Source organism: Protopterus annectens, chromosome 10.part0 (assembly GCF_019279795.1).
Source record: "Protopterus annectens isolate FY-2018-M chromosome 10.part0, PAN1.0, whole genome shotgun sequence".
NCBI classification, from domain to species: domain Eukaryota; kingdom Metazoa; phylum Chordata; order Ceratodontiformes; family Protopteridae; genus Protopterus; species Protopterus annectens.
Window position 1 is genome coordinate 1,558,029,203 of NC_056744.1, and position 144,179 is coordinate 1,558,173,381.

The 144,179-nt window shown below is 42.8% G+C and overlaps 1 protein-coding gene across 1 annotated transcript; it reads left to right on the plus strand.

The window, feature by feature from the left end:
• Nucleotides 1–31,705: 31,705 nt before the first annotated feature.
• Nucleotides 31,706–96,173, plus strand: LOC122814338 (CD276 antigen-like). Its single transcript, XM_044086924.1, has 2 exons — nt 31,706–32,061; nt 95,875–96,173. The coding sequence occupies exons 1-2, from the start codon at nt 31,719–31,721 to the stop codon at nt 96,171–96,173; spliced, it is 642 nt and encodes a 213-aa protein (XP_043942859.1). The 5' UTR covers nt 31,706–31,718.
• Nucleotides 96,174–144,179: the final 48,006 nt, after the last annotated feature.

The window sequence follows — 144,179 nt, forward strand, 5'->3', positions numbered from 1 at the left end:
CAGTGAGAACAGAATGAAATTCCTGTTTCCCAGCAAATGTATCATAATTTGTTGCAACTAGATATTCCAGGGTCTGCACCTGTCCCTCCTGTTTTATCAGCTTTAGAGGATATTTTCTTGATAGCTTGCAGCATGCCTGACAGTCAATCTCCTGTTCCTAAATAGTTTGAGAGATTATACGAAGTACCTCAAACTCATAAATATCTGTTTTCTACTCCTAAAGCAGATCCTGCATTTATTTCCTTATCTAAAACTTCTGCTGCTAAATGTATAGTACATGCTAACGTCATTCCCTCTGACAAGCAAGGGAAAGCTTTTGATGAATTTGGAAAGAAAGTTTATTCTTCTGCTACTTTATCTTTCAGAATTTTGAAATGGCAGGGTCACTTACTGAAATTTTTACTGGCTACCTTTGAGAACATCAAAAAGGTAACTGTTAACCTTCCCTCTTCATAGATTAAAATATTCTTTGAATTCCTAATTTGTTTCTTCTTCTCATGTAACCAAATACTGTTTAAAACACGTGATTCTGCTGATGCTGTTTCCAGAGCTGATGCTCCTGGATCAGTTTTGAGATGATGTGCTTGGTTACATTCTTAACATTTCCCAGAAGATGTTAATGTGAAAACAGAGATTTTAAATTCTCTCCTAGACAAGGGTGTCTTGTTTGGCCCTTTTGCTGCAGTGGTCCTTAAAAATTTAATGAAACAAGGATTTTTTTTCAAGAACTGATCCAAGATGTTCTTTGTGTTTCACTGTTGCAGTCATCACACTTGGTTATCTGCCTGCAGGTAGCCCTCAGTCGGCCCGAATACCAGAGACTTGGTATTTCTGTGTTGGTTGCTGTCACTTCAAGACTGACGTCAGGTCATCAGGGGTATAAAAACAGGCAGCCGACACCATTACATCAGTCTTTCTTGCTGAGGAGCCCGAAGCAAAAGCAGTTCGCATGAGTGCCAGTTGGCCACTACCTGAGTTTTCGTTTCCGAATTGAATCATCCTGAAGTCTTCTAAAGCTAAGTACCCCATTGGAGATCCTTTTTTCTTGCTCTAACCAATGTCAGAAAAAGTTAACAATTGTCTCGCTTGTGGAAAGCAAATACCACACCGATATTTCCATTCTTACAGTGTCACCTGTTGAGGCCCAGACCACGACGTACCCTGCTGTCAGTTTTGTGCTTTGTTCAATGCCCGAACTATTCATCGCTGGGACCCTTATTATTGCTAAATTCTTTTGCTCTCGATCTTCGTATTCCAAAATGGCTTTGGTAAGCCATCCAACTACCGATCTTCCAAAAAAATGTAAATATAAAGACAGAAACAGACTGCACAGGTCCACAATTGCCAACAATGCTTCCATAAAGCTAGTCACCAGTTCGCCAGTACTCAGTGAGGTGCTTTTGCAGCCCCTGTTCCTCCCTTCGATGAATTCGCAGGCAGCTACCGAGACCTATTTGGAGTCCGGTATACTGCAAGACTCTTCTTTGACTACAGAACCGGCGGATGTCTCTACCTTGGATGGGCTGTGCAGGCACCGGCTTCCAAGGAAGTTCTTTGCATTACCGATATTTGACACAAACTGACGACTTCTTTTGTGTCTTCATTTCTGTCTAAAACTACTGAGTTTCTAACGCCAAGTGTACGAGCTACACCTAAAAAAATCTATAACTCAAACTCAAGTACCTGCTTCCTTGCCACAACATCAAATGCTTAAAATGGCAGAAGACCTGACTATGTTGATTAGGGGATGCCAGCCTTCCCCTGCTAAACAAAAAAGAGACCTGTCCCCAGCAGCTTTAACTCACCAAGAGTCAGACGACTGAGGTTTCTGAATATGAAGACATGCCTTTATCTGCTTATGAGAATTCTGATGCAGAGGACTCCATTCCCTCTGCTTCCCCTCCAGAGGATTTTTCTTTTGGGGAAACCCTGCATACTTTAAGAGAGCATTTCCACTGGGAATGCCAGGATTGTCCTTAGTCCAAAAAGAGACTCAGAGAATTTTTAGATTTGCCACAGCATAGACCTTTAGTTATCCCTCCTGTTCTGGATGTTGTGGATGATGTCTTTATGGAATCCAGTCTAACTCCAGATACTTTACCCGCTGCTCCAAGGAAACCAGACAGGTACTACAGAGTCCCTGACTCTCACAAATTTCTTTTCAAAAATCCTACTGCTGACCCAGAGGTCATTTCCCAGAGGTTTAAAGCTATAGAAGCAACTACAACTAAAAATCCCACCCCTTTGGACAGGGATTCCCGAGCTTTAGACAGATGGGGTAAACAAGTATACTCCTCTGCAACTCTCGCCATTAGGGCATTGAATTGCCAGTTTCACAAGCTGAAATACCAGCAACATATTATGGAACTTATTAAGCAAAAATTATCTACCTTTATAGACTGTGCAGAAAATAAAGAATTACAGGAGCTTTTGCATTCTGCAAGCCAAGTCAGCAGGCATACCTTGCAATGTGGCTTTGATGCCCTAAAAGCATCTTGCAGGGCAGCAGTCACTGGTTCTGTACTGAGATGGCATGCTTGGCTTAAGGAGCAGACTTTGCCAGACCATGTTGAATCAAAATTACTAGACTGTCCTTTGAACAAGGACAATCTGTTTGGCACCAAAGCAGAAGAGGTTCTAAAAAAGATGGAAGAAAAAGCTAAGTCTATGCAGATAGTCAAAGATTTTTTGCAAGTGCAGCCTCCAAGATTCAGTAGGCATTGCCCCTCAAAACATTTGTCCTTTCTAGCCCCCTCAAGGCCATCTCAGTCTAGACCCAGGGCAAACAACTCCCCCAGATTGCAGTCTCAGGATATGCAGAGATCTAAGCAATGGAGTACCTCTACTTCTAAAACAGGGAGTGCTAAGCCACCATCTTACAGAAAGAATTCACAATGACTTCTCAACTCCACTCCTCACCTCTGCCCAATTACTCATGCCCCTAGGAGAACTTGCCTATTATGCAAAAAACTGGACCTCCATCACCAAAGACCAATGGGTCCTCAACATTGTATCCCAGGGGTACACATTTTACTTCCACTCACTGCCAACCCCAAAAGGGTTCCATGAACTTCCTCCAAACCAGTGGGCAGAGGCACAAAACCAAGTTCAATCCCTGCTGTCCATAAGGGCAATGCAACCTGTTCCAGCAGAACAGATAGGTCAAAGGTTTTACTCCAGACTTTTCCTGGTACAAAGAGGGCACTTGATGCCCAATCCTAGATCTTTCCATTCTAAACACCTTCCTGGTGGTACCAAAATTCCAAATGCTCACCCTTCAGCAGCTTCTCTCTTTGCTGTCCAAAGATGCCTGGTTAGCCACCCTAGACCTAAAAGAAGCCTATTTGCACATCCCTATCAGGGACTCATGCAGGAAATACCTACGTTTCAGGGCAGGATCTATGCATTATCAGTTCCCTGCACTTCCCTTTGAGTTATCCACTGCTCCCAGAGTCTTCACAAAATGCCTGGCTCCAGTCATTGCCTACTGCAGACAGAGAAAGATTCAAATTTACCCTTGCTTGGACGATAGCCTGATTCAGGCAGACAGTCAGGAAAAGATGTTGCAGCACCTGACATTTGTAAAGAACCTTCTAACCTCCCTGGGGCACACTATCAACAAAAAGAAATTGAAACTAGTCCCCAGTCAAAAGATTGTATTCCAGGGAGCAAGCTTGGACACAGCATCCCAGGTGGCATTCCTTACTCCAGAAAAACAAGCCTAACTAACAGGCTACTTCGCTCAAATGGCCACCAGAATCCAGCTATCTGCAAGGAAAATCCTGAAAGCCCTAGGGTTCATGGCCTCTTGCATTCTGCTAATTCCATATGCCAGACTGCATATGAGGAAACTTCAATGGTACTTAAAAAGTCTTTGGTGCCAACATTCTCAGGACCTGGAAACCATCATACCTATCATACTTTGTCTAAGGACAGAGTTTCTCTGGTGGGCAGCAGCATGCAACCACAACAAGGGACTTTCCTTTACTCAACCCCATGCTGCCCAGACCCTAACCACAGATGCATCATACTATGCCTGGAGGGGCACATCTGGACAACAAATGCATTCAGGGCCACTGGAGCCCAAGTCAAATTCATCTGCACATCAACCAAAAATAGATGCTAGCTGTTCAGCATGCTCTGACAGCTTTCAGATCCCTACTCTCACCAGGACCCCTGCTAATAAAAACAGACAACACCACAGTTATGTGGTACATGAACAAGCAGGGCGAAATCCACTCTTACCCACTGTTCAGGCTAGCCATGGCCCTGTGGAACACGGCTTTGGACATGCATATTCATCTGCAAGCTCAATTCCTGCCAGGCAAACAAAACTCTCTTGAAGATGACTTAAGCAGAAATCTCCTTGACCCACATGAGTGGCAATTAGTCCCCAGCACTTTCAGCCTTCTAACCCAGAAATGGGGGACCCTGGAGGTGGACCTTTTTGCCTCCCCTGCAATCACCAGCTCAGCAATTTCTACACCAGGACACCTCACAACAGAGCCTGGAAGCTGGATGCCCTATCCTTCCAGTGGGTAAACCTCTCAATGTATGAATTTCCCCCTCTGCCCCTTCTCTCATAGGTTCATAGGTTCATACTAGGCTATCTGCCCTAGGGCATTTATAAGCCTAGCCAGAGTGTGTTTGGCTTTCGCCACCCATTTTAAATTAATTTTGCTATGCCCTTTTTCGAGGTTAGTATACTGTGCCTCTGTCTAACAGTGACACAGAAGTGATACCCGGGGTAAACCTACGATCTCCCATCCACTCATCAAGATTCCTCTTGAAGAGAGTCAATTAGGGACTCTGCCTAACTTGGACTGGGATTTTATTCCAGAGTGAAGGGAGCCTCTGGGTTATGAATCCGTCCCTCCAGCATGTCCTATTTATTTCAGTGCTGAGGTTCAAGTCTCTCGAAAGGCGTAGCTTGATGGGATTTGGATTTTCTGAGGTGCAGCATGTCCATTAATTCCGGGTTGGACATGGCTTTATACGTCAGGCACAGATCGCCTCTGAGCAGGCGGTATGCCACTGAGTAGAGCTGGAGTTTCTTTAACCGGGCAGCATATGGCATCTGTTTGAGCCCTTTGATCCTCTTGGTGAGGTACTTTGGGGTCTTTCCAGTTGCTGCAGGTGTCTGGTAAGGTACATCCCAAAAGGGGCATTGTACTCAATTATGGGCCTGATGAGGGATGAGTAAAGAGGCACGATGACCTCCCCTGATCTAGATGTGAATCCCTTCATGATTAAGTGGGCTATATAAAATGTTTTTCTAATCACTTTGGCCACATGGTTGTCGAATGAGAGATTGCTATCAACTTGGGTCCCCAGGTCCCTAATTACTTCTTCCATACTTAATGGATTACCACCTATGTGGTAATTTGTGGGCACTTTGTTTTTGCCAAAGGGGATGACTATACACTTTTTGGCGTTTAGCTTGAGGCCATGGCTCTGGCACCAGTTGTCTTTTTCTATGAGGCCCTTTTGGAGGATGCTTGTGTCGGCTGGAGAGTCGATTATGGCGCCCAGTTTGCAGTCATCTGCGAACTTGGTCATCCACAGTCCTTCCGTGTTGGCTTGTACCTCCGAGAAATATATACCGAACAAGAGAGGTCCCAGGACTGAGCCTTGTGGGACGCCACTTGTAACTGGTTTGGAGTCTGACATGGCTCCAGCAATTCTAACCATGTGGGTTCTGTCGTTGAGCAAGTTTGTAACCCATCTAGTGACATAGGGGATTATATTTAAGCTGGTGAGCTTATCTATAATGCCTGAGTGGGGTATTGTATCGAAGACTTTTGCGGGGTCCAGGTAGGCTGTGTGGACCACCTTCCCCTCGTCAATGGCCTTGGTGACTGTTTCAAAGAAATCAACCAAGTTTAAGAGGCAGGATCTGCCCCTTAACAAAGCCGAACTGGGTAGGATCCAGTGTCTGTAGGTCCCCAATATCTTTATTTATAAGGTCCATGATGATCCTTTCCATAGCTTTGCAGACCAAGCTAGTCAGGCTGATGGGGTGGTAGTTTCCAGGATCCGTTGAGGCACCACCTTTGTGGAGAGGGACCACTGTTGCTGTATGCCACTCTTTGGGTACATATCCTGTAGTAAGGCTGAGATTGAACAGTAGTTTTATGTTTGGGTTTAGCTCTTCTTGGAGTTCATGTAGGACGCTGCCCGGGGCACCGTATGGTCCCATTGATGCTGTGTTTTTTGCTTTGGAGAGGGCGGCTCTTACCTGAGCATCTGAGATGTCAGGGGGGCAGCACTCTGCTGGTATAGATATTTGCCCTTTTGGTGGGAAGGGGGGGGAGTTTGCGCTGAACCTGTCAGCTATGATGTTGGCAATGTCTGTGGGTTCGGTGTATTTTTTGTCATTTTGGACTAATTCTGAGCATATCTGGGAATTCCCACCCAGGTTCCTATCATAACTAAAGAAAGCCTTGTGATTATCCTTAGTGTCCTGTGCAGTTTTTCTCTCTAAGCTGGCCTTAGACGATTTTATGAGTGCCCATAGTTTTTTGCTAATACTGATCAGAGATGCCTTCCCTTTTTGGGATTTTGCTCTATCATGTAGTAGCTTCCTCCTTCTATTGTATAGTTTGTTTATGGCTGGGGTCCACCAGACAGGACGTCTGGCTTTGGGGGATTGGATCATGGTTTTATTTGGGATTGCATGATCCATGCATTCCTGAAGGTGTTCAAAGAATGCGTTTATAAAGGATTCTGCATTCTGGGCCGTATTTTCCACAGGCCCGGGGGCTTTGAAGGATTCCACCTCGGTTTTGAGGAGTGTGAAATTTGCTTTAGAGAAGTTTTTCACTGTAGTTTTCTGGGCAGGGGGTGGGGTCAGGATGTGAATATCCAGTGAGATTAGTTTATGGTCTGATCTTACCAGTGAGGGATACACTTCTGGCCTGGAGCATAGAGTCCCCATGTTGGTGATGATCAGGTCCAGTATGTTTTCCCCTCTTGTGGGAGTGGTAACAAGTTGTTCCATAACGTTTGAGTTTATAAATTCTAGGAACCTTTGGGCTAGGGTGTTGGAGCTAGAGTAATGCTCCCAGTCTATGTTTGGGTAGTTGAAGTCACCCAGTATAATGGTGTTTGGAGAGACCTTCATATTTTCCAGTGTTCTCAGGAAGGCCGAGTGGTGTTCCTGGGTTTGGGAGGGTGGTCTGTAGCAGGCTATAAACTGGAAGGCAGTTTTACCCACTGTTAGTTGCACATGGATAGTCTCTGATGCTTCATGCTGTGCCACCAACCTGGAGGTGTGGGTATCTTTGGCGAATATTGATACTCCCTCTCCTTTGTGGTTCGGTCCAAGTTTTGGGGCGAAAAGCATGGTATGAGGTATAACCTGTTAGTGCTGGGGTGCTCTCGAGAGCCTTGAACCAGGTTCCTGTTACTGCACAGATATCGATGTTCTCCATGCTAAGGAGAGTTTCAAGTGCGTGCATCTTGAGGTTTAGACTTCTGGCGTTGAGTAGCATTACTCTTAATTTCTTATCCCTTGTGATACCTATGGAGGTGGGTTTGTCTTTTGAGCCTTGCCAAAAAAGGCTCTATGGGGTGGCAAAGCCTTTGCCAATATCCAAAGCCCAGGGTGACAGGTGCAAGCCGTCCCTAGCGAAGCATCGTGGCTTGTCGAGCATGTCATCCCAGGCTGACAGACATTGGATCCCCTTTGAATGACACCAATACTTAAGCCAATTGTTGAAATTGATCATCTTGTCTTCATATTGTGGCATCATTCTTGGTGAGGGTAAGATGCTACTCAAGGTCAGGGTCATACCGGCCTGGGCTACATGCTCAGAGAGCTCCTTTATGTCTCTTTTCATGTAGTCCAGGGAGGTATCGTCTCAGGTCACACCAGCATGGACAATGACTGAGTCATATTTGTACTTGCCTTGGGTGACCTGAGTGCTTGTGTTATGTGGCGGATCCTAGCACCCGACAGGCATCTCACCGTGACCTTCTCCTTGTTCAGCCTGGTGAGCGGTACGTCAGTGTGCCTGACGATAGAGTCACCTATTACAAGTGTATCAGGTGTGTTATTTAGCCTTAAGGGCTGTGACTGTTCAGCACACTGGCTTTGTGAGCTATGTGTTGCACGTGTTTTGTTTTGGGGTAGCGGTTGCTTGGGTGTCTGCTTTGGAGGTCTGTGCTGCTTAGGCAGATTTTTATTTAGAGCCTCCGAGTATGTTTTTGTGTGTTTGTGTTTGGTTTGCTGTCGTGGTAGGTCTATGTGAGACTGGAATTGTAGTGAGTGTGGTTTCCTTCTCCTCCTGACTGGTTACGCCAGTACTGAGTTGAGAGAGCTTAGCCTCCAGTTTGGCTATATGGTTGCAACTCTCACATGTGTTGGAATTTGTTGGGAGGAGGAGAGGGTTGTGTGTGTATATGAGGCAGCTGTAACATTGCCTCAGGATTCCCACATTCACCAGCTGGACCGGAGAGTAGATTGACAACTGACCTTTGGACATGCTAGAATAGTATTGGGATTTCCTTTATAATTGAAAAAAAGGGCCAATGGGAACAAGGTACTCAAGGGGAGTTTGTGAGGGTGTAATGCTTTTAATTTTTTAGTGCTGACTTATATAATTGCTTTAGTGAGCAAGTGCCAGGCTTTAGAGTAGGAATAGGGTGTTTATTATGAGAACTAGATCAGTTCTAAGGGAAAGAGTGAAGAGCAGACTTTGTGGAGCCGAGAATAGTTTAAACCCAATTAAGCGGCGCTGCCCGATGCTACGCTATGCTCAAAATCGGGCAAAGGCGCGCTAAAGCGGGTTTTATACAGGGAGACTTGAAAGAGCTAGAAATTGGCCCAAAACGGCCAATAGACTACCAGATTCTTGTGCTGGGAATACTCCTCCAGGGATAGATAGCTGCTCCAAGCTCCCCACTGCCACTGGTGAACAAAGAAGCCTCCCTTTATCCAAGAAAGGAAATGGGCAACCCAGGAACTTTCCAAAAGTCCAGAATACAGCAAAGCCTGTATTTGGACTACTCTAGGTCAGGAAAGACGGGAAACAAGGATAATTTTTTGTTTTTTTTCTTTTTTTGCAACAAACAGCAGGAAAATGCAATAAATATGTAACACAGGCTAGCGCACTTGAGTGTGTAGCCTCAACAGGTAGATGCAACAAACAGGACAAACTTTAAAAGTGCAGGTGCAAAAACAACTTTAAACAGTTTAAAACAGTTCAAGCTCAAGATAAGACAGGACAGACCAAGGAAAATCCTGATTGCCCCAGACTGGCCATGCCAGCACTGGTACCCACTACTGCGCAGCCTGTCACCGGTGCCACCCTGGCACCTACCCCAGATCCCAACCCTCCTCACTCAGCAGGAGGGACAGATCTTGCATTCACAACTGCAAACCCTGAATCTTGCAGCCTAGCTTATTCCTTGAATTCTCCCCCAGTTACCAGCCTAAGCAAGCAGGTGGTGGACATCATTGTTGAAGCCAGAAGAACTAGTACAAGAAATCTTATGATGATAAGTGGAAGAGGTATTGTTCCTGGATTCAATCGAAAGGAGAGGACACAACACTGCCCTCCTTACCTCTAATCCTGGATTACCTAGCAGATCTACTCCACAGAGGCATATCCTTCTCTACCATTAAGATCTATGCCTCTGCCACATTGATTCATTACAACACTGAGCCACCTCTCTTCTCTCACCCTCTCATTAAACAGTTCCTGAGAGGGTCAAACAACTTAAGGCCACCAAGGCGAGCCCCCACCCCTTCTTCGGACCTTAACTTTGTACTGGAAAAGCTCACGCTACCCCCCCCCCCCTTGAGCCTGCAGCATCTGCAGAGTTAAAATTCCTCACTTGGAAAACAGCCTTGCCTCTGGCCATCACTTCAGCTAGAAGAGTGTTTGAGCTACAGGCACTGATGGCTGTGGAACTCTTCATTATTTTCCTTGCTGACAGGGTTCCCTCAGGGCTAACCCTTCCTTTATGCCTAAAGTGGTGTCCAGTGTGGCTCTCAATCAATCTATCCATTTGCCAACCTTCTTCCCTAATCCTCAAAATAAAGGGGAAAGGGTCCTGCACTCCTTAGACATGCACAGACAGCTCAGATTCTACCTTGATAGGACTAAACTCTTCAGTAAATCTGACCACTTACTAGTCAGTTTTGCACCAGGCAGAGGGCAAGGCCATTTCAAAACAAACAATTTCCAAATGGATAGCAGAAAGTATCCATTTCTGCTGCAAACACCATGGGAAACCAACCCCTTGGGATCAGAACGCATTCCACGAGAGCAACTGCTACCTCTACAACATTCCTCAGGGGAGTCCCTACCAGGGACATTCTGGAAGCTGCTACCTGGAGTTCTGTTCATACCTTCACCAAGCATTACCACCTGCCTATCTTTTCCAAATCCAGGGCGGGTTTTGCAACAGCAATCCTGCAGGGCATACTAGCCAGCCCCAACTCTTCTAAACTGCTTCCACCCATTCTTCAGCTTTGGGAATCAACCCAAGTGTGATGACTGCAACAGTGAAACAAGAAGAACAGAGTACAGTTGTGTACACTTAATATAAATGTAGGTGTTTGAGTGTATTCACTGTTGCATTCCTGGTTTCCCACCCACCATCCCCCTTGTCTCTCTCTCTTCTCTCTATTACTCACCCCTTACAGGGCTATTGGTATTTACTTTTTACTGGTGGTGTTTTCCCACCATAACTTAGCTCCCTATTTGGGGGGCTCCTGACATTTGGGGCAAGAAAAACTGATGTAATGGTGTCGGCTGCCTGTTTTTATACCCCTGATGACCTGACGTCAGTCTTGAAGTGACAGCAACCGACGCAGAAATACTAATTCTCTGGTATTCAGGCTGGCTGAAGGCTACCTGTAGGCAGATAATCCAAGTGAGATGACTGCAACAGTGAATACACTCAAACATCTAAATTTATGGCAAGTGTACACAACTGTACTTTTTCCACCCATCCTTTTCTAAGTTCAGTAAAAACTTTCTTTCTGTCTCAAGACCTTTTGTGAAAAATCAGTTGAAGCAGCAGGGTCCAAACGAACAGAATTAAAATATGATAATGTCAGGGAGGTTGTAAAACAAAAGGGAAAGCTGTCCAGAAAGTCAGAATGAGTACTTACCTCTTCAGGATCCCCTCCCCCAGTAATCTGTCCCTCAGTTTAGGCATGTATCTTGTGTAGTGGTGTGAGATTGTCTTTGAAAAATGGGTTCTGAGAATCATTCGTCATCAGATCATTTAGGCAAAGATTTTTATTCAAGGATCTTTCCTGTGCCAAAGAAAGAGGAACCTTGTAAACCAGTTTTAGACCTTTCATTTCTTAATGTATGTTTCAAACTCCTAAAGTTCAAAATGCTATCCCCCCAAACCTTGATACCTCACATCCCCCCATCTCAATTTCATGGTAACTTTAGACTTGATACATGCCATCATGTTCTTATTGGTAAGGAATTCAGACTTTGTAAGATTCTGAGTATCCTACTCACATTAAAGGTTCTCTGCTTTACCCTTTGGACTATCTACTGCACTGAGTATTTATAAAATGTCTGTCTCCAGTAACTGGTTACTGCAGACTTCAAGGAATACACATCTTTTCATATTTGGATAATTGTTCTATATCTGCAGACTTTTTTCCAGTTAAGACTGTCTGACATGCATCATGAAACTCTTAGTGTTGAGTTTCAACTAAACTTACAGAAATGTTTTCTCATCTCGCTTCAGAGTAGTTTATCTGGTATGTCTTCTAGATGCTTCCTTAGGAGGAGCCTGTCTTCTTCAGGAAAGCTGTACAGAAGAAAGTTCCTGACCTTTTCCAACTAATTTCTGATATTCACAAGGGAATTTCTTAAGATTCTTGATTTCATGGCTTCTATGATTGTCACGATTTCTTTGTCAGACATCAGGTGAGAAATATTCAGTGGGCCTCGGGTCAGTTTGGTTTCAGCATCGTCACCTTTTATCTTTTCAATACTAGTGCTGAGATTTGTAAGAAGAGTTACTTTGATGGATGCACAGGTTCTTTCTCAATCCTGGTCTCCCATTTTCCCTTCTGCCACCTTCTCAGGTTATCACAGCAGATGCTTCAGACCTTTCTTGTGAAGCTGTATCCAAAGGCCTGTATTAAGTCATTGATATTCACTTAATTGGCATTCCAGTATAATAAAACCATTAGATCAAGCTGCCATCTACATCAAAAACAAACAAAAAAAAAAATCAAAGACTTTTTTTTTTTTTGCAGGGGGCTTGCCCCTGCACCTCCAGGTGCTTTAGATGCACAACAGTGAAAGAAAAGGCAAAGCCCCTTATCACAATGATGTGATCTCACATGAGCTCACAGTGCTGCAGAAGAGCACCAGCACCATCGTAATATGACGAGCAAAGCCTCTTGTGACACTGAGTGTAATCTTGTGGGAGCTAAAAATATGCTGTTCCTACTATAATGTCCTTACATCAATGTGCAAACAATTGATAATCTGCATTCGTTGACTATGCATTTTGATCACATGCATAAACACATTGTTTGGACTCATTACTGCCCCCTTATTCAATGGGGTGAAAGTACAATATCTGTAGAACAAAAAGGACAGCCAAAAGCACATAAATGTCAGAGATGTTGGTAGTAATCAGTGCTTCAAAAACCTTAAACTGTCTTTGTTCTCTGGGATCTCTCAAATGATTACAGACAACACCACAGTGCTGTAGTATATAAACAAGCAAGTGGTACCAGATCATATTCCCTATGCAGACTTGGCCGTGATTACCTGGAAGGTAGAAATTCAGCTTGATTTGACTCTTCAGTCGTCTTACATTCTGTCAAAGTAGAACAGAGAGGTAAAGAAATTGTGCCCCCATATTTCTTGCTGACAGGTCTGGAAGACAGATGCTTTCTCATTCCCATGGACAGTAATGTTCATATATGCCTTTCCACTGATATCCAGGATGCTTATGAAGATTCAGGTGGGCTCCCCAGAAATGAGTGGTGGCGAGTCTCTTTTGCAACAGTGGTTCTCCCTTCTTTTTAAAATGGCCAAGAGCAGTTACCACATGCTTCCCCAGAGACTGGATTTACTCGCACAAGACAGGGTTTGTTTGATACACCCAAACTTGAAATCACTTCAACTGAATGCCTGGATGACAGAATTTTGATACATTTTTAGCCCCCTTTTTCTCTGAGGACTTGCAATAAGTACAGAAGGAGGCTTAAAACCTACCAGGAACTCATATGCCTAAATGGAAAAGATTTTATAGATGGTACCATACAAAAAAAAAAGATGCTTTCAAGGCCCAAATGCCTCTGCTTCTAAAATTAGGTACCTTAGTAGTTATGGACTTTACGCTTTACTTTAAGCTATGTTTCCAAAGTATAACCAAACAACCCGCATATGCTGTACCACCAATCTCCGAAAAAGGACAAAACATGGCATCCATCCACAACCCCTTTTTCCCATTTTTGCAGATGGGATCAGGGTGTCTTTTCAAAAGTGACAAAACATGGCATGTCCACAACTGAGGTTTGACTTTAGTGGCTTGGCTACACCAGTGGTTTGACTTTAGTGGCTTGGCTACACCATTAAAAAGTGAAAAGTCATAGGTATTCAGAAGACGTAGCTGAAACAGCGGTACGTCTTTAAAGGGTTATTTGCTTATATCCCATGTGCCTCCACTACAGGAGGTGTAAGGTACTAAACAGTAAAGACTCTGGCCTAGTTTGGCCTTTCTTAGAATTTTTATAGAATAGCTTGCCTGTTTCTTTTTACCCTTTGGTTTGCTTCTAGAATATTTGTGCATCATTATCCTCTGGCCTTTCTCACTCTTCTGTCAAGGTTTATCTAGGCCATTTCTGCTTATGTGCTCTTAGACTCTACCCACCGTTTCTTCCTGCCCTCAAGTCAGGTAGTTTTTGAAGGGATTTTAAATATTAGTCTAGCAAACAAGTGGCTCCTCCTGGGGTCTTAATTTTCTGCTTTAAAATCTAACAATTTTCATTTTGAACCAGCTCATCTGGCTGATTTGAGGATGTTCATGTTTCACTGTTGCAGTCATCACATTTGGATTATCCCTGCCAAGGTGCCCTCGGCCGGCCCGAATACCAGAGGATTAGTATTTCTGTGTCGGTTGCTGTCGCTTCAGGACTGATGTCAGGTCGTCAGTAGTATAAAGTAAGGCAGCAGACGCCATTTATATCAGCCTTTCTTGCCATGGAGACCGAAGTAGAATCAGTTCGCACGAGTGCCAGTTGGCCGCTACCTGAGTTCCATGTACTGATCTGAAGCTGAAGTCTTCTAAAGCTAAGTACCCCATTGGGGATGCTTTTTTCTTGTACTAACCAATGTCAGAAAAAGTTCATTGTCTCGCCTATGGAAAGCTAATACCACACCAAGACTTTAATTCTTACTACGTCACTTGTTTAGGCCCAGACCACGACGTCCCCCGCTGTTGCTTCTGTGCTTTGTTCAATGCCAGAACTATCTATCGTCGGGTCCTTATTGTAGCTAGATATTTTCACTTACAGTCCTCTAACTCCGATATGGCTTTGGTAAGCCATCCGACAGCAGATCTTCTGAAAAAATTTAAAGATAAAGACTGACAGACCACACAGGTCCAAACTGACTGCTTCCATTAAGTTAGTCATCATTCTCCGGTCCTCAGTGAGGTGCTTTCACAGCCCCGATGCCCAGTTCTGTGGATTCACAGGCCGCTACCAAGACCCTTTCAGAGTCTGGTATGCTGCAAAACTAACTCTTCTTCGACTAAGGATCCTGCGGTCGTCTCTACTTTAGATGGGTCTGGAACCGCTGAGCAAGCACTGGCTTCCGAGGAAGTCCTTCGCACTGATTCTCGACACAAACCACTGTCTTCTTTCGTGACTACCATTCTTTCGAAAACTACCGAGTTTCTTAGGCCCAGGGTACGAACCACACCCAAGAAACTGACAACCCAATCTCAGGCACCTGCTTCCTTGCCTCAGTCTCAAATGCTTAAAATGGCGGAAGACCTTATCCTGCCGATCAGGGGAAGCCAGGCTATCCCCTCCAAAAGGAGAAGAGATCTGTCCCCTGTAGTTTTGTCTGAACAAGAGTCAGATGACTCTGATGCATCTGAATGTGAAGACATGAAACCCCTCTCTAATTATGAAGATTCTGATGCAGATGATTCCATCCCTTCCGCCTCTTCCCCCAGAGAGTTTTTCCTTTGGAGAAACCCTTCATACCTTAAGGGAGCATTTTCAATGGGAGAGTCAGGACTAACCTCAGTCTAAAAAGAGACTCAGGGAATTCTTAGATCTTCCACAGCACAGACCCCTGGTCATTCCCCCAGTCCTGGATGTTGTGGAGGATGTTTTCCTGGAATCCAGCTTGACTCCTGACACCCTCCCTCCTGCACCCAGGAAAACCAGACAAGTACTATAGAGTCCCTGATTCACACAAATTTATTTTTAAAAATCCTACTGCTGACCCTGAGGTAATTTCTCAAGGGCCTAAAGGGATTAAAGCAACCTCTGCTAAGAATCCCACCCCCTCAGATAAGGATTCCCGAGCACTAGACAGATGGGGGAAAAAGTATACATCTCAGCTACTCTTGCTATCAGGCCACTAAATTGTAAGGTCCATATGCTAAAATTTCAGCAACATACCCTGGAACTCCTCAAACAAAAAATGTCTTCCTCTCCTGCTTGTGCAGAATCTAGAGAGTTACAAGAGTTAATGCATTCTGCAAGTCAAGTAACTAAACACACCTTGCACTGTGGTTTTGATGCCCTAGAAACTTCTTGCAAGGCAACAGTCACCCATTAGAAGGCATGCATGGCTTAAAGAACAGCCCTTTCCAGACCATGTCAGATCTAAGTTGTTGGATGCCCCCTTGCACAAAGGCAACTTATTTGGCATTAAGGCAGAAGAGGTCTTAAAAAAGATGGAAGAAAAAGCAAAATCTATGCAGACAGGTAAGGATTTTCTTACAGCTCCAGCCACCCAGGTTCAGCAGGTATTGTCCCACTAAGCTCTAGTCCTTTCCTGCTCCTACTAAGCCAGTCCAGCACAGACCCCAGGGAACTAGACCTCCCAGACAGCAGCCACAGGGAATGCAGAGATCTAAGCAGTGGACTACCTCCACTTCAAAACCTGGGAGTTCTAAGCCACCCCCTTATGGTAAGAACTCACAATGACTCACCCCACTACCCCCTCCCTCTGCCCACTTTCACTTACCCCTAGGAGGAAAACTCCGCGGGTCACCATTGCCAGTGACCGCTGGGTTCTCAACATAGTGTCCCAGGGATACAAATTGTCTTTCCACACCCTTCCTACCCCAAAAGGGGTCCCAGGTCTACCTTCAAACCAGTGGGCAGAGGCACAAAAACAAGTCCTTTCCCTGCTATCTATGAGGGCAGTAGAGCACATTCCTGCAGAACAGTGAGGCCAAGATTTCTACTCCAGACTTTTTCTGGTACCCAGAAAAGAGGGCACCTGGTGCCCCATCCTCGATCTATCCATTCTAAACACCTTCCTGGTGATCCCAAATTTCAAAATGCTCACCCTCCAGCAGCTGCTACCCATGCTGTCCAAGGATGCTTGGCTAGCCACCCTAGATCTAAAAGAGGCCTACCTCCATATTCCTGTCAGGGAATCATGCAGGAAATATCTCCGCTTCAGGGCAGGATCTCAGCACTTTAAGTTCTCTGTGCTTACCTTTGGCTTATCTACTGCTCCCAGAGTTTTCACAAAATGTCTGGCTCTAGCAATTGCCTTTTGCAGACAAAGGAATATCCAGATTTATCCATACTTAGACGACTGCCTAATTCAGGCAGACAGCCAGGAAAAGCTGCTTAAGCACCTGGCCTTTGTAAAGTCCCTACAAACCTCCCTAGGGTACACAATCAACGAAAAGAAAATCAAACAGGTGCCCACCCAAAATATTATATTCCTGGGAGCAAGCCTGGACACAGCATCCCAGATGGCATTCCTTACACCAGAAAAGCAAATTTCCTGACAGCCTACTTCTCTCAGCTAGCCACCAGACCCAGCTGTCTGCAAGGAAGATCCTGCAAGCTCTGGGGTTCATGGCATCTTGCATACTACTCATTCCATATGGCAGACTGAGTATGAGGAAACTTCAGTGGTACATAAAAAGCCTTTGGTGTCAACACTGTCAAGACCTAGAGACTCTTATACCTATAATTCCTTGCCTCAGAAAAAATTTTCTTTGGTGGGCAACAGCATGCTCCCACAACAAGGGGCTACCTTTCTCACCACCCCCCACTACCCAGACACTCACCACAGATGCATCAGATTATGCCTGGGGTGCACACCTGGACGGCAGGTGCATGCAGGGCCAATGGAGCCCACAGCAAATCCCTCTGCACATCAACTAAAAACAGACGATGGCTGTCCAGCATGCCTTGATAGCTTTCAAGCCCCTTCTCTCCCTAGGGGCTCTCCTGATCAAAATGGACAACACCACTGTAATGTGGTATATCAGCAAGCAGGGAGGGACTCACTCCTACTCTCTATGCAGGCTGGCCATGACCCTTTGGCTCACAGCCTCTGCCATGCAACTCCACCTGTTGGCACAATTCCTACCAGGTTTTCTCAACTGTCTGGCAGACCAAATAAGCTGAAATCTTCTGGACCCACATGAGTGGCAGCTCAACAGAAGAACCTTCACCCTAATAACTCAGAAATGGGACACCCCGAAGGTCGACCTCTTTGCCTCCCACACCAACCATCAGCTCAGCAAATTCTGCACCAGGGAACATCACTGCATGGCTTGGAAAGCGGATGCCCTGTCCTTCCCCTGGGTCAATCTATCAGTCTATGCCTTTCCTCCACTACCTCTCATCCCCAGGGTACTGCTCAAAATAAAGGAGGAAAAACCAAGGATGATTCTTATAGCTCCAGACTGGCCTCGCCAGCACTGGGACCCCTTGCTGCACTGCTTGTCCCCACTGCCACCATGGCATCTTCCTCAGACTCCAAGCCTCCTGACCCAGAGGGAAGGGGAATTCATGCACCCCCAATTGCAGACACTCAATTTGGCAGCTTGGCTTATTCCCTAACCCCTGATCAATCTGCCTACTTCAGTAAACAGGTTGTAGATGTTATACCTGAGGCCAGACACCCTAGCACTAGAAAGTCTTATGCTGACAAATGGAAAAGGTTCAGCACCTGGATTCAGGCTAAGAGAGCCAATACGGCACCGCCCTCCCTCCCTCCCATCCTGGATTACTTAGCTGACCTACTACACAGTGGCCTCTCTTTTTCCTCTCTTAAAATTCATGCCTCTGCTATCTCTGCTCATTTTCCCACTGAGCAGCCCCTTTTCTCTCACCCCTTGATCAGTTCCTAAGAGGGGCTAGCAACTTGAGGCCACCCAGAAGAGCACAAACCCCAGCTTGGGACCTTAACTTTGTGTTGGAAAAGCTCACCCTGCCCCCCTTCAAACCAGCTTCTTCTGCAGAGCTAAAATTTTTCTCTTGGAAGACAGCTTTCCATCTGGCCACCACTTCAGCCAGTAGAGTCTCCGAGCTGCAAGCACTCATGGCTGTGGAACCGTTCATCTTCCATGCTGACGAGGTATCCCTCAGGACTAACCCATCCTTCATGCCCAAGGTGGTGTCCAGTGTGTCTCTCAGCCAGTCCATTCATTTGCACACCTTTTTTCCTATTCCCCAGAACAAGGGGGAAAGGATACTGCACTCTCTCTAGATATGCACAGACAGCTTAGATTCTATCTAGACAGGACTAAATCCTTCAGAAAGTCCGATCAATTGCTGGTTAGCTTTGCTACAGGGGCAGAAGGCAAAGCCATCTCCAAACAAACCATTTCCAAATGGATAGCACACTGCATCCATTTCTGCTACAAACAACACAGAAATCCTCCCCCCAAGGGGGTCAGGACTCACTCTACCAGAGCAGCCTGCACCTCTGCTGCTTTCCTCGGAGGAGTCCCCACCAGGGACATCCTGGAGGCTGCCACCTGGACATATGTTCACACTTTCACCAAGCATTACCACCTGCCTGTCTTCTCCAAATCCAGGGCAGACTTTGCCACTGCAGTCTTGCAGGGCATCCTAGCCAGCCCATAGTTTCCTTGATTGCCTCCACCCATTTCCTCCGCTTTGGGAATCGACCCTAATGTGATGACTGCAGCAGTGAAACACAAAGAACTTAGTACAGTTGTGTACACTTACCATAAATGTAGTAGAGTGTATTCATTGTTGCAGTCCTGTTTTCCCTCTCTCCATCCCCCTTTTTTCTTCTCTTTCCTTACAAGGGACATATTGGTATTTACTTTCTACTGGTGGGGTTCTTCCACCAGAACCTGGCTCCTACTTGAGGACTCTGACAGGTTAGGGTAAGAAATCGGATGTAATGACGTTGGCTGCCTTACTTTATACTGCTGATGACCTGACGTCAATCCTGAAGTTACAGCAACCAACCCAGAAATACTAAGCCTCTGGTATTCGGGCTGGCCGAGGGCTACCCTGGCAGGGATAACCCAACAGTGAATACACTCGAACATCTACATTTATGGTAAGTGTACAGAACTGTACTTAGTGTGGAAGACTGTATTACTCATTGCTCTGACTTCTCCATGAAGGGTAGCTGTGTTACATACAAGCTCTTATAATGAGTCATCCTCCTCATTTTCCACAAGGGTGAGGTCTCTTTGATGATAAATCCTTCTGTTGTGCGTATAAGTGGTTTCAGAATTTACGTCAATCTAGTAATCTTCTTGTATTCTTTCCCGCACATAAAAACTAGGGAGATAGAATCTTACACACTTTGGATGTCCACAGGCAACTCGGATACTAGCTGTACAGATCTAAATCCTTCCTGAAGCCATTCTACTATTTGTTTCCTATGAAGATAAGTAGATACAACCATTGTCTAAACAGATTCTAGATTCTTGTCTCATGGTATTTCATTTTGCTATTCTCACCATAACAAGTCAGTTCAGGCATGGTCAGAGCTCTGTCTACCAGGCTTTGGCTTCTTTTGTGGTATTGTGTGGACTCTTTCCAGAGGCAGCAATTTGGTCCTCTATAAATACTTTTACAAAACCTTATAACTGGATTGTTTTTCCAGGTCCAGAACAAGCTTTGCTAGGACCATTCTCCAGGCTCTTGGATTATTGAATACCTTCCTCCTCCTCCCTTTGGTAATCTACCCATAAAGTTTAGGCTACTGCAGGAGTGATATAGGGAAAAAAAAAATGAAAAAATTTCAACATGATGTTGGGGATTATCAGAGAGGCCAACCCTTTATGCCATATAAGAGTCCAAACACAGACTTGCCAGGAGAAGACATATACTGCAATGTACATCCGAATAAAGTAACATCTGTGAAATGCAAAAGACCTAAGTCTATCCTTAAGAAAACAGGAAATAATGATAGTTTTACTTCAGGGGATGACTCCTCTTCTGCTACGGACATAGATGGCAACCCCCTTCTACAGTCACCAACACTCAAAAGACGCAGTACTAGTCACTGTTTAGGGTCAGGTCCAGAAGAAGAGGGGAGAGGAAACACAGGCAACGCAAATACTTCAGAGGGAATTCTCAAGATGATGACCAAATGTTGAATGAATATAATAATGTACACAATATATTTTCTGTGGAACTTTCTCAGGCTCAGATGTCTGTACTTAATAAAAGTCTCAGTTATGTTCCCGGCTTTTTTGTGACTGAGGATACTTTTGCATCTGATGTCACTTCCTTTTGTAGATTGATCAATCTTAGAATACACTTTGATCCTGATACCTGTAGTAAAGAGGTCAAATCATTTAAATTTCAACAGTCTAAATTTATGCCTCCCATGTCTAATCAGGTTCTCCTTTTCCAATCTGCTGTCCTCAAGGATTTACACTATAATTTTGATGGGCATGATATCTGCCACCATCATCTTTCTAGGGTTGAAAAGTCAGCTTTGGAAGATTTGAAAAACAATAAAGATCTTGTCATATTGTCAGCTGACAAAGGAGGAGCAGTAGTAGTTATGAGTTGGGATAGTTACTATCAGGAAGCATAGAGACAGTTGTGGGATGCCAGGCACTATATGCCTATGTCCCTTGATCCTAGTAGCAAGTTTAAAGTTGAAATTGACTGATCTTTAGCTCAGGCTCAACAGGAAGGTATCATTACACAGACAGATGTATACCATCTGACGGTTAAGGATCCCAAATCACAATACATCTATTTTTTTTACCTAAAATACATAAAGATCCTCACTGTCCACCAGGAAGGCCAATTGTTTCAGGGAAGGGTAGCCTGACAGACCCTGTCTGAATTTCTTACTCTCTATCTTAAACCTGTCCTGGTTTACATTAGATCATGTATCCAGGACACCACACAATTTCTAGGTATCTTTTCCAGTATTCAGTTGGAACCAGGTTGGCTTCTCTGCACATTAGATGTGAGTACCTTGTACACCAATATTCCACACTGGGCAGGTGTAATGGCCCTGCAATATTGGTTAGATCTAAGTGCCTTGTATCCACCTGCTTTCAATACTTTGTTGGTCTGTATGACTGAACATCTCCTCACAAAAATGTGTTCTTTTTTTCATGGGCAATGTTATTGGCAGTTACAGGATATGTCAATGGGGGCATCTTTGCCCCAATATATGCAGATTTATTCATGGCCTACCTGGCAACTGAACTGATCTATAATTTCAACCATAACATCTATTTGGATGCAATAGATATTTGGAGACGATTGTTGGTTGGTATGGAAGGCGGATGTACCTTACCTTTTGGAATTTGTGGAGCATCTTAACCAAAATAAATGGGGAATTGAATTTAAGTTAAAATTTGATCTCAAGCAGATTACTTTTCTTTTCTGGATGTGACCATTACCAGAAATTATAACACTCTGAGTACACAAATTTACAGGAAATATCCCCAGTATAATTCCTTACTTCATGCCAGTAGTTTACACTCACCTTATGTGGTACGTAATGTACCTAAATCCCAATTTTTGAGGATTAAACGCATCTGTTCTGATAATGATACCTTCCTTAAATACAAGTTGGATCTGGCTAACCATTTTCATAATAAGGGTATCAAGCTGGCAATTGGGCCTCTACACAAGTTAGGGAGAATCTTTTGCAATATAAAAATAAGGACTGGACATCACAAGATCATGTTTTAAGAATGGTCAATACATATGGACGAAACACCAAACCTTTTCTGGACATTATTCAGAAACATTGGAACATTCTATTATCTGACCCTAAATCAGCATCTAAGATAGGCCAGAGATGTTTTTTCTTCAGGCGAGGAAGGAATTTGGGCTCAGTTTGGAGCCGCTATAAACACACTTCTCAGGTTTCAGTTGGGCACACAAAATACACTTATGGGTGACGGGTTGTGGAGCATTGTGCACACTGTGTCAGGGTCTTTAAAATTAAGGAATTCACCAGTTCTAATACCAGCAGGGTCTTTGACATAAGGGTTTTTGCTAACTGTGGCCAGACAGTATTCCTTGTACCAAAGAAGGCTTTAAGACAAATCAGCAATTTACTTCAGATGAAAGCTATAAAAAGGGTACCATGTACAGAACAAGGCCAAGGATTTTACTCCAGACTATTCCTTGTACCAAGAAAAGAAAACCAATGGAGGCCTCTTCTTTACCTGTCCGCACTGAACACTTATCTCATTGTGCCAAAATTCAAAATGCTGACCCTACAGCAACTTCTTCCCATGTTGGGCAAGGAGTCTTGGCTGGTGACTCTAGATCTCAAGGAGGCATACCTGCACGTCCCTATCCGACCAGATTGCAGAAGACACCTCAGATTTCTTGCAGGATCAGAGCATTATCAATTCTCAGCATTGCCCTTTGGCTTATCTACTGCGCCCAGAGTATTCACGAAATGCCTGGCATCAGTAATTGCACATTGCAGACTTCAGGGAATTCAAATTTACCCATACCTGGACGACTGCCTAATACAAGCGGACAACAAGCAAAAATTGTTAAAGGACTTGGCCTATGCCATACACCTGCTACAGACCTTGGGATTACACAGTCAACTTCCAAAAGTCAAGACTAGTACCGGCCCCAAAGGATAACCTTTTGGGTGCAGATCTGGACACAATCACCCAGATGGCTTTTTCTCACAGAAGAAAAACAAAACAACTTCCAGATTACTTCATGATTCTGACAAGACAAACTCAGCTTACTGCAAGGAAAGTCCTGCAGGCCCTGGGTTACATGGCATCCTGCATAATTTTAATCCCACATGCCAGGCTGCATATGAGGAAATTACAATGGTACCTAAGGAGTGTATGGTCTCAACACAGTCACAGTCTAGAAACCATGATACCAATCATTCCATGCCTTCAAAAGGAATTCCTGTGGTGGGCTCAGGCCTGCCAGTTCAACAGAGGGTTGCCTTTCAACAAACCAAAAACAAGGCAGACCATCACCACGGACGCCCAGACCGAGGATGGGAGCACACATGGAGGACAAATGTATCCAAGGCCTATGGCCTCAAGGGCAGCTAAGCATGCACATAAACCAAAAGGAAATGCTGGCAGTGAGGCATGCAATCGAGGCATTCAGACCCTTCCTTCAACAAGGACATCTGTTAATAAGGACAGACAACACCACGGTCATGTGGTACATAAACAAACAGGGAGGCACACATTCCTACCCTCTATGCCGGATGGCTATGAATCTGTGAAATCTATGCCTGAATCTCAATATTCAGCTGCAGGCCAAATTACCAGGAAAAGAAAATGCACTAGCAGACAGCTTAAGCAGAACTACCATGGATGCACACGAATGGATGCTGCATCCAGACATCTTCAAACTCATAACAAAGACATGGGAATGCTGGAGATAGATCTGTTCGCCTCCCCACTAACCACCAACTGAAGACATTCTGCTCAGGACTTACCACTCACAAGCATGGAGGGTGGACTCTCTCTTTCAGCTGGAATGCCCTAACAGTATATGCCTTTCCACCTCTCCCATTGATGTACAAGGTTCTACTGAAGATCAGGGAGGAACAGCCAAAAGTGATACTAATAGCTCCAGACTGGCCAAGACAACACTGGTACCCACTATTGAGAAGCATGTCTCAGGCAAATTCATGGCCTCTTCCCCTATGGCCTCTTCTTCTAACGCAGAACAATTTCAAGACCCTGCATCCCAACTTGAAATCATTGCAGCTAACTGCCTGGAAAATTCCTTAAATCCCAACCAAACTGTGTTATCTCAGAGGGTGAAGGACATTATCCTGGAGGCTCGCAGACCTTCCACTAGGAAGACATACTCAGCTAAATGGAAGAGATTTCTCATTTGGAGCACATCAAAGGACACCGATGTCACAGTGGCAAACCTAGCACACATCCTAGAATACTTAGCAGAATTGTTCCATAATGGCCTGTCTTATTCTTCTATTAAGATTCATGCTTCAGCAATTTCAGCAGAATACAATATGGATCCACCCATCTTCTCACACCCTCTTCTCAGGCAATTTTTGAGAGGGATCAAAAATGTTATACCTCCAAGAAGACCCCCTCTACCTGCATGGGATCTCAATTTTGTGCTGGAAAAACTGACACTACCTCCTTTTGAACCAGCAGCATCAACAGACCTACAGTTTTTATCTTGGAAAACTGCATTCCTTCTGGCAATCACTTCAGCAAGAAGAGTATCTGAGTTACAAGCATTAATGGCAGTGCAGCATTTTCTTATTTTTCACCAGGATAGAGTGTCACTAAGAAACAATCCTACTTTCATGCCAAAGGTGGTTTCTAGGGTATCCTTGAACCAAGCTATTCACTTGCCTACGTTCTTCCCTAACCCACAGAACAAAGGGGAAAAACTTTTGCACACCCTGGATATACATAGACAACTGCGTTACTATTTGGACAGAACGAAAACTAGCAGAAAAACTGACCAACTTTTTGTAGCATATGCAACTGGGGTACAAGGAAGAGCAATTTCCAAACAGACAATTTCAAAATGGATAGGAAATTGCATTCGCTTTTGTTACTCCTTTCATGAAAAGACCATTCCTGAAAATATCAGGCCTCACTCCACAAGGGCCACAGCCACCACTACAGCTTTCCTACGAGGGGTGGCTACCAAGGACATTTTAGAAGCTGCTACTTGGAGCTCCGTGCATACATTTGCCAAGCATTACAATCTACCTTTATACTCCAGATCCCGAGCAGGGTTTGCAACTGCAGTGCTGCAGGGGATCTTAACTACACCATCCTTTCTTAGTACCTCCTCCCCAGATTGGCTATGGTATTCTACCCATATGTTATGACTGCAGATGCATCCTTGAAGGGCATAGTACAGTTTTGTACCTACCATAAATGTAGATGTCCGATAGGTATGCATCTGCAGTCAGGATTACCCACCCTCCTTCCCCTCTGTGGTATTCCTAGGGTACTTACCCCTCTTTCAGCTAGCTGGGGGAATCTATTATGGTGTATTTGTTTGTTTATACATGTATATAATTTGCAAATGTTTGGAACTTTTCAGCATTTATCCAAATTTAGCCTTCCTAGAGGGCACCTGGCATCTGGGGCAAGAAAAACTGAGGAAAATGGCATCGGCTGATGCTTTTATACCCCAGACGCTCTGACGTCGGGGAAAGTGCGACATCAGCCGAGGCCAGACCCAGACTTTGGAATCCGGCCGACCGAAGGGCTACCTGAGGCAGGACAACCCATATGTTATGACTGCAGATGCATACCTATCGGACATCTACATTTATGGTAGGTACAAAACTGTACTTTATCTCTGCTCATTTTCCCAGTGAGAAGCCCCTTTTCTCACACCCCTTGATCAGTTCCTAAGAGGGGCTAGCGACTTGAGGCCACCCAGACCTTAACTTTGTGTTGGAAAAGCTCACCCTGCCCCCCTTCGAACCAGCTTCTTCTGCAGAGCTAAAATTTCTCTCCTGGAAGACAGCTCCCCATCTGGCCATCACTTAAGCCGGAAGGGTCTCTGAGCTGCAAGGACTCATGGCTGTGGAACCCTTCATATTCCATGCTGACAAGGTATCCCTCAGGACTAACCCATCCTTTATGCCCAGGGTGGTGTCCAGTGTGTCTTTCAACCAATCCATTCATTTGCACACCTTTTTTCCTAATCCCCAGAACAAGGGGGAAAGGACTACTGCACTCTTCTAGATGTGCAAAGATAGCTCAAATTGTATCTGGACAGGACTAAATCCTTCAGAAAGTCCGATCAATTGCTGTTTAGCTTTGCTACAGGGGCAGAAGGCAAAGCCATCTCCAAGCAGATAGCACACTGCATCCATTTCTGCTACAAACACAGAAAGCCTCCCCCCAAGGGGGTCTGGACTCACTCCACCAGAGCAGCCTGCACCTCTGCAGCTTTCCTCAGAGGAGTCCCCACCAGGGCCATCCTGGAGGCTGCCACCTGGATCTGTTCACACTTTCACCAAGCATTACAACCTGCCTGTCTTCTCCAAATCCAGGGCAGGCTTTGCCACTGCAGTCTTGCAGGGCATCCTAGCCAGCCCCTAGTTTCCTTGACTGCCTCCACCCATTTCCTCCACTTTGGGAATCAACCCTAATGTGATGACTGCAACAGTGAAACACGAAGAACATAGTACAGTTGTGTACACTTACCATAAATGTACTAGATGTTAGAGTGTATTCACTGTCGCAGTCCTGTTTTCCCTCCCTCCATCCCCCTTTTTTCTTCTCTTTCCTTACAAGGGACATATTGGTATTTACTTTCTACTGGTGGGGTTCTTCCACCAGAACCTGGCTCCTACTTGGGGACTCTTGATAGGTTAGGGCAAGAAAGACTGATGTAATGGCATCGGCTGCCTTACTTTATACTACTGATGACCTGACGTCAGTCCTGAAGTGACAGCAACCGACACAGAAATACTAAGCCTCTGGTATTCGGGCCGGCCGAGGGTTACCCTGGCAGGGATAACCCAACAGTGAATACACTCTAACATCTACATTTATGGTAAGTGTACACAACTGTACTTGGTGTGGAAGACTGTATTACTCATTACTCTGACTTCTCCATGAAGGGTAGCTGTGTTACATACAAGCTCTTATAATGAGTCATCCTCCTCTTTTTCCACAAGTGTGAGGTTTCTTTGATGATAAATCCTTCTGTTGTGCGTATAAGTGGTTTCAGAATTTACGTCAATCTAGTAATCCTCTTGTATTCTTTCCCGCACATAAAAACTAGGGAGATAGAATCTTACACACTATGGATGTCCACAGGTAACTCGGAATCTAGCTGTACAGATCTAAATCCTTCCTGAAGCCATTCTGCTATTTGTTTGCTATGAAGATAAGTAGATACAACCTTTGTCTAAACAGTTTCTAGATTTTTGTCTCATGGTATTTCATTTTGCTATTCTCACCATAACAAGTCACTTCAGGCATGGTCAGAGCTCTGTCTACCAGGCTTTGGCTTCTTTCCAGAGGCAGCAATTTGGTCCTCTTTAAACACTTTTACAAAACCTTATAACTGGATTGTTTTTCCAGGTCCAGAACAAGCTTTGCTAGAACCATTCTCTAGGCTGTTGGATTATTGAATACCTTCCTCCTCCTCCCTTTGGTAATCTACCCATATACTGCAGCAGTGATCTAGAAAAAAAAGAAAAAAATTTCAATGTGATGTTGGGGATTATCAGAGAGGCCAACCCTTTATGCCATACAAGAGTCCCATGCCAGGGAGAAATCCGAATAAAATAACATATGTGAAATGCGGAAGACCTAAGTCTATCCTTAAAACAGGAAATAATGTTAGTTTTACTTCAGGGGATGATTCCTCTTCTGCTACTGACATAGATGGCAACCCCCTTCTACAGTCACCAACACCCAAAAGACGCAGTACTAGTCACTCTTTAGGGTCAGGTCCAGAAGAAGAGGAGAGAGGAAATACAGGCAACACAAATACTTCAGAGGGAATTCTCAAGATGATGACCAAATGTTGAGTGAATATAATAATGTACACAATATATTTTCTGTGGAACTTTCTCAGGCTCAGATATCTGTACTTAATAAAGGTCTCAGTTATGTTCCCAGCTTTTTTGTGACTGAGGATTCTTTTGAGTCTGTCATTTCCTTTTGTAGGTTGATCAATCTTAGAATACACTTTGATCCTGATACCTGTAGTACAGAGGTCAAATCATTTAAATTTCAACAGTCTAAATTTATGCTTCTCATGTCTAATCAGGTGCCTCTTTTCCAATCTGTTGTCCTCAAGGATTTACACTATAATTTTGATGGGCATGATATCTGCCACCATAATCTTTCCAGGGTTGAAAAGTCAGCTTTGGAAGATTTGAAAAACAATAAAGATCTTGTCATATTGTCAGCTGACAAAGGAGGAGCAGTAGTAGTTACGAATTGGGATAGTTACTATCAGGAAGCACAGAGACAGCTGTGGGATGCCAGGCACTACATGTCTATGTCCCTTGATCCTTGTAGCAAGTTTAACGTTGAAATTGACAGATTTTTTAGCTCAGGCTCAACAGGAAGGTATCATTACCCAGACCAGATGTATACTATCTGACGGTTAAGGATCCCAAATCACAATGAGTCTATTTTTTTATCTAAAATACATAAGGATCCTCACTGTCCAACAGGAAGGCCAATTGTTTCAGGGAAGGGTAGCCTAACTGAGACCCTGTCTGAATTTTATTCACTATCTTAAACCTCTCCTGGTTTACATTAGATCATGTATCCAGGACACCACACAATTCTGGGTATCGTCTCCAGTATTCAGTTGGAACCAGGTTGGCTTCTCTGCGCAGTAGATGTGACTGCCTTGTACACCAATATTCCACATTGGGCAGGTGTAATGGCCCTGCAATATTGGTTAGATCCAAGTGCCTTGTATCCACCTGGTATCAATACTTTGTTGTCTGCATGACTGAACATGTCCTCACAAAAATGTGTTCTTTTTTTTCATGGGCAGTGTTATTGGCAATCACAGGCTATGGCAATGGGGGCAGCCTTTGTCCCAGTATATGCAGATTTATTCATGGCCTACCTGGAGACTGAACTGATCTATAACTCCAACCATAACATCTATTTGGATGAAAAAGATATTTGGGGACTATTGTTGGTTGGTATGGAAGGCGGATGTACCTTACCTTTTGGAATTTGTGGAGTATCTTAACCAAAATGGGGAACTGAATTTAAGCTAAAATTTGATCTCAAGCAGATAACTTTTCTGGATGTGAACATTACCAGAAATGAAAACACCCTGAGTACACAAATTTACAGGAAATATCCCCAGTGTAATTCACGCTTCATGCCAGTAGTTTACACCCACCTTATGTAGTACTTTTTTTGTACCTAAATCCCAATTTTTGAGGATTAAATGCATTTGTTCTGATAATGATACTTTCCTTAAATACAAGTTGGATCTGGCCAACCGTTTTCATAGTAGGGGCGATCAAGCAGGCAATATTGCGATTGCTGGCAATTGGGCCTCTACACAGGTTAGGGAGAATCTTTTGCAATATAAAAATAAGGCCTGGACATCACAAGATCATGTTTTAAGAATGGTCAATACATATGGACGAAACACCAAACCTTTTCTGGACATTATTCAGAAACACTGGAACATTTTATTATCTGACCCTAAATCAGCATCTGTGATAGGCCAGACATGTTTTTTCTTCAGGTGAGGAAGGAATTTGGAGCCACTATAAACGCACTTCTCAGGTTTCAGTTGGACACACACAAAATACACTTGTGGGTGACAAGTTGTGCAGTACTTACCCATGTGGTCATTGTACACACTGTCAGGGTCTTCCAGTTCTAATACCAACAGGGTCTTTGACATAAGTTTTTTTGCTAACTGTGGTTCGGATTGGGTGGTCTATTTGTCCTCTTGTCATTGTTCAGCCTTTTATGTAGGCCAAACATCCAGACCATTAGGAATTAGAATTTCTGAACACACCAGTGACATCAGGAACCATAAACTTTCAAGTGCACTCTACAACATACACTTAAGCATCCATCTGCTTCATTTCACTTCACAGTTATCAAAATTATAGGTGACATATCCCACAAATGTGGATGGCATAATCTCCTAAATAACAAGAAAGAAAACGAATAATCAGGTTGGGGGGGTCTTTTTAGCCCTGGTTTGAATGAACATCTTTAATTTCTTTAACAAAAATCCATTGCTTAGTAGTAAGTTACTGCATATCTCTTTAATATTTTTCAATAGGAATTGATCATTAATTATTCAATTAGCAAGTGCTATTTAAATCAGTGTTCTGATACGTTTTCTGTCTGTTTGATGAATGCACTGAAGAAGGTTTATGTAGCCGAAACTGGTTTGCTTATTTATGTATGGCATTTTTGTGCTGCTAGGGGGTAATTTATACTCCTTAGTTGAATTTAGTTTTATATTTACATAAAATTATATTTTTGGCAACCTCCATTGGTGCTGGCCCTTTATTTCGTGTGCTGTTGTAATTGTACCCCTAGGAGGAACAAATAAGACAGTAGGTTGACAGAGTAAGAACTTAGCTGTCATTATGAGGTTGAGGATTAAAAAAACATATGTAGCCTCCAGGATCCTGTTCCTCTCTCCTGTAACAGATCATACAAGTATACTTTTGCATCCCTTTAATTGAATCCATTTTTTTGTAGTAACCAGGTTGTCATTGGATCCTATAAATTTGTAAGCATGTATGAACACTTATGCTGAATTATTGAATTCACACTTGGGTGTTGTGACCATTATAGCCCTAATAGACCTATGGCTGGAGATACTTTGCAAAAGCAAAACATGGGGCTGAGAATGAGCCTTAAGTACTAAAGGATAGTTGGGGTTGAGCATCTTAAGTACTTCTGGCCTCATTTCGCAAGGATGTCCGAGTGCATTCTGTTGCACAGTCATACTCTAGTGTACACCGAGGACGGGTGGTGTTCACAGCAGAGGCACATGCATGTTGGCTGCGTGGGTGTGGGAAGAACAGGGGCAAGAGACTTTGTATAACCTCATTGTAGAAGATGCACATCCAAGCATTTGTATGGGGAGAGCAGATTAGTTGATTTATGGTGTGCATCCAGTGCTGTAAGATCTCTTCTGTGCCAGCAAAGACAGGAGGTGTTAACTGACAGGTGGTAGTAGGGTATACAAAAATGTAAAAAATAAAGAAAATGAAAAAATTAAAACTACAAAACTGAAATGGACAATCACCAGGTAACCCAAAGGCCTTGGGCAGTGACACAGCTGGTCTGTGCAAAGCTTTTGTTAAGCTCCCTGAAACTAATGAATAACTGTAGCATTAGATTTTGTGTTGCTGGTGTGTTTCTTTCAGACAGTTGCACCCTGTACATGCTATAGCCTAAGCCTCTGATCTAGAGCTCAACAATCAGCTTTAAGTGTCTTAATCACTTCATTACAGTTTTGACTCTTCTGTGGGACTTGCGTGGTTCAGGTAATGCCGGTCTGAAATAAGTTGTTTCAGTATTTAGGAGGGTGCATTCTCTATACTGGTAAAACATTGTAAAATATAAATGTTAAAATGGTTGGTGGACCAAGAGTGCAACTTGCATCAAAAACTGTAACAAGTTGTATTCTACATGTCTGTTCTAAAAGCTTTTTTGTCCTGTTTGCTTAAATTTAAGCTAATAAGTATGGATGTGTGTAAGAAATATCAGATATGCCACTAGAAATTAGTACATGCATATATATTTTTTTCATTGATGCAGCTGTTCGTTCAATCACCATGGACCAGTGGCCATCACAGGTAATCTCTGGTGATAACATTACTTTGAGATGCTCGTTTGTTCCGGAAGATGATTATGCCCTTGCCAACATTGAAGTTGCATGGCAGTTCTTCAGTAAAAGCCATTGGACAATTGTCTATCATTATGTCAATGGAGCAGCGCAACTAGAGGATCAGGACAGGAGGTTCCATGGACGAGCTTGGATTGTTCCAGAGGAACTTAATGAGAAAAAAGCCTCTCTCAAAATTAGCAGTGTAAGACTGACAGATACAGGAGAGTATCGCTGCATTGTTGTAGATAATGGTGGAGCTGCTACTCACACAACCTACCTGACAGTATTAGGTAAGTAGGATAATTTCCATGCTCTGTTTTGTGCACGCATTTATTTAGCTTCTTTGAATGTTCGGCCTTAAAAACAGACCTGTGTACTGTTCAGAAATATTATCTTATACATATTTTATGTGTAAGTGTCATTTTGTCACAAACTTTGCAAATGCCTCAACAAACAGCTAAAATGGCTATTTGTTTGTTTTATTGAAGTGAAACTTCTTATGGGATGGTGAGAGCTTGGGGTGTAATGGAAAAGTGAAATGGAAGTACGTAAGTTTAGTGGGCGGAGTTTGACTTCTGTACTCTACTTCAACTTTTCAAACATACACATGCACAGTGAAGAGTTAGTGCGTGATTACACACCATACCGAAGTTCTCGTTTTTTTACCGGTTTTGAGGTCCAAATAATGGGGTGCCACGATTCCCAAGTGGCACCCCTTAATTTCTGAATTTCCCGGCCTTTTATTTTAATTTTATTTTATTTTTTTTTTCTGGCTTTTTTCGGCAGAGGCGTGCACGATGACGTCACCTCTGTGAGCAGGCTCCCAGGCTGTCTAAATTGGAGGGGCACTTTCTGGCCAGCCAGCAGCAATAAAACATAGCGTGCAAGCCATGCATGCATTTCCCAACTGCTCCAGGTAAAGGAAAAGTAAAACAAGGAATTTGGTTCTTCATACTAGCAGTATGTATGTACTGCCTCGGGTCATTTGGAAAACCTGCATTTTATTTACGGAAGCTAGAAACGTTATTTTCTTAATTAAACTTGGATTAGATTTAGTCAATTATGTGACAAATTTGGGCTACACTTAGCGGCGTAACAAGTGAAAATTAAACTATATTTCTTAATGGTGTGCAATCATAAGCCATGCCACTGTCCAGTAGCTTAGCCGCAAGCAGAATGGTACAGAGTGTTTTTATTTGAATGGTAGTTTTCATTTAGCGGTTCTTTCACGTCCATTTACTTGGTCCACAGTGTGTGTTGGTATTTGAATGGTACTGAGTAACTGAGCTCAATTTACCAGGTTCATACTAGTGTTTGAATAGTACACAGTACTGAGCACAATTTGGTTCTTCATACTAGTAGTTTAGCCGCAAGCAAGCATTACATAATGGTTTACTTGTTTCAAAGCTAGCTACTATTAAGACAAGAGGTGTGTTTGTGACTTTGTGTGTAGTGAAGTCATTTGAAGCTCAGACCTTATTTCTGATAACTTACATGTTGCAACATGCATCAAACGTATCTCTGCAGGATCACAGCAGTCTTTTTTAATTGTGGCATTTTACTGACTGTCTTTTGAGAACAGAATCATTCCAATATGCCTTTAGACACATATTTTATTAAGACAGTAAGCAGTATTTTATTGGATGCCTGCTATGTTCCAGCTAGTGATCTTACTCTCTCTCTCTCTCTCCCTTTAAATACTTTTTGCTTTGTTCATTTCCTAACTTTGTCAATAATTCAGCAGGCAGAGCTTTCAGGCACATAATCACTGAAATGCATTCCCTTTCTATCTCAGGGATTGTGTCTGAAAGGTCTGCCCAAATTATGCACGTCTCAGCATAGATACGAGAGCCAGCAGGTCAGGAGCGAACATACGTAGTTACGTTTGTGACTGAGCAATAAAATGCTTGTTTGAGAGCCAACTTGTGCGCCTAAGCGGGTTGATCAGTTTAAGGCAGCCTTCTGGCTGTGCAACGTCTGTTTCCCACGTTGGTTAAGAAACCTCATTGCCTGGTTGTAATTTTATAAAGTTAAATATTAAGATACTTGCAGTTGTAAGGTGTGTGAAGGTGTAAAACGGAGCAGTTGACTGGCTTGTGAAAAAGCTCGAACATTGTTCTGTGACAGCAAGTACTTTGTTTTTAATTTGCTTTTCTTATTGAAACGGCAGTCTACATTTAAGTGTGCTTGTTCTTGATTTGCTTTTCATATTGAAATGGCAGTCTGCATTTAAGTGTGCTTTCTTATTGAAGGGGTGGTGCAGTCTGCATTTAAGTGTGCTTGTTCTTAATTTGCTTTTCTTTGTGTGTTTTCGTAAGGTAGGGAGTATGTGTGCTTTCTCATTGAAGGTAGGGTGTGCATGTGTTCTGTGGTCTGTTCCTGTGGTTTTCTATCCCCAGCTTATTTTTTTAATGTAACATAGGCAATTTATTCCTCAGTGGCAACAAACACTTTATTTGGAGATGAAACAATGAAATGTAGTTGGGTGGCAGCAACCTCTTCATTAGTTACAGATCTCTTTAATGTGGAATTATTTAGATGACTTACTTCTGCAGAGATTGTGCATATTTACTGATACTGGTGGAATGTAGAAGTCTGAGTAAACTTTTATGATGGAAATGTTCTGAATTGGGCAGTTTTGTCATTATTGGTTCATGCATTTTGTTTCATTGCTTACTGAAAATGTTAAAAACAATACATTTAAATCTCAAGTGTGCTGTATTATACAAGGAATATAATTTAATAAAGTCAGGAAGGTGTATCAAAGAACACATGTATGTTTCTTGTTTTGTGTGCAAGAGGACAGTGATTTGAAAACAGCCCAAAGGTAATTTTATCCACCACTGGCCAGATGCATTTTCTTTGGATGTGGTGTGGGTATTAATGCTGTTTCAATGAATGTGGGTTTCAAGGGCAGAACATTTTTAATGCCTTGTCTGTTTTCATTGTGAGACAGCGTTGCTTTGTTTAACAGCTTTGTTTATATTGGTGTTTGCGCATTGTGCTATAAAATGTAAAAAATAAAATCCAAGTAATCATTGTAGAAGTAAAGCAGTATGCACACACTAGTGTTTATCGTAAATGGGGCAAAATAGCCGGATAATGGGACATTGAAATGGCTGCAGGGGGGACCCTGGTGCCATATTTTGGTTGTCTGTTCGTCTGTTTGCATTTGAAAGTTGTTATTCTGCAATTCCATTGGAGTGGGTGGGGTTACGTAATTATGTATGCAAATTTGATGTTACAGATGTTACAGATTTGTACCTATTTTTCATGGGCCTTGTCCAGATTTATGATGTTTCCAGGTTGAGAGGTATGTTATACATACACACACACACACTGAGTGAAGAGTGAGAACTGAAGCAAGCATACTACCGAGGTCTAGTTAAAATGCAATTGCTTGTTGTTATAAATCAAACTGCCACATAAAACTACTCAACTATGTGTGAGAAATGTGACAGACCAACTGTACAAAACCATTCACTAGTATTAGCATCCACAACTCCCCTGGAATTAGTATTGTTTTGGATATACCCCTGTTTAGAGTAATCGTTCCTTTTACCTCACCATTGTTCACACAATACTTGTTGATGCAGAACCCGTGGATCTAGTCACTTTGCAAATGATGGAAGGCCCACTGTGCTGCATCAGTTAGAATTTGTCTGACATTTACAGTTTCTGGACGGTATATTGATCCAGTACTTGAAAGAAAAAGACCATTTCAAAATAGAGTTAAGAGAACACTCCCAGGGTTACGAAGTTTCCAGTAGCTCTGATTTCATTTTTCAAAAATGATAGTTTATTAAATGAATTTTTAGCACCCTTTCTTTGTGTGAAACCTGGCTAAACTGTAACAGAAGGGACAAAATCAGGTGCTGATATTAAAAGAACAGATGAGCTTAGATGCAAATCAGTAACTTCACCAGCAAATAGAATTAGTAGCTTCACTTTAGTTTGTTAGGATTAGGAAGAAAATACTAAAGACATTAGCAGTTCCTTAAATGAGTCTTCATATTGATATTAGTGGGACAAACTCACAGCTAGCAATGATTAAAATTCCTTAATACAAACCTTTATTCCTTTTTGACTCCCATCAAGACATCTGCAACAACTGGAAATGCCACAGAAATACCTCACTAAAAGACTCACAGGCCTAAAGCAGATGCCCTACGCTGACCGCCTTAAACTCCAGCTATACTCTGTCACATGTCGTCTACTCAGAGGCGTTCTCTGCTTAACATACAAGGCCATGTCAAATCCAGAGCTGTTGGACAAAATCCCAATCCCCCAGAGACTCCCCAGACTCTGGAATAGATTGCCCATACATGTCAAGTAGAGTGCCTCTTTGGCCCTCTTCAAAAGGAACCTTGACGATTGGATGGGAGAAAGGAAATTCACTCCGGGGATCACGTCAGTTGCCCTACTAGACAGGGGTCCAGGGAAGTAAATAGTGTGGGAAGAAATAGCCAGGGAATTGTTATGGCTAGGCTTGTATAGGCCCTAGGGCTGATAGCCTAGTACCAACCTATGATGTAACCCTTTATGTATGGGAGGTGAAGAAACACCCAAGTAAATGGAAATAAAGAGGTATAGATGGCCACAATGACAATAGAAAATGGTAACAGTCTGCAAAGGAGTGACGTACAGAACCCCTTACTTATGATAAAGAACGAGATGTTAAAAATGATGCAGGGCAACTTTTAGAGAAAGTGGTATTGGTGATGCGACTTTTTATTAAGTTATCTGAGCTGCTGTAATGGAGTCACTTCAGAGCTAGACAGTTAATGAATACCATACAAGGGATGGATCTCAGAAGTATTGTACTATGACTTACATAAGATGGGGTGGGTGGGGGGGGGGCGACTAATAATCAACCTGGCATTCCCAAATGGGGAGGGTGACAATGGAAAATAATTGTCAACTGGTCAAACTGTGACGTCGGTCAGTTTAGGAGTAAACAAATCTATGGGTGTTGGTTATGTTGGGAGTTGCTCATAACTGGTGTGCAATCAGAGTAAAACTTCTAGGAAGAAGCTCTTGGAGACAGTGCTACTACTATTAGTGTTTTGGCCTTTACCTTTCAGCAGAAGTCAGCACTACAGGTATTCAGTGTATTGAAATTTCCAGTTTCCCAGAAATTATTCACTGCTACACACAGCTGTAATTTGACAAGTGGACAGTTCAACCTTGCGTCCCCATGGACAAGATACTGTCAGTCACTACACTGATAGTCTCTCTGTATGTTTTGCTGACCTACATATGAATATAGATGCTTGAGCTGAGATCCTTTAACAAAGCAGCCAGTGATGTGTCCCTACAAAGCCTGTGATGGCACTGCTAGTTGCCAGCATCCACTGTCAGCTGTGGTGATGGTGCTACAAAGGTACATTCCATATTGATCCATTATCAGCATGATCAAATGGAGTGAAAAGAAAATCAAATGGCAAGTTACTCGACCATTTCCGGCAAATTTGCTCCACGACTGCAAGCGTTTCTTCCTTACCCCAGATTCACAACAGTAGAAATGTGCACCCCTTCAACCTTGGAGTGGAGGCTGCTGTCTAAATACTACTTCTGTCCTTTTGAGATCAACAGAGATCATAAGTATGTTTGAGCATCTTGAAAATCAGGAAGAAGCTCTCTGTGTTCCTCAGTACATTCAGGAGGTACAAGCCTGAACAGCTAGTGGTTTCAGCAACTTGGATGAAACTGTACATGAGTGTGGTATGAAAAAGGATAGTTGCATAGAAAAAGATAGTCTTTCACCATATAGAAAATTTTTTTTTAAAAGGACTGGAAGTGTGATTATCTGTGCAGCCACTGATCCTCCAGGTTACATAGATGAAACCAACAGCCATTGATCCTCCAGGTTACATAGATGAAACCAACCACCTGACAGCAGGAAGTGTGAAGTGATTATGATAGCAATTAAATTAACAGGAGGAAGCTGTTAAAACTCAGCTGCCTGTATGTACATCAAGAATGGTTATCCACACTTGCAGATGATTCTGCAGGGAAAAGGTAATCAGAACACTACAGCTTTTTGATGGATAGTGTGATGTAATTAGTCCAGCCAAATGCCTGCATCAGTGGGTACAACACAATCTTATTAAAAACATGCAAGTAACAAAGCAGAGCTTACTATATAGACTTAACTGTATGAATTCTGCAACATTTTGTCACTACTTACATTTTGCAGGAAAGATGGTGTTTGCTGGCTGGTAGACAAAATATATTTGCCCAGCAGGAGTCTTGCTCGTCTAACTTTATCCTTTTCTTTTGCTGCTTCAGAACCAAAACTGCTGGTGATGAACATTGTGTAATGTCTTCAGCAAGACTTTGTCACCATATATCACTGCAGGCTGTTTAAAAACAAACAGCAAAGGAGACAAGGGATGAAATATATATTGATAAGGCAGATGTGTAGCAGCAGGTGACAGCTGAAGAGAAACTGTCAAACAAGAAGTCAGTGTTAGTGTCACAAGATGCAGCACTAAACGTCACACTGGGGATAGAATTTGCTGACTGAAAGATGTGTGTAGACTGGAGGTCTAGTTTCTAGCTTGCTCTACTGTGGCTTATATGGTGTAGTAATAGATGCCAGTTATACCTCTCAACTGTCCAGATTTTCACAGAATGCCCAGATTTTTACCATGCATTGTTTGTCACTTTCTCAATTAGACAGGTGAGGTTGAACTGAAATGCCATGCATTTGGGTTTCAGACTTCATATCCTTCAGAAAATAGGAATTGTTAACACAAATCCTGTTCTAGCAACTTGTTTATAAAAGTTGTTGTGTCTTTCGGCTTTTCCCGGTTAGGGGTCGCCACAGCGAAACTCCGGTCCGCTAATGATTAGCAGTAGATTTTTATGTGCAGAGTTGCCAGCCCTGACACACAACCTTCAACGAAGGTACGCCCATTCACGCAGGTCTCCACACAGAAGATGCTCTAGCCACAATGTCTTACTGTGAGGCGACAATGCTACCACAGCACCACCACCGCAGTAACTTGTTTATAAAAGTAGTAATTAAAAATCTCTCTCTATTTTTGGGCCTTTGTCACCCCATTATTTTAGGCTTTGTCCAGTTTTCTTGCACCAAGAGGTTGAGAGGTATGATGCCAGCTGAGGTTCAGTGTGACAAATGCCACCTGAAATAACTGGAACAGAGACTTTTACAAGTAATGTTGATTTGTTTCATGCTGCCATTTTGGAGCATCAAGGTATAATTTATGCATGAGTGCTTTTTGAAAGTGATTTGTTGACTTAATCTGTTGGATTTTCTTAGGAATATGTAAGCGGTATATTGCAGTTGTGCCAACAGTATTCCAGTCAGCTTCTAGTCTGGCTTTTTATTGTCCGGTAACTGTCAGTTGTGTTAACCATATCTTCACCTACGTCCAGTTTTTCTAGTGGTGTTTCCGATTAGCTATGAGTCCAGTATGCAGATATTGTCCCCAAACAACTTCTAGACCAAAGAACTTTCCATTTTTTCTTCAGTCAGATACCTGTCTAGTTTGCAGGGTCCCTATTGGAAGTGTAAAACCTGACACTGTGACACTCTGTCCTGACATTTAAAAAAAAAAACAGTAAATTCTAAAAGTTGATGTTTTACTTAGTGATTTTGGAGAGAGACCCCTGGCTACTTACATGTATGAACTTTAAGATTGCTGTACAAAGGAAGAGTACTGCAAGAGATGTTCATCGTGTTTCACTTTTGCAGTCATTACAATTGGGTTATCCTGCTGGCAGGCTACCCACAGTCAGCCTGAATTCCAAAGTCTTGGTCCGGCGTCGGTTGCTGTCGCCTCATCCCTGATGTCAGTGCGGCAGGGGTAAAAAAGATGCAGTCGATGCCATTTTCCTCTGTCTTTCTTGCTGCGTGGTGCCCGAAGCAAAAGCAGATGTCCTTCAAGAATGCAACTGCAGTCATAACATATGGGTTGTCCTGCCATAGGCAGCCCTCGGTCGGCCGGATTACAAAGTCTGGGTCCGGTGTCGGCTGGTGTCGCCTCCTCTTCTACATCAGAACGGCTGGAGTATAAAGGCATCGGCCAACGCCATCTTCAGTCTTTCTTGCCGCGCTGTGCCCGAAGCAGAAGCAGTTCGCAAGTGCCGGTCGGTCAGCTCCTGTGTTTTCAGTACCGAAGTCATCTAAAAGCTAAGTACCCCGTTGGGGAACATTTTTTCTTGCCTCAGCCGATGTCAGAACAAATTGAGAAAGTTAATAATTGTTTGTCTTGTGGTAAACAAATACCTCATAAGGACTTCCATTCTTATTGCCTCCCTTGCCTGGGCCCAGACCACGACGTCTCGGCCTGTGCTGCCTGTGCTTGCTTTAATAAGCGCACTCTCAGGCGCCGGGCAGAATTTGCCAAAGACTTTTTCGGCAAATCTTTCACTTATATCATGCCGTCGAAACAACCGACAACTCAATCTACCAAAAAACGAAAGGACCGGGACCAACATCCTCTGCCCGCGTCCTCCACCGATACTCCTCCTAAACCCTCCGCGAGTGCTTCGGTCCCTTCGGAAGCGGTAATTCAACTGCTCCAGGCCGACGACACAGCGTTAACACGTCCTTCGGTGTCGGAATTTACACCGGTGCCGGTTGTTGATTTTCCTCCAGAAACCGAAGTTCTGGATCTACCCGACACCATTCCTGTGGACAAGGTTACTCCTGCACGTGGGGCAGCTAGGCTTCCTGTATCCATGTCCATCAAGGCCTTTGCACGTGCTAAGGCCACCAGCCAGGCCAAGGCCCATCCTAAACCTACTGCCCAGGCCCCTTCTTCTGATAAACAGATCATGTCTCTTGCTGCAGATCTTATTTCTCTTATCAGGGGGTCTCAGCCTCATCCAGACAGAGGTTCTCAGCCGCCTGCAGAGAAAAGGCCCAGAACTGAGCAGGCCGACAACCTCTCTTCAGATGAAGCCTCTGGGGATTCTGAGCATTCAGATACCCAAGAAGAATCCTTCCCGGCCTATGAGGACTCTGATGCTGAGGAATCAATTCCCTCTGCCTCTCCTCCAGAGGATTTTTCGTCGTGAAGTCCTTCACTCTATGAGGGAGCATTTTAAATGGCAGGGTCAGGAATTCTCTGATTCCAGGAAAAGGCTACGTACCTTCCTCAAGCTACCCCAGCACAGACCTTTAGCTATCCCTCCAGTTATGGATGTCCTGGATGAAGTTTTCTCCGACTCCATTGCTAACCCTGATTCTCTCCCTCCTGCTCCTGTCAAGCCAGACAGATATTATAGGGTCCCTGACACCCACAAACATCTCTTTAAGGCCCATTCTGTGGATCTAGAAACTATTTCACAGGGCCCCAAGGGAGTGGCTACTTTCACAGCCAAGAATCCACTACCAGGATTTTTTACTGGATGATTTACAGAAAAAGCTAGCCTCTCCTGAGCCTATTGATATAAAGGCATTGCAGGATCTAGTACATAACACTCAGCAGGTTAGCAGTCATTTTCTTCAGTGTGGTTGTGATGCATTGGAGGCTTCATGTAGGGCAGCTATGACTGGGGCTGTTATACGTAGACATGCTTGGTTAAAAGAACAGCCACTGCCAGATCATGTTAAAGTAAAGTTACTTGATGCACCTCTGGAAAAACAGAAGCTTTTTGGTGCTAATGCACAAGATGTGTTGAAGTCCATTGAGGAAAAAGCTAAATCAGTACAGACAGTCAAAGATTTCCTCCAGGTTCAGCCACCCAGATTCAGCAGGAATTGGCCTTCAAAGAATTGGTCCTTTCCAGACACTGACAAGTTTCAAAGGGGAAAAACAGGCGTGCCCGAGGTAGAGGGCAATACCGAGGCTCCTACAGGGGCCGCCAATGGCAACCACCAAATCAAAGAAGTGGCGCAGGCAGTCCAGCTGCATCACAAGGACAACCACAATGACTTGACTTTCATACCGTCTACAAAGGCTCAAAGAGAAGAACCTTTGGGCGGAAAATTATCCTTATTCTCAAAAAACTGGCATATCTTAACCAAGGACAACTGGATTCTGGATTTAATAGACAAAGGTTACAGATTCCACTTCCATACTTTACCAATAAGACAAGGCATGCCAAACCTGCCACATCATCAAAGGGCAGAGGCACTCATTTAAGTTTCAAAGCTGCTAAACATAAATGCAATAGAAAAGGTCCCTCCACAGGAACAAGGCCAGGGATTTTATTCAAGACTGTTCCTTGTTCCAAGAAAGGAAAACAAATGGAGGCCTATACTGGACTTGTCTACTCTAAATACTTATCTCATTGTGCCAAAGTTCAAAATGCTGACGTTGCAGCAACTCCTTCCCATGCTGGGCAAGGGGTCTTGGCTGGTCACTCTGGACCTTAAGGAGGCATACCTGCATGTCCCAATCAGACAAAGCTGCAGAAGATACCTCAGATTTCTTGCAGGGACCGAGCATTATCAATTCTCAGCATTGCCGTTTGGCTTATCTACTGCACCCAGAGTGTTCACGAAATGCCTGGCATCAGTAGTGGCACTGCAGACTCCAGGGGATTCAAATATACCCCGACCTAGACGACTGCCTCATACAAGCAGACAACAAACAAACCTTGATAGCAAACTTGGACTATGTAATTCAATTACTACAGGCCTTGGGATACATAGTCAACATTCAGAAATCAAGATTTCTGCCATCCCAACAGATTATTTTCCTAGGAGCCAAACTGGACACAAAAACACAAATGGCTTATCTCACAGAGGAAAAATAACAGCAGTTACCAGAGTACTTCAAAGGCCTAGCAAAGCTCTCCCAGCTGACTGCAAGGAAAATCCTGCAGGCCCTGGGGTTCATGGCATCTTGCATTCTTCTGATACCTTTGGCAAGACTTCATATGAGAAAGCTGCAATGGTACTTAAAAAGCTTATGGTCCCAACACAGCCAAAGCCTAGAGGACGTAATCCCACTCATTCCATGTCTGCAAAGAGAATTTTTGTGGTGGGCTCAAACAAGTCAGTTAAACAAAGGCATGTCTTTCAACAAACCTCAAGCAGGTCAAATGATTACAACAGACGCCTCAGACCATGGATGGGGGGGCGCACATGGAGGGCAGATGCATTCAAGGTCAATGGATACCAAGGGAAAGGATTCTGCACATAAACCAAAAAGAGATGTTGGCAGTGATGCATGCAATCAAGACTTTCGAAAAATCACTTCAACAAGGACATTTGCTAATAAGGACAGACAACACCACTGTTATGTGGTATATAAACAAGCAGGGAGGCACTCATTCTTATCCCCTCTGCAGACTAATGATGATTCTCTGGGAAAAAACCCTAAGTCTGAAGATACATTTGCAATCCCAGTTTGTGCCAGGCAAGGACAATGTACTGGCGGACAAGCTGAGCAGAAATTTCTTGGATCCACACGAATGGATGCTGCATCCTCACATTTTCTCACAAATAACAAGGACATGGGGAAGACCGGACATTGATCTCTTTGCTTCTCACATGAATCATCACCTGGAAAAGTTCTGTACAAGGACCCACCATCCTCTAGCCTGGAAAACGGATGCTCTCTTCTTCAGCTGGAATTCCCTAACAATTTATGCATTCCCTCCTCTACCACTGCTGACCAAGGTGATACTTTAGATCAAAGCAGAACAACCAACAGGCATTTTGATAGCTCCAGACTGGCCAAGGCAGCACTGGTACCCATTGTTGTTGAGCATAACTCGGACCAAACCGTGGCCTCTGCCCCTATGGCCTCTGCTTCTAACACAACACAATTACAGGACTGTTCATCATAACCTGAAAACATTGCATCTTGACAGCCTGGAGGTTACCATAACTCCTTCCGATATCTCTCTCTTTCCAAAAAAGTTCAAGAGATCTTACTGGAAGCACGCAGACCTTCCACCAGAAAAACCTATTCAGCCAAGTGGAAGAGATTCATCATCTGGAATGCTAACCGGGGTCAGGATACAACAGTATTGAGTATACCTCAGATATTGGAATACTTGGCAGAAATGTTTCATACTGGTCTCTCATATTCTTCCATAAAGATTCATGCCTCAGCAATCTCAGCAAAATACAATTGTGATCCACCTGTGTTTTCACATCCTTTGCTAAGACAGTTCCTAAGAGGGATAAAGAATATCAAACCTCCCAGGAAACCGCCAGTACCTGCATGGGACCTCAATTTCGTCTTGGAAAAATTAACTCTTCCTCCCTTTGAACCAGCAGCAACTTCAGAAATGCAGTTTCTCTCATGGAAAACGGTTTTCCTATTGGCATTCACATCAGCAAGAAGAGTCTCGGAGATACAGGCACTCATGGCAGTACCTACTTTTCTAATTTTTCATCAGGACAGAGTCTCTCTAAGAACCAATCCTTCATTTATGCCAAAAGTAATTTCCAGGGTGTCTCTAAATCAAGCCATTCACCTGCCTACTTTCTTCCCCAATCCTCAAAACAGGGGGGAAGCACTGCTGCATAGTTTGGACATACACAGGCAACTACGCTATTACTTGGACAGAACTAAGGCCACCAGAAAGTCTGACCAACTGCTTGTAGCCTATGCTGCTGGAGTACAAGGAAAAGCAATCCCCAAACAAACAATTTCCAAATGGATTGGACACTGCATCAGATTCTGCTATTCTTTTCATGGAAAAGGTGTGCCAGCCAATATTAGGCCACACTCCACCAGAGCTATAGCCACATCCACAGTTTTCCTAAGAAGAGTGGCTACAAAGGACATTCTAGAGGCTGCTACATGGAGCTCCGTGCATACATTTACCAAGCACTACAACCTGCCTTTATACTCCAGATCCCGAGCAGGCTTTGCTTCGGCAGTCCTGCAGGGCATTTTAGCTACACCATCACTTAGTTCCAACCACCCCCAGCTTGGCTATGGTATTCAACCCATATGTTATGACTGCAGTTGCATTCTTGAAGGACATAGTACAGTTTTGTACCTACCATAAATGTAGATGTCCGATAGATATGCAACTGCAGTCAGATTTTCCCACCCTCCTACCCCTCTGCAACCTTCTTTATGGGTCCACTACCCCTATTCCTATTAGCTGGGTGCATCTCCTATGGTGTATCTGTTTATTACTGTTGTGCATGTCTGGAATTGTTTATCCATTCACCAAATTTAGCCTTCCCAGGAGGGCACCTGGCATCTGGGGCAAGAAACACTGAAGAAGATGGCGTCGGCCGATGCCTTTATACTCCAACCGTTCTGACGTCTGAGAGGAGGCGACACCAGCCGACGCCGGACCCAGACTTTGGAATCCGGCCGACTGAGGGCTGCCTGAGGCAGGACAACCCATATGTTATGACTGCAGTTGCATATCTATCGGACATCTACATTTATGGTAGGTACAAAACTGTACTTTCGCAAGTGCAAAGGACAAGCACCCGAGGTCCAAAACTGACTAGGCTTCTTCTAAGCCAGTCGCCGGTTCTCAGTGAGGCGCTTTCGCAGCACCTGACGCCCGCTACTTTAGAGCCGCAGGCCGCTCCCGACTCCCACGTAGAGCCGACTAGGCCGCTGGAAGCTCAAGGTATTGGAACCTCAAACTATTCCCTCAGATGGGTTTGGAGCCGCTGAGCAGGCATCGGCTTCTGAGGGTGTTTTCAGACCTACACAATTATATGTAAAAACAACTTCAGCTTCAAAGGCAAAGACTAAAGCACCTTTAAAGACAAAGAAACAAGTACAACAGCCCCATGGACAGGCCTCCATGCCTAAAAAACAGATGCTCAAAATGGCCGAAGACCTAATTATTTTGATCAGGGGTTCACATCCCCCTCCTGATAAGAGGCCTAGACAAGAGACAGAATATGAATCTTCAGATCAGGTTTCCATTTCTTCTGATTCCTCTTCTGATCAGGAATACTCTTCCTCCCTATGAGGATTCTGATGCTGAAGAATCTATCCCTTCAGCCTCTCCTCCTGAGGATTATTCTTTTGGGGAAACACTGCATACCATGAGGGAGCATTTCCAGTGGGAGAGCCAAGATTATTCAGAATCAAAGAAAAGTCTCAGACTTCCTTTTACTACCTCAGCACAGGCCCCTTGCTATTCCACCTGTTAGATATTGTAGATGTTTTTTCAGAGTCCAGTCTGACTCCTGACTCCAGCTCCTGTTAAGCCTGGCAGATACTACAGGGTTCCTGATTCACATAAATTTCTCCTTTAAAAACCCTGCTGACCCAAAAACTATCTCTCAGGGTCCCAAAGGGTCAAGGCTTCCACTGCAAAAAAACCCTACCCCCTCTGACTGGGATTCTAGTGCACTGGACAGATGGGGAAAAAAGATTTACACTTCTGCTACCTTGGCTATAAGGGCTTTAAATTGTCTGCTTCATATGCTTAAATATCAGCAATATATTATGTCACTGCTTAAAAAGAAAATGTTGACAAATTCTGAATGTGCAGAAAACAAAGAAATGCAGGATTTATTGCATGCAGCTGAACAGGTTGGAAAGCATACTTTGCAATGTGGTTTTGATTCTCTGGAGGCCTCCTGCAGGGCAGCTGTTACGGGTACTGTCATCAGGAGGCATGCTTGGTTAAAGGAACAAAATTTGCCTGATCATGATAAAGCAAAATTATTAGATGCTCCATTACAGCATGATACCTTGTTTGGTGTTGAAGCAGAGGAGGTGTTGAAGAAAATGGAGGACAAAGCAAAATCTATGCAAACAGTCAAGGATTTCTTACAGGTACAGCCTCCAAGATTTAGCAGACACTAGCCTACAAAGAATTGTTCCTTTCCAGTGTCAGACAGGCCACAAAGGGGCAGATATAGACGCCCTAGAGGCAGATCCCAGCCCCAAAGCACATACAGGGCTAAACAATGGGGTGCTTCTACCTCCAAAAGCGGAGATGACAAATCACAGAGACAGGAAATAGTCCCAATGACTTCCCCCTGCCTGCGCCAAGCACTTATCTTCTGGCAGCACCTTTAGGAGGAAAACTAGCACTTTTTCATCAAAATTGGCACATAACCCAGGACAAATGGGTCTTAAACAGTGTCACAAGGCTACAAGTTTCACTTTCATACCCTGCCAAGGGCACACGGTTTGCTGGACCTGCCAAAAAATCAGTGGGCAGAGGCACAAAAACAAGTTTCATCCCTCATGGACATGAGGGCCATTCAGGAAGTACCAGAGCAAGAGCAGGGACAAGGATTTTATTCAAGACTGTTCTTGGTGCCCAGAAAGGACAAAGCCTGGAGACCAATACTGGACCTTTCTATTCTAAACACATATCTGGATATTCCAAAATTCAAAATGTTGAGACTGCAACAGCTTCTGCCCATGCTGGGCAAGAAGGCTTGGCTTATGACTTTAGACCTAAAAGAGGCATACCTGCATGTCCCGATCAGACAATCATGCAGAAGATACCTCAGATTCATAGCTGGCTCAATGCACTACCAATTCTCTGCACTGCCCTTTGGCTTATCTACTGCACCCAGGGTCTTCATAAAATGCCTGGCTCCAGTAATTGCATTCTGCAGACAAAGAGGAATACAAATATATCCTTACTTGGACGACTGCCTCATTCAAGCAGAGATCAAGGACATTCTACTACAGCATTTGGAGTTTGTAAAAAGATTACTAACATGCCTAGGGTACACAGTAAACGAAAATCAAAATTAGTATTCTCTCAGAGATGATATTCCTGGGTGCAAGCTTAAATACAACTGCCCAGATGGCTTGTCTCACGCCAAAGACAACTGACTACTTATTTCAAACTGTTGGCAGAAAAGGCCCAGTTATCTGCAAGAAAAATTCTGCAGGCTATGGGCTTCATGGCATTCTGCATTCTGTTAATTCCATAGGCAAGACTGCATATGAGGAAACTTCAATGGTATCTAAAAAGTGTTTGGACTCAACATTGCCACAGCCTGGAAACAATAGATGTTAAGTTGTCAATCTCGCCTTCATTCTTGCTTGATGGGTTCGGAGCCGATCCTCGGCTCCGACTCGGCACTTGCTAAGCTCGAGAGTCACTTTTACCAGCTCGAGGCAGCCCCATATCCCATGATGCAAGGCGGTAAGTACCCAGATCTCGTTTGCCGCTTCGCTGATGAGGTCCACCTTTTGCCAGCTCCTGGTAAGTGATTTATACATTACTGTTTTTGCCCCTTTTTCTTCTTAAACTTTAATTTTTATAGTTTTAGTCTAGTTTTAGTCCCATTCTGACTAGAATTTCCCTGTCTCCTTAAAACTTTTAGTCAGATCTTCTCCCATCCCATCCCCCCCCTTGTTAGGGTGTGTGTGTGTGTTTATTGACAGATTAGTCTTTCCTTTTGGGATAATATATATAATTTCTTGGGACAGGTGTTGTGTGTGTGTATTTTTTACACCATGTCTAAAGAAAGGGTCTCAGGCTTTAAGAAGTGTGACTCGTGCTGTCAGAAGATGTCTCTGACAGACGGTCACACTTCTTGCCTTTACTGCCTGGGGCCTCTTCACCTGCAGGACTCCTGTGCTATATGTCATTCTTTAGAGAGTCCTGCAGGAGAGAAGAAATAAATTGATTTTGAGGGGCCTTCTTAAACCGGAGGGCTCTCCGGCTAAGTCGGCTCCATCTAAGACTTCTAAGTCTTCCAAGGCCCAGGCTTCTCTGCCCAAGCCTGCGGCCTCGGCTCCGACTCTTTCAGAGTCGAGATCGGCTCCGGCTGGAGCCGATTCTGGTTTGCACAAACCTTCGCACCGATGGCTATGGGTGCCGATTCTGGTTCGACCACTTCGGTGTCGGCTCCGATCGGTTCCGATCACCATGTGGCTCAGGCTTCGGTGTCGGCTCTGATCGGTTCCGATCACCATGTGGCTCAGGCTTGTCGGCCGATCGCTCGGCGACACCCTTACGCGTTATGTCTGTATCGGCTCGCCGAGCCGATGCATCGAAACTTTCTGTCGGAGCCGAGAAGTTGTCGGCTCCGACAGCTTCTATGGTTTCGTCGGCTCCGATGGTTCCTTCGAGGAAGAGGTCTAGGTCCCCTTCCTTGGAGCCGATACTCTCAGCTCCGGCTTTTCCTCTCCTCTCGGAACGGAGCCATCGGAGCCGATCTTCCAGGTCATCCAGACTTTCTGACCATGATTTAGAGAGAGTGGTCGGTAGATTATTAAAATCACAGGCACTGGCCCAAATGCTACATAGTCCGTCTCAACAGACGACTATTAGTCCACACCCCATTGCAGTTCCTCCTTCGACTCTACCCCAGAGTTTGGAGTTGGAGTCTTCGGGAATAGTTTCTGCTACGGCTGAGGGACAGATACCCCCTTCTGCTCCTTCAGCCTCTACTCTTATCTCCTCTTCGAGACCTTCCTTAGAGGGATTTGGTGGTCGGGCTTCCCTGGTCTCCTCCGAGGGGGTGAGTGGCATCGAACCCTTGTCTGATCCCACTCTTCCCCTTGGAGCCTCGGCCTTGGTGAGCTCGGCTCCGACATCTGCCACAGAGCCTTCCTTTTCGGTTGGTCCTGGAGTTCCTGGCTCTTCGGAACGGGTTCTCTCGGACCTCCCTGGGAGGGGAGCCTTCGAGGTGATGAAGAGTGTGCTGGCCACTGGACTCAGCCAGCAGTCTGTTCCCTTAGCTCCTCCCTCTATGGTGCCTGTCGACATCTCTGCCACTTCTCTTGCTCCCGGACCCAGAGATCCTCCGCCTCAGGTTTCCCCACTGGGAAGAACCCCCTCTTCCGAGGATTCTCCTGATTTGTCAGGAGATCCTCCGGAAGAGGACCTGTAAGAGGAAACACGAGACTCCCGAGTCTATCACTTCAGATACTGACTTAGATGAGTCAGAGGGATCCCCAAGATCCCTCTGAGGATGTCTCCTTCTCAGACATCCTAGAACTCCTTAGACAGAGGGAAACTGGCCCACCAATAATCCCTCTGAGAATGAGTCAGTATACCTGGAGGCGTTTGGATCTCGGCCCTCCACCTCCTGGGTGTCTCCGCCTTCGACCCCTTATGCAGGTTATTGCTCGAAGGCGTGGGCTGCTCCTGACTCTGAGAGCCAGTCCCTAGGATGCCTTCTAAATTTATTACTGCCCCGCCGGACAAGCAATTCCTCAAAAGGTGTCCCCGCTGATGCCATGGTGGTGGCTGCCACTAAGAAGGAACTTGCAGATCCTTCCGCACCTGTCCATCCTCCTAATAAGGACTCTAGGACCATGGATAGATATGGTAAGCGGATGTTCTCTTCAGCGACCTTTGCTATGCTCGCTGAACTATTTATGTCAGTTCACCAGACTCCAGAGGGATATCCTTAAGGAGCTAGGTGAAGTAGTACAGGATCCTACAGCTGCAGGGGCTCAAGAAAAAATTGCTTCGCAGCTAGGAACCCTTAATTCTATTGCTAACTCCTCCATGCGACTGATATCATATGCTGCTGATGGAGCTAGTAGGGCCGCAGGTACAGGTGTGGCTCTTAGACACTAAGCCTGGATGCGCTCTGTAATTTTGCAGATCTCTTTAAGGCGCCCTTCACAAACTCTCCCTTTGATGGGTCAGCTTTGTTTGGCCCTCAAGTGAAGGAACCGTTGACTAGGTGTGAGCAGGACGGCAAAACTCTTTCTGTCAGGAGTCCGTTTTCCACCCCTTCTAGACCTTACCCCAAAGGGCAGAAGGGTGGCAAAATGTGGTTCCGCAAATCCCAAGGAGTCACGCTGGATTCACGTGGTCAGTTTACCCCTAGAGGCAGAGGGGGTAACAACAACAGACGCTGCTCTAGAGGCAGAGGGGTCCACAAAACCAGGGAAGCAGAGAGCCTCTCTCTGACAAGCCCTTTCAGCATCCCTGAGATGTTGCCCGGCTGTCCGTCCTTGAAGGCAGTCGGGGGAAGACTATCGCTGTACCCAGAAGCCTGGCGTTCACTCACTCAAGACAGATGGGTACAGTCGATCATATCCGAGGGTTACAAAATTCCTTTCGAGGAAAGTCCTTTCTATCACTCAAATTCCCTTCCAGATGTACCACCCGGTCTAAGGGAAATTGCAGAGTTAGAAGTCTTAAAACTGCTGCAAAAAGAGCCATTCAGCCAGTTACAACAGATCATTCAGAGCCGGAATCTACTCAAGGTTCTTTTGGTCCCCAAAAGACGGGAGACTGGAGACCAATATTGGATCTCAGCAGACTCAAGTCTGTGAGGAAGACAAGATTCCGAATGGTCACTCTTCAGTCAATTCTGCCCTTCTTACAGAAGGACAACTGGATGTGCTCAATAGATCTTCAGGATGCACTATCACATAAAAATTCACAGACGCCCAGGAGATTTCTCCGCTTTCGGCTGGGGTCCAGTCATTTCCAGTTCAGAGCCCTGCCCTTTGGTCTCACTACAGCCCCCAGAGTGTTCACCAAATATATGGCAGTGGTCACGGCTCACCTGAGACGTCATGGATTCCAGGTGTTTCCGTATCTCGACGACTGGCTCCTTTCAGCCACCACCAGGCATCAGCTTGTTCAAGCCAGGGATTACACAATAAATCTTTGTTCTCAATTGGGCATCTCGATCAACTCCGAAAAATCATCCTTATTGCCCTGCCAGGCTATTACTTTCATAGGCGCAAACTTAAACACTGTTCGGATGTCAGCTACCCTTACAGATCAAAGAATTTCAGACATTCAAAGTCACGTCAGGATCATTCTAGCCAACAAGAAGGTACAGGCCAGAATGGTTCTAAAGGTGTTAGGCCTCATGGCTGCGGCCATTACTCTTCTTCCCCTGACACGCTTCTACATGCGCCTTCTTCAATGGATGTTGTTCACTCAGTGGTCTTACCAACAACTTCCAATGCGTCACCAAATTCTGGTGACACAGATTTGCAAGAATCATCTTGCTTGGTGGATCACTTCTCCCCAGATTCACCAAGGCAGACACTTTGTACCCCCATCCCCCGTAGCCACTGTCACCACGGATGCCTCCCTGATCGGGTGGGGGGGGTCATTATCAGGGCAGGATGGTTCATGGGACGTGGCAACCTTTCGAATACCACCTGCACATAAATGTCCTACAGATGAGAGCAGTGCTTTTAACGCTGCAAGCCCTCAACGACTTTCTTCCCGTTGGGACAATTGCAGTTCACACAAACATGTCTGTAGTTTGGTATATCAACAAACAAGGCGGAACCAAATCCTACCCCTTGTGTGGAGAAGCGCTCAGACTTTGGCAATGGGCGATCTCCTCTCATCGGTTTCTGGTAGCAACGCACATCCCTGGGAAAACCAACATTTTAGCGGACAGATTGAGCAGAGCTATTCTCATGCCTCACGAGTGGTCTCAAACAATCTATACTGGAAGAGATTTTTCTGGAATGGGGTCGCCCATGTTGCGATCTTTTGCTACTCCCCAAAACAGCAAATGCCCCACTTCTTCTCTCTTCCCACTGCCAGGCCATCCCCAGAGACGCTCTGACCCAGGATTGGCCCTAGGGACTTCTTTATGCCTTTCCTCCTTTCCTCTGATCCCTCAAGTTATCCAGAAAGCAACCGTTTTGAGAGCCAAATTGATTCTCATTGCTCCTTATTGGCCTCGACAAATTTGGTTTCCGTTCCTCCATCGTCACCTTTTGGTGCAGCCGTGGCATCTGGACCCAGTGCCAGATCTTCTGATTCACCAATCCGGTCAGCTGCACCGGTCTATCCCTTCTCTCAACCTCACAGCATGGTTGCTCCACTTCCTTCCTTAGCCAGGCTTCCTATGATCTCTAACCCTGTTAGAGATATCCTAGTAGCTTCCTTAAAATCCTCTACCAGGAGGATTTATACAAGCAAATGGAAACGTTTTATTGGGCTAAAGCCAAGAATATTGATCCTTCACTGCTCCAGTTCAAGCAGTTTTGGATTTCTTAGCGGAGATTTTTCATGCGGGCTCCTCTTCTTCCACAGTTAGAGTTCAGTTGGCTGCTATCTCGAACTTTCATGTCGGGTTCGCAGATCACAACATTATGTCCCACCGGCTTTGTAGAGCCTTCTTGAAAGGAATTTTCCTCCTGAAGCCTCCAGTCAGGAGTCCTCCTCCTCAATGGGACCTAAATTTAGTGCTGACATCCTTGATTCTTCCCCTTGAGCCAGCTGTTTCTTGTTCCCTGAAATTTCTTTCATGGAAAACTTTATTCCTGGTAGCTATTACATCGGCTAGGAGGGTGTCTGAACTTCATGCTCTATCTGTTCGCCCCCCCTATTTGGTCTTCCACAAAGACAGAGTATCATTGAGAACTAATCCGACCTTTTTGCCTAAGGTCCTCAAAGACTAATTTGAATCAAGCCATTGATCTCCCTGTATTTTTTCCAAACTATTCAAACAGATCAGAACAAAAACTACATTATCTTGATGTCCACCGCCAACTCAGATATTATTTGGACAGAACAAAACAATTCAGGAAATCCGATCAACTCTTTGTTTCCTATGCTGATAACAAGAAAGGCCTTCCTGTCTCAAAAGTGACCTTATCTAGATGGCTTTCTTCTGTCATCTCTGAAATTTATCGGCTCAGGGGAAAACAGCTGTGCTCAAAACCTAAAGCACATTCAACCAGAAGCTTAGCTACTTCTACAGCCTTTCAAGCTAGACTTCCTTTAGACACTATTTGTGCAGCGCCACTTGGGCCACTCCTCATACTTTTGTTTCCCATTACAAATTGGATTTGGCCGCCAGGACAGAGCCAGTTTTGGCTCTACCGTCCTCAAGAGTCTGTTCCATTGAGCCACCCAGGATAGAGGTGCTAGGACGGTCCCATCAAGCAAGAATGAAGGCGAGATTGACAACTTAACATTGAGAAGTTATGTACCTACCATAACGTTCCATGTTAGTTGTCTTCTCGCCTTCTTTCTGACCCTCCTCCTTCCCCCAGGCCTGGACAGACCTTTCTCTACAAAGAATGATAGTTCTGAAGACCATACAGAGCTGGTCCTTCTACCATCCTGCAGGTTTTTCTCTTCTTCTTTCTTTCTTTGGGAAGTTTTTATGCTAGGTGCTATTGCCCTTTTGTCATCAAACGAGATCTGGGTACTTACCGCCTTGCATCATGGGATATGGGGCTGCCTCGAGCTGGTAAAAGTGACTCTCGAGCTTAGCAAGTGCCGAGTCGGAGCCGAGGATTGGCTCCGAACCCATCAAGCAAGAAAGAAGGCGAGAGAAGACAACTAACATGGAACGTTGTGGTAGGTACATAACTTCTCATTATCCTCATTCCCTGCCTGCAACAGGAGTTTCGATGGTGGGCAAAGGCCTGTCACCACAACAAGGGGCAGCCATTCACTTTACCCACAACCAGGCAGACATTAACAGGTGCATCAGGATATCCTTCAAGGATGCATCTGCAGTCATAACATATGGGTTGTCCTGCCTCAGGCAGCCCTTCGGTCGGCCGGATTCCAAAGTCTGGGTCTGGCCTCGGCTGATGTCGCACTTTCCCCGACGTCAGAGCGCCTGGGGTATAAAAGCATCAGCCGACGCCATTTTCCCCAGTCTTTTTTGCCGCGTGGTGCCCGAAGCAGAAGCAGTTCGCAAGTGCTGGTCGGCCAGCTCCTGTGATTCAGCTACCGAAGACTTCAAAGCTGGTACCCGTTGGGGACTCTTTCTTGCCTCAGCCGATGTCAGATAAAGTAAATAATTGTTTAACTTGTGGGAAACAAATACCTCATAAGGATTTCCAATCTTACTGCCTCCCTTGCTTAGGCCCAGACCACGACGTCTCGGCCTGCTCAGCCTGTGCTTCCTTCAACCGACGAACTCTTAGACGTCGGTCGGAGTTTGCAGAGGAATTCTTTGGGGCTAATTTTGCATACAAGATGCCGTCGGAGACTCTGACTTCGCATGTGGTTAAACGAAAGGACAAGGACTAACACTCGCGGCCCGCAGTTTCGGCTGAAACCACGGTCAAGCCTACCACGAGTGTCTCTGTTTCGGCTGAAATCGAGTCCTCGGTGCTTCCTATTACCGAATCCACTCAACCGACTACCTCGCCCCCGGAGGCCCCGGCCGAGTCGGTTATCGAATGACATACTGAAACCGGTGTCCAGGAAATGTCCGACACCATTCCTTTAGATAAGTCTACTCCTGCACGTGGTGCAGCAAGACCCCCTGCATCCATGTCCATTAAGGCCTTTTCTAGGGCTAAAGCTGCCAAACTTGCTAAAGCTTTGCCTCCCAAGACTACCGTTCAGAGGCCTTCTACTGACTCTCAGATTCTCAGCCTAGCAGAGGATCTTATCTCTATAATCAGAGGTTCTCAACCTCACCCGGACAGGGGCTCTCAACCACCACCAGACAAAAGGCCCAAAGTTGAGCCCTCTGACCCCCATTCTTCAGATGACTCTACGGATGGATCTGTGTTGTCAGACCACCAGGAGGAGGCTTATTCGGCCTACAAGGATTCTGATGCTGAAGAATCTATTCCTTCGGCCTCCCTTCCTGAAGAGTTTTCTTTTGGTGAGACACTGCACTCTGAGAGAACATTTTCAATGGCAGGGCCAGGAATTTTCTGATTCTAGAAAGAGATTAAGGACCTTTTTACATTTACCTCAGCATAGGCCTTTAGCTATACCTCCTGTTTTGAATGTTATTGATGATGTGTACTCTGATGCTAGTACAGCCCCTGATTCTCTCCCTCCGGCTCCTGCCAAACCTGATAGGTACTACAGGGTCCCGGATTCTCATCTACACCTGTACAAGGCCCACACTGCAGTCCCAGAAACTATTTCCCAGGGCCCAAAAGGGGTTGCAGCTGCCACTGCTAAAAATCCTCTACCTTCTGAAAGGGAGTCTAGAGCTTTAGAGAGATGGGGAAAGAAAGTATATACTTCTGCAACTCTTTCCATGAGGGCATTAAATTGTCAATTTCATATGATTCAGTACCAAGAGTATTTGTTAGATGAATTGCATAAGAAGCTTTCCTCTTCTGAACCTCTTGACCGTAAATCACTTCAGGATCTGGTACATAACTCACAGCAGGTTAGCAACCATTTTTTGCAGTGTGGCTATGATGCATTGGAAGCTTCATGTAGGTCAGCTATGACAGGGGCAGTTATACGTAGGCATGCCTGGTTGAAGGAACAATCTCTACCAGACCATGTTAAAGCTAAGCTCCTGGATGCTCCAATGGAAAAACAGAAATTATTTGGTTCCACGGCTCAGGAGGTCTTAAAGAAGTTTAAAGAAAAGGCAAAATCTGTGCAAACAGTTAAGGACTTTCTGCAAGTACAACCACCGAGATTCAGCAGAAATTGGCCTACTAAAAATTGGTCCTTTCCGGACTCAGACAGATCCCAGAGAGGCAGGAACAGGCGTGCCAGAGGTAGAGGGCAAGCTAGAGGCTCCTACAGAGGCCGTCAGTGGCAGCCTCCCAACCAGAGAGGTAGTGCAGGAACAACTACTGCACCAGGACAGACTCAATGACTTTATTTTGACTCTGCCGACCAGGGCTCAATTAGAAGCACCATTGGGCGGAAAGCTTTCTTTATTCTCAAAAAATTGGCATTACATTACAAGGGACACATGGACACTGCAAATAATAGACAAAGGATACAGGTTCCATTTCCACACATTGCCAAAAAGAAAAGGAATGCCAGACCTGCCACCAAATCAGAGGACAGAGGCTTTGAAGCAAATCACCAAATTAATACAAATGAAAGCCATAGAAAAGGTACCTCTTTCAGAACAAGGCCAAGGATTTTATTCCAGATTATTCCTTGTTCCAAGAAAAGAAAATCAATGGAGGCCTATTCTCGACCTGTCCGCTCTGAATACTTACCTCATTGTGCCAAAATTCAAGATGCTGACCCTACAGCAGCTTCTTCCCATGCTGGGCAAGGAGTCTTGGCTGGTGACTCTAGATCTCAAGGAGGCATACCTGCATGTCCCTATTCGACAAAGTTGCAGAAGACACCTTAGATTTCTTGCAGGATCAGAGCATTATCAATTCTCAGCATTGCCCTTTGGCTTATCTAATGCGCCCAGAGTATTCACGAAATGCCTGGCATCAGTAATTGCACACTGCAGACTTCAGGGGATTCAAATCTACCCATATCTGGACAACTGCCTTATACAAGTGGACAACAAGGAAAATTTGTTAAAGGACTTGGACTATGCCATCCACCTATTACAGGCCTTGGGATACACAGTCAACATCCAAAAATCAAGACTTGTTCCATCCCAAAGAATAACCTTTTTGGGTGCAGATCTAGACACAACCACCCAAATGGCCTTTCTCACAGAAGAAAAACAAAAACAACTTCTGGATTACTTCAAGAATCTGACAAGACAGACTCAGCTGACTGCAAGGAAAATCCTGCAGGCCCTGGGTTACATGGCATCCTGTATAATTCTAATTCCACAAGCCAGGTTGCATATGAGAAAATTGCAATGGTACCTAAGGAGTGTATGGACTCAGCACAGTCACAGCTTAGAAACTTTGATCCCACTCATTCCTTGAGAGGGTTGCCTTTCAACAAACCAAAAGCAAACCAAACCATCACCACGGATGCTTCAGACCGAGGTTGGGGAGCTCACATGGAGGACAAATGTATCCAAGGGCTATGGTCTCAAGGACAGCTGCGCATGCACATACACCAAAAGGAAATGCTGGCAGTGATACACGCAATCGAAGCCTTCAAACCTTTCCTTCATCAAGGCCACCTGCTAATAAGGACAGACAACACCACAGTTATGTGGTACATAAACAAGCAAGGAGGCACGCATTCCTACCCTCTATGCAGACTGGCCATGAATCTATGGGAACTTTGCTTGAAACTCAATATACAACTACAGTCCCAGTTCGTGCCAGGAAAAGACAATACACTGGCAGACAGCTTAAGCAGAACTACCATGGATGCACACGAATGGATGCTGCACGCAGACATCTTCTTACTCATAACACAATCATGGGGCAGGCCGGAGATAGATCTGTTCGCCTCTCCCCTCAATCATCAACTGAAGACATTCTGCTCAAGGACATACCACCCACAAGGATGGAAGGTGGACTCTCTTTCAGCTGGAAAGCTCGAAAGGTCTATGCTTTCCCACCACTCCCATTAATGTCCAAGGTTTTACTGAAGATCAAGGCAGAACAGCCAAAAGTGATTCTGATAGCTCCAGACTGGCCGAGGCAGCACTGGTACCCACTGTTGAAGAGCATATCACAGACGAAACCGTGGCCTCTCCCCCTATGGCCACTTCTTCTGATGCAGAACAATTTCAAGATCCTGCATCCCAACCTGAAAACATTGCAGCTAACTGCCTGGAGAATACCATGACTCCTCCTCAGAATATCCTATCCCAGAGAGTAAAGGACATTATTATGGAAGCTCGCCGGCCTTCCACAAGCAAGGCATACTCAGCAAAATGGAAAAGATTTCTCATTTGGAACACAACAAAAGGCCTAGATGTGACAGTGATGAGCATGGCACATATACTGGAATACTTAGCAGAATTATTCCACAATGGCCTGTCTTATTCTTCCATTAAGATACATGCCTCAGCAATTTCAGCAGAATACAATGTTAATCCACCTGTCTTCTCGCATCCTCTCTTAAGACAATTTCTGAGAGGAATCAAAAACATCAATCCTCCAAGGAAACCACCTTTACCTACTTGGGACCTTAACTTTGTGCTGGAGAAACCAACACTTCCTCCTTTTGAACCAGCAGCATCGGCGGATCTACAGTTTCTGTCTTGGAAAACTGCATTCCTTCTGGCCATAACTTCAGCAAGAAGAGTATCTGAATTACAAGCTTTAATGGCAGTGCAGCCATTTCTTATTTTTCATCAAGACAGTTTCATTGAGAACCAATCCTACTTTTATGCCAAAGGTGGTATCTAGGGTATCCTTGAACCAAGCAATTCACTTGCCTACATTCTTCCCAAATCCACAAAATAAAGGGGAGAAACTTCTACACACTCTGGATATACACAGACAATTACGCTACTATTTGGACAGAACTAAAAGTTACAGAATGACTGACCAACTGTTTGTAGCATATGCTGCTGGGGCACAAGGAAAAGCAATTTACAAACAGACAATTTCAAAATGGATAGGAAATTGCATTCGTTTTTGTTACTCCTTTCATAGAAAGACTGTTCCTGTAAACATTAGGCCTCATTCCACGAGCGCCACAGCCACCACTACAGCCTTCCTAAGAGGGGTGGCTACCAAGGACATTTTAGAAGCTGCTACATGGAGCTCCATGCATACTTTTGCCAAGCATTACAATTTACCTTTATACTCGAGATCCAGAGCAGGTTTTGCTACAGCAGTCCTGCAGGGTATCTTAACTACACCATACTTTTCTTAGTACCTCCACCCCCAGATTGGCTATGGTATTCTACCCATATGTTATGACTGCAGATGCATCCTTGAAGGACATAGTACAGTTTTGTACCTACCATAAATGTAGATGTCCAATAGGTATGCATCTGCAGTCAGGTTTACCCTCCCTCCTTCCCCTCTGTGGTATTCCTAGGGTGCTTACCCTCCATTAGCTAGCTGGGGAATTTGTTATGGTGTATTTGTTTGTATGTATATATATATATATATATATATATATATATATATATATATATATATATATATATGTATGTATATATTTTTGCAATATGTTTGGAATTTTTTGGCATTTATCCAAAGTTAGCCCTCTTAGAGGGCACCTGGCATCTGGGGCAAAAAAAACTGAGGAAAATGACGTCGGCTGATGCTTTTATACCCCAGGTGCTCTGACGTCGGGGAAAGTGTGACATCAGCCGAGGCCAGACCCAGACTTTGGAATCAGGCCAACCGAAGGGCTGCCTGAGGCAGGACAACTCATATGTTATGACTGCAGATGCATACCTATCGGACATCTACATTTATGGTAGGTACAAAACTGTACTTTATGCCTGGGGGCCCACATGGCAGGAAGATGTATTCAGGGCACATGGTCCGCAAGCCAAATGCATCTACATATCAATCAAAAAGAGATGCTAGCTGTTCAGAATGCCCTGACAGCCTTCAAGGATCAACTTCATCCGGGACAACTATTGATAAAGACTGACAATACTACAGTCATGTGGTACATAAACAAGCAGGGAGGTACTCATTCCTATCCCCTTTGCAGACTAGCCATGACTATGTGGGACACAGCATTGACTTACCAAGTACATCTGCAGGCACAGTTCCTGCCAGGAAAGATAAATACTCTGGCAGACAAAGTAAGCAGAAACCTCATGGATCCCCACGAGTGGAAATTGTATCTGCAAGTCTTCAGCATAATAACAAGGAAGTGGGGATGCCCGGACATAGATCTATTTGCCTCCCCTCACAAGTGCCAACTACAGGGATTCTGCACAAGGACTTATCACAAGCAAGCATGGAAAGTGGATGCTCCATCTTTCAGCTGGAAAACCTTAACAGTATATGCCTTTCCTCCTCTGCCTCTCCTCCCTAAGGTACTCCTAAAGTTCAGACAAGAGAAGCCAAAAATGATTCTTATTGCCCCAAACTGGCCCCGCCAGCACTAGTATCCAATCCTGAGGAACCTGTCTCAATTCCCAGCCTGAACATTACCTCAGATTCCTCACTTACTGTCCCAACAAAACAATCGGATCCTGCGCAGCCAACTCAATACCTTAAATCTGGCAGCATGGCAGATAATGTAGTCATTCAAAACACCCCTCTTTCTAAAGCGGTGATGGATGTTATTTTGGAGGCCAGGAGGCCTTGTACCAGAAAATCTTATGCTGAAAAATGGAAGAGATTCTGTGCTTGGAACCAGGCACAAGGAATTGGCACGATTGTACCAAATATTCCTCAGATTTTGCAATACTTAACTGAGATGCTGGACAAAGGCCTATCCTTTTCATCAGTTAAGATTCATGCCTCTGCCATTTCAGCTCATTTCAATACAGAGCCACCTATTTTTTTCTCATCCTTTACTAAGGCAGTACCTCAGAGGAGCCAAAAACTTAAGGCCTCCACGAAAATCACCAGTACCTACATGGGACCTCAATTATATCTTGGAAAAACTCACCCTGCCTCCTTTTGAGACAGCCGCTACAGCTGATATAAAATGTTTATCTTGGAAAACAGCTCTGCTCCTAGCAATAACCTCTGCAAGACTAGTCTCAGAGCTACAGGCACTCATGGCTGTGGAACCTTTTATCATTTTCAATCCTGACAGGGTTTCTCTGAGGACAAAGCCGACATTTATGCCTAAGGTAGTGTCCAGTGTGGCCCATAACCAAACAATTCACTTGCCTACCTTTTATCCAAACCCACAGAACAAGGGTGAGAGACTTCTGCATTCTTTGGACATGCACAGACAGCTGCGCTTCTACTTGGACAGAACCAAAGCTTTCAGAAAGACTGAGCAATTACTGGTGGCATATGCTGCAGGATCACTAGTGGCATATGCTGCAGTATCACAAGGAAATGCTATCTCAAAGCAGACTCTTTCAAAAGTGGATAGGCCACTGCATTCATTTCTGCTATTCACAACATGGCAAGTGTCTAAGGGCATTAGGCCACATTCAACCAGAGCAGCAGCCACTTCAGCAGCCTTCCTCAGAGGAGTACCAACCAAAGACATTTTAGAGGCTGCAACCTGGAGTTCAGTGCACACTTTTACAAAGCACTATCACTTACCACTCTACTCTGAATCCAGGGCAGGCTTTGCCACTGCAGTTCTGCAGGGCCTCATAGCCGCTCCTACTCTTATTTAGCTCCAGCCACCCAACCTTAGCTTTGGGATTCAACCAAATTGTAATGGCTGCAACAGTGAAACACGATGAACATAGTACAGTTGTTGTACCTACCATAAAAGTAGATGTTAGTGTATTCACTGTTGCAGTCCAGGTTACCCTCCCACCATCCCCCTTATCTTTGCTGGAACTTATCTGTACTTCTCTATTCTATTCAGCCTATGTGGTGTATTTGCTTGTAGATGAAGGAATAATTTACTTTGGTGCATGCATGCTTTATTGACATATTTTTAGCCTACCCTTTTGGGGAAAGCTGACATTTGAGGCAAGAAAAACTGAGGAAAATGGTGTCTGCTGCATCTTTTATACCCCTGGCACACTGATGTCAGGGAGGAGGTGACCGCAACCGATGCCAGACCTAGACTTTGGAATTCAGGCTGACTGCGGGTAGCCTGCCAGCAGGATAACCCAATTGTAATGACTGCAACAGTGAATACACTAACATCTACATTTATGGTAGGTACACAACTGTACTTTTCAGAGTTAGTATATAGTTACCCTAATCGCACAAACTTTTGCTTTCCTGAGGACTGTACCTAATGATCTCAGACTTTACAAAGTCAGCACAGTTCTTCAGGTGTAGTATCCACCTATCCACCAGTCCACTTTGTCCGTAGTTCCTTCAGTGAGATTAGCCAGGTACCTGCCCAGATTCACTTCCTAACCAGGTCTGGTGTGCAGCCAGTGTTCCCAGTCCGCCTCCAGTATGGTATGTATTCCTCCTCCCCACTGTATTTGGTTTTCCCACTTTGGTTGTGAGCATTAGGAAGTTTGTGGTTGTTTTCATTTGTAAGAAGCTGTTTGCTAGTTTTCTCAGCCCCCTTAGGAAAACTGAATTTTGTTCAGCACTTTAATTATGTTTCATGCTTTTTCTTTACAGTTTTGATTTACATTTTCAGTGTTTTTTGCTTTTTTAAATTATTTTTATTCAGATTTATATATTTTGGTTTTGTTTTCATTTCTTTATTTAGCTTTTTCATATTTTTGTATTGAAGTTCTTTATTTACAATTTTGTGCTTGATTTTTTCTGTAATATTCCTTCAATGTTTAACCATTGTTCTCCTCAGTGCTTTACTCCCAATACAAAACAGAAGTTCTTTATCTTTAATGTATGTTCTAGGGCATGATTATATCTAAATAGTTTTATCTGCAGTTGCTGTTGATGTAAACATGGTGTGTGAATTAACCCATGTATGCACTAGTCAGTTGTGCAGGGTGAGAACTGCTATTTGATAAAGTTTACTGACTGATAATACTCTTTTGCTGATACAGATTATAGTTTTCACATTTGGGATATGGAACTTGCATTTTTTATTTGGAATGCACAACTTAATATACCTCACTAAGGAACTTAAGTCGCCATACTAAAACAAATATCAAGGTAGCTATGGATAACTAATGCACTTTTTTACCACTAAGTGATGAAACATATATATTTTATTTTTAGTTTAATCACTCCCTGCAAATGCAGTTATGTATGTTAGAGACTTTTCAGATTATATCACAACATGCCTCTTCTCTATAGTCCTTTTGCACTGCTCCCACACACATGGTGGCACAAACTGTAGTGGCACAGTGGACTGCAGCTAAGTTGCCATGCTCATTGGCATGCACATGCTCAGTATATGTTCAAGTTGCCCTTGCTGACTTACAGCATTGTATACGTGTATGATTGCTTAAAATGATCTGCATAGCATATTGACAGAAAAAAATGCCTAAACTCAGAAATATTGACAGAATCAAAGTTAAACTAGAGGAGGGGTTTATGCTCTTTCCCCACTGCTGTGCGGCTTTGGAGTTGGTATATATTATTAGCAGGGGGTGTGGATTGGGGGGTACTCCTGCAAAATCATTGACTTTGGATGAACTTAGATGTTTGTCTATATTTTATGTTTAGATATTTTTCTTATGAATATTATGCTCTTTAGATTATTATAAGTGCACACATCTATAGCTATAGAGAGGGAGAGTGAGGGAGGAAACAAAGTTAACTTTATATAATGGTATTATTCACAACAATGTTATGGTTTAAATAATGCCATTCTACCATTGCAATATATCACAGAAAAGCGGAAAATTTCTCTTTACTCAAGCCTGCGGGGTGACTGTAGTTTGTTCAGTGTTGGCAAGATGCTGTGATGGAACATTCCCCCCACCATGGATAAAATGTGAATTATTCTCATCCTGTCATAGTGTATGGTCATATTATACAGGGTATATTGATCTGGATTTAGAGACAAGCACAAAACTTTGCAGCTCCTACTACACCAGGATGGTCAGATTGTGTTATTTGGAATCAATAAGTTGCAAAGACATGCATAATTTGTATATGTTACATTGAGTGCCACGATTACACTCTGAAAACAGGAAAAAAGATAAACTTGTTAAGCACTTTCTATTATGAGACCTGATCCTGGAACTGCTTAAGGGTGCTTCACAAAATCTTAAGACACACCCAAGTGCTGTTAAGATCAGATGTCACAATGGGGTCTAACAGCAAACAGTACCTTCTAGCAAAGAACATCACCAGTAAGTAAAGCGGCTTTTAGAAGCTGTTAGAACTTCTCTCTGCCAAGCTTACAAAGTGCCTGAAAAACACTTTGTGCTCCTATCCTTTATCTTTCTTTTTTTCTGCATATGGTAGTATATGGAGTAGATAAAGGTCCACTCACTGCAAAGAATTATGATCGGGTGTCTGATAATAACCCTCTGTTATGCATTCATGACACAGATGCCATTACTCACATTTCGTGGCATCTGTGTCTTCAACATTATGATCACAGACCCAGTCATAATCCTGTATATCTCTCTCTGTATCCCACTCATGCAGTTTTGGACTTTGTACAGTGCGTATGACATATAAAATCACATTCATTCTGCGCTTCCCTGGTTAACAAATGTATAAGGGGGCAGAGATTTAAGGATGCTTTTGTATGCTTGGGAAATGTTCAGTGATAAGTTCAGTGCAATAAAGTCTGATATCAGAGTTTAAGAGACAGGATTTGGATGAGCCATATAATGCTTAGTAATGACTGGATAGATTATAAGTGATATATAATGTTTGTAACTACAGTTGTTTCAAAGGTGTCTGATGTATAATGTTTGCAACTAAAGTGGTGTCAATGTTTGTTTTTCATTTATACAAATGTAAGATTGCCAAAGTCATGCATGATAATGTAATAAAGATTATTGAAAACTGAAAAAAAAAGAAAAGCATGACAAGGTGGAAGACCTCCAACCCCCCCCCCCCGCCCTTCAAGACCGCCTGAAACGTAACAGCAAAGAACTTAAATGCACTATGGAAAAGGAGTAATGTCCAACAATGCTCCAAGTTTATCCTTAAAAGAAGTGTGCCTATATAAAGGTGTATATGACTAGGCATCTTATAGTTCCCCAAATGCCCAGACAGAATTGTGAGCACCCCTGCTGCTGACAGACAGTACTGGACTAAAGGGATTCCTGTAGATGCCTTGGTTGTTGCAGCAGCCAAAAAAGAGTTGGCTGAACAAAGCTGTACTGCCCATTCCCCTAATAAAGAGTGTAGGGTGTTGGAAAGGTTTGAGAAGCGAGTGTATGCATCAGCAACATTTGTCCTGTGATCGCTGAACTTCCTGGCACTTTATACCAGATTACAGAGGGGCTTGGTAATTGAACTCTCCAATTTTGCCCCAGGGTCCATGTCTGCAGAGGACTAGAAATCCTTTTTCTCATGACTGGCCACTCTACAATCTATTATCATATCCGTGAGGTTAATCTCGCATGCAGCTGGATGCACCTTGAGGGTGCCCAGTGCGAGCATAGCTATAAGGAGACTTGTCTGGATGCAGTTGTGCGATTTTGCAGAGCCATTCACGTTGTCATTCATCAGTGCTCATTTGCTGGATCTTCTTTGTTTGGGCCAACCATTAAAGAGATTCTCTCCTGCAGTAAACAGGACAGAAAGACCTTGTCTGCCGTCGGCATCCGATTTTCTACCCCACAGGCACCTTTCTGTAAGAACCATTGTGATGGGAAGAAGATGTGGTTCCAGAAATCTCAAGGTCCTTTCCAGGAATCAGGCAGGGATGTTTTTCCCCAGAGGTAGAGGGGAAATAACTACAATATTAGACACCGCCCACGTGGCAGAGGGGGTCTGCAGAACCACTGATCTTGAAATTCCTTCTTGGACAGATCTTTTAGGTGCTCCTGAAAAGTTGCCTGACTCTCCCTCTCTGGATGCAGTTGGAGGCCTCTTATCCTTGTACCAAAAAGCCTGGGTAGCCATCACAAAATACTCTTGGGTGCAACGGATCATATCTAGAGGATATTTCATTCCCTTTTTGCAAATGCCTGTAAAAAAAAAAAAAAAAAAAAAAAAAAAGAGGTAACGTCTCCCCGATGTTCCACCCAATCAGAGGGAGATGTCCTTCAAGGATGCATCTGCAGTCATCACATATGGGTTGTCCTGCCTCAGGCAGCCCTTCGGTCGGCCGGATTCCAAAGTCTGGGTCTGGCGTCGGCTTATGTCACCCCTTCCCCGACGTCAGAGCGCCTGGGGTATAAAAGCGTCAGCCGACGCCATCTTCCTCAGTCTTTCTTGCCGTGTGGTGTCCGAAGCAGAAGCAGTTCGCAAGTGCCGGTCGGCCAGCTCCTGTAATGCAGCTAAACCGAAGACTTCAAAAGCTAAGTACCCCGTTGGGGACTCTTTCTTGCCTCAGCCGATGTCAGATAAAATTAATAATTGCTTAACTTGTGGAAAACAAATACCTCATAAGGATTTCCACTCTTACTGCCTACCTTGCCTAGGCCCAGACCATGACGTCTCTGCCTGTTCCGCCAATGCTTCCGTCAACCGACCCACTCTAAGACGTCGGTCGGAGTTTGCAGCGGAATTTTTTGGGGCTAGTTTTGCTTACAAAATTCTGTCGGAGACTCAGACTTCACATTTAATAAAGAAACGGAAGGACAAGGACCGACACACGCGGTCCGCGGTTTCGGCTGAAACCATGGCTAGGCCTACCGCGAGTGTCTCGGCCTCGGATGAAACAGAGTCCTTGGTACTACCGTCCACCAAAACCGTGCAACCGACAACCTCGGCCCCGGAGGCCACTACTGTATCGGTTGTTGAATCTCCATTGGAATCTGGTGTCCAGGAACCTTCCGACACCATTCCCTTAGACAAAACTACACCAGCACGTGGTGCAGCCAGGCCTCCTGCATCCATGTCTGTTAAGGCATTCTCTAGGGCTAAAGCTGCTAAACACTCAAAACCTATGCCTCCCAGGGTTATCCCTCAGGGACCCACTACAGGTTTTCAGATCCTTAGTCTAGCAGAGGACCTTATTTCATTAATTAGGGGTTCTCAACCTCATCCAGACAGGGGCTCTCAACCTCCTACAGAAAAAAGGCCCAGGGTTGAGCCCTCTGATGGCTCTAATCTCTCTGACTACCAGGAGGAGGCTTTTTCAGCCTACGAGGATTCAGATGCAGAGGAATCTATCCCTTCGGCCTCCCCTCCTGAAGAACTGTCTTTTGGGGAAACTCTGCACACTATGAGGGAGCATTTCCAATGGCAGGGCCAGGAATTCTCTGATTCCAGGAAGAGATTAAGGACCTTCTTGCATTTGCCTCAGCACAGACCTTTGGCTATTCCCATGTCATTGATGACGTGTACTCTGAATCTAGCACAACCCCTGACACTCTCCCTCCGGCTCCTGCCAAACCCGGTAGGTACTACAGGTTCCCGGAATCACATCTTTTCCTTTACAAGGCCCACTCTGCTGATCCAGAAACTATTTCCCAGGGCCCTAAAGGGGTTGCAGCTGTCACTCCAAAAAATCCACTCCCCTCTGAAAGGGAGTCCAGGGCTTTAGAGCGATGGGGCAAAAAAGTGTATACTTCTGCTACCCTTTCTATGAGGGCTTTAAACTGTCAATTTCATATGATACAGTACCAAGAATATTTGTTAGATGAATTGCATAAAAAACTGTCTTCACCTGAACCCCTAGTTCGCAAATCACTTCAGGATCTGGTACATAACTCTCAACAGGTTAGCAACCATTTCTTGCAGTGTGGTTATGATGCATTGGAAGCTTCATGTAGGTCAGCTATGACAGGTGCAGTCATACGTAGGCATGCTTGGCTGAAGGAACAATCTCTGCCAGACCATGTTAAAGCAAAGCTCCTGGATGCTCCACTGGAAAAGCAAAAGTTATTTGGCTCCACTGCTCAGGAGGCCTTAAAGAAATTTGAAGAAAAGGCAAAATCTGTACAAACAGTCAAAGATTTTATGCAAGTCCAACCACCAAGATTCAGCAGAAATTGGCCTTCCAAGAACTGGTCCTTTCCAGACAGACAGATTTCAGAGGGACAAGAACAGGCGTGCCAGAGGTAAAGGGCAAACTAGAGGCTCCTACAGAGGACGTCTATGGCAGCCTCCCAACCAGAGAGGTAGTGCAGGGCCTACAACTGCTGCACAAGGACAGGCTCAATGACTTTACTTTGACACCGCCAACCAGGGCTCAATTGGAAGCACCTTTGGGCGGAAAGCTTTCCTTATTTTCAGAAAATTGGCACATTATTACAAGGGACAAATGGGCACTACAAATAATAGACAAAGGATACAGGTTCCATTTCCACACATTACCGAAAAGAAAAGGCATGCCAGACCTGCCACCAAATCAAAGGGCAGAGGCTTTGAAACAAATCTCCAACTTAATGAAAATGAAAGCAATAGAAAAGGTTCCTCTCAGAGCAAGGCCAAGGATTTTATTCCAGACTCTTCCTTGTTCCAAGAAAAGAAAAGCAATGGAGGCCTATTCTCGACTTGTCCACACTAAATACTTATTTCATTGTGCCAAAATTCAAAATGCTGACTCTACAGCAACTCCTTCCCATGCTGGGCAAGGGGTCTTGGCTGGTAACTCTGGACCTCAAGGAGGCATACCTGCATGTCCCTATCGGACAAAGCTGCAGAAGACACCTCAGATTTCTTGCAGGTTCAGAGCATTATCAATTCTCAGCATTGCCCTTTGGCTTATCTACTGCGCCCAGAGTATTCACGAAATGCCTGGCATCAGTAATTGCACACTGCAGACTTCAGGGGATGCAAATATACCCGTATCTGGACGACTGCCTTATACAAGCGGACAGCCAACAAATTTTGGTAAAACACTTGAATTATGCCATCTATCTTCTTCAGGCCTTGGGATATACAGTCAACATTCAAAAGTCAAGACTTGTACCATCCCAAAGAATAACTTTTCTGGGTGCGGATCTAGACACAACCACCCAAATGGCTTTCCTCACAGAAGAAAAACAAAACTAACTACCGGATTACTTCAAACATCTGTCAAGACGAACTCAGCTGACTGCAAGGAAAATCCTGCAGGCCCTGGGTTACATGGCTTCTTGCATTCTTCTGATTCCTCAAGCAAGGCTACATATGAGGAAACTCCAATGGTACCTAAGGAGTTTATGGACTCAGCACAGTCACAGCTTGGAAACTTTGATACCACTCATCCCATGCCTTCAAAGGGAATTTCTGTGGTGGGCTCAAGCAAGCCAGTCAAACAGGGGTTTGCCCTTCAGCAAACCAATAGCCAGCCAAACCATTACAACGGACGCTTCAGACCACGGATGGGGAGCGCACATGGAAGGAAGATGCATTCAAGGACTATGGTCACAAAAAGAGCTACGCATGCACATAAACCAAAAGGAAATGCTGGCAGTGATACATGCAGTCGAGGCCTTCAAGTTATTTCTACATCAAGGCCACCTGCTAATAAGGACAGACAACACTACAGTTATGTGGTACATAAACAAGCAAGGAGGCACCCATTCCTACCCTCTTTGCAGACTGGCAATGAATCTATGGGAACTTTCCTTGACTCTCAATATACAGCTGCAATCCCAGTTTGTACCAGGAAAGGACAATATACTGGCGAACAGCTTAAGAAGGAACATCATGGATGCACACGAATGGATGCTGCACCCAGACATCTTCCATCAGATAACACAATCATGGGGGAGACCGGACATAGACCTCTTTGCCTCCCCACACAATCATCAGCTGGAGAAATTTTGCTCAAGGACATACCACCCACAAGCATGGAAAGTGGGACACCCTCTCTTTCAGCTGGAGAACTCTAACAGTGTATGCATTCCCACCTCTTCCATTAATGACCAAGGTCTTACTGAAGATCAGGGCAGAGCAACCAAGAGTGATTCTGATAGCTCCGGACTGGCCAAGACAGCACTGGTACCCATTGCTAAAGAGCATGTCACGGACAAAACCATGGCTTCTGCCACAATGGCCGCTTCTCCTGAGACAGCACAATTACAAAACTCTGCATTCCAACCTGAAAACATTACAACTAGCTGCCTGGAAAATACCTTGACTCATCACCAGGATAAGCTATCCAAGAGAGTGAAGGATGATATCATGGAAGCTCGCAGGCCTTCCACAAGAAAGGCATACTCAGCAAAATGGAAAAGATTTCACACCTGGAGCACCTCAAAGGGCCTAGATGCAACAGTTATGAACATGGCACATATCCTGGAATATTTGGCAGAAATGCTCCACAATGGCCTGTCTTACTCTTCCATTAAAATTCATGCTTCAGCAATTTCAGCAGAGTACAATACTGATCCACCTGTCTTCTCTCATCCTTTGCTAAGACATTTTCTAAGAGGAATTAAAAAAATCAATCCTTCAAGGAAACCGCCAGTGCCTACTTGGGACCTTAACTTCGTGTTGGAAAAACTAACACTGCCTCCCTTTGAACCAGCAGCATTTGCAGAACTACAGTTCCTCTCTTGGAAGACTGCCTTCCTTCTGGCCATAACCTCAGCAAGAAGAGTATCTGAGTTACAGGCCCTCATGGCAGTACAGCCATTTCTTATTTTTCATCAAGACAGAGTCTCATTGAGAACCAATCCTTCATTTATGCCAAAGGTGGTATCTAGGGTCTCATTAAACCAAGCTATTCACCTGCCTACCTTCTTTCCAAATCCACAAAACAAAGGGGAAAAGCTTCTGCACACCCTGGACATACACAAACAGTTGCGCTACTACTTGGACAGAACTAAAAATTACAGAAAAACTGACAAGTTGTTTGTAGCATATGCTGCTGGTGCACAAGGAAAAGCAATTTCAAAACAGACAATTTCAAAATGGATAGGGAATTGCATTCGTTTCTGTTGCTCCTTTCATGGAAAAACTGTGCCAGCTAACATTAGACCTCATTCGACCAGAGCCACAGCCACCTCCACAGCCTTCTTAAGAGGGTGGCTACCAAGGACATTTTAGAAGCTGCTACATGGAGCTCCGTGCATACATTTTCCAAGCATTACAACTTACCTTTATATTCCAGATCCAGAGCAGGCTTTGCTACGGCAGTCCTGCAGGGCATTTTAGCTACACCATCCTTTACTTAGATCCTCCACCCCCAGATTGGCTATGGTATGCTACCCATATGTGATGACTGCAGATGCATCCTTGAAGGACATAGTACAGTTTTGTACCTACCATAAATGTAGATGTCCGATAGGTATGCATCTGCAGTCAGGTTAACCCTCCCTCCTTCCCCTCTGTGGTATTTCTTGGGTACATTCCCCTCTCATAGCTAGCTGGGGGTTATCTATTATGGTGTATTTGTTTTTATATATGTATATATTTTTGTGCATGTTTGGAATTTATTGCATTTCTCCAAATTTAGCCTTCCTTAGAGGGCACCTGGCATCTGGGGCAAGAAAAACTGAGGAAGATGGCGTCGGCTGACGCTTTTATACCCCAGGCTCTGACGCCGGGAAGGCGACATCAGCCGACGCCGGACCCAGACTTTGGAATCCGGCCGACCGAAGGGCTGCCTGAGGCAGGACAACCCATATGTGATGACTGCAGATGCATACCTATCGGACATCTACATTTATGGTAGGTACAAAACTGTACTTTAGCAGCTCAGGAGATCTGAAAGTTGTCATACAAAAGTCATCCAAAAGGTTCCCCCACACCAAGCAGGATCTGGAATTTACTCAAGGTTTTTCTTATTGCCAGAAAAGGGAGGGGACCTGACACCTGAGGCCTATTTTGGATCTCAATTATCTAAGTAGTTTTTTAAAGAATTCCAAATTCTGGATGGTCACAGTTCAGTCCATTATGCCTTTCCTACAAAAGGACAACGAGATGCGTTCAATCTTCAAGGTCTGTACTATCACATCAAAATGAACAGGCACTCTTGAAGGAATCTACACTTCTGGCTGAGAGACCGTCATTATCAGTTCAGAGCACTGTCTTTTGGTCCCACCACAGCCCCCAGGGTGTTCACCAAATGCATGGCAGAAGTAGCAGTTCGCCTGAGACTGCTCAGATTCTGAGTGTTTCCTTAATTAGATGACTGTCTCCTCACTGCACCAACCAAGCATCTGCTCGTAAAAGCCAGAGACTATTTACTTCAGCCATCTCACTTGTTGGGAATCACTATCAATATGCACAAACACAACTTCAACTGGTCCAGGTCTTCGAGTTTATAGGGGCTTGTTTAGACAGTCAGTTCTCTAGCTCTTTTGTCTCGAAACAGAGTTCTTGCATTGAAGACGCATGTCAGACAGATTCTTTATCCTTTTTATCCCCCAGCAAAACTGGTTCTCAAAGCTCTAGGGTTGATGGCTGCAGCAATTAGTTTAATTCCCACTGCTCATTTGCACATGAGAATTCGATGGACACTAGCAGTGCAATTGTCCTTTCATCAACACCCCTTAAAACATCCGATAAAACTGTCTCAGGATTGCAGAAAGGTTCTTTGGTGGGTTCACTCCTAGGAGATTGGTCAAGGGCATCCATTTATCTTTCCTCCCCTGAATGCCATGTTGACTACGGATGCCAACCCATTATGGTGGGGGGCATTATTTGGGATGGATTGTTCAAGGCACCGGTCTCCACAAGAGATCAGTTTGCATATCGGTGTCCTAGAGATGACAGTGGTGCTTCTAGCGTTGCAAGCCTTTCAGAGCTTTCTTCCTCTAGTGTTATGTAGTACAAAATGGACAGTATGTCAGTAGTCTGGTGCATCAACAAACGGGGGAACCACATCCTGCCTCCTTTGTCAAGAAGTAATGAGAGTTTGGTAATGGGCAATCTCATCCAACCACTTTCTTTTAGAGATGCACATACTGGGGAAATCAAACATTTTAGCAGACAAACTCAGAAGGACCATCCTCATGCCTCAAGTGATATCTCAACCATTCAGTGGTGAACATGATCTTCCACAAATTAAAAATTGCTGCGACCTATTTGCATCTCCCCTCAACAACAAATGCAGCAAGGTTTTTGCCCTTATTCCACCTCAGGGGCAGTCACCGAGAGATGCTCTATTCCATGTTTGGCCAGCCAGTCTTCTTTATGCTTATCTCCTGCCTGTCATCCCCAAATTCCTTCAGAAAGCACTTCAGTTGAAGAGCACAGTAGTCCTCATTGCTCCCTTCTGGCCTTGACAGGTGTGGTTCCCCTTCCTTTGATCTCACCTAGTACAACCTCCGTAGATGCTGGGTCCCACCCCACACCTCCTGTCTTGCGCATCAGGGCAAATTCACCTGAAAGTTGCATGCCTCAAGTTGACCAAATGGTTTCTCCAATTCTAGGGATGGCTAGACATTCTAGGTTTTCCTCCCCAGTTTGAATAATCTTAGTTTCATCCCCTAAACCTTCAACTAGGAAGATTTACAGAAGTAAATAGAAAAGATTTTCTTGAGCTCATCAGAGAGACAGTTGGATGTCCTTCAAGGATGCATCTGCAGTCATCACATATGGGTTGTCCTGCCTCAGGCAGCCCTTCGGTCGGCCAGATTCCAAAGTCTGGGTCTGGCCTCGGCTGATGTCGCACTTTCCCCGACGTCAGAGCGTCTGGGGTATAAAAGCATCAGCCGACACCATTTTCCTCAGTCTTTCTTGCCGCGTGGTGCCCGAAGCAGAAGCATTTCTCAAGTGCCGGTCGGCCAGCTCCTGTGATCCAGCTACCGAAGACTTTGAAAAAGCTAAGTACCCCGTTGGGGACTCTTTCTTGCCTCAGCCGATGTCAGATAAAGTTAATAATTGTTTAACTTGTGGGAAACCAATACCTCATAAGGATTTCCACTCTTACTGCCTCCCCTGCCTAGGCCCAGACCACGACATCTTGGCCTGTTCAGCCTGTGCTTCCTTCAACCGACGAACTCTTAGACGTCGGTCGGAGTTTGTAGAGGAATTCTTTGGGGCTAGTTTTGCTTACAAGATGCCGTCGGAGACTCCGACGTCGCATTTAGTTAAAAAAACGGAAGGACAAGGACCTACACACGCGGGCCACGGTTTCGGCTGAAACCACGGTCAGGCCTACCGCGAGTGTCTCGGTCTCGGCTGAAACCGAGTCCTTGGTTCTTCCGATTACCGAAACCGCACAACCGACTACCTCGGCCTCGGAGGCCCCGGCCGAGTCGGTTATGGAATTACCTACTGAAACCGGTGTCCAGGAACCTTCAGACACCATTCCTTTAGACAAGTCTACTCCTGCACGTGGTGCAGCCAGACCCCCTGCATCCATGTCCATTAAGGCTTTTTCTAGGGCTAAAGCTGCTAAACTTACTAAAGCTTTGCCTCCCAAGGTTACCGCTCAGAGACCTTCTACTGGCTCACAGATTCTTAGCCTAGCAGAGGATCTTATCTCATTAATTAGAGGTTCACAACCTCATCCGGACAGGGGCTCTCAACCACCTCCAGACAAAAGGCCCAGGGTTGAGCCCTCTGACCCCCACTCCTCAGATGAGTCCACTAATGGCTCAGCTCTGTCAGACCACCAGGAGGAGGCTTATTCGGCCTACGAGGATTCTGATGCTGAAGAATCTATTCCCTCGGCCTCCCCTCCTGAAGAGTTTTCCTTTGGAGAGACATTACACTCCATGAGAGAACATTTTCAATGGCAGGGTCAGGAATTCTCTGATTCTAGAAAGAGATTAAGGACCTTTTTACATTTACCTCAGCATAGGCCTTTAGCTATACCTCCTGTTTTGAATGTCATTGATGATGTGTACTCTGATGCTAGTACAGCCCCTGACTCTCTTCCTCCGGCTCCTGCCAAACCTGATGGGTACTACAGGGTCCCGGACTCACATCTACACCTGTACAAGGCCCACTCTGCTGACCCAGAAACTATTTCCCAGGGCCCAAAAGGGGTTGCAGCTGCTACTGCTAAAAATCCTCTACCCTCTGAAAGGGAGTCCAGAGCTTTAGAGAGATGGGGTAAGAAAGCGTATACTTCTGCAACTCTTTCCATGAGGGCATTAAATTGTCAATTCCATATGATACAGTACCAAGAGTATTTGTTAGATGAATTGCATAAGAAACTGTCCTCTTCTGAACCCCTTGATCGCAAATCCCTTCAGGATCTAGTACATAACTCCCAGCAGGTTAGTAACCATTTCTTGCAGTGTGGTTATGATGCATTGGAAGCTTCATGTAGGTCAGCTATGACAGGTGCAGTTATACGTAGGCATGCCTGGCTGAAGGAACAATCTCTGCCAGACCATGTTAAAGCTAAGCTTTTGGATGCTCCTATGGAAAAGCAAAAATTATTTGGTTCCACCGCTCAAGAGGTCTTAAAGAAATTTGAAGAAAAGGCAAAATCTGTGCAAACAGTCAAAGACTTTCTGCAAGTCCAACCACCGAGATTCAGCAGAAATTGGCCTACTAAGAATTGGTCCTTTCCGGACTGGGACAGATCTCAGAGAGGCAGGAATAGGCATGCCAGAGGTAGAGGGCAAGCTAGAGGCTCCTACAGAGGCCGTCAATGGCAGCCTCCCAACCAGAGAGGTAGTGCAGGAACTACAACTGCTACACCAGGACAGACTCAGTGACTTAATTTTGACTCCGCCGACCAGGGCTCAATTAGAAGCACCTTTGGGCGGAAAGCTTTCTTTATTCTCAAACAATTGGCACAGCATTACAAGGGACACATGGACACTGCAAATAATAGACAAAGGATACAGGTTCCATTTCCACACATTGCCAAAAAGAAGAGGCATGCCAGACCTGCCACCAACTCAGAGGGCAGAGGCTTTGAAGCAAATTTCCAACTTAATACAAATGAAAGCCATAGAAAAGGTACCTCTTTCAGAACAAGGCCAAGGATTTTACTCCAGATTATTCCTTGTTCCAAGAAAAGAAAATCAATGGAGGCCTATTCTCGACTTGTCTGAACTGAATACTTACCTCATTGTGCCAAAATTCAAAATGCTGACTCTACAGCAACTCCTTCCCATGCTGGGCAAGGGGTCTTGGCTGGTGACTCTAGACCTCAAGGAGGCATACCTGCATGTCCCTATCCGACAAAGTTGCAGAAGACACCTCAGATTTCTTGCAGGTTCAGAGCATTATTAATTCTCTGCACTGCCCTTTTGCTCATCTACTGCGCCCAGAGTATTCACGAAATGCCTGGCATCAGTAATTGCACACTGCAGACTTCAGGGGATTCAAATCTACCCATATCTGGACGACTGCCTTATACAAGCGGACAGCAAGCAAACTTTGTTAAAGGACTTGGATTATGCCATCCACCTACTGCAGGCCGTGGGATATACAGTCAACATCCACAAATCAAGACTTGTTCCATCCGAAAGAATAACTTTTCTGGGTGCGGATCTAGACACAACCACCCAAATGGCCTTTCTCACAGAAGAAAAACAAAAACGACTACCAGATTACTTCAAGAATCTGACAAGACAAACTCAGCTGACTGCAAGGAAAATCCTGCAGGCCCTGGGTTACATGGCATCTTGCAGTCTTCTGATTCCACAAGCAAGGCTGCATATGAGAAAATTACAATGGTACCTAAGGAGTTTATGGACTCGGCACAGTCACAGCTTAGAGACTTTGATCCCACTCATTCCATGCCTTCAAAAGAAATTTCTGTGGTGGGCTCAAGCCTGCCAGTCGAACAGCGGGTTGCCCTTCAGCAAGCGAAGAACCAACCCAACCATCACCACGGACGCTTCAGACCAAGGTTGGGGAGCACACATGGAGGGCAGATGTATCCAAGGGCTATGGTCACAAAGAGAGCTGCGCATGCACATAAACCAAAAGGAAATGCTGGCAGTGATACATGCAATCGAGGCCTTCAAACTTTTTCTTCAAGGCCACCTGCTCATAAGGACAGACAACACCACAGTTATGTGGTACATAAACAAGCAAGGAGGCACCCATTCCTACCCTCTTTGCAGACTGGCAATGAATCTATGGGAACTTTCCTTGAAACTCAATATACAGCTGCAGTCCCATTTCGTGCCAGGGAAAGACAATGTACTGGCAGACAGCTTAAGCAGAAATATCATGGATGCACACGAATGGATGCTGCACCCAGACATCTTCTTACTCATAACACAATCATGGGGAAGGCCGGAAATAGATCTGCTCGCTTCCCCCCACAATCATCAACTGAAGAAATTCTGCTCAAGGACATACCACCCACAAGCATGGAAAGTGGACGCTCTCTCTTTCAGGTGGAAAGCTCTAACAGTGTATGCTTTCCCACCTCTCCCATTAATGACCAAAGTCTTACTGAAGATCAGGACAGAGCAGCCCAGAGTGATTCTGATGGCTCCAAACTGGCCAAGACAGCACTGGTACCCACTGTTAAAGAGCACGTCACAGACGAAACCGTGGCCTCTCCCCCTATGGCCACTTCTACTGACGCAGCACAATTTCAAGACTCTGCATTCCAACCTGAAAACCTTGCAGCTAACTGCCTGGAGAATACCATGACTCCTCCTCAGGATAAGCTATCCCAGAGAGTGAAGGATATTATTATGGAAGCTCGCCGGCCTTCCACAAGGGAGGCATATTCAGCAAAATGGAAAAGATTTCACACTTGGAGCACAACAAAGGGCCTAGATGTGACGGTGATGAACATGGCACATATACTGGAATATTTGGCAGAATTGTTCCACAGTGGCCTGTCTTACTCTTCCATCAAGATACATGCCTCAGCAATTTCAGCAGAATACAATGTTAATCCACCTGTCTTCTCTCATCCTCTCCTGAGACAGTTTCTAAGAGGAATCAAAAACATCAATCCTCCAAGGAAACCACCTCTACCTACTTGGGACCTTAACTTCGTGTTGGAAAAACTAACACTTCCTCCCTTTGAACCAGCAGCATCGGCAGATCTACAGTTTCTGTCTTGGAAAACCTTCCTTCTGGCCATAACCTCAGCAAGAAGAGTATCTGAGTTACAAGCTTTAATGGCAGTACAGCCATTTCTTATCTTTCATCAGGACAGAGTTTCTTTGAGAACCAAGCCTACATTTATGCCAAAGGTGGTATCCAGGGTATCTTTGAACCAAGCTATTCACTTGCCTACATTCTTACCACAACCACAAAATAAAGGGGAGAAACTTCTGCACACCCTGGACATACACAGACAGTTGCGCTACTACTTGGACAGAACTAAAAGTTACAGAAAGACTGACCAGTTGTTTGTAGCATATGCTGCTGGGGCACAAGGAAAAGCAATTTCCAAACAGACAATTTCAAAATGGATAGGAAATTGCATTCGTTTTTGTTACTCCTTTCATGGAAAAACTGTGCCAGCTAACACTAGACCTCATTCCATGAGAGCCACAGCCACCACCACAGCCTTCCTTAGAGGGGTGGCTACCAAGGACATTTTAGAAGCTGCTACATGGAGCTCCGTGCATACATTTGCCAAGCATTACAATTTACCTTTATACTCCAGATCAGAGCAGGCTTTGCTACGGCAGTCCTGCAGGGTATCTTAACTATACCATCCTTTACTTAGTACCGCCACCCCCAGATTGGCTATGGTATTCTACCCATATGTGATGACTGCAGATGCATCCTTGAAGGACATAGTACAGTTTTGTACCTGCCATAAATGTAGATGTCCGATAGGTATGCATCTGCAGTCAGGTTTACCCTCCCTCCTTCCCCTCTGTGGCATACTTCTTGGGTACTTACCCCTCTTATAGCTAGCTGGGGGGATCTATTATGGTGTATTTGTTTTTTATAGTACTGTGTATGTTTGGATTTGTTTTTGCAATGCATATCTCAAAATTTTAGCCTTCCTTAGAGGGCACCTGGGGCAAGAAAAACTGAGGAAAATGGCGTTGGCTGATGCTTTTATACCCCAGACGCTCTGACGTCGGGGAAAGTGCGACATCAGCAGAGGCCAGACCCAGACTTTGGTATCCGGCCGACCGAAGGGCTGCCTGAGGCAGGACAACCCATATGTGATGACTGCAGATGCATACCTATCGGACATCTACATTTATGGTAGGTACAAAACTGTACTATCCTTTTACTGCCCCACTTCCTGCTATTCTAGTTTTCCTTGCCTCCATTTTTCAAGGTGGTGCAAGTTTTTCCACTATTAAAGTTAAGTTAGCGGCTATCTGCTATCTCCCAACTGTCACATTAGAGATAATGCTTCTACTTTATCGTCATCTAAGTTATGTAAGGCTTTTCTTAAGGGCATCTTACTTTCAATAAAGGACCCTACTCCACCTTGGGACCTCACTATGGTTTTGTTTTGCAAACTTTAGTAAATCCTCCCTTTGAACCATCAGCTGAAGTAGATCTCAAGTTTCTTTCCTGGAAAATTGTCTTTCTGGTGGCTATTACTTCTGCAATACATCTGAACTCCAAGCACTATCTTTTTTTTTTGTTTAAAGAAAAAAAAAAAAAAGACAGATTTACTTTGTGCACAAACCCTTAATTTCTACCAAAAGTCAAGTAATCACTTTGCCAGTTTTCTTCAAATTTGAAAATAAAGGAGAATACACTTTTCATAGTCTAGACAACTTCATTTTTACCTTCACAGGACCAAGGAGTTTAGGAAAATTGATCAATTATAAGTTTCCTTTACTAATAATAGAATGGGAAACCAGTTTTAAAAACTACACTGGCTAAATGGATAACAGATTGTATCTCCTATGTTTATTCCTTGAGAAGCGTAACTTTACCAAGACAAACCAAGGTGCATTCAATCAGGTCAGTGTCTACTTAGTCTGCTTTTTGTGCTAGAGCATGCACTGATATTTGTGCAGCTGCCACATGGTCTAATACCCGTACTTTCATTGCCCATTACAAATTGGACATTTTCAGAAGTAAGAGCTGCTTTTGGTTCTGGGTTTCTCTGGAACATCCTTCCATGAAGTCCACCCAAGGTTACCGTAGCTGGGGGCTCTGTCCCATTCTTTTAGGAACAAATGAAAATTACATCAGCTAAAGAAGCTGTGTACTCACCGTAACGTTCCATCTGTGTTGTCCATTTTCATTCTTGCTCAACTTCCCTCCCTCCTTCCCCCTGTCCATGTCTTTGGGGGAGATCTAACAGAATTGTCGATAGGAACCGTAGTTCCTGTTTGAGCTCCTGATCTTTCAGCTGTGACCTTTCTGTCATAGTATTGTTATTGTATTATCTGATAATACATGTAATAGCAACAAACTTTATCTGAGGTATTGCAGTGGTCAGGGGCATTAGGCGTAAGGGAGGAGCTTGAAAGTCAGATCCTAGAATCAAAAAAACATGGCAGAGTTGGACCTAAGTGTCGGATCTGAACCATCCGTTGAGCAAGAATGAAAATAGACAACACAGAATGTTATGGTGAGTACATAACTTGATTTTAAAATCACATGACTTCCCCCAAAAATATTTCTAATAAATTGCTTGAATACAGCAGAGCATTAAGATCCATCTTTCTTCTCAATTAGCGCCTTGTATACCCCTGAGAGACCCTCACCTGAACTCAGCCAGAGGGAACATCACAATTAAGCTCACAAAACCATAGATTCCTGCTTTTTACAGATTCATCAGCCTGCTAGCCAGGACAATGCAACAAGCTGTGTTAAGTTGCTAGCCATCAAACATTCCACTACTTTTTCGAAAGACATAACTGAGTCACCACATTAAACAGTACAGTTAACCACAAAGGGTAAAATAGTACTTCTTTAAGCGCTTTTCGTTTGCTAAGTAAGCAAACGTCTTCAGAAGAAAAACAGTTAAAAATATGGAAATACAAATAAGACTTTTTCACCTGTAACTAGTCAAAAGGTTTTGTATCCGACATCGTGCATTTGTTACTTTATAACTGTTTGGGGGTTTGCTTATACAAAATTCTATTCACTTTTTCTGTGACTATTGTGCATACCACCTTAATTGAATTAAGTGAGGTGGCAATGATTGACTTGATTGTCCCGCGTGTTTGAGTCTGAGTGTTTAAAAGGTTGCCTCATTTCTTTGTATTTCCGTATTTTTAACAGTTTTTCTTCTGAAGAAGTTTGCTTACTTAGCAAATGAAAAGCGCTTAAAGAAGTACTATTTTACCCTTTGTGGTTAAGTTTTAATAAACTGCTGGTGTCAATTCTGCTGCTGCCGTGACCGGTTTTTGTTTTCATTTAATAGTCTGTGTTTGCCGGGGAGTTTTTTCACATGTACAACAGGAAATTGAATCAGTTAATATTAAGAAAAAATCCATTTTAAAAACTCATTACAGCCGAGTGCGCCTCTAGGCATTTCTGTAGTTGCCTCCTGCTGCCCCTCTAGGTGTCAAATATTTGTTGTTCATATTTGCATTAATAATTCCAAAACCATGCTACATACAAGGTATCAGAAGAATTTATCTTGAAGCATACATGATGACAAACACAACTGTACTGATATGGTCTCTGTTTAATGCAGCTAAAGAGGTGTTGAATATTATTTCTGTACTGTTTGTATTTTCATATTTATCTAAATATCTCAACATTCAGGTAACGACAGAACTGCATAACCTCATATGAAAGTTCACAGCTGTATGAAGAAAAGCCTGCTGGCAGTATGTGTCTTGAATGATTACTGAGATGTCATAATCTGTTTATACAACATTACCAAATTAATATTCATTGTCTTTATTTTGGTTTATAAAATCTAGTTTAAAGCATCAAACTGAATGAATGCCACTAATGTAAAGATTAATTTATCCTGATTAGTTTGTCATTTACAGTTTTCTTTTAACACTTATGGTTCCTGAGATATGAATATTTGTTTGAAATGTAAGGTGATAACTTCATTTTTAAAGGCTTAGGCCACATCCACTGGGAGCTAAAGGTACACACTTAAAAGAGATTTACTGGCGGGAATAAGTTAAAATAGGCAAATAGATGCCTTGTAATGTTCAAGGGTACCATTTGCACAAATCATAAAACTGTAAGTAGCCATAGTGTCCCCTAGAGTTTTATCTTTAGAGAAGCCAAAACCACAACCAGTATTCATGGCATGTTCCAGCTCTTCAGTACTTTTTATCCAATATCACAGTCCGAGAAGCATTTTACACAAACACATTTGAAAAAGAAACACAATCAAATTATCCACTGCGGCCATTTTATGCTGCTATTCTCCATATCTCTTAGTATAGCTCCACCAGCATAGATTGAGCTAGGCAAGAAAGATGTCATTTAACTAAGATGCCCAAAGGGTTGAAAACTCCCACTTAAGTACACTACAGTGTCAAGCATATAACGAAATAAAACTATCAATTGCAAGTTTAGAAGACAACCATGTCTGACTATACACAGTACTGACTTGTCACATACTGCAGCACTCAGAATTACGTGGAAGGAGACTTTAAGTACAAAAATGTAACTTGAGTTCAGTCAAATTCTCATGTTATATATACAGTGTCAGTGGCAGAATAGATAGTACACTCACTTTTTTTGCAGAAGGCTGTGGGTTCTATTCCCAAACCAGGTATATTGATTGCCGATACTGCAATGCAATGTAAGGAAAGGAAGGAATGTTGCACTCCTGAGTGGGCCGTCCTTCAGATGAGACACTAAACTGATGCCTCATTTGCTTGACCTGTTGATAGCCAAGGTGAATTTAAAATATCACATATAGAAGAGTAGGGGATTGTTGTGTCTTTGGGCTTTTCCCGGTTAGGGGTCGCCACAGCGGAACTCCGGTCCGCTCATGATTGGCAGTTGATTTTTACGTGCCGAGTTGCCAGCCCTGACGCACAACCTTCAATGAAGGTACGCCCATTCACGCATGTCTCCATGTAGAAGACACTCTAGCTAAGAATCTAATCGGACAGCGTCTTACTGTGAGGCGGCAACGCTACCACAGCACCACCACCGCGGGTAGAGAAAAGAGTAGGGGTACTTTTTTAAAATCACAAACTGTATACATTTTATATACAAAATTCACAAATTATTTCACAATTTACAAATATTTGCAGAGTGATTCTTACATTTTCAATAAAAAATAATTGTGCTTAACTTTCAACTCCCCTACTGTTTGTTCCATAGTTAAAATCATATTTTTTTCAAAAATTTCTGACAATACCCATTTTCCATGATATTTTATTTTATTCCTTCTTTCATACCATATGAAACAATTGATCTAATTTATCTATATCCTTCTCTTTCTTATTTTCATAGTATCCGTATTATGTTACGTCCATCTTTATGCTGTTAACATTTTTAAGTCTTTTTAAATAGTCTTTGTCACATATTTATTTCCATAATTGATTCATTCGGTTACATTTCAAAAAAACATGTTCAGTAGTCTCTAGTTCTCCACAATGTATATACATTCTATTTTTTATTGATTTATATGGCATATATGCCTTTCCTGGTAACGTAGTTAGATAACTTTCATACAAAATCTGCACATTCTGTTTTTTGTTTCCTTTCATTGTTGCTTTTATCGCCTTCACTTTTTTATCTTCTGTTTCAAATGATGCACATAATAAAATGTTCCCCTTATGTTTTCATACCATGTTTTTTATTTTTGTCTGTTTCCTAAATCAGTCTTCCATAGTAATATTTTTCTTGCTGTAGTATCATGCAGTTGATACCTTTACTTTTTAAACTTTATAGGCTTTTTCCATATTGGTTTATATTTTTCCTCTTAAAGCTTTACTAACAAATTTACATTTTCTTGGTTACCTATGAAATACTTTATATAATTTTAACGAAACTATATATACAATTGGGTTTACTAGTCCCAGACACCCTTCCTTTTTTATTAACATACAAGATTCCTCTTTTAATAGGATTCAACCTAGATCTCCATATGAATGTGAATAGCACATTCAATAATTCTTTTTCACATTCCGTTGGTGTCATAAACACACTTGCCAGATGTGCTATTTTACGTAATACCACAGAATTAATTAAGTGTACTTTTTTCTAAGTTCTCCAGAATATACATGTACTTCTTATTTTAAGTGTCGCATTATTCCATTGTGTAATTCTTTGTTGTTCAATACCAAACATTATTCCCAAAAAATATTTGTTCATTATTAAAGTGTATACCTTTTATTTTTCTACAGAACTCCAGTCCTTTGCTTTTTTTCTTCATTAATACTTAACAAAGAACTAAAGGTGTTAGGGTTAAGAGTCTATTAGCTATATCCATCCATTTTTATGTTTCACAACTAATACTAAATCATCCACATAATCACTGGAGTCAGAATTCTGTCTGGCAAACAATATTTAGCTTCCTCTAATGTCCTATTTGTAATAGAAACTGCTGCATTCATAATTAATGCAAACAGTATACTCCTTGCTGGAAACCCTTGCTTAACACCAGTCTTTAATTTTATTGTTTCACTTAACCAACCGTTTATCAACAATCTCACTTTCTTCTTGCTGCAAACAGACTTTAACATATTTTTTCAACTTACATTTTCTCACTCAATCTGAGGAAGTTGGGCAGAGGACAGAGCATTATGGGAAGAGGGAGGAGCTCGAGACTTGGATCCTAGTTTGTAAGAATGCAGCCAAGTCAGAGCCGAACGTCGGCTCCATGAACCAACCGTGAGGAGGAATCCAAGAGGACAACACAGATGCCAAGTTATGGTAAGTACATAACTTATAATTTTTGTAATGTCCAAGTGTCTACACACAGTTCTCAAATGGTCTTTCAAGTTGTCTGTTTCAATTTCAGTTCAAAATTTTATAAATATTCTTCTTTTGGCTTCTCTATTAAAAGCCTGCACCACATACATATTACAAGGATTTTCATCCCTTTTTTCATACTGGTCTAAGAATTTCTACATGAACTGTGCCTTCTCAAAGAAAATGTCAAAAAAAGTATCTTTATTATTGCAAATAAATGTTCTTACCTCTCTGGGTTTTACACCCAGTGGTGAAGTAATGCTGTCCCATACTTCGTACCTGTCCAGTTCCTTTCCTCCTTACTATTTATTCTTGCCGATACTTTCTTCTTACTTCTGCCTTTCTCTCTCTTCTCATCTTTAGCCTTCTCTCATCGTCTGTGCATAGTATTTCTTCTTCGTCTTTATTAATTCCTGCACTACTTCTTCCTGGATTCTATTCATTATTCCTCCCCACAATGCTGCCTGCTCACTTCCTGGCTCATACTGTTCGATTAATTCTTTTAAGTAGACATTCCACAACCCTCCCAACTGGAGGGTTGAAATAACACACTCCAGTGTTGCACCTTCGGATACAGACAGTCTGTTGAAAAAGTACTTCTGAATCTGCTATATCCACTTCAACACCCTCAGTTTGCCTTTTACATGCTATTTCTCCAATCGCTTTACTTTCCTCTTGATCCAGCATACTCCACTTTACCTCAGACTCTTCTTCCATCATACCTGCTGTCTCAGTTCAGTTAACAGCTTCTTTCACTCCAAATACACACAAACGGTCTCTCCTCCATTTTTTTCAGACTTCCAGCTTCTCTGAGCCATTTCCATACCCGGACCGGAAGACAGGAAGTATATCGCAAAATCGTGTCCCTGTACACTCCGAAAAGAGCACAGGAAATTCCCCAATGCCATGGCCAAATTTCTGCTAGTAAAAATTTTCTTTCCTGTAAACAGGCTACTAGCCTAGCGGGAGTAACCCAGCCAGCAGAAGGTAGATATTTAACCATGTTAACCAAATCTCAAGTGAAAAACTCAGACATATATTTAAGTAACAGGAGAATCCACTAAAAATACATATTCTTGCACAGATATAATTAAGTACAGTTGGTATTAATTATGTATAACTTACATATGCAAAATCCCTTTAAATGTATTGTAGGTCTTTGCAATGAATCAGAGATATAATCCCTGAAACCAAATCATCCTTAATCCAGGACTCAATCACTTATATTGGACTCACCAAATGTTGTACTTATTCTCATGTAAATCCTAATTAGAAGCTCCACTCATGCTGTGTAAACAATGCTGAGCTCATTGGCCATAATACTATCTTCAAAATGCTTGTTAAGTAAAACTTGTAACATGAGGATCGGCTAACATATACCTTCTCTTGTTAGAAGTACTAGTCTAAATGATTGCAAACACGGTAAATAACTACTGACAACCGGTTTCTAACTTAACCATGCCGACAACCTTAATGATGCATGTCTGTGCAGGCAGGGGCATCATTGATGATCCCTATAGTTATGACACCCTTGATCTAGGACTCCATTACTTATATTAAACTCTTCACATAATGCTCTTATCTGTGTTTAAATCCTGATTATAAATTCAGCTCATTCTTTATAGAACAGTGTCGAGACATCTTCAACATGCTCGCAAATAAGAAACATTTTTACTGGAGGTCCAACTGTCTTGTTCTAAAATGATCACATTTACTCCTGTTATCTTCACTGTAACATCTCGTAAATCATATAACCCTCTCCTAATGTAATTTTGTTTAATTTTTAGCAAGATAAGAACTTTTATTACATCATCATATTTGTGAACATAATTAAAATTCTTCATCAAGGTTTTAGTACAGACAATGTCATCTCATGCACTGGCAGAGTTAATGTCATTCCATAAACAGCCCAAAATAAAGAGAACTACAAATCAGTGTAAGGTCTACCTCAATGTCCATAATTTTCACTGCCACATCCTGGAAGCCACTCATTTAATTCGCATCCTCTTGATATCTGCAGCCTTAGGAACATAGAAAAAAGACACTTTATAAAAATGTAAAACTATTAAACCAAGGAATGTCCATCCCAGTGACCAGCATCTTCATTTCAACACAGATTTCAGATGAACAGTCTGTCAGAAGCCCAACCCCATTTGATCTATTGGTAAAGTCAGTGGCACAGGAATCTCATTCTGTTGCACTATAAGGAGAAACACAATATTTCATCTCATTTCATATTTCCAAAAGAAAACTAAAAAACTAAAAAGCTGGGACAATGCCTTCATCTTTATTCTGCACATGGTATTTATCTTCTTCATCCTCTAAGCTTTAATGTACAGTGTCACTCATAAATGCTCTTGCATTATAATCTAAAAAAATCTAATGAAGTTTCCTATAACTGTGGGATGAAAGCACTCAACAGTTTGTATTTAGCATTTTTTTCAGTAATGTTGATGGTTGCCTTTTGGATTATTACTGGTCATTTTGGTAATAAAACCTACATCTTTGATTTGATACACTTGCATTAGTTCTTCAGACTCAGAATGCAGTGTATTTTTATTTATTTATTTTTTTTATCCTTTGTTGACCAGGTTAGTTCCATTAGGCTAGTGGCCTCTTTTCATAGGAGACACAAGATGGTGTTTATACTACTAGAAGAAATTTGGCCAGGGCATCAGGGAACTTCCCCTACTTGTCATTGTTGTAAGTGGGACCATTTTGGAGGAACACTTCCTGTTTCCATTCAGGGTACAGAGGTGGCCCAGAGAAACAGGGAGGCAGATGGGGAGAAAAGGAGGTGATGCAGTAGTGAAAGAAATGAAGGAGAAAGCAGATATCAAGACTGGAGAATGTGTGCAGGATTCTGAGGAACTGTTTTAAAGAAACCTGTTTGACAGAGATGACTCAGCAATTGATGGATGTATAATTACAACCTCCAGTCAGGAGGGTTCCGGGATGATATAATGATGATTTACCTAAAGAAATGGTGGTGCAGAGTGAGCCAGAAAATGAAGGAAATGTTTCCTGGGGGGGGGGGGGGCTTTATACAGAAAATACAAAAGGTGGATGCAGAGACAATCCTGAAGAATAGCGGTGAGATGGAAAAGAAAACAAATGCAAAGAAAGTAAAAGAAGGCAAAAGTGGAGTAACAGAAAAGAAGGAAGAAGAAAATGAAAAAATGGAAGTACATGCTAAGGATTCAAAGTAAAGATGACAAAGAAATGGACAGGTATGTAGCGAGGGACAATTTAATAGCTTCTTTGGGTGCAAAAGCACATGAGGTGAGAGCATTTTATTAACAAAGAAACATTTTGTGACATTATATTTGAGACTGTTTTTTTAATTGAAAATTTTGTTGGAGAATATGAAAAAAAGAAAGACTGTTACCAATGGAATCTTTGTGATAAAAGCATTTAACAGGGAAACAAAAAAGAAAATTCATGCAAATGTCTGAACAGAGGTAGAAAGAGAGAGACTTTGAAAGAACGTTTGAAAGCTTTATATTAAGAAGTACTGGACACTGCAAAAGTTTGACAGAAAGGGGTTTATGGACTGGTGGCTGGGATTGTAATATTCTGTTAAAAATACAAAGAGAAAAAAGTATACATATACCAAGCATGGGGTGTTGTAAAATACTAGGGACAACCCAAAACTTATGGTTTTTTGGAGAAAAGGGCATTTGATAAGTAACTGTGACAAAAGAAAATGTTATATTTGGAGGGAAATGGGACATGATGCAGAAATGTGAATTGAAATGCTAGAAGTGCAACAAACTTGGGACATTTATGGATGGATAGCAAAACAAAAATAACAGGAAAAAGAAGAAAATGAACAAAGATAGGAAGTTTTAGAAGTAGCAGAAACAGAAGAAAATTTAGATGAGAAAAAAGATAATAGAGGGTGTGAAAGAAGATTCTGAAATAAGTGATGAACAAGACATAAACTGGGAGTAAGTAAAAGGGAAAAAAGAATTCTGTTGGTAAAAGGCAGAAAAAGAACATTTAAATGGATATGTACAAAAGAAAAAGAAAGGAAATGGGTGAAAATGTGTGTGTGTGTGTGTGTGTGTGTGTGTGTGTGTGTGTGTGTGTGTGTGTGTGTGTCTGTGTGTGTATAAAGATTTGCAGTTGGTGTAATGGTTAAGGTGTTTGACTCACATCCACAAGTCACAGAGTATGATTCTTACCTTTGGGAAGGAAAACTGACCAGGCTTATAATGAGCTAGTAAAAAAGCTAGCCCAGTAGTTAGCTATGCATTTTTGAAACCATGAATCTAAGAAAAAGTGAAAATTTTAGAGTGCTTGTTGTAAATGTGACTAGGAGTTTTGGAGTGGTGTAATACATGTGATGTAGATGTAATTATACTAGAAGACAGAAGATTTTTAAAAAATGAAAAAAGATTACAAACAAACTGCGGATTAAAGATAATCTGGAATTTTGGAAATGAGATGTTCTGGAATAGCCATATTCTGTAGAAATAGAGTAAAGATATTAGATGTAACTTTAGCAAAAATGGGAAGATTAAGAATTGTAGATTTAAAATGGAAAGAACAAGTCTGTCTAATTATAACATTGTATGCTTATACTAACTAAAGAAATGGAAACCTTACTTCATCAGATTTTAGACTTTGTAGTGATAAATATGAATGTTATAATAATAGCAGACTTTTTTAAAGAGACAAGTGTAAAAAGAAAGGAAATGATTGAAGAAAATGTTAAAAGTTGTAAGATGTGGTTTAGTTAAAACTTTGGGACAGAAATTCATGGACTTACAAAAGCGGTATGTATAGAACTAAAATAAATTATTGTATAGTATCATAAGGTTTAGTTAAAGGAGAAGGAGAGGAAGTTGATACAGGATTTTCTGATCATCTTGCAACATGGCTAGAGATGAAGAAAACAAGGAATAAATAAAAATAAGCAAAGGAAGCAAAAGGATACATGAGGAAGCATGGAATGAAGTAGGAAAGAGATCAGTAATACACTATGGAAAGATCATGTTACTATAAGAACATTTTATAAAAAATGGTCTGAATGTTGGGTGATGTCTAAGGAAAAATAAAAAAAATGATTTTTTTACAGTGGCAATAGGATATGAGAAAAGTAGGAAAGAAAAATATAAAAGAGCATATAACAATGCATTGCACAATTTACAATGTAATGATAGAAAGTACTTTTGACAAAGAAAAAGAATCGTAAAAGAAAGCAAGAAAAAATACAAGAATTGTTATATAAGCAAAGATATTATTTACAAGAAAATTTTCCTTAAGCTTGAACATGAAAGTTGGGCGGGATTCATCAGCGTATATATATATATATATATATATATATATATATATATATATATGTGTGTGTGTGTGTGTGTAATTTCGGTGGGATCATTTTATCTAATGAAGTTCGATGAAAACGTAAAAGGAAATACTATCACAACTTTATTATCCTGTGCTTGTTCTGTGGTTGGATTACGTGTCTTCTCATGTATGTATTAAAAGAAACTGTCTACACTGCTGGTTTCCTGGTGCTTTGTTCATGTTTACTGGTTTTGGGTTTGGCACTGAGACCACTTTTTAGTTTATTACAAGAAAAACAGAGAAGTATTGAGCTACTTAAGCAGATTAGTAAAGGAAGATGGTAGTGTAATGAGTGAAATAAAAAAACGTAAAATGAAAATCGAAAACTCAGGAAAAGATTATGAATAGTGAAGTATAATATGTACAAGAAATGTTAAAGAAGGTAGTGAAAAACACGTGAAAAATAAATAAAAGTTAACAGAAAAAGAGAATAAAGAGTTGGAAAAGGAGATTTCTCTAAATCAGCTAGATAAAGTATTAGGGCAAATAAATATAGATTCAGCTGCAGGCCCAAATGGAGTAGGGTATGAACTGTATAAAAAATTAAGGGATTGGCAAAAATATATATATTTTTTAAAGATTTTGAATGAATTAAGTGAAGGTTTTATATATAAAGAATTATGTCATGGAATACTTAAATTCATAAGGAAGACAGAAGAGAATTAAAAAAACTGGGGACCAACAATATTGAAGACTAATGATTATAAGATCTTTATGAAAATAATACAAAATAGATTTGAAGCTAAAATGGGAAATATTATGCAAGCTAGCACATATAGTATAAAGGGGAAGTTTGTCAAGAATTATTAATGATAGAGAAATTGTGGATGATATGAATAGGAAAGAAAAAACTAAAATCATAATAGGAGACCTTAATAAGGCATTTGACACAATTGGACATGAAATCTTAGAGTAATAATGAAAGAATATAATATAAGTGAGAAAGTTATGTATGTCAGCATATAGTAATAATGAAGTAGAAATACCTATAAATGGTTGGTTAAACCAAGAGGTACATATGAAAAGTGGTATAAGACAGGGATGTCTAATAAGCTGGTATACTCTTTGCATTAGTTATGAATGTGATTCTATGTGAAATAAATTACAAAATGAAGGAGGTGGTGTATGTAACACCTGAAGGGTTAAGAATTTCAGTTCTGTTAACATATGCAGATGACATTATAATAATTGTAAAAAACACAATTTGGATAAAAGAAGTAATAATTTGCACAAATGAGTGTTTAGAAATGATAGGGATGGCTTTAAATAAAGAAAAAAGTAAAGGTTTAGGTGATGTGGTAAAGATCAGGTTATATATTTTACAATGAATGAAATTTCTGTGTTACGTATAAAATTTGGGACTAAAGATGTAAGTAAAATTCAATGGGAGAAACAGTAGAAGAAATAAAGTAAACGTTTTTTTTCTGGAGAAAATATAAATTGTCATACAGAAACAATGCTTATTTGATTAATTCATTACTGCTGGGGAACTTAGCTTACTTAGCAAGAATATTTATGTTTCCAACAGTATTAAGGAATTGTGCATATATATTCTTTCATTTATATGGGATTCTAGATTAAACCCAGTGAAAAGATGAGTTTGGTATGTAAGTAAAGAAGGAGGTTTAGGGTTAATTAACCCAGTGGTATACACTGCTTCATTAAATTTGTACTAAGTATTAAAGTGGGTAAATTAAAAAGATGAGAGATTAGTAGTAACACTGTATAAATATAAGTATGATAAATTTTGGAGTATGGTAAAAAAAAGCGTATACGAGAAAGAGTGTATAAATGAAAAAATAAAATGTTAAGATATTTTTGTGGAAAATAAAAATAGATGATACAGGAAAATAAAAATATGGTATAAGAATATAATGATAAAAGATTAATAGGTAAATCCATGGGAAAAAAACATTTCTAGGTAAATCCATGGGAAAAAAACATTTCTAGGTAAATCCATGGGAAAATGTAACAGATGAAAACATTAAAGCCATAAAACTAAGAAGCTAATGGTGTAATCAGAAAGTAGAATGTCAAGACTTTTTGTGGAGACTGGTAATAGGTAAATTGCCAGTAAAAGGAAAGATGCCGTATAAAAAGAAAAGTGATAGAATATGTTTACATTGCCAAGAAGAAGAAACTACGGAACATGTGTTTCTGAAATGTAAGCATAAAAAAGTTATAAGAAAACTATGTAAAGAATATTTTTGAAGATAAAAAAGAAATGGATAAAATAAACATGGGTATAATTAAATGTGGATATTATAAGAATAGAAGTCAAGAATATGTTAAAATAGATAAAGGTTATTTTATGTTATATGGGTTATAGGGAATGAAAGAATAAATTAAATTATGCTTAATGGTAAATGGATTTTAGCAACAATATTAAGTAAATTCAGATGCTGGTTATGGAAAAAGGAGTGGGGGTCTAATAAGTATGAAAATTTAGCATGATTATATAGGAAATTAAGAATATGTATAATCAGATTTGTATATATATTTGTACATATGGAAATATTTATAACTATGTACATATTTTACAGTTATTTTTGTATATAAATAAAAGGTACCTACTTGTTGCCATGCTCGTGGTCTGTACTGCCAACAAGTGTGAATGTGCATATGTTTTATTCCTGGTTCAGTGGCAGCTGGGAGAACGTCACAGAATGGAGGAGATTGAACAGAAAACTGAGACTAATGCCAGTTTGTTTATGAAAATTTGGGTGTGTGTATAGAGAGAAAGATGGAGGGTATTGCGTTAGATTCAGAAGATTTGTTCCAAGCAGAATTATTCAATTCGGTGAAAATGGAGAAGCAATAGTAAGAAGAGGTTCTTGTATTCAATTTGGTGAAAATGGAAAAGCAATAATAAGAAGAGATTCTTGCTACAACCAACCTGTCAGGATGGTTGCAGGATGATGTATTGGTGAATTTAATTGAAGAGAATGAACCAGATAGTGGAAATGACTTGTCCTGGAGAGAAGTGATGGAGAGAATCCAAGATGAAGAGGAGAGAGAAATAAAGAAAATTTCATTTGCAGATGTAGTAAAGAAAAGAAATGAAGAAGAGAAAAGGGAAAGTAAGGAAATAGAAAAGTCAGAGAAACAGAAATGTGTTGTACGCATACGAGGTAAAGAAGAGAAGGCATTGGACAGGTATGAACTATGGGGCACAGTTATTGTATCTTTAGGAACACAAGTTTAAGAGGCAAGAAACATTTTTGAGTAAGAAAGGGACTTATTGTGACATTGTTTCTAGAAACAGCTTTGGGACTACAGACTTTTCTGGAAAGGTTTGATAAAAAAGATGTATTTCCTCAAAATAAGTATATTAAGACTTGACATGAGACACAAAAGTGAATATTCACCTTTTTACAGAGATGGATAAAAGGATTGTTGTTAAAGAACATTTATTAAAGAATTTTTTTTCAGAAGTGAAAATAATGTAAAAGTATTAGGTAACAGAGGTTTATGGACTGGGGTTGGGATTGGAATGTTGTATTGAAAATAGAAAAGTAATTATTCACATTCCCAGTATGATTATTATATAAGGGAATAGAGCTGCTGTTCAGTGTTGGGTATAACCAAAACGTGTTATTTTTTTGGAAAGGAGGGTCACTTTGTTAACTGTAACAAAAAAAATGTTTTGTATGTGGGGAATTATGGTCATGATGCCGAGAAGTAGAAAGTGGTATACTGAGAAAAATGAAAAATGAGAAGGGGATAGTCATGAAACAGAGTAAAATTATGGAAATTATATTGCAGTTTAAGACTGTGAGCAAACAAGAGTTAAATGGTGTAAATGAATGGAATATTAAACAGTTTACTGAAGATATACATAGAGAATTAGATAAACAGATTATTATAATGGAATTTGATACGATTGTGACAAAGGGAGATAATGCCAGCATAGCTATCTGGAATTTTGTAAATAATTATGTATTTTGTGAATATCAACATGATTTATGTAAGATGCTTGTGTTACAACTGTATAAGAACTGTATGTCATGTGTTTATCAAACTGGTCCGTACAGACGTGTGTTGAAAGTGCTGTTTGAAATGTAACCATAGTGTGCCCTACTGGAAATGAACATAGAAGTGCATGCACTATTGTAACTGTTTAAATGTCTATATTTTAATGGTGGAAACTGGAATACAGGAGGTTAACTTCAGAAAAATAGCTGAAATTAAATTACTTTATGGCTAGGCCATAAAATATGGTATCTTTCAGTTTTCAAGGCTGCTAGAGACAGAGTCTGTGCCGAGAAGCTTTCTCTATTGTCTTTGGAGTGAACTAATTGCTACCTCTGAAAGCATGAAGGAATGCAATTCTTTTATCTGCCAAAGATCTGAGGTATATGTAGTTTTATAGGCAGATGCTAAGTACTGACAGTGTCAGCAATGGGGATTTGCATGAGAACTGGAGTCAGATCATAAGAAATTATGTCATCCTGCAAGCTGTCCCAGGAGTAATATTTTAGATATTAATGAGAAGTCTCTTAGTGAGACAGTGCATTCTGTGCTAATGAAGTAAGCTTCTAGGGACTAGTAATTCTCTTAGATACAGTCAGGAATATAGTAAATCGTAGTTTAGATACTTGAGACCATCCTGCAATGTTGTGTTAAATATTTCCTGTGGTTTTGAACTGTGATGTCACTGTGAGCATATATTTAGTATTGTCTTGTTCTTTTACTATTTATTATTAAATATATTTAAACTTTTCATTGTGGCTGATCTTTGTAGAGCTGTTTAAGTTTTGAGAGTACTTGCATATTTATTTGGTGACACTTGCACAGTAAAATTGGACACCCTTTGTTAAGGGCCTTAAAGTAGCTGATAAGGAGTTGACTGGTGGCACTGGTAACTACCTTATAGTCTTGGCAGAAGGCGCGGCATAGCTAGTAAACCTGTGCCAGCCTCTCCTAGGTGTGTGTGTGCAAGTCAAACCTCAAGAGTGTATGTCTGCTAATTGGGCAAGAACACAAAGCACTGGTTGGACAGTGAGGGTGCTGGTAGGTCTTGGCTTGGTCAGTCGGTTGAGATCTCAACTCTATAGCTGTGCCAGTGGGAGTCTTATTGGGGATCTGGAGGAAGAGGGAGAAACCAGCCCTGGACTGACTGTGGTCTCTGTGTGCTCTTAAGGAAAATGCATAAAGCAAAACATTCTCTGAATTTCATAGACTGTTTTTCTTGTAGTTTGGGTTGCTGCAAAGTGGACAGTACCACTGTCAGTGTGTCAGGTCTGTGACTCATATTTATGACATTATTATAATTACTTTATTTGATTTTGCTTAGTATTATCACCTGTCCTAGGCAATTTTATCTGTTCTTATGGGGGGTTTCTTTGTATCTTGTCTGTATGTCTCTCTGTATGGACACTTTGTGTTTTGGTTTGCATGGTCTTTATCTGGTGCTTTGGTTTAACACAACTAAATAAATCTGAACTTGTAATTAAAGCTCATCATATATTGACTGACACTGTTTTTGGAATGATTAGTAATCCAGAAAAAGATGGATAACTTAATATCCACAGGAAGTGGATTTAGTAAACCTAGAAACATACATTTGTGCAACACTTCCTTTGCTGCAAGACTTGAAATAAAAATCATTCCAGGATAAAATAGCAAGAACAGTCATACCTAGATTAGGAAATGCTGTAACCAGCCAAGTATTGCTTTAGGTATTCCCATAGGTAGATGATCGCAAGTCCAAAACTGCATATGGACACACTGAATGCTAGCTTAATAACTCAGACTGCTTAGCTAGGATTGTTTGAAGACTGACACACCCCTTCAAAGGGTATTTGGATACCCATATATTCTCCTTCTATTCCCTGCACATACTTATTGTCATAATCTCACCTCCAGTTATCTCTACAGCTGTGGCCGCTATGTGGTTACACCTTAGACATGCTGGCATACAAAAGGTGCTCCTGATAAGTAAACGAGATGAACAGCTAAGGTCCATGGAACCAGAAATATTGATGCTCCTTACATAATGCATGGTTCTGACAATGATCTGTATCTGCTTTGAAGATGTATTATACAATGAAAGTGTTAGGAAGGGTCCGCAGAAGTTTGTGATTATTACTTATGCTTGATATCTGTCTTGTTTTTGTGTTTCAGCCCCTTACTCATCCCCCAGACTGACAGCTATTTATGGTAATGGAACAGTTATTCTGCATTGCCTGTCTGAGGGAGGATATCCTCAGGGTGAAGTGATGTGGCATGATGGGAGCGGAGAACAACTCAGCCAGTCGTGGTCAAGAGAGTACATAAGTAATCGTTTTGGAGGAGTTGATATTAACAGCACAGTGTCTGTACCACTAAAGGAATTCAGTGTCGTCTGTTGTTCTGTGATTCATACAGCTTTACAGCAGAACAGGACAGCCTGTGAGGAAATTAAAGGTGAAACATTACACTAAACTTCTGTTTTTTTTTTCAAGTTACAAACTTGGAATATATTTGTAGTATTGTAAATGAAGCAAATCTGATGTAGAACATTAAAGTTCTCCTTTAATGCAGTATCTGATATCTTTTCCATCCGTTTCACAATGTGTAGATTTCAGATCCAAGGCCACTCAGATCCAGTGTTCAGACTCCTCTCCTTACCCATAATCCCTGTGAAGAGAATGAGCTACCTCAGATCTCGTTTGCGCTATAAGAGCAGAATGGATCTGTGATTGCTCAGGCAGGAATTTCCAAACTTTATAAAAAAGATAAGTGATTTCCACTGAATTCTCATTTTGTCTTTTGTCACATTTCCCATTCCTCTCCTTTCGCTTTCTTGTCTTTCGCTTTTGTGAGGGGCATTATTCTTAAAAAAAAAATCTTGTTAGCCTGTTCCATAATTTATTAAATTTTCTTCTTATTGTTACTTTGTATGGATACATACATGTAGTTGTATATACTTTTAAAGAAATATTTAGTACCTTTGTTCCTTTTCCCTTGCATGTTTTATATGTATTTATATGCACACACAGACAAAATGGCAGGGAAACCTTCGGGGATTAAATGCATAGCTTGCTCACACAAGCTTCCATACTCTGATGCATATAAGTGCATGTATTGCTTAGCCTTGTCACACCTGGATATCACCTGTTCCATTTGCGAGGCTTTCAGCCAATGTGGCCATCACAGAAAGGAGGAGTAAACTCATTTTGAAGGGACTCCTTCAACAGTCTTCTGTAGATAAACCTCCCACTGGGTTGCAGAAGATTACTGCTGCTTCTTCCTCCCACTCTTCTGCCAAGAAGCCATCAGACAGGATCAAACAAAAACAAAAGGATCCTGAAAAAGGCAAACCTAAGACTTTAAAAAAGAAGTCCCCAGACATGACATCTTCACAGCACTGGCACCTAAAATACAAAAGCCTTCAGAGCCACAGTTTTTCACAGGTCCTATACTCCTAGAATCCCATACACTTCCAGAATCTTATTACCAGTTTTGCAGGACAAACTACAATATTATGCCAGACCACTCTCCACTACCTTTTGTATTAGGCTAACTAGCTCTTCCAGGAGCCTTACTGAAGCTGATGTGGATAAGATGATGAGATTTCTTAGGACTCCGATCCAGTTAGGGGTCCTCCCATCTCTTACCACTGTTGTAACAGGAGGAATTGCTTTTTCCTCTCATTTTTAGTGACTTCTCCGATCTGACCGCCCAGAATAGAACCCTTGGATCCTACTTTCACCTGTGGTAGATCTGCATCAGTCGAGAGTCCACACTCTGAGTTCTTTGAAGTCAGCTCTGACCCTGTTGGACCTGTCTAAATCTTGGGACCAAAAGGTCATCATTGACTCTGACAAGATAGGATCCAATCCCAGGTCCTCTGGTCCATTCCTCTGTCTAGGAGCCTCTGCATCTGATATTTGGCCTCAGCATCGGCCTTGGAACCCAGGCAAATGTCATTCAGGGTAGAGCCATTTTCCTGAGTTGTGTCTCTTAGAGTGCAGCTCCCTGTCCAGAGTAGACTACCCCCCGAAGTTGGAGCCACCCCTTCCCCATGGGATCTACCAGGGTCTTTTCTTGTCCCATCAGGACAGCCTGTTTCCAGTAGCCTTAAACCAGTTCTCATAGAAGAGAATATGGCAGCTTCTGAGTCCTCCCCTGAACAGATCCACAGAAAAGATACACAGGAAGCACAAGTGTCAAAGGAGACACTTGGAATCTGCTGAGGAATCTCCTGGCAGCTAAACTGATTTTGATGAAGAAGGTTCCCCCAGATCCACACTTGAGGACATCTGTTTTTGGCAGATCCTCAAATTTCTCAGACAGAAAGAGGGGTGGTCTTCCCAAGCACCTTCTTCAGAAGTAGTAGTCTTTTTTGAGGCTTTAAGTTTGAACCTATCTATATCTTGGGTTGTCCCCCTAGCCAACTAAATTAATAGACCTGATCTCATCTCATCACAAGCTTGGAAAGAACTAGACACAGCTGAGCCAATCCTCCCCCCCCCAAAAAAAAAAAAACTCAAATTCTTTGTTGCTCTCAAAGACCATCCTCATTGGAGCAAGGGGCCTGTGATAGATTCAGTGGCAGTGGCTACAGCCACTAAGAAGGAACTTACAGAACAAAGTTCCACTGTCCATTCTCCAGACAGGGAATTTCATGCATTGGACACATTTGGAAAGTGCATCTACACCTCATGTACTTTTTCAGTGAAAATGCTTAATTACTTGGCACGTGGTATGTGTTTCAGAGGGATTTAATGAAGGAGCTTGCCAAATCTTGCTCAGGGTCCTTGTCTGCGGATCAGAGGAAATCTGTTGATTCACAGTTGGCAACCCATCAGTCCTTATCCAATATCTCTGTGTCTTATCTCCAGTGCCATGGGGGGGGGGGTGCATCTAGAGCAGACAACTCTGGTATTTCCATAAGGAGGCATGCCTGGATATGGTTATGTGACCTTATGGAACATTTCAAAATGTCCTTCATCAACTTCCCCATGATGGATAAACTCTTTTCGATGCTTAAGTTAGAGAGACTTTCGCAAGAAGTGAGGAAGATGGTAAATCCCAGTGTCTGCCATAGGGATCAAATTCTCCACCCCTCAGAGGACTTTCTTTAAAAAACAAGGGAAGAGAATTTGGTTTTGCAAATCTCAGGGATTTGCACCTGACACTTCAGAGAAAGAGCCTCCAGAGGCAGGAGAAAACTTCTTATAATGGGGATCCCCCAGCGGCAAAGGTGGCCTGCAAAGTCAAAGCTTCAGAGAAGCCTATCCAGTGCTGCTAAATGGTATGGTTGCCTGACCCACACCTTGCAGGCACTTGTCCTCATACCAAAACGACCTGGATGTCCATCACTCAAGACAAATGGGTGCAAGGGAACATTACCAAAGGCTATTTCATTCCCTTCCCAACCTTTCCTCTACCTCTGAAAAGACTTCTCAATATTCCACCCTCACAAAGGGAAGCAGTTGCTTTAGAAATAAGAAAGATCATGAGAAATCAAGTCATCCAAGACGCCCCACCAAACCAGAGAGGATACGAAATTTACTCATGGTTCTTTTTAATGCCAAAGAAAAATGGTGACCTAAGGCTAATTCTGGAACTAAGCCACCCGAACAAGTCCATGAAGCAAACCAAACTCCAGATGGTCACAGTTCAGTCCATTCCTCCTCTACTGAGAAAGAATGACTGGATGTGCTCGCTAGATCTTCAGAATGTGTACTACCATATAAAAATGGACAGATGCTCCAGGAAGTATGTTTGCTTCTGGCTGGAAGCCAGTCATTTCCATTTCAGAGCTGTGTCTTTTGCTCTCACCAAAGCCTCCCCCCGAATGTTTACAAAATACATGGCAGTAGTGGTAGCATGACTATGACTGAAAGGATTCAGAGTACTCCCATATTTGGATGACTGGCTCATCACCTCCCTACCACGAATCTACTAATTCAAGCCAGAGACTCCTGGCTCCAACTGTACACAGACCTGGGGATAACTGTGAACCTAACAAAATCCAAGTCACAATCAGTGCAGTCAGCACTTCTGGACATAACTTCAGATAGCAAAACTCCACCAAGCAAGAGATTTTTTGCTTCACTAACAAACCCAAGATGTTTTCTCACATTAGAAGCAAAAATACCTCTTTCTGGGTTCCATTTCTGCTTCTACCACATTAGTCCCACTAGCCAAATACTATATGTGAGTCAATCACAAAACAGCCTCTGTCTTTTCAACTGTCACTGGCAAGAATTTGCAGAACACACATACAATGGTGGTTGGAATCTCTTCATATATTACAAGGATGAACTTTCATTCTCCCTTCTCCCCAAGTAACAGTGACCACAGATGTTTCCCACTTGGGGGAGGGGGCATTACCTGAGAAAGACAGTCCAAGGCACACAATCCTAGACAGAGGCCAGCCTAAACATCAGTGTATTGGAGATGAGAGCAGTTCTCCTAGTGTTATAGACTTTTCAGGACTCTCTCCCCTCGAGTACGATATCTATCAGGCAGCATAGCAGTTTAGTACGTCAACAAACAGGGAGGAACCAGATTCTATAGATTGTGTTGACAGACCATGAGAGTGTGGCAGTGGGTTATATCTCCTTGCCATTTTCTGATAGCACTGCACCTTCTGCTGACAGGTTAAACAGGTCAGTCATACTCTCTCATTAGTGGTCCCTTAACCCAGTGACAGTGGAGCAGATTTTCATTTGTTAGGTCCGACCTTGTTGTGATCTCTTTGCCTCTTCCGATAACACCAAATGTAAAGTTCTTTGCTGTAATTCCCTGAGAGGAGGAGGAGTCACCCAGGGATGTTCTAATGTACTTTTTGCTCCCAGATTCCTTTATACCTTTCCTCCTATGCCCCCGATTCCCATGTTTTTGCAGAAAGCATTTACAGTGAAAGCCCCAGTTATCCTCATTGCCTCATTAGTGGCCTTGGCAAGTGGGGTTTCCCTTCCCCTGGCCTCATCTAGTTCACACTTCCTGGGTAGACCTAGATCTTCTTTCATATCCAGTGGAATTGCCTAACACAAGCATTCAGTCCCTCAAGTTGACCACATGGTTTCTCTATTTCTACTGATGATTTGAAAGTCCAAGTTTTTATCCTCATTAATTCACGTCTTGTTCTCTTCCCAGAAACCTACTACTAGAAAGATGTACTGAAGCAATTGGAAAAGATTTTCTGTTTGGATGTTTGAAAATAATATTGACCTTTTCCTGCTCCTCTTTCAACAGTTTTGGCACAAAATATACTTTGCCTGTGGTAAATTAATCTTTGTAATGTTGCCTATATAAGCACACCCAAGTTATAAATGCAGCTCCACTGATTGTTTTTCTTGAGAATACAATACTCTGTGTGGGCCCTGCTCTGTTCCACCTTTGCAACGTTCAGGCTTCACTATGCTCCCTTACCCTACCCCCAATTCCTACCCACTCCTGCTACACCTATGTTTATGCTTCCCAAACCATGCCCACCTCTCATAATTGACCAATAACTGCCTCTAGAAACACCTACCCCCTCCACCATCACCTTTAGCCTTCAGTAATGCACCTTAGCTACCCTAAACATATACTACACCATATTCTAACAATCCTGCACTACAAGAAGCACTACTCCCACTGTCATGAAGTACATGACATATCTCAAGAGCAAAACCGTCTTTTGCAGTCACCATAAAACTACTCAGCCTTCTCACACACATCACATTCTTACAATCACAGTTACATCCACCTGTTTTCTCTCCTATAAATCTAGAAATGTAACCGTCCTCTAACACACCACGTTTTTCAAACATATCTCCCAAACTATGTCCACACTCACTACTAAACACATGCAACTTTAAACACTTAAAGCTTATAAGTCATCATTCTCCACCTACCTACATACACATAAAAAGGCCACATTTTTCAAACATATCTGCATACCATAACTAAGTTGCTCAAAGTGGGGACATCCATTCCAACCTTGACCCAAGCACCAATATGCAGTCAGAACCAACCACACTCCTTTGAAATGCCACAGCTCCTCTCCCAAACCACAACTTGGTTCACAACCTATTTGTCCTAAACAAAAAGTTTCAAAGCATATGTAACAAGACCCATGATCTTCACACAACCCCCTTACACTGACGTACTTATAGCTACTGAAACTTGTCTAATGCCAGAAATAACTAATAGCGAAATACTCCCCCTAGATATAACAAAATCAGGTTAGACAGACCAACAAAAAGAGGAAGTGGGGCAGCAATAATTTTTTAGAGACACCCTAGAAGTAACCCAGTGTCCTCATTCTACCCCAGAGTTTCAAAAAGCTGCAATTTTTATTACTCAATTCCGGCTCAGTAACAGTATGTCAATCTGCCTAATAGGACCATACATTCTTACTGGAAACAATCTATTCACAATTGAAGAAGCCCTTCAGTGGCTGTATCACAATATAAAAAAAGAGATCATAATCTTAAGTGATGTATTTTTTTCCAGTTAATGTTTACATCACCTGACCTAAACTTATTTGGATTCTCACAACTATTAAACATCACTAGCAGGACTCACAAAACATCTAGCAAGGAAAGCACACGAGTGGATTCTTTCAAATAAGCTCCACAACATTAATGCTAGACAGTTTTGGTGACCTTCTACCCACCTATGCTATCAGATAGTGGGTAGTCTTTCAGAAGCAAGTAAAATACAAACAAGCCCATAATCTGCAGAATTTTAACCCTGAATGTTTTATAACAGCTCTAAAGCAGTATAACTAAAACTGCCTAAAAACATTACCGCTAGATGAAACAGTTACTCATTTTAATCATATAGTCCTAACTATCTTAAATAAGCAGGCCCCACTCAGAAAGAAGAGTCAAAATCATTCTTGCACCCTGGCTAACAAAAACTGTTAAGCAAGTACTATTAAATAGAGACCGGGCTGCAAAAACATGTACATAAAATAAAACTCAATTAACAATACAGGAGTAAAGGTATCTCAGAAATCTTACAAAAAAGCAAACATTTAATGACAAGAAAGAATATTTTATTAACCTATAAAATACCACCAAACTGTTCTGGCAGTCTGTAAAGTCATAGCTAAACCCAGGAAGCCCTGTACCTCCTAACCCACCTTAACCTCTAAATATATGGGTAATACAGCAAATCAGTTCAATATCCACTTTGCAAATTCTGTCTTATCACTAACCAAACAAACTTCCACCTCACCCCTCACTATTCCACATCCCCTATCATCTAAAAGTGCTCTTTAAACTTGATAGTGTACCCACCTCAACAATAAAAAAATGCCTACTACAAATGAAACCAACCACTTTGGCAGGTGACAAATTACCAGCAGAGTACCTCAAAATAGCAATAGATTCTGCATCATTCCCTGTGTCTGTACTTATCAGCAAATCAAAAAAAGTCCCTAACATCTGGAAAATGTACATCATACCCCTACATAAAGGTAGAAATTCTACCGACTTAACCAATTGCCATCTAATAGCCATCCTCCAAGCCCTATCCAAGATATTACAAAAATGTATCTTCACCCAATTGCTCAAATACCTCACCGACCATAATCTACTCTCCTTGACTCAACATGACATTTGGCCTAATCGTAGCTCGACTGTAGATCACTGTGTGTGATGTACCTTTTAAGAAGCATTCTAGTCAGTGGGCACGTGCATGTAAGTACTGCACACATGCAAGCAACAGTGCCATTTTGAGTGAGCAGCCAGAGTGAAAGCATGTATGAGTGTAGTAGTCAGTCATTTAGCTTAAGTTTAATGTTCCTGCCATCCATCCTGATGTTTGTGTGTAATAAACTACTTAAATGAACACCCAAGCCTCATCGCCTTAGTCAGATACACAAGACGAGCGACAATAACTACAGCCTTTTTAAACTTTACAGTTAATCAACTTTGAAAAAATGGTAACCTGATCTCAACAGTCTTCTTAGACCTGTCCAAAGCATTTGATACTGTCTCACACCAGAAGCTCCTTGAGGAACTAGCTTCTCTAGACCTCAATATCCCATCACTAACCTGGTTCCACAGCTACTTATCCAGTAGGAAACAAGCTGTGAAATGGCAACAAGACCATTCTGATTTCCTCACAGTCAGTACCCCTCAGGGATCAGTTCTAGGAACCCTACTTTTCAATATCTTTGTCAATAATCTGCACTCTGCCACTAAACAAGCTACACTGATATGATATGCATATGATGAAACTGTCATCTGCTCAGTCAAAATACTAGCCTTCCTACAAAAAAAATCCTAAATGTCTTTCTAGCTATAGTATCCTGGCTAGATAGCTCAGATGTGCTCTTAAATGCTAAAATAAATGATGCGTTTCACCCCTAAAAACACTCTTTTCATATCCTCTCAGCCAGCAAAACAAAAATAAGTGTCACAAAAGCAGAACTCCTTAGAATAATGCTCAATAATCTCAGATATGACCAACACCTACTCATAGCCATCAAAAAAATAGAAGCTAGAATCCTTCCAGAGGGCTGGGAAATTCCTCTCTAATAACTCCAGAAAACAACATAGCACAAACATACATACTTAATTCCTATTCTATGCTTCACCAACCTTTACAAATGTGAACTTAACTTCAGAATTAAACTAGAGAAAGCCTATAATCAAATTGCAAAATTTGCTACAAATCTTCAAAAAAAAAAAAAAAAAAACACCACTCCATAGCACTAAAAATCCTTAACTGGGTAAAACTTAAAACCACCTCAACTGCCATCAACTTATTACAGCCAATAAGCTAAGAAACTCCCCAGAAAAAAATGCCCAGCTCTAAAAGGACTACAACTCTATACCACTAATCAAGCCCTACAATCCAACAACAAAGCTTTTCAATACATCACAAAAATCAAACAGCAGCGCAGGAGACTCCCTGTACTCTAATCAGGTAGCAAAAATATGGAACCAAATCTCCCCTGAAATAAGATGTGTAGACACACTGCATATCTTCAAAACATTGCTAAAGAAACACCTGCTAAATAACTGGTTGTGTTCATGCAGTACCCCGGGCTACCCCCCCCCCCCGTACTCAACCTAAATTTCACCTTCAAAGTTACATTGCCTTTACTTAACCTTTCTGTACCCTAATCTTAAACATTTAACTTTATATCTCTCACTATGAAATCTCACTGTATATTCTCCCACAACTGTCATTTAGACTGTTCTTCTACAGACTGCCACTCCACTCTCTTCATACCTTCCCTCCTACAAAACTTCCATTTCCCAGATAACTTCCACTACCTGTAGTTTCTTTAATGCAGGTCTGTCAAAGCTGTCTACCTCAGTCTACCTAAGATTTCATAAAAATATTTATTGTCTTAAGTTCTACCTTCTGCTGTATCCCTTGCTGCCGTTACTACCCTTCTCTGTACCCCTGATAGAAATCATCATTGTCATCAACCCCGTTTTTCTCCATTTTCTGCATGGGGTCGGGATGTCATGTTAATTGTCACCATCCCTCTCGATTCAGTGCCACACTCCTGCCTTCTTCTTGCTCATGCCTGCCTGCCTGTCGCAGATCTTTTCTCAAACAATCCACCCACCTCTTCGCTGAATGCCTTTGTTTCCTCTTGCCTTCTTCCTGTATATTCCAAGTCATCTTAACCAGACTGTCTTCTGTTTTTCTGCCCATGTGCCCAAACCACCGTAATCTGTCCTCTTTCCCTTTTCTGCAGTGGGAGCTACTTTGGCTTCTGTTCTTATGTCCTCATGTCTTCATCTCTCCCACAGTGTACATCCTACCAGCCATCTCAGGCACTTCATTTCCATCACGTCTAGCTTTGCCATCTGCTCTACCTTTACTGCCAGGTTTCTGTACCATACAGTAGTACTGGTCACACCACTGTCTTGTACAGCTTAGTTTTCAGCTTCTTTGGCATTCTTCTGTCATACACTACACCTGATACTCTGTGACAGTTGGCTGCAGCTTCTCTGATTCTAACTTTGATCTCTCTTCTCTTCAATCAGCCCTCCCAGATACTTGAAGCTGTTAACCTGTTCAGCTGTCTTCCTACTATCTCAATTCTCATCTTCTTCCTATTTCCCCAGTTTGCTGCCATTACCACTTTCTTCTCTGTACTTACTTTCATCCCATGTGCCTTCAGTTTTGCATTCCATTCCCCTATCCTTTGCTGACGTTCTTGCTCAAGAGTCTGCCTATAATGCCACATCTTCTGTATACAGCAACTTTGTCAGTCTGTCCCCTTCGTCCGGTTTCCTAATGTAATCCACCATCAGTATGAACAGCATTGGGCTCAGAGCTGAACCCTGATGCACACCCACTCCCACTGGGAACCCCCTCTGTGAGACCAAACACTGTTCGTACTTGAGTCATTGTATCTTTGTACAAAGCCTTCACTAATTTTACCAGTGTTTGTTGGACTTCGACATACAGCAGGACTGCCCAAATCAGCTTTCTTGAGACTGTCATATGCTTTCTCAGAAATGCCCAACTGGACTCATTCCACATCTATAGCTTCTTCTCAATTATCTGTCTCACTGCAAAGATTAGATAAGTTGTCTCCAGAGCTTTCAGGCAATGTGACAGGGATTTGATACCTCTGTACTGCCCACAGTTGTAGATGCCCCCTTTGTTCTTGTTCACTGGCACAAGCATGCTTATTCTCTAGTCATTTGATATACGCCTTTCTCTCCACACTGCTCTGAGTACCCTCAGGAGGCCTTTTCTCCCCTATTTCACCCAGCATCGTTATCATATCTGCTGTGGCCTTGTCTGAGCCTGCTGCTTTCCCTGATTTCATTTTCCTTTGTGCTTTTTTTATTTCTTCTGTGGTGGGCTCCACTTCTCTCATCATAGGCTGTCTGAGGTAGTACAGCTTTTGTGGAGTTTCTTCATTCAGGAGATGCTGAAAGTACTCCCTATCTTCTTCTGATGTCCTGCGGACTGGAGAGCAGGTTGTTGTTGGCATCCTTTATGAAAGGTGTTTGACTATGTTCTTTATCTTTCTGTCTTTGCCTAGCAACCTGATGTTGTTTCTTTGTGAAATCTACTGAGTCACTTTCCAGAAGCTGGTGGTGTCTCTGATGCCCTATTCTTTGCTGTTGTAACTCCTGTCTTAGCCTGTTTGTTAGTCAACCCGTATTCCTTCCCAGCCTGGTCTGTACCACCAGCTTTTCTTATGTACGTTATTTCCACACCTCGCTTGGTCAAATATCTGTTCTTTAGTCCTCACACATGTTTTGAGGCACTGCCAGTCTTCTTCAACTCCACCTATTTTCTCCTCTTCTCGGGGTGCTAGAGCCCTGAATAATTCCGTGAACTGTTGTACTTTCTCTCCAGTCAACCTACAGGTCTTCAGCCTGGTGTCTATTCACTTTAATACCTCCTCTAATCACTGCTTGCAGCTGATTTTGGCAACCAGTGATTTATGCTGTGGACTGACTGTTTCACTGTGGATGACTTTGCAATCACTGATTCTACCCCAGTGCCCTTTCCTTACTAGGAGGAAGTCTACCTGAGTTGCATGTTGGCTAGTCTTGTATGTGATCCTGTGATGGTCTTTCTGAACCATACATTGGCTAATATCAAGGTATTTGCCAGACAGAGGTCTAACTGATAGACAGTGGGTGTATTCTGTAATGTGCTTATCTGTGTAACTTCTCTGTAACCAGCTACCTCATGAAAAATTATTTCCTTAAATTCATATGCTACTGTATGTTATATAATGTGTTCAACGTGTATTCATATAATTGTTTTCATATAAACTCAATGTATTTTGCATAATGTCATATTTTTTGTCTTCAAATTTACTTGCTTAATATGTGGAGTTTTCTCCCTGTGCTGAAAATGGAATAAACTATAGTCAGAACTTTCTGGGAAACGAAGATAAATAAGTAAAATAAATTGGTTTCAAAATAGAGCCAGGTTTCAAAATAGAGCCATTCAACCATCAAGGTGCAGTTAGCTGCTATATCCTCTCTTCATCTTGGTGAAAATCATATGCCCAAAGCTTCTCTTAGGTTGTCCAAGGTTTTCCTCAGAGGAACTTTTCTTTTATGCGCCCACTCAGAGATCCTGTTCCCCCCTGGGATATTACTGTTTTGATATAGGTGTTAATTACTCCCCCATTCAAACCTGTGACTAAAGTTGATCTAATATACTTATCACGGAAACCTTCTTTTTTGTTACTTTTAACTCTACCAGGAGAATTTCTGACCATAACATACTCTTCTCAAAACCTCTTTAATTGACAGAGGGTGGCTGAAGACCCTCCCCGCTTTTCTTCCTGAGGTGGCTTCTGAATTGTCCAACCAGTCCATAAATCTTCCAGTGTACTTCCCCAATTTTCTAACAACATTACATCTACTAGATATTTATTGTCAGTTACATTTCTACTTGCATTGAACAAATCTGACCAATTGTATGTATCATTTTCAACTCCTAAACTGTGAAAACAAGTATCCAGGGTTACCTTTTCACATTAGGTGTCTCCGCGCATCTTATGTCTGTCAAGAAAAGGCTCATCACTGCCCACATTCCCAAAAGCTCTTTCCACTAGATCAGTTACTTCGTCTACAGCATATTTCTCTAGAGTGCCACTTGATAACATCTGTGCTGCAGCTACCTGGTCCAAGGTTTATACTTTAATTTCCCATTAGTAATGGGACATATAGTCCAGATCAAGAACCCTCTTTCAGTTCAGTTGTGCTCCGGAATATCCTTTCATAAGACCACCCAACTGTTATAGTAGCTGTGTCCTATACGTTGAGGACCAGATGGAAAAGATAACATCAGATATGAAAGTTATGTACCCTGTGTTATCTGTGTCTGTCCTTCCTTGACTACCCACCCCCTATCCCCCTTACATTTTAATTTTATAGTCGCTCTTTTTTGGTCACACCTGAATGATTCCAGCTGACCTGGCCTTGGGTCCTTCGGATTTTTGCCCTATTGAATTTTGTTTTGAGTCAGACAGCTTCTTTCTAATTGTACTTTTTGGCATCCCTGTTCCTTTCCAATTTATTGCTAGCAAAATCGATCTGGGGTGGCAAATTCTCTATACAGGAATTATGGGCAAGGGGAGGAGCCTGAGCACTGGATCCAAAAGCTTGAGTGGCCGAAATCAGATGTGAGGTTGGATCTGAAGACGAGACAGGATGGAAACAGAAAACACAGATCTATCTTTAAATGCTAAACTTTCATTTATATCTGCTAGGAGTAGTTTGTAGTAGTTTAAAACAAAACGGATGGCTTGTATTTTAAAACAGAAATGTAAAACTTGAAATGAACTGCTTAAATGTTATGAAAAGGGTGTCAGAGCCATGTGAAATCAGCTTGAACTGGTTCTGTATTCATAAACAGAACCTTGAATTACAGAACATATACCAGAAAATTACATAGTACTCCAGTGGTGGTGCTGCGGTAGCGTTGTCACCTCACAGATAGACGTTGCCGTGTTCGATTCTCAGCTACAGCATCTTCTGTGTAGAGACATGCGTGAATGGCCGTACCTTCGTTGAAGGTTGTGCGTCAGGGCTGGCAACTCGACATGTAAAAATCTACTGCCAATCATTAGCGGACCGGAGTTCTGCTGTGGCGACCCCTAACTGGGAAAAGCCAAAAGAAACAACATACAAGAAAATTACATGTACATACGCAACCAATGTCTAGAAATGTAAAGTCAAGCAACTGCATGTAGGAAAGTTTGAGAAAACTGAAACAGGTTGCAGAAGGAAATGTAGTGTTGTCTTTCTTTCTTTCTTTCAGTCTTTCTTGTTTCCTTATCTCCTTATTTTCTCCAGACTATGACTACAAATTAAGCTACTTGGCCACTAAGTCTGGTACTTTTTGTCTTAAACCAATAAATATGTTGGTGACTCTTGTTAACCAGCAATGTGAATGAATCCAGTATTCCTCATTGCTTCCTCAATGAGGTTCTGGGATTAATGGACACAACTAGATAGAGAGATGCTGCATACAAAATTGTGGTGTGTATTTCATCTCGTAGAATATTCATGTTAATGTCAGACAAAATACTTCAGTGTCACAAATTATTTACATGAAAAATATACATAGCAAACAGCAGAATGAACCTTTATTATCCTTTCCTGTCTGACTCCCTATATCTTCAGCAGTGAAAAATAATATGTTGAGTTTAGCATAGTAGTATGTGACTCCCCTTCCCCCAAGTCCTTACATACACAGGAGCATGACCCCCCCCCTCCAGTTCTTAAATGCAGAGACAGGAGCATGACTCCCCCTCCCCCAGGTCCTTAAATAACACATGAGCCTGGATACACATTTAATCTTGCTTAAGTGATGCAGAACTGCTGAGTGGTTTTCTGTATATTTAATTGGTTCTGGTGTAAAGTAAACCCAGCTTCAATTTTTTGTAGGACTCGGCATTTTATTTATTTATTGACATTTGTTGACCGGGTTAGTCCAGCTGGGCTTTTCACCCATTTTCAGTGGAGACTCTAAAAAAAGCTCCAAGAATTACAGTAACAAAAAAAAAGTAATTTAATTATACAGTGTCAATAAAGGCATATTACAGATAAAGAGATATAAAGCAGTTGAGTTATACAGTATTTATAACATTCAATACAGATTATATTAAAGCAATTGAGTTATACAGTAATTATAAAATTCAACACAAGTCTGAGCACATAGATTATATTATTTGGACAGCCATGAGATACCAAGAGAAAACAAAAAAAAAAAAAAAGAGGAGTTATTTATATACTTACATGTAAAAAGTTGAACGATTTTCAGGTGTAACTAAGAATATGGGGAAGAATTTGAGTATAGGAATACCAGAAGTTCATTGATATTTGTGTTGATAGACAAAGAAGGTCAGATTCACTATAAAGTGTACCTAAAAGTAGTAGAGAGGAATTTAACAATACATAAAAGAAGGGAGGAAATATGCAGTAGAGAAAAGTGTAATAATATGAGGTATAAGGTAGTTGATCTGGGTGAGCTGAGAGAGGAGAGGGAGCATTCAAGTTGGGGTGGTACAAGAGCAAATTTTGGAGCTAAGTAGATGAAGTTTGAGTTTTTCTTTAAAGTGGGCAGGGTGGATAGTAGAGCACATGTCTCCAGGAAGTTTCTTTCAAGTTTGGGCTATAGTTTGGGCTATAGAGCATTTACATAAGAGTTTGCCAACAGCTTTTTTTTGGTTGGAAGTCTTGAAGTAGTTGTTGGTTTGAAGTACGGAGAGCATGAGCAGGCTTATACGTAGAGATAAACGAAGAAAGAGCAGGACAAGATGATGGCTTGTAGGTATAGTGTAGCATTTGCAATTGTCTAGACAACAGTAAGTGAGGGCATTCTAGCCAATTTATAGGTTCATAGGTTCATACTAGGCTATCTGCTCTGGGGCATTTATAAGCCTAGCCCGATTGTGTTTGGCTTACGCCACCCCTTGATTTGAGTATACTGTGCCCTTTTTAAAGTTTAGTTTACTGTGCCTCTGTCTAATAGTGACACGGAAGTAATCCCCAGGACAAACCTATGATCCCCCATCCACTCATCAAGATTCTTCTTGAAGAGAGTCAGTGAGGTGCTCTGCCTAACATGAATTGGAATTCTATTCCAGAGCAAAGGGAGCCTCTGGGTTATGAATCTGTCCCTCCAGCATGTTCTATTTATTTCTGTGCTGAGGTTCAAGTCCCTCGAGCGCGTGGCTCTAAGGGATTTAGATTTACTGAGGTGGAGCATGTCCATTAATTCTGGGTTGGACATAGCTTTATATGTCAGGCATAGATCACCTCGAAGTAGGCGGTATGCAACTGAGTAGAGCTGGAGTTTTTTTAACTGAGCAGCATATGGCATCTGTTTGAGTCCCTTGATCCTCCTGGTGAGGTACTTTTGGGGTCTTTCTAATTGCTGCAGGTGTCGGGTAAGGTACATCCCAAAGGGGGCATTGTATTCTATGATGGGTTTGATGAGGGATGAATAAAGGGGCACGATTACCTCTCTTGATCTAGATGTGAATCCTTTCATGATGAGGTGGGCTAGGTAGAAGGTCTTTTTAACCACTTTGGCAATGTGGTTGTCAAAGGAGAGATTGCTATCAACTTGGGTCCCCAGATCCCTAATTACTTTCTCTGTACTTAATGGGTTACCACCTATGTGTTAATTTGTGGGCACATTGTTTTGCCAAAGGGTATGACTATACACTTTTTGGCATTTAGCTTTAGACCACGGCTCTGGCACCAGTTATCCATCTCTGCGAGACCTTTTTGAAGGATGTTTGTGTCAGCTGGAGAGTCAGTTATGGCGCCCAGTTTGCAGTCATCTGCGAACTTGGTGAGCCATAGTCCTCCAACGTTGGCCTGTACCTCAGAAAAGTAAATACCGAACAAGAGAGGTCCCAGGACAGAACCTTGTGGGATGCCACTTGTGACCGGTTTCGAGTCTGACATGGCTCCAGCAACTCTGACTCTGTGGGTTCTGTCTTTGAGCCAGTTTGCGACCCATCTTGTGACATAGGGGTTTATATTTAGGCTGGATAGCTTATCTATGATGCCCGAGTGGGGTATTGTGTCAAATGCCTTTGCGAGGTCCAGATAGGCTGTGTGGACTACCTTCCCTTCATCTATGGCCTTGGTGACTGTTTCGAAGAAGTCGACCAGGTTCAAAAGGCAGGATCTGCCCTTGACGAAGCCAAATTGGGAAGGATCTAGTGTCTGTAGGTCCCCAATGTCTTTGTTTGAGTTCCATGATGATCCTCTCCATAGCCTTGCAGACTAGGCTAGTCAGGCTTATGTGGCAATAGTTTCCAGGGTCTGCAGAAGCGCCACCTTTGTTGAGTGGGACTACTGTTGCTGTACGCCATTCTTTGGGCACATATCCTGTAGTGAGGCTGAAATTGTACAGCAGTTTTACTAGAGGGATTAGTTCTTCTTGGAGTTCATGTAGGACGCAACCCGGGACGCCATCTGGTCCCATGGAAGCAGTGTTTTTTGCTTTGGAGAGGGCGGCCTTCACCTGAGCATCAGAGATGTTTGGGAGGCTGCACACTGCCGGGATAGATAATTGCTCTTTTGGGGGGGGGAGTTTGCACTGAACCTGTCTGCCAGGATATTGGCAATGTCTGTGGGTTCAGTGTATTTTTTGTCGCTTAGAATCAACTCAGAACAAGTCTGGGAGTTGCATCCCAGGTTCCTAACATAACTGAAAAAGCCTTATGATTGTCTTTAGTGTCCTGTGCAATTTTTCTCTCGAAGCTGGCCTTGGAGGATTTTATGAGGGATCGTAATTTTTTGCTAGTACTGATCAGAGATGCCTTCCCTTTTAGGGATTTTGCTCTATCATGTAGTAGCTTCCTCCTTCTGTTGTACAGTTTATTTATGGCTGGGGTCCACCAGACTGGACGCCTGCCTTTGGATGATTGGGTCTTGATTTTGTTTGGGATAGCATGATCCATGCATTCCTGGAGATGTCCGTAGAATGTGTTTATGTAGGATTCTGCAGTTTGGGCCGTAGTTTCCACTGGCCCTGAGCCTTGAAGGATTCCACTTTGGTTTTGAGAAGTGTGAAGTTCGCTTTTGAGAAGTGTTTCACTGTGGTTTTCTGGGCTGGGGGTGGGGTCAGGATGTGGATATCCAGTGAAATTAATTTATGGTCTGATCTTACCAATGAGGGATATACTTCTGGTATGGAGCATAGAGTCCCCATGTTGGTAATGATCAGGTCTAGTATGTTTTTCCCTCTTGTGGGAGTGGTAACTAGTTGTTCCATAGCATTTGAGTTTATAAATTCCAGGAACCTTTGGGCTAAGGTGCTGGGGCTTGAGTAATGCTCCCAGTCTATGTTTGGGTAGTTGAAGTCGCCCAATATAATGGTGTTTGGAGAGATCTTCACATTCTCCAATGTTTTCAGGAAAGCAGAGTGGGATTCCTGACTTTGAGAGGGTGGTCTGTAGGATGCTATAAACTGAAAAGCAGTCTTGCCCACTGTCAGTTGCACATGGATGGTCTCCGATACTTCATGCAATGCCACTAACCTGGAGGTGTGGATATCCTTGATAAATATGGAAACTCCCCCTCCTTTTGTGGTTCGGTCCGGGTTTTGGGGCCGAAAAGCATGATATGAGGTATAACCTGGTAGTGCTGGGGTGCTCTCTGGAGCCTTGAACCAGGTTTCTGTCACTGCACAGATATCGATGTTCTCCATACTGAGGAGAGCTTCGAGTGCGTGCATCTTGAGGTTAAGACTTCTGGCGTTTAGCAGCATTACCCTTAGTTTCTTGTCCCTTGTGCTGTCTATGGAGGTGGGTTTGACTTTTGAGCCTTGCCTAAAAAAGGCACTATGGGGGTGGCAAGAGCCTTTGCCAATATCCGAAAGCCCAGGGGTGACAGGTGCAAGCCATCCCTAGCGAAGCAACGTGGCTTGTCGAGCATGTCATCCCAGGCTGGCAGACACTGGATCCCCTTTGAATGACACCAAAATTTTAGCCAATTGTTAAAATTGATCATTTTGTCTTTATACTGTGGCATCATTCTAGGTGAGGGTAAGATGCTGCTCAAGGTCAGGGTCATACCGGCCTGGGCTGCATGATCAGAGAGCTCTTCTGTCTCTTTTCATATAGTCGTGGGAGGTACGTCTCAGGTCATTCATGCCAGCATGTACAATGACCGAGTCATATTTGTATTTGCTTTGGAGTGACCTGAGTGCTTGTGTTATGTGGCGGATCCTAGCGCCCGACAGGCAGCTCACTGTGACCTTCTCTTTATTCAGCCTGGTGAGCGGGACGTCCGTGTGCCTGACAATAGTCACCTATTACAAGAGTATCAGGTGTGTTATTTAGCCTTAAGGGCTGTGACTACTTGGCACACTGACTTTGTGTGCTATGTGTTGTACGTGTTTTGTTTTGGGGTAGCATTTGCTTGGATGTCTGCTTTGGAGGTCCCTGTTGCTTGAGTAGATTTTTGTGTAGAGCCTCCGAGTATGTTTTTGTGTTTTTATGTGTTTGGTTCGCTGTTGTGGTGGGACTATGCAATACTGGAATTGTGTTGTGTGAGGTTACCTTCTTCTCCTGACTGGTTACACCAGTTTTGAGATGAGAGAGCTCAGCCTCCAGTTTGGCTATATGGTTGCATCTCTCACATATATTTGAACCTGTTTGGAGGAGGAGAGGGTTGTCAGTGTACATGAGACAGTTGTAACATTGCCTCAAAATTCCCAGATTCACCAGCTGGACTGGAGAGGAAACCATTGACTGACCTTTGGACATGCTAGAGTAATATAGAGAACTGAATTAAAATGGACCAATAGGGGACAAGGTAATCATAGAGAGTATAAGAGTAAGTAGTGCTTATGGTTTATTAGTGCTAACTTGTAAAATTACTTATTTGGACCAGTGAGGGACCTTAGAATGAGAATATGGTGTTTAATTGAAAGTCTTGAAGTAGTTGTTGGTTTGAAGTACGGAGAGCACGAGCAGGCTTATACGTAGAGATGAACGAAGAAAGAGCAGGACAAGATGATGGCTTGTAGGTATAGTGTAGCATTTGCAATTGTCTAGACAACAGTAAGTGAGGGCATTCTAGCCAATTTATAGGTTCATAGGTTCATACTAGGCTATCTGCTCTGGGGCATTTATAAGCCTAGCCCGATTGTGTTTGGCTTACGCCACCCCTTGATTTGAGTATACTGTGCCCTTTTTAAAGTTTAGTTTACTGTGCCTCTGTCTAATAGTGACACGGAAGTAATCCCCGGGACAAACCTACGATCCCCCATCCACTCATCAAGATTCTTCTTGAAGAGAGTCAGTGAGGTGCTCTGCCTAACATGAATTGGAATTGTATTCCAGAGCGAAGGGAGCCTCTGGGTTATGAATCTGTCCCTCCAGCATGTTCTATTTATTTCTGTGCTGAGGTTCAAGTCCCTCGAGTTGTGGCTCTAAGGGATTTAGATTTACTGAGGTGGAGCATGTCCATTAATTCTGGGTTGGACATAGCTTTATATGTCAGGCATAGATCACCTCGAAGTAGGCGGTATGCAACTGAGTAGAGCTGGAGTTTTTTTAACTGAGCAGCATATGGCATCTGTTTGAGTCCCTTGATCCTCCTGGTGAGGTACTTTTGGGGTCTTTCTAATTGCTGCAGGTGTTGGGTAAGGTACATCCCAAAGGAGGCATTGTATTCTATGATGGGTCTGATGAGGGATGAATAAAGGGGCACGATTACCTCTCTTGATCTAGATGTGAATCCTTTCATGATGAGGTGGGCTAGGTAGAAGGTCTTTTTAACCACTTTGGCAATGTGGTTGTCAAAGGAGAGATTGCTATCAACTTGGGTCCCCAGATCCCTAATTACTTTCTCTGTACTTAATGGGTTACCACCTATGTGGTAATTTGTGGGCACATTGTTTTTGCCAAAGGGTATGACTATACACTTTTTGTCATTTAGCTTTAGACCATGGCTCTGGCACCAGTTATCCATCTCTGCGAGACCTTTTGAAGGATGTTTGTGTCAGCTGGAGAGTCAATTATGGCACCCAGTTTGCAGTCATCTGTGAACTTGGTGAGCCATAGTCCTCCCATGTTGGCCTGTACCTCAGAAAAGTAAATACCGAACAAGAGAGGTCCCAGGACAGAACCTTGTGGGACGCCACTTGTGACCGGTTTCGAGTCTGACATGGCTCCAGCAACTCTGACTCTGTGGGTTCTGTCTTTGAGCCAGTTTGCGACCCATCTTGTGACATAGGGGTTTATATTTAGGCTGGATAGCTTATCTATGATGCCCGAGTGGGGTATTGTGTCAAATGCCTTTGCGAGGTCCAGATAGGCTGTGTGGACTACCTTCCCTTCATCTATGGCCTTGGTGACTGTTTCGAAGAAGTCGACCAGGTTCAAAAGGCAGGATCTGCCCTTGACGAAGCCAAATTGGGTAGGATCTAGTGTCTGTAGGTCCCCAATGTCTTTGTTTGAGTTCCATGATGATCCTCTCCATAGCCTTGCAGACTAGGCTAGTCAGGCTTATGCAGCGATAGTTTCCAGGGTCCGCAGAAGCGCCACCTTTGTTGAGTGGGACTACTGTTGCTGTACGCCATTCTTTGGGCACATATCCTGTAGTGAGGCTGAGATTGTACAGCAGTTTTACTTGAGGGATTAGTTCTTCTTGGAGTTCATGTAGGACGCAACCCGGGACGCCATCTGGTCCCATGGAAGCAGTGTTTTTTGCTTTGGAGAGGGCGGCCTTCACCTGAGCATCAGAGATGTTTGGGAGGCTGCACACTGCCGGGATAGATACTTGCTCTTTTGGGGGGGGGGGGAGTTTGCACTGAACCTGTCTGCCAGGATATTGGCAATGTCTGTGGGTTCAGTGTATTTTTTGTCGCTTAGAATCAACTCAGAACAAGTCTGGGAGTTGCATCCCAGGTTCCTAACATAACTGAAAAAAGCCTTATGATTGTCTTTAGTGTCCTGTGCAATTTTTCTCTCGAAGCTGGCCTTGGAGGATTTTATTAGGGATCATAATTTTTTGCTAGTACTGATCAGAGATGCCTTCCCTTTTAGGGATTTTGCTCTATCATGTAGTAGCTTCCTCCTTCTGTTGTACAGTTTATTTATGGCTGGAGTCCACCAGACTGGACGCCTGCCTTTGGATGATTGGGTCTTGATTTTGTTTGGGATAGCATGATCCATGCATTCCTGGAGATGTCCGTAGAATGTGTTTATGTAGGATTCTGCAGTTTGGGCCGTAGTTTCCACTGGCCCTGAGCCTTGAAGGATTCCACTTTGGTTTTGAGAAGTGTGAAGTTCGCTTTTGAGAAGTGTTTCACTGTGGTTTTCTGGGCTGGGGGTGGGGTCGGGATGTGGATATCCAGTGAAATTAATTTATGGTCTGATCTTACCAATGAGGGATATACTTCTGGTATGGAGCATAGAGTCCCCATGTTGGTAATGATCAGGTCTAGTATGTTTTCCCCTCTTGTGGGAGTGGTAACTAGTTGTTCCATAGCATTTGAGTTTATAAATTCCAGGAACCTTTGGGCTAAGGTGCTGGGGCTTGAGTAATGCTCCCAGTCTATGTTTGGGTAGTTGAAGTCGCCCAATATAATGGTGTTCGGAGAGATCTTCACATTCTCCAATGTTTTCAGGAAAGCAGAGTGGGATTCCTGACTTTGAGAGGGTGGTCTGTAGGATGCTATAAACTGAAAAGCAGTCTTGCCCACTGTCAGTTGCACATGGATGGTCTCCGATACTTCATGCAATGCCACTAACCTGGAGGTGTGGATATCCTTGATAAATATGGAAACTCCCCCTCCTTTTGTGGTTCGGTCCGGGTTTTGGGGCCGAAAAGCATGATATGAGGTATAACCTGGTAGTGCTGGGGTGCTCTCTGGAGCCTTGAACCAGGTTTCTGTCACTGCACAGATATCGATGTTCTCCATACTGAGGAGAGCTTCGAGTGCATGCATCTTGAGGTTAAGACTTCTGGCGTTTAGCAGCATTACCCTTAGGTTCTTGTTCCTTGTGCTGTCTATGGAGGTGGGTTTGACTTTTGAGCCTTGCCTAAAAAAGGCACTATGGGGGTGGCAAGAGCCTTTGCCAATATCCGAAAGCCCAGGGGTGACAGGTGCAAGCCATCCCTAGCGAAGCAACGTGGCTTGTCGAGCATGTCATCCCAGGCTGGCAGACACTGGATCCCCTTTGAATGACACCAAAATTTTAGCCAATTGTTAAAATTGATCATTTTGTCTTTATACTGTGGCATCATTCTAGGTGAGGGTAAGATGCTGCTCAAGGTCAGGGTCATACCGTCCTGGGCTACATGATCAGAGAGCTCTTCTGTCTCTTTTCATGTAGTCGAGGGAGGTACGTCTCAGGTCATTCACGCCAGCATGTACAATGACCGAGTCATATTTGTATTTGCTTTGGAGTGACCTGAGTGCTTGTGTTATGTGGCGGATCCTAGCGCCCGACAGGCAGCTCACTGTGACCTTCTCTTTATTCAGCCTGGTGAGCGGGACGTCCGTGTGCCTGACAATAGTCACCTATTACAAGAGTATCAGTTTTTTTATTTAGCCTTAAGGGCTGTGACTACTTGGCACACTGACTTTGTGTGCTATGTGTTGTACGTGTTTTGTTTTGGGGTAGCATTTGCTTGGATGTCTGCTTTGGAGGTCCCTGTTGCTTGGGTAGATTTTTGTTTAGAGCCTCCGAGTATGTTTTTGTGTTTTTATGTGTTTGGTTCGCTGTTGTGGTGGGACTATGTGATACTGGAATTGTGTTGTGTGAGGTTACCTTCTCCTCCTGACTGGTTACACCAGTTTTGAGATGAGAGTGCTCAGCCTCCAGTTTGGCTATATGGTTGCATCTCTCACATATATTTGAACCTGTTTGGAGGAGGAGAGGGTTGTCAGTGTACATGAGACAGTTGTAACATTGCCTCAAAATTCCCAGATTCACCAGCTGGACTGGAGAGGAAATCATTGACTGACCTTTGGACATGCTAGAGTAATATAGGGAACTGAATTAAAATGGACCAATAGGGGACAAGGTAATTGTAGATAGTATGAGTAAGTAGTGTTTATGGTTTATTAGTGCTAACTTGTAAAATTACTTATTTGGACCAGTGAGGGACCTTAGAATGATAATATGGTGTTTAATTTGAGAGAGAGAGCAGTTCTAAGGGAAAAAGTGAAGAGCAGACTTTGTGGAGCCAGGAATAGTTTAAACCCAATTAGGCGGCGCTGCCCAATGCGCTATGCGCGAAAACGCGCAAAACCATGCAAAAGAGGGTTTTTAAGAGAGGGAGATCAAGGAGTTAGAAATTGACCCAAAATGGCCAATAAAACTACAGTTTCAAGGCAGTAACCACTCCCACAGGGGCAGGCTGCTCAATGTTTATCACTGCCACTGATGAACACAGAGACTTCCCTTTAGCCCAAGCAAACAATGGCCTTCAAGAAACTTACAAACAGTTCAGAACAGCAAATCTGTAACTGAACTTTTTTAAATCTCAGAAAAGTGGGAAAAAAGCAAGATTTTTTTTTTTTTTTTTTTTTAAGGAAAGCAGAGGTTCACAAGTATCAACAAGTTAGAACAGTGCAGTAAATGACCCCACACTTGAGTGCTAGGCCAGAGACAGATAAAATGCAAGTTTTAAGAAAAAAAACGATTTTAAAAATAAGTGCAGGCAGGAATTTCAATAATCAGCTCTAGGTTTTGTTCTAAATACAGTTACCAAACACAGAAATCAAATTTAACAAGCCATAAAATGCTCAGAAGTAGGCTGCAATGCAGAAAAACTTAACAAATAATCTGAAGGAAAATACTTAAAATCTCAAAAGTGGCTCCTTTCTTCTCTCAGCGTTTTCTCCTCTTGGTGGGTGCTTCACCAACAGCCAACAGTTTAGGGATGCAAGGGCTGTGCCGTGGTATGTATTATGTGGAGAGTTTGTGATGAATCTTGCAATCTTGTGGTAAGTTTGCTGGAGTTTATTTAAGGTTGTGGTTTGAATGTTAGTGAGCAAGGGGGCGGCATAGAGAAGTAATGGGAGAAGATAAGCTTGAGCTAGGGAGAGTCCAGAATTTGAGCAAGACATTTTTTATTACGATAGAATAGGCCTAATTTTTGGTTAGTCTTTTTTATGCAGTGGAGGTGGTGCTGGTTAAATTTGAGTTCATCATCTATGATGACTCCAAGAAGTTTAGAGTGAGCATCTGGTTTTATAAGAGTGTTTGAGGAACTGATTGAGAAGGATTTTATGAGGTGGGACAGTGAGTGAGGGAGGAATAAGAGTTTTGTCTTTTTGGGGTTAAGGATAAGTATGTTGCCTATTAGCCATTGTTCAGTAGATAGGAAGGTTTGCAGAGTAAGGGAATGATGTGCTGTGATGTTGTCAGAGAGAGGGATGAGGGTAGATTCATCAGCATATTGGATGAAGGAGGATAGTTTACAAGATGTATGGAGGTCATTTGTGAAGATATTGAACAGGAGGGGACCCAGTATGGAGGCCTGAGGAACCCCTGTTGGAATGGGTAAGAAGGGAGAGGAGAGCCATTTAACAGATTGTGACAGACACTAAAAAGAGCCATAAAAACAATCTTCTAATTTGAAAGACTTGCATTGTTTTAGTAAAAAAATAGTTTAAAACAAATATTAGAAACATAAATTAGATTGGCCAGAGTGATATAATGGCTACAGTTATGTTTATTTAATAATTTCTGATCAGAGTGATTAGTCCAGGGGTCCTTCCAGCCATATGCTCAGCTTAAGGCAAATGCAAAGGTTTGACATACACAGATAGAAATCCATAATCAAGTTATAGGTTACGTTATAGTTACTGTTTCGATATGTGTGTGTGTGTGTGTGTGTGTGTGTGTGTGTGTGTATATATATATATATATATATATATATATATATATATATATATATATATATGGGTCCACTTCACATGACTAAATCTCAGAATACTAAATTTCAATTGACTGAGACCACAATGCCTAATTTTCAAAATATTAAACTCATTTCACCGAATCTCATTATACTGAAAGCTTATAATACTGAATTTTAAGCCATAGACATGCACACTTACAACACCAGTGACTAACTCTTTCCAAAACGTAAAAGCTAATAACTCACCCTCTTAACAGAAACTGGATGATGTAAAACCAAATTACGTAGGGGCTATGCCCCCCCCCCAACTATATATACTAACTCCAGGATCACACTACAGTGGGGTAAGGGCATATACCTTTACTTACGTTACAGAGCTGTACACACTTCCACTACTGCAAGGAGCACACGAAACATCCACCATATTACTTTAGATACTTCCCATAGAAATGTAGAGAGACATACCCCCATTTAGAAACACTACAACACGACTTTCTTCACTATTATCGGTATTCTGACAGTCAGCACTTTAAGTTACAGTAATGTGTTTTATCACAAGCAAGTCACAGGTGAAGGGAAGTATACATAACATCTATGGCTTAAATTCAGTATTTTGAAATTCAGGGTTGTAAGCTTTCAGTATACTGAGACTCAGTCAAATGAGTTTTCAGTATTTTGAAAATTGGGTATTGTGGTAAAAGTCAAATGAAATTCAGTATTTTGAGATTCAGTCATGTGAAGTGGACCCATATATATATATATATATATATATATATATATATATATATATATATATATATATATACACATACATACATACATACACACATTCCACATTGCCCTCATTTCTGCCTGCAAATCCTGGTATTTTATGACTTTGCGTCTCTCTGTATGTAATCACTGGGTGCAGCAGTTTCAAAGATCATTGCTACTTCTCTTTTTTTCATGGATTACTGTGTCTGGTTTTCTGACATCTATTTTATGAACTTGTTCTAATGGGTGATCCCATTCTTTGTGACTCATGTTTCTAGTGCTTCTCAGCTACTTCAATATTTATAATGTTTGCGCAATCTCCAATGCAAAACTCTTTCTACATTATTATGCCTTTCAATATACAGGCCCTCTACCATTAGTATATCACACCCAGCAACAAGATGTGCTACTGTTTCCAATTCTGCTTTACAAAACCTGCATTTGTCTGTTTATCTAACCTGTTCAACGGACTTTGTAAACTAAAGTGTACATAGTCCACTATCCTCAGCTGATAATAACCTTTCATTGTTTGGTTTAAATTCATCTCTCTAACCATTCCTGCATCAGATCCTAATTGACATGAGGTTGTACTGGGAGATTTCTGTACTTGTATCTATATTTAAGCATTTTCTACATTTGTTGCCTTCTCATCTGATCCTACACCTTATATTCTTTCTTTTTTCTGGCACATTCATTTGCTGCCTGATTTTTGTCTACTTCTAGTTTGATTTCCATTCTTGCTTGACACTGATATGCTTCTGCTGAATTAAGCAGGGAAGTCACCTTAGACTTGTTTTCCTCATTTTCCTCATGTTTTAAAACTTTCACTATGTTTGGATCTTGTAAGGTCAGCGATATGTACGCAGTCCTACAACTGCAGATCTATACACATTAGTTTTGAGGAGGCCCATGCCCCCTTCAGAATGGGGAATATATAATCTTGGTTTGCACTGATTTCTATATGTCATTAGATAAGCGTGAAGTATTTTTCTTTTTCTATCCTACTGATCCAATACCTTTTGGGGCCAGTCAGTCACTCCAAGATTGTAAGATAGAACAGGAAGAACAAATTGGTTTATAGCTGGGACTTATTCCTATGAGTCTATATTATTTCATCAAACAGCCACACTGTCAAACAGCATTTCATCAGAAATGCTGTTCATTGAACCCCCCCCCCCTCCTAATTGTATACCAACTCTGAGGTTGCACTACAGTAGAGAAAGGGCAAATTTCCTGATCCCTACTGTAATACAGTGTCAGAACATTTTCACAAATGGCATTTTTGATGAAATGCCATTCAACGATGTGGCCGTTCAATGAAATAATAGTGACTCCTTGTTCCTATATGTCAGGGTTATTTTCAGTATTAATTTTAGTCTTCTAAAATATTTCTTATTAGGTTTCATTCACATTTGTTCATGTTTTATTGTCTGCACTTCATCATATCCCAGATATTTATAAACTCCCTCCTACTCAGGTTCCTTGATATCACATTCCTATCCCAGGCTGATATACCCTCCCTGTTGTCAGAGTTCTTTTGTATCACAAGATTGTGATTTGATGATGTTAACCTTCATTCCTTACTGATGGGTTATCGGTTCCATCCTTGGAACCAAGCAGGCCAAATATCAAGCTTGTGTCAGCCAAAACCTCTCGAGCCAAGGTCCTACCAGAATGCTCTGCTCCGTTACCTCAGATCTCATTTGCCGTGTTGCTGTACAGCCATGTGAAGTCACTCTCTTCAGCTAAGTGTCTAATTTTTTGAAACTTTTATACATTGTTTAAAGTTTTTCAAACATTTTTCTACTATTTTTTCCTACCCTATCATATACTTAAGGCTCTCTCTCTTTAGTCTATTTCCCTTTATTACCATTTTCTTACCCTTGAGGTAATTCTTCATTATCATCATTGGTAATCCCTCCTCCTCTCTCCTTACCCCTTTGGGTAACCTTTCCTCTTCTTTTTGGTACTCTTCTCCACACCATTATGTCGGATAAGAAAAGTAGCGTTGGTTTTAAGCAGTGTAAGGATTGCGGCCATAAGTTACTGCTTTCCGATGGCCATGACTTGTGTCTACTGTCTGAATGTCTCACTTTACTGTGGATCCCCAGTTTGGGATTTGTACAAATCATTCGACCTGGACTCTTAACGAGAGAAAGAATAAATTAATATTGAAAAGTCTTCTGAAATTTCCTTTCTGTGAGGCTATTTCTGGGTCTGAGGGCTCATCCCTTCCTGTTAAATCCCATAAGAGTCTTTCTTCCTCATCGAGGTCGCGCCCTTCTCCCTCTGGAGATTGTAGGGAGTCTACTCATAAGAAGGTGAAGTTGATTACTACGGCGCTGCCAGCTGTGACCCTGTCTGCTCCAGACTTGGCATCTCCCCAAATGATTCTGGCTCCAGCCATGTCTTCCTTATCAACACCGGCACCGGAGTTCCCGGTGCAGACAATTGCTGCTCCAACAGTTCCATTGCAGCCCTTACTGGCACCGTCCATGCAGGTACAGTCCCCTTTGGCACCATTGGTACAATTCCCTTCGGCTAAAAGTATGGCGTTACTCTCTTCCATGGCGCAGACATTTCTGGCACTGACATGTTGTTCTGTGCAGTCCTTTTAAGCACCATCCTTGTTACCAGTGCAGTCACTTTCCTCGACTGCATCGTGCCCATCGGGGCAGACTTTTGCCTTTGTGGTGCAGATACCTTCAATTTCTATGGTGTTGATGTCATCAGCGCAGACTACTTCACACCATTTTCTTCGGTGCAGATGTCCTCAGTTCTGGGCTCTTCATCTCTTGAATTAGCAAGGACCAAGTATTCTCCTTCCTTGGATCCATTTGCAGGTAGCCAGCACAGTCCTTTGCTGGAAAGGCCAGAATCGCCATCAGGTCTCTCTGAGGTCAACCAGGAGCCTCTCTGAGCAAGATGTGTTGCAGCTTGTTGACCCATTGCTTGTGGCCAGAGGTCTCTCACCCATCGAAGTCCACATTCCCTCCTTTAGGTGAACGTGTATCTCCTCAAACTCCAATGTACACTCCTCCTTTGACTTCCACCCAAGTATCGAAGCCTATTACTCAGACAGCAACTTCCCTACCACAGACTCCAAGAGTGGATCTCACTTTGGAACCGGAGTCATCCTTGTGGTCCTTGGTGCACTGAGGATCAGGCTCTTCTCAGGACAGTGGCTGTGCCGTGGGGAGAGCATTCCTGATTCCACGCTGATTTTTTTCTATGGCACCCTCCAGGAATCCTCCCCCTCTCATGGTTCACAGTCCTCTTGAGACTCCTGGTTTGGGGGTTGGCTCGTCAAGGTGGGGTATGACCCCGGTTCTGAGGTTGTCATGCTCGGTTCCAGGCTCTCATCCCTCCTTGGTCGGGCCAGCCTTCCAGGCCATGGAGAGGGCGCTTGCCTCCGCTGGCAAACCCCAATGTCAGAGTTCTCACCCCTCTGTGCCGCAACTATCACAAGCCACAAACACCGGGCACAAGGGCCTCAGGTTTCTCCTCCTCAGGAGACCCCCTCTTTGCAGTCTTCCCCAGAACCTCCCACTGAGGAAGTACCCCACAAAGCCTGGTGCAAGAGGAAGCACATGGACTCCACTGAGGAGTCGTTGACTGAAGATAAGGATTTTGATGACGGATAAGGGTCCCCATGGTCACCCTCTGAGATGTCCTTTGGTGACATCCTAAAGATCCTTAGAGGGGTGACTGGAAGTCCTCTAATCCTTCCTCTGAGGAATGTGTATTCCTGCAGGCCTTTAGTGCCTGGCCCTCTACCTCTTGGGTCACCCCGCTGACCGATGAGCTTGTCCAGCTCATTGTCCAGTGCTCATAGCAGGAACCTGACACCCTGGAAGTGATACCAAGGAGACCGGATAAAATATCGCTTCCACCTGAGCACCCACATTGGTCACAAGGTCTTCCAGTAGATGCCATGGTGGTGGCGGCTGCAACTAAGAAGGATTTGGCAGAAGAGAGCCATCCGCCCAACAAGGAGTTCTGAGCAATAGACAGACTAGGGAAGCATGTGTTTGCTTCATCAACCTTTGCTGTAAGGTCTTTGAACTATTTGGCACACTTTACTAGGCTTCAGAGGGATCTTCTCAAACAGCTCTCTGAAACCTTGGCAGGAGCTGTTTCTGACTAGGTTTGTGACAATGTGGCTTCTCAGATAGCCACCCTAAAGTCCATTTCAAATTCTTCCATGCATCTTATTTCTCATGCAATGGAAGGACCGGCTAGAGCAGCAGGTGTGGGTATAGTCACCAGACGACATGCCTGGATGCGCCTTTGCGACTTTGTGGACTCCTTTAAGGCTTCCTTCATAAATGCCCCCATCAAGGCCACTTCTTTGTTTGGCCCTAAAGTGAAAGATAAGCTGGCAAGGTGCAGACAAGATGAGAAGACCCTATCTGCCGTTGGTGTCAGACACTCCAGAAATCAGAGGAGTGGGAAGATGTGGCACAGGAAGTCACAGGGCTCTTTCCGTGATGCACGTGCCGAGTTCTCCCCTAGATGTAGAGGGAGAAACTTCAGTGGAAGATGCCCCTTTCGGGGCAGAGGTTGTCTGCGAAAACCGGGGTTCCAGAGATTCATTCTCTAACTAACCCTATCAATGCTCTTAAAGGTTGCCCGACTGCTCACCTCTGGAAGCGGTCGGGGGTAATTTTTCCTTGTACCCTGCTGCCTGGTGTAATACAAGCACCTAATCTTGGGTACAACTGATAATATCCAGAGGTTATTGCATCCCCTTCCTTCTTTGTCCAGTCTCATGCAGAGTATTACCCAAAGTTCCACCCAGTCAAAGGAAGCAGCAAAAGCACACGAAATCCAAAAGCTGCTACAAAAGAGAGTCATCCAGACGGTCCCCCCAGACCAGATAGGATCCGTTTTTTACAGTGTCAAAAAAGACAGAAAACTGGAGACCAATTCTGGATCTCAGCACACTGAACAAATTTGTAAAAACACAGAAATTCCAGATGGTCACGGTTCAGTCTATCCTTTCTCTCCTGCAAGAAGACGATTGGATGTGGTCTGTAGATCTTCAAGATGCATATTACCACATAAAAATGGACAAACGCTGAAGATGGACTTCTACATAGGAGCCAGTCACTACCAGTTTCGAGCTCTACCCTTCGGTCTCTCTACAGCCCGCAGTGTGTTCACCAAATGCATGTCAGTGGTTATCTCTCACTTGCAACTTCAAGGATTCGGCATTTCCATATCTAGACGACTGGCTCCTCACCACCCCCACCAGGCGTCTACTGGAAGAAAACCTGCACTACAGTCTCCTCACAGCACAAAGCCTGGGAATCACTGTCAACTGGGAGAAGGCCAACATGACCCCAGCTTAGTCTGGAATTCATAGGGGTTCTGTTGGACACAAGAAATTGTACAGTATCTCTTCCAGACCACATGCTTCAAAGAATAAGGCAACAAGTTCAACCGCTGCTCTGTCACCACAAATCTCCCGCTCGATCTGTACTCCAGCTCTTGGGGTCAATGACAGCCTCGATCACCATTGTTCCTCTAGCCAGATTGCACATGAGGCTCCTTCAGTGGTTACTTCTCACTCAGTGGTACCCTCTACAACACCCTTTGTCTTTTTAAGATAAGTGTAACTCAGAAATGCAAGCAAGATTTACTCTGGTGGACATCTCTAAATCACCAACAATGGTCTCGCCCCTTCAGCCCCCATCAACCGAAAGCTATGGTGACTGCGGACGCCTCCCTGATGGAGTGGGGGGCTATGTCAGGGAAACTTTGTCCAAGGCACCTGGTCAGAGACAGAGGCCCTTTTGAATATCAGTGTCCTGGAACTGAGGGTGATGCTACTAGTGTTGTAAGCATTTCATTCCATCCTTCCATCATGGACTATTGCGATCCAATCAGACAGCTTGTCAGTGGTCTGGTGCATCAACAAACAAGGGAGCACCAGATCTTATCCATTATGCCGAGAGTACCTTGAGAATGTGGAAATGGGCGATAGCTTCCAACCGCTTTCTAATTGCAACGCACATTCCCGGGAGCTCCAGTGTGATAGCGGACAAATTGATCAGGTGCATTCTGCAACCTCATGAGTGGTCCCTCAATCCTAATATAGTGGCAAGAATCTTGAACTGCTGGGGCCAGCCTTGCTGTGACCTTTTTGCCTCCCCAACCAACTACAAGTGCAGCAACTACTTTGCCCTGATCCCCCCCGCGGGGGCAGTCACAGTGAAACACTCTAGTCCATGCTTGGCCCTCGGGCCTTCTTTATGCCTATCCTCTTCCCCTCATCTTCCGATTTCTAAAGAAAGCATGACAGTTGAAGAACAAAGTGATCCTCATTGCTCCATATTGGCCTCGACAAGTCTAGTTTCCCTTCCTCTGGCCTCACCTGCTAGATCAACTGTGGATCCTCAATCCATCCCCAACATTGTTCTCCTATCCACAGGGTCTGACTCACTCCAATCTAACAACCCTGAAACAGGCAGCTTGGTTTCTCCACTTCCAGTGATTGCCAGGAAGGAAAACCTCTTGTCTCGTGTGCAATATTCTTATTGCATCTCATAAATCCTCCACCAGACTAATCTGTCTTAATAAATGGAAAAGGTTCTCTCTATGGGCAGCGAATAAACAGTTAGACCCCGTGTCAGCCCCAATATCGGTGTTTTTGGATTACTTATCGTATCTTTTCCACTCTGGGGTATCAGCCTCTACTATTTGTGTGCATCTGGCTGCCATCTCAAATTTCCACATTGGTTTTCAGGATTCTTCACTTATGTCACATAGACACTGTAAAACTTTATTGAAGGGGGTTATCCACCTAAAACCTCCCTTTTGAGAACCGGCATAACCTTGGGATTTGGCATTGGTTCTGCAGGCTCCAACAGCTCCCCCCTTGAACCTGCGTCTTCATGTGATGTGAAATATCTCTTTTGGAAAACCTTGATGTTCATCATGCATACAGCTGCAGTCATAACAGATGGGTTCTCCTGCCGTCAGGCGGGTCCTCGGTCGGCCGAATTCCAAAGTCTAGGTCCGGCGTCTGTTGTCATCGCTTCTTCCCTGACATCAGTGTGACAGGGGTATAAAGGAACCAGCCGATGCCATTTTCTTCAGTCTTTCTTGCCGCGCGGTGCCCGAAGCAGAAGCAGTTCGCAAGTGCCGGTCGGCCAGCTCCTGAGATTACGAAAATTTGGAACCGAAGTCTTTCTAAAAGCTAAGTACCCCGTTGGGGAAACCTTTCTTGCCTCAGACCGATGTCAGACAAAGTTAATAATTGTAATTCTTGTGGGAAGCAAATACCACATAAGGATTTCTATTCCCTCTGTATACCTTGTTTAGGCCCAGACCACAACTTCTCGGTCTGTCGTTTTTGTGCTACATTCAACAGACGCACTATTAAGCGTCGGGCTGAGTTCGCCCAGCATTATTTTGGGAAAGCATTTAATTATACTATGTCATCAGATACTCCGACTCCGGTTTTGTCAAAAAAACGAAAAGACAAGGACCGACACACGAGGTCCGCGGCCTCTACCGACACCATGCCAAAGCAGACTACACGTGGTTCGGTTCTCAGCGAGGCGCCTACGCAGCCCCTGACTACCGATGACTCTTCTTTGATGGTGTCTCCTGTACCCGAGGTTGCAGGCTCCTCTGCCCACACCCTGACTACAGATACCGAAGCCACTCTTGGCGTTGAAACTCAGAATGTGGACAGGTCCACCTCCACTCAAGGTGTCTTCAGACCTTCCTCTTCTTTCTCCATTAAGGCTTTCACTAACTCTAAAGCTACCATGCACTCTGAGACCAGCTACTCAAGGCCCATCTTCAGGCCCCATGCCTAAGAAACAGATGCTTAAAATGGCTGAGGACTTAATTACTCTTATCAGAGGTTCTCAGCCCCCACCGGACAAAAGGCCCAGAGTGGAGGAAGATTCCCCCTCCTCTGATCAGGGCTCCATTATTTCTGATGATCAGGAACATTCTTACTCCCCTTTTGAGGACTGTGATGCAGAGGAGTCCATCCCTTCTGTATCCCCCCCTGAGGATTTCTCATTTGGGGAACTTTGCACACCTTAAGGGAACACTTCCACTGGGAAGGCCAAGATTATTCAGATTCCAAGAAAAGGCTTAGGGAATTTCTTTTGCTACCTCAGCACAGGCCTCTGACTATACCTCCTGTCTTGGACATCCTAGATGATTTTTACTCGGAGGCCTGCCTTAACCTGGACTCTCTTCCTCCAGCTCCAGTTAAGCCTGACAGGTACTACATGGTTCCTGACTCTCACCAATTTCTATACAAAAGCCATGCTGCTGACCCAGAAACCATCTCACAGGGCCCCAAGGGAGTTAAGGCCTCCATTGCTAAAAATCCATTACCTTCTGCGAGAGATTCCAGATCCTTAGAAAGGTGGGGAAAAAAAGGTATATACCTCGGCTACCTTAACCATGAGGGCCTTAAACTGTCAGTTTCATATGTTAAAATACCAACAGTTTTTGTTATCACAATTGAAAAGTAAAATGTCACAACCTGAACAACCAGACTTAAAGGAGTTGCAGGATTTGATGCATAGTGCAGAACATTTGGGCAAGCATACCTTACAATGTGGTTTTGATGCTCTAGAGGCCTTGTGCAGAGCTGCCATTACAGGATCAGTCATACGTAGGCATGCCTGGCTCAAGGAACAAGCCTTGCATGATCATGTCAAAGCTAAATTACTAGACGCCCCTCTTCAAAAGGATGTACTATTTGGCACTAATGCTGAGGAGGTATTAAGGAAAATGGAGGAAAAGGCTAAATCAATGCAAACTGTGAAAGATTTTCTACAGGTACAACCCCCACATTTTAGTAGATATTGGCCTTCCAAAAACTGGTCCTTTCCTGCCATGGACAGACCCCACAGAGGCAGATACAGGCACCCGAGGGGCAGAGGACAATCCCAAGGATCGTTTAGAGGCAGACAATGGCAAGCACCTTCACAAAGAGGTGGTGAGGATAACTCGCAATCTTTCAGGAAAGCAAAACCAATGACTTTCCCCTTTGCAGGCCAACCAAGTCTGAAACGGCAGCACCCTTAGGAGGAAAGCTGTCATTATTTTCAAAAAATTGGCATATTGTCACAAAGGACAAATGGATCCTGGACATTATAAACAGAGGCTACAAATTCCATTTTCACACCCTTCCAAAAATGAGAGGCATGCCAAACCTGCCACACAATCAAAGGGCAGAGGCACAAAGGCAAATTACAGATCTCATAAACATGAAAGCTATTCAAGAGGTACCTACATCTAACAAGGTCAAGGTTTTTATTCCAGGCTATTTCTGGTACCAAGGAAGGGAAAAGACTGGAGACCTATTTTAGACCTATCCATCCTAATCACTTTTCTGCTCGTACCAAAATTCAAGATGCTCACTCTACAGCAACTTCTTTCCATGCTGGGCAAGGGGTCTTGGCTGGTAACATTGGACCTCAAGGAGGCATACTTGCATGTCCCAATCAGACAAAATTGCAGAAGATAGCTCAGATTTCTTGCAGGTTCAACTCATTATCAATTATCTGCATTGCCCTTTGGCTTATCTACTGCGCCCAGAGTATTCACGAAATGCCTGGCATCAGTAATTGCCTACTGCAGACTTCAAGGGATACAAATGTACCCCTATTTGGATGACTGCCTGATCCAAGCGGACAGCAAGCACATTCTTCTGAAACATCTGGCTTATGTAATAATGTTGTTGAACTCTCTGGGATACACAGTCAACAAAAAGAAATCAAGGCTAATACCCTCTCGGAAGATTATTTTCCTTGGTGCCAATTTGGACACAAACACCCAGATGGCCTACCTCACGCCAGAGAAGCAGGGGCAACTAACTCAATACTTCAGAACACTAGCAAATTGCACCAGGCTGACTGCAAAGAAAATCCTGCAGGCTCTGGGATTCATGGCATCTTGCATCTTACTAATCCCATGTGCAAAGCTGCATATGAGTAAACTACAATGGTACCTGAAAAACATATGGTCTCAACACAGCCACAGTTTGGAAACAATAATACCACTAATTCCATGTCTGCAAAAGGAATTTCTGTGGTGGGCTCAAGCATGTCAAACAAACACAGGTCTTCCATTCAGCAAGCCTCAAGCAAATCAAGTCATCACAACAGACGCCTCGGACTACGCCTGGGGGGCGCACATGACAGGCATTCAGGGCAAATGGTCCCAAAAAGAAAAGCACCTTCACATCAATCAAAAAGAAATGTTAGCAGTAATAAATGCTATTATAGCTTTCAAGGACCTTCTACAACCAGGTCAACTATTGATAAGAACGGACAACACCACAGTTATGTGGTACATAAACAAACAGGGAGGGACACATTCTTACCCCTATGCAGACTCGCCATGTCACTTTGGAATATGGCCATGGACTTACAAATGGAACTACAAGCACAGTACTTGCCAGGCAAGGAAAACACGCTGGCAGACAACCTAAGCAGGAATATGACAGATCCACACGAATGGAAATTGCATCCAAAAGTTTTTACAGAAATAATCCAAGAATGGGGAAGGCCAGACATAGATCTCTTTGCCTCCCACAAAAATCATCAATTGACAAAATTCTGCTCAAGGATCTTCCATCCAAAGGCCTGGAGAGTGGACGCTCTCTCTTTCAGTTGGACATCAATGACAGTTTATGCCTTCCCACCTCTTCCTCTGCTGCCCAAAGTTCTATTGAAAACCAGAGCAGACAGGCCAAAGATGATTCTCATTGCTCCGGACTGGCCAAGACAACACTGGTACCTACTTCTGAGGAGCCTAACGCATTCGCCACCATGGACCCTGCCTCTAATGCCTCTACTTCTGACTCAGCACAGCTTCAAAACTCTTCACAGCCAGCTAAAAACCCTCAATCTAGCCGCCTGGAAGATTCCTTAGCATCACAACAGGCCCTACTCTCCAAGGAGGTGCAGGATGTCATTTTGGAGGCCAGAAGGCCATCAACTAGAAAAGTTTACTCTGCAAAATGGAAACGTTTTTGTGTCTGGAATGAGAAAAAGGACCAGGATCCTGGAAAACTGAATCTACCTCAAATACTACAATATTTGGCTGAACTGCTAGGCAGTGGACTCTCCTTCTCTTCCATCAAAATCCATGCCTCAGCCATTTCTGCAGAATACAACACTGATCCACCTTTATTCTGTCACCCTCTCTTAAGACAGTTCCTAAGAGGGGCTAAGAATTTAAGACCTCCAAGGAAACAACCAATACCTGCTTGGGATCTCAATTTCATTCTGGAAAAACTGACCCTGCCTCCTTTTGAGCCAGCTGCCTCATCAGATTTGCAATATTTGTTCTGGAAAACAGCTTTCCTTCTGGCTATCACATCAGCTCGTAGAGTTTCAGAACTACAGGGCCTCATGGCTGTCCAGCCTTTTATCATCTTCCATCAGGACAGAGTTTCCTTATGAACCAACCCGTCCTTTATGCCTAAAGTAGTATCCAGGGTAGCTTTAAATCAGGCCATACATTTACCTACCTTTTATCCGAATCCTCAAAACAAAGGGGAGAGATTACTACATTCCTTGGACATCCACAGACAACTGCGTTATTATTTGGACAGAACAAAGCCTTTCAGAAAATCAGAACAGCTTTTTGTGGCCTATGCAGTAGGAGCTCAAGGAAAGCCAATTTCCAAACAGACAATCTCAAAATGGATAGCCCAATGCATATGCTTTTGCTATTCCTTTCATGGCAAAACTGTACCTGCAGGCATTAGAACTCATTCCACCAGGGCCACAGGCACCTCTGCAGCCTTCCTCAGAGGAGTTCCTACCAAGGATATTTTGGAAGCAGCCACTTGGAGTTCTGTGCATACCTTCTCCAAGCACTACAACCTACCATTATACTCCAAATCTAGAGCAGGCTTTGCCACTGCAGTCTTGCAGGGCATTTTGGCTCCTCCTAGTTCCACCTAGTACCTACCACCCCTTTCTTAGCTTTGGGATTCTACCCATCTGTTATGACTGCAGCTGTATGCACGATGAACATAGTACAGTTTTGTACCTACCATAAATGTAGATGTTTGAGTGCTAATACAGCTGCAGTCCAGGTTTCCCTCCCTCCTTCCCCTCTTGGGACAGGCCTACAGGCTAACACATCCTCATACAACCTGATTGGGGTATTGTTTTATGTTGTATTTGCTTGCAACTACTGTATTGTGATTATATTACACTACATTATTACACAAATTTATGTATTGCCTTCCTTCTGGGGGCACCTGACATCTGGGGCAAGAAAAACTGAAGAAAATGGCGTTGGCTGGTTCCTTTATACCCCTGTCGCACTGACGTCAGGGAAGAAGCGACAACAACCGACGCCGGACCTAGACTTTGGAATTCGGCCAACCGAGGACCCGCCTGACGGCAGGAGAACCCATCTGTTATGACTGCAGCTGTATTAGCACTCGAACATCTACATTTATGGTAGGTACAAAACTGTACTTTTCTGATTGCAATCACATTGGCCAGACACCTGTCAGAACTTCAAGCCTTATGCATTAAACCTCCCTGTCTTATCTTCCATAAGGATAGGGTATCACTGAGAACTAATTCTTTTTTTACCAAAAGTGGTGTCAGAGTGATCTGTCAACCAATCTATTGATCTCTTGTGTTCTTTCCTAACCACTCTAACAAGGGAGAGTATTGCCTGCACTCCTTGGATGTTCATAGACAATTACAAATTGGACTTGGCCTCCAGAGGTAGAGCTTCTTTTGGCTCCATGGTGCTCAGGAATGTACTTCCATGAGGGCCACTCAAGGATGCAGGTAGCTGGGGACTCTGTCCAATCAGTAAGGAATGAATGAAGATTGACAACATCAGATAAGGAAGTTATGTCTTACCATAACATTCCATCTGTGTTGATCTTTGTTCATTCATTACTTCCTACCCTCCATCCCCTCCGGAGGTTCCTAATTGATCTCATATACTCCTTTATTGTAGGTCTTTTATGACCAGAGGTAGCCTCTACGTTTATCTATCAACTTGCAAACTCAATCTCCAGTAACATGGAGCAGAGCATTCTGGGTAGGATCTTGGCTAGAGTGTTTTTGGCTGATGCGAGCTTGATATTTGGCTGGCTCGGTTCCGAGGACAGAACCGATAACCCATCAGTAATGAATGAACGAAGAACAACAACACAGATGGAACATTATGGTAAGACATAACTTCTTTTTTTCTTGGTGCTGCACCTTTCTTGCTTTAAAGGTTTCTTTTATACATTCATCAAGACCAAATGACATTATTGTATCATATGAGAAAGTTTTGACCACTTGCAGTTGTGCTTTCAGTTCCTTATGTGATGAACTATACAGTCTTAATCCATCCAATCGCAACCCCTTTTTCCTGTTTTTGCACACGGGATCAGGCTATCACTACACCAATCAGAACCAAAGGAAAAAACTCAGTGCCAACCAACACCAAAAGGTGACCACTCAAAAAAGCTACAACAGGTACTGTAAAAGGTCCAGAAAACACCCAAAAGTAGAGGCAAAAGTAATTTATTTCAATACAATCCTTTTAATGCATTAACTGACTCACTGTGTTTTCATATCTCTACACAGAACTTCATCAGTTATCAAACAACCTACCCACAATGCTTTAAATATACTTAGAATTAATTAACTCTAATTGACAAATCACTTAAAAGCATTAGAAAAAGCAGTAGGAAAAAGGCAGTTTCAGAATAACAATGTTAAATTATTAACACAAACCCATCCCAACAGTTAAAACATTCTAAAAAGTCTCCAAACAAATTTGTAATACATAAACAGGCACGTGTTAAATACTTACAATTCATGTAAAAAATTATTATGAGCTAAAATAAGCATAAACAGAAATCACAAATACATTCAAGCTACAGTAAAACATGAACCACTATCCCCATGCAGTGTCTTATTGAAGGAAAGTCTACTGAAAAATCAAGGTACAAAATTTAAATACCTTTATGCCCTAATGCTGACATAACGAGACAAATTTGTTTGGAAACTAAAATGTTTTAACTGTTGGGATGGGTTTATGTTAGTGATTTAAAATTGTTCTGAAACTGCTTTTTTCCTATGGCTTTTTTTCAACTTTTAATAGTATGGCAATTAATTGTAAGTATATTTAAAGACTTGTGGGTAGGTTGTTTGATATCTGATGTAATGCTGTGTACAGGTACGAAAATTAGGTGAGTCAGTTAATGCATTAAAATGGTTGTATTGGAATAAACAGATTATTTTTACATCTACTTCTGGGTGTTTTGTGGCCCTCTTATAGTGCCTGTTGTAGTTTTTTTTGAGGTGTCACTACAGCAGTGACATCATCTATAGCCAAGGTTTACAGCCTGTCATAGTAGTTCATGCACACTCAAACTTATGGCCAATTTAGAATGGCCAATCCACCTACTGCATGTCTTTGGAATGTGGGAGGAAACTGGCTCTCCACAACACTGACTGCTTTAGAGTTGCCACAGTTTCCTGTTTCTTCCCTTGATGTGCACCTCCAACTGAACGTTTGTACCGGTTTCCTACTGAAGGCTCCAAAGTATTTTCATATGGCAACTGATCAGTGTTTCCTGCTCAGGTCCCTATTAAATTGCCGAATGTTTCAAAGTTTGAATGTCATATGCACCATATGAGCGAACTTTGAAAAGTTCAAAGGTGAAAGGCAATGACTCCGTACGCGCAGAATGGGAAAATTTCCCTTTTCTGTAGTGCGGTCTCGGAGTTGGTATATTTAAGTAGGGGGGTTGTGAGGGGTGCGGGGGGGCTTGCCTCCCTTGCTCAGAGCGTTAAGGTAATTTTTTTTATTATATATTCGAGATTTCAAGTTTCGCTCATATGTTGCTGAACGTATGAGGTTCAAATTTTTGAAGCTTTGAATATATAATATAGACCCTTACTGCTCCACTGGTTTCTCCTTGATTTCAGGACTGATTACTGTATCAAGCTGTGATGTTATCAGAGTTAGATTTCCTGCACTCAGTCCTTCACTGTGTAGGTAATCCATAACTTCAGTCACTGTTTAACTTCTCCATTACTTATACTCTCTTCTTCTCTCTCCCTTTGTTTTATTTTTTATATTGTAAAATTTTTCATATCTGGATGCATTTGCCTGAATTTCTCTTCACATATCTTTGTCACTGCTTTTTTGTGTTGATTAGTTTTGCTTTTTCCTTTGCATAAATATAGCAGCATATTCAATCTTTCTTTCCCATGACCATATTTCTTCAGGTGTCTCACACCTGCCCTTTTTCTTGTCCTTTTTCTCTTTATTTTGGGACTCATTTTTCCATCCTGCTGTGACATAACCTGCATTAGACTTTCTAAACTAATCCTTCATGTTGCAGCTGTTCCTTAACTTCAGCTTCAGTTTGTTTAATTTCTGCTTTACTAATTGTTTGTTCTACATTCCCCATTTGTGATCTTATATGTTGTATGGTGAAATTTTCCATATCAGAGTGCCTTTGCCTGTATTTCTCTTCAGATATCTTTGGAGGTGCTTTTTTGTACTGACTAATTTGCCTTTCTTGTTTGCATAAATATTGCATTATAGTGGATCTTCCTTTCTTTCCCATGTCCATGTTTCTTCTTTTATACCTTTCACAAATCTCTAAATGTTCTTTAATTTTTTTCACTTCCTCAGTCACTTTTTCCAGACGGCCCATGGTTTCTTGGTCTATATAATGTATTTCATGAATCAGGTGTGTTAATGAACTTAAATCTGCATTTGAAACTTTTGACAGTTTTTCTTATGGAAGTATTGTTATTTCCTTTAATTTCACTCAATCTTTGTATATCTGAAATTCTGGGCTTCTTGCATAATAACAATTCATAATTTGTTTTCTTATCCTCAATAATCTACTCTGTCATCTTTATGGCTCTTTTTTGGCCTATTAGTTTGTGTTTTTTGTGGATTGCTACATCCTTCTATGGCGGAGCGGGGCGTTTTCCCCATGAGCTTAGCCTAACCCCACTGTAGGAATGTTTCTTCCAGTCCTGGCACCAGTGCACATACCAGCATTGGGCACTTTTTTATCCTGGAATTTGTGCACCCAGCTGTCTTTTTTATTTTAACCTATTTCTGTCAATATGTTATATAAAATACAGTCTCTATATTAGTGTCATCTTGGTGACATTTTGTAAAAACAGGGTCACCTCATGAAGATGCTTACCAAGGCTTGAGGATGAATTCAGTTCCAGCAGTACTACTCTTCTTTGCTTACTGATTTTGTCAACTCTATATTTGGACCCCAGTCTTCTCTTATTTCAGACCCCTTTTTAATTTATTCAGGGTTTTTTGGGTTTCTAATCCCATAACAGGAATGGACCCTAGTCCTAATTCCTAAGTCAAAGTATGATTAAAGTTCATGAAAATAGTATTGTTTGTCTTTGATAGCCAAAGGTGTTCTTTGCAGAACCTGCAATGTGCCCAGTAATGCCTTCTTCTGCAATTCATACTGAGTTACATGTGTTGGTAACATATCTAAGTGCAATTATAAATTCTTTTTTATAAGACCTCGTTCCTCCTACTACTATTAAATTGTCTGGGTATCCTCCTTCCACATAGCTGTTGTTCCTGCCTTCAATCCCGATATTTATGACTTTGTGTCTCTCTGTACATAAGACACTGCAGTCATTGGTTGTAGCAATTTCAATGTTCAATGCTACTTTTGTCTTCTTTTCATGGACTACTATATCTGATTTTCTCACATCTGTTTTTTTGAACTGTTATTTTCTATAATACTTTGTGGCTCATGTTTCCATTGTTTTTCAGCTACTTCAGTATGATAGTGTCACATTATTATGCCTTTCAGTATACCATCCTTCTGCTATTAATATATTACAACCAGCAACAAAATGTGCGACTGTTTCCACTTCTGTTTTACAAAGCCTACATTTGTCTGTTTCTCTCACATGTTCAATGGACTTTGTAAACCACCGTGTATGTAGTGCTCTGTCTTGGGCTTCCAATATTAACCTTTCATGTGTTTAAGTTCGCCTCGCCTTAACCTTTCCTACATGTGATCCTGTACTGGCAGCTGTAATTATGCATTTTCCACATTTCTTGCCTTCTCATCTGATCCTTCACCTTACATTCTCATGTTTTTTGGCACAGTTAGTTTCTCTCTGATGTTTATCAACTTCCAGTTTGATTTCCATTTCTGCTTGATGCTGATATGCTTCTAAACTAAACAGGAAAGTCAACTTAGACTTATTCTCCTCACGTTTCAAAACTTTCACTATGCTTGGGTCTTGAGGTCAAGAGATATGTATGCAGTCCCACGATTGCAGACCTATACATGTAATCAATTTCGCAAAGGTCTGTACCTCCTTCAGAATGGAGAACTTAGTCTTGATGTCCTTCTATTCCAGTGTTGCAGTATTCTACATGTGGGTTTACTCCTCTTGGTTCACATACTTCTGGCCAGTATGTAAAAGTTTTCAGTCCTTATGTGGTGCATAGGATGTCTGACATAGCTGTACGAATGTGGGCCATAAAAGTGACATCCGCACGCACCAGCCCTCAAAACTTCTCAGCCTCCAGTCGTACGCCAGGTGTTACGGCTCTCGCTGTCGTCGCATTCGAGAAATCAGATAAGTACCGTGTTGGGGAAAATTTCAGTCCTATTACTTATCTTGTCTGTTCATGTCATCCAGAAAAGGCAAGTGTAGCCATCAGATTCCTCATAAGGATGTACATGACCAGTGCCTTTTCTGCTTGGATCAGTCGCAAGACCACAAGACGTGCCCTATTTGCCAGGCATTTGTGCCCAAAACCTTGCATAGTCATTTGCATGCACTTAACTTATACCTATAAAATCAGAAGTTAAAGCAGATTACAATAGCAATCGAGGCTTCATCGATGTACATTCGGAACTGCCGAAAAAGGCCAAGACCATATGGCCTACCACTACTTCTGCGCCTCTTTCTCCCAAACCTCAGCCTGTGGCTGTTGGACTGGTAGAGAAATCGGGTTCAACAGTTTCAGATATAGGGGGTACCTCCATAGAATCAGCACAATCCTGGTGGACAGCACGTCTATAGAGGCTTTACTGACGACGGTCTCTGACACCCGGGGGGGAACCAGCAATTTCCGTGGGGCCATCGGATCCCTCCAGTCCTGTACAGTGTACAGAATCTAGACCTTCTCCCCTTCAGAAGCCACCTAGGCCCCTTAAGAAAAAAGAGAAAGCACCTCTCTTCTCCTTCTGAAAGCATGCCTTACTGGCAGATTTTCATTCAGAGTTTATTCAATGCCTTTATGCCCCTACAGCCGCCTTCTGCAGAGGGTGCTAGCATCCCTCCTCCACAGCTGAGCCCTAGGCCTCAACCCACAAACTGTACAATTAGGGAAGAGGAAAAGCTATCTGATTCTTCCTCTGAAAAATCACTATCATATTCATCCTACATCTCTTCCCCTTGGGGTATGGATCCCCAGAGGTGGAATCTGTCAATCCTGACTCCCCAGTTGAGGATCTAACTTTTTCAGAAACCATCTCTAAGATGAAAGACTGTTTCAAGTGGGAATCCTCTGAAATTATTGAGGTCCAAAAAAGATATGACCTCATTCAGATGGATTCCCCAAGCCCGTCTGCCATCAATCTTGCCTACCTTCCTGGATGCCTTCTCAGCATCCTTAAATCCAGACTCTCAATCTCCTGTGCCTCGCAGGCCAGATAGACTTTATAAAGTTCCTGACACTGCCAACCACCTCCTTAAGTGCCCTTCTGCAGATCCTGCCACTATCTCCATCTCTACAGACAAGGCTTCTGAGCTCTTAACCACAGCCACCATACTCCCTGCTGACAAAGACAGCAAAACTATGGAACACCTGGGTAAAAAGTTTACACCTCTGCTACCTTGGCTTTTAGAGACAAAAGTTACCAAACTCACATGGCTAAGTACACTTTATCCCTCCTGGAAAAAAAACACCAAGGAATTGGCAGATATTCCAGACTGTACTGCCAAAGCTTCCCTTCTGGCCCTTACCTCCCAGGTTACCAGGCACTCAATCAAGTGCTAGGTGTGCAGCATCAGCTTCTGCATTAAGGAGATATTCATGGTTACACTTACAACCCCGTCCTGAGGACTTTAGATCAAAGCTTACTGATGCCCCCTGGATAGTACAACATTGTTTGGAGCTAAAGTGGATGACCCCTTTAATTCACTTCAGCAGAAAGGGAAGGAAATGCAGGACCTAAAACACCTGCTGGTTTCCCCAGTACCAAAGTTTCAAACAAACTACTCAGCAAGAACTCGGTTCGTATGAAAGCACTCCCATTCTGCTGCTTCCGCAAGGCATAGAAAGGCTACAAGGAAACATCCCCTTCCAGCTAGAGCTTCTCCTTCCTCTAGCCAGAGGCCGCCCTTTCAAGATAGGGCAGGTAGCATTTGATTACCCGCCAACCTTGCCTCCTCCACCCCCTCCCTCTCTGCCTTTGTCAGTCCGTCTCTCTCACTGCCTCCCTGTGTAGACTCGCATCACATCAGACAAATGGGTCCTGACAGTCCTCCAGAAAGGTTATTTCATGTTCTGGCTCAACCCACCAAAAAGAAAAGGCATCCCACAACCTCCATCACAACTGCACTTCCTGCAACCTGTGTTGCATGCTCTGCTGACTCAGGGCACCATTGAACCAGTGTCTACAGTAGGAAAAGGAAGAGGTTTCTACTCCAGAATTTTTCTGGTCCCCGGAAAGGATGGACCTTGATGGCCTATTTTAGACCTGTCCAATCTCAATCTATTCCTACAGGTCCCAATCTTCAGGATGTTGACTCTTCCTACCCCCCAGTTCATGGCTACCCTAGATATAAAGGATACTTACCTTCACATCCCCATAAGACCCACATACAGGAAATACCTGAGGTTCTTGGTGGGCCATTCTCACTTTCAATTCTTTTCCTTGCCCTTTGGGCTTTCTACTGCACCCAGGGTTTTCACCAAATGCTTGGCTCCAGTGATTGCTTATTGCAGGACAAAGGGAATACACATTCCCTTACCTGAATGACCTGCTAATTCAGGCATTCAGCAGAGACCCTTCTCCTACACATTCATTTTGTAGCGTCTCTCTTACAGTCTCTGGGATTCCAGATAAATTCCCCAAAATCCCACCGGAAGCCCACTCAAGACATTGTCTTCCTTGGGTGCAGAATTCGCACAGACCTCATGAAAGCCTTCCTTTCCCCCCAAAAGGTGGAAACCCTGACAGAACATCTGCTTCTGGTCCTCCAAGACACAGAATTGACAGCAAGGCAGTACTTCAGGCTCCTGAGCTACATGGCAGCCACTATCCCTATGCTACCACTTGCAAGACTACATATGAGAAAGCTACAATGGTATCTGTCTGGACCCAACACTCCCACCCACTGGAGTACAGGATCCCCCTCTTCCCATGCCATGGACTAGAAATCCAGTGGTGGCTGGCACAAGTGACCTGAAACCCCAGGCGTCCCCTCCAACTACCCCTACCCACACAGATCATTCATACAGAGGCCTCAGATTTGGGCTGGGGAGCAACTCTGGATCATCACAAAGTTCAGGGCCTGTAGCCAGAGCCACACAAATGAGAACACATCAGTCTTTGAGAGATGAGGGCAATTCTTGTAGCTCTTTGAGCCTTCCTACCCTATCTCTAACAGGGTCCCCTGAAGATCTTCTCAGACAACAAGATTCTGTGGAATCTCAGCAAACGGGGAGGGACCAAGTCATACCTCCTTTGCTGACTAGCTCTTCTAGCATGGGAACTGGCCACCTCACAGAGAGTGACTCTGCAGGCAGTCTACATTCCCTCTCGACTAACTGTCAGGCAGATTGTCAGCAAAACCATCACAAACAACTATAAATGGATGCTTCACAGGGATGTTTTCCTGGATCTGGTCCACCGGTGGTCTATTCCTCAAATAGACCTGTTTGCCCCCTCCTTCAATAGACAGCTTCCTATTTTTTGCACCAGGATACCAGACCCACAGGCACTGGCAACAGATGCCTTTTCAATTTCATGGAAGGGGACATTTCTGTATGCATTCCCCCCTTCCCACTAATTCAGCAGGACAGACCAAAAATCTTGTTGGTGACTCCCTACTGGCCAAGACAGCACTGGTTCCCCCTCCACAAGTTACCCTTAAGAGTGGACCTTCTCACACAGCACAAGGGATCTCCAGATACACCCACAATGGCAGCTACTTCACCCTGTGTGTGATAGGATTCTGATCCCTTTCAGACACCTTTATGATGAGGATGTGCTAAATGTCCTGCAGGAGGTCAGGAAACCAAATACTAGAAAATCCTACCTTTCTAAGTGGAAAAGGTTCACTATATGGTGTCACAATAGACTGTTGGACCCACTTGCAAGCGGGACTCCTTTAGTGCTGTCTTAACCTGTGTGAGCTACTGCAGTCAGGCTTGGCTTATTCTTCCATTAAAGCTCACTTGTCTGCAATTTCATCATGCCTTCCTCTGGACCCCTCTTTAGCATCCAGACTTCCTGCTAGGCTTTTTCTCAAAGGGAACTCCAACTCAAGCCTCCCAGAAAACCATCCCCTCCACCTTGGGACCTTAGCTATGTTTTGGAAAAGCTTACGCTTCCTCCATTCATGCCAGCAGACAAAGCCTCTCTAAAACATTGTACATGGAAAACTGTACTACTTTTGTGGCCTTAACATCAACCAGTAGGGTCTCAGAGCTACAAACCCTTATGGCCACTATACCCTTCCTAGTTTTCCACAATGACAGGGTTACTCTTAGAACTAATCCTTCCTTCATGCCCAAGGTGGTGAATGACTTGTCTCTGAATCAGGCCATCCATCTACCTACCTTTTTTCCCTAAGCCACAGGGGGACTGATAGAGTACTTCACTCCCTGGATGTTCATAGACAACTCACGTTTTATCTGCATAAAAGCAGGTCTATCAGACAGGTGGACCAACTTTTTGTCTCCTTCCATCCCAGAACCTTGGGAAAGACAGTAACCAAACAGACTATCTTGGCCTGGATTTTCAAAGCCATTACCTTCTGCTACCAATATCATGGAGAATCTTTGCAAGGCACTGTTAAGGCACACTCCACCAGGTCTGTGGCCTCCTCAGGAGCCTTCTTCAAAGGCCTAGATACCTCTTCTTGGTCATCAGTACATACCTTCACCAAGCATTACAAACATGACCATATTTCTAGAGCCAGGGCAGGGTTTGCCAGGGCTATCCTTCATGGATTCCTGGAAACAGCTTCTAGACCTTCTCCTCACTCACAGTGACCTTTGGCACTCACCCACATGTAGAATACTGCAACATTGGAATAAAAAGACACAGAAAAGTTGTTTAAAATCTTACCATAACCATAGATGCCCGTCTCTACCATGTTGCAGTAT

What these genes read in the sequence shown, in the direction of transcription:
- LOC122814338 (XM_044086924.1), top strand. Translation starts at nt 31,719, where the DNA reads ATGGACCAGTGGCCATCACAGGTAATCTCTGGTGATAACATTACTTTG. An exon ending in AACCTACCTGACAGTATTAG is followed by an intron (nt 32,062 to 95,874) that starts GTAAGTAGGATA and finishes TTTGTGTTTCAG; the next exon opens with CCCCTTACTCATCCCCCAGA.